This window comes from Carassius carassius, chromosome 5 (genome assembly GCF_963082965.1).
Source record: "Carassius carassius chromosome 5, fCarCar2.1, whole genome shotgun sequence".
Taxonomy (NCBI): Eukaryota; Metazoa; Chordata; class Actinopteri; order Cypriniformes; family Cyprinidae; genus Carassius; species Carassius carassius.
The window spans coordinates 13,728,939-13,873,117 of NC_081759.1; the positions used below are offsets into that span (position 1 = coordinate 13,728,939).

The 144,179-nt window shown below is 42.0% G+C and overlaps 2 protein-coding genes and 1 pseudogene across 8 annotated transcripts in view; 2 read left to right on the forward strand and 1 right to left on the reverse strand.

Moving 5' to 3' along the window:
- Positions 1 to 19,248: 19,248 nt before the first annotated feature.
- On the forward strand, positions 19,249 to 70,939 carry LOC132140187 (uncharacterized; annotated as a pseudogene).
- A 50,493-nt stretch (positions 70,940 to 121,432) lies between these two features.
- LOC132140810 (CD180 antigen-like) lies at positions 121,433 to 123,885 on the forward strand. Its single transcript, XM_059549806.1, has 3 exons — positions 121,433 to 121,534; positions 121,710 to 121,870; positions 121,969 to 123,885. The coding sequence occupies exons 1-3, from the start codon at positions 121,433 to 121,435 to the stop codon at positions 123,698 to 123,700; spliced, it is 1,995 nt and encodes a 664-aa protein (XP_059405789.1). The 3' UTR covers positions 123,701 to 123,885.
- A 20,121-nt stretch (positions 123,886 to 144,006) lies between these two features.
- Positions 144,007 to 144,179, reverse strand: part of LOC132140808 (microtubule-associated serine/threonine-protein kinase 4-like) — a 190,020-nt gene continuing 189,847 nt past the window's right edge. For all 7 annotated transcript variants that reach the window (XM_059549801.1, XM_059549800.1, XM_059549799.1 and 4 more), the window contains one exon: positions 144,007 to 144,179. This exon is cut by the window's right edge and continues 6,544 nt beyond it. The gene's annotated coding sequence lies outside the window, so the exon portion shown is untranslated.

Sequence of the window (144,179 nt, forward strand, 5' to 3'; positions counted from 1 at the left end):
AGCCCAGTCTCTTTCTGACATAACGTTGAATGTGACTGACTGAAAGGGAACTAGTTAATTACAGACCTATCTAGAAGATACTCGAAGAGGAAATATCCTCACAATTATATTCCTTTAATTAGGTAAACCGGAACCGGGAACACTTCACATAACAGCCTATGTATTTGCTAAATCATTAGAAGAATGGCATCTACGCTAATATTTGTCTGTTTCTCTCTTATTCCGAGGTCACCGTAGCCACCAGATCCAGTCTGTATCCAGATCAGAGGATCACTGCAGTCACCCGGATCCAGTACGTATCCAGACCAGATGGTGGATCAGCACCTAGAAAGGACCTCTACTGCCCTGAAAGACAGCGGAGACCAGGACAACTAGAGCCCCAGATACAGATCCCCTGTAAAGACCTTGTCTCAGAGGACCACCAGGACAAGACCACAGGAAACGGATGATTCTTCTGCACAATCTGACTTTGCTGCAGCCTGGAATTTAACTACTGGTTTCGTCTGGTCAGAGGAGAACTGGCCCCCCAACTGAGCCTGGTTTCTCCCAAGGTTTTTTTCTCCATTCTGTCACCAGTGGAGTTTCGGTTCCTTGCCGCTGTCGCCTCTGGCTTGCTTAGTTGGAGTCACTTCATCTACAGCGATATCGTTGACTTGATTGCAAATAAATGCACATACACTATTTAACTGAACAGAGATGACATCACTGAATTCAATGATGAACTGCCTTTAACTATCATTTTGCATTATTGACACACTGTTTTCCTAATGAATGTTGTTCAGTTGCTTTGACGCAATGTAATTTGTTTAAAGCTCTATATAAATAAAGGTGACTTGACCTGACTTGACTTCTTAGAGAAAAATGGTATCAGTGAGGATTTCCAGTCAGAATTTAGACAAGGTCTTTACAGAGGATCTGTATCTGGGGCTCTAGTTGTCCTGGTCTCCGCTGTCTTTCAGGGCTGTAGAGGTCCTTTCTAGGTGCTGATCCACCATCTGGTCTGGATACGTACTGGATCCGGGTGACTGCAGTGACACTCTGATCTGGATACAGACTGGATCTGGTGGCTGGTGGTGATCTGGAATTCGGGCCGACCAACTCTCATTTTATCTTGAGACCCCGGACTTGGATACCTGCACAAAGTTCCCACCACTTCTTTTAGTGTTCAGGTGGTGAACTTGCAAATGCTGCCCCTGGAGGAGGCAGACCCAGCCCTGGCGCTGCTCTGTCCAGTACGTGCGCTCTGCACTTATGTAGACAGAATTCAGTGCCTCAGGACCTCAGACCAGCTCTTTGTTTGTTACGGAGGCCAGCAGAAGGGAAAGGCTGTGTAGCCTCCTCCTGGGTGCTGGCACATGGTGAAATGGCCTCTTTTAAAGGCGATCCAAGACGCACCCATGTAAGAACTTTTAGAGAAATAGGCTCTTTCAGGGAAATGGTCTTTAAGGTGCTGAGATGCACATTGGAAATGGCCGTTTGCAGCACAACAGAGGGTAGTGAAGCCTGAAATGCGCAACACACTCACCACACAAGAAGCTGAACTCATCACACACAAAGCAGTTTTGTAGGAGCAGAACGATGTTGTCACTCGGCTCCAAAGCATAAAGCTGGTATGCATTGCAGCTGCAGCCTTTTTATGCTCATGCTGTGATCAGTGGCAGCTGGATATAATAATCACATGCCAGTGTGCATTGGTTTGTCTTGTTTGCACTTGAAGTAAGCAAGATCCCAGTTCGTCAGTCACCTAAGTGACACAGAGAGTGACCAACTGAAAGGTAACCAAGGTTACATTAGTAACCGAATATGTTATCATGATACATCTGTTACATCTGGCGCAAAACTAACACAGCATTTAATAAAAACAGCATCATACTAACTGTCAAACATGGTGGTGGGAGTGTGATGGTCTGGGGCTGCTTTGCAGCTTTCAGGACCAGCACGACTTGCCATAACTGATGGAACCATGAATTCCCTTGATGAAACCAAGGAGAATGACCGGCCATTAGTTTGTGAGCTAAAGCTCACTTGGGTTATGCAGCAGGAAAAATTCCAATCACTTCCATCAAGCGCAGTCAAAGCTTTGCAAATGATTCAGAATGTAGCGGTACGACTGGTCTTTAAAGAGACCAAAAGAGCCCACGTCACGCCTCTCTTTATCTCCCGGAACTGGCTGCCGGTAATGGCTCGCATCAAATTCAAGACACTGATGCTTGCATAAAGAACAGCCTCAGACTCAGCACCTGCCTACTTCCACTCAATCTTATGAATCTACATTCCATCCAGAAATCGGAGATCCGCTAGTGAGCGACGCCTCGTGGTACCATCACAAAGAGTCACAAAATCACTTTCCAGAACATTTTCATTTACCATTCCTGGCTGCTAGAATTATCTTCCAACCTCTATCTGGAATGCTGATTCCCTGAAATCTGACATCTTAAAATTTAAATTTCTTTCATCTTTCTCTGTCTACCTTGTACTTATTTGAACAATGCTTGAAACTTGGTATGATGAGCGCTTTCTGTGTCTATTTGCCTCTTTAAGATTAATTGCTTGATGCACTCCCCAATTGTAAGTTGCTTTGGCTAAAATTGTCTGCTAAATTAATAAATGTAACCACACCAGAATGTCCATCTCTGAATGGCTCAAGAAAAAACTAATTCATGTTTTGGAGTGGCCAAGTCAAGTCCAGACTTAAATCTGACTGAGATCCTGTGGCATGACTTTAAACAGACAATTCATGTTTGAAAACCCTCCAATACAGCTGAATTAAAACATATCTGTTTAGAATTTTACCACACCGATGTGAAAGACTCATTGCCAGTTATCACAAATGCTTGATTGCAGTTGTTGCTCCAATGGGTGGCAGAACCAGTTATTAGATTTTTAAAGTAATTACTTTTTCACGTATTGCCAGGCAGGTTTTCAACAGCTTTTTTCCCTTAATAAATGAAATAATTATTTTAAAACTGCATTTAGTATTTACTTGTAATATTAAAATTAGCTTGATGATCTTAATCATTCAAGTGTGACAGATATGCAAAAATTAAGAAAAAAAACAGGGGGCAGAAACTTTTTCACACCATTGTACATGCATGCATAAATAAAACAAACAAATAAATTAATAAATTGCTAAGTAAACAAATAAAAGGTGGCATTATAATATGAATTATGATTGTTGCCATAAGTTTTCATTCCAGTTGATTTTGAATAGTGCTTTCAAACGATAAATCGCAATTAATTGCTTTCAAAATAAAAGTTTTTGTTTATGTAATATATGTGTGCGTACTGTTTATATTTATTATATATATATTTAAATACCCACAAATACATGTATATATTTAAGAAAAATATATTATATATATAATGACACGTCTATTATTTTGAATGTTGGACCCGGGCCCATGCAGAACAGAGAAATGTAAAATGACTGTAATGCATACAATCCTCCTTGCCAGTAAAGTTCCATCCATGTTATTCCTCTCTTGCCAACTGAGATGCTTAATCCACTCATTATTCCAGCTTCAAAAGTCCACTTGCTGTCACGGTGATGGATGACAAATGCGACTTTTGAAGCATTTTTTGCATTTCGAGTCAACTTGCATAATCATTTAGACTGTTTGCCCATTTGGATTATAATAATGATTGCTCATCCAGTGCCATGGCCACTGACGTTAGCTTTACTTGTTTGCTATACTTTCTGTGCTCTCTGAGCCAAGACTGAGCAAAAATTTTAGATATAATAACAAGACAGTTTATTCATATATATAAATATATAAATATATCATTATAAATATTGGAGAAACTGCAAAGTGCAGTATGGCGAAATAAGTCCCGCCTTTTAAATAAAAAAGGCAATTGTCAAAGGTAAAGTCATTGCATCAGGGTTTTTTTTTCACCTTATTTCGAATTACAGACTCACACTTTTTGTAAGTTGAAAGTTACAAAACAACACACACACAGCGCTGACTGACTCTGATAATGGCCGGATGTCCTCCGAGTCCGATCGACTCAGGTATTACACATAATGTTAAACAGACCCGGGACCCGAAGTAATCGACAGGGACCTGTTCCGGACCCGACTGACCATTAAAAATATAGCCCCAAACCCGTACGGACTCCGGGTTGGGTCCTCGGGTCTCAGGTCCTACGTGTAGATGGTGAGCGTAATCTCGTACCACATGTACAACATGTTCCTGGATCAACATCCTTATTGATCCTGGAACAACATTCAAATCAACCAATCAGAATTTAGATATAATTTTTCACGAAATTTCTGTTTTAGGCTTACCACCAGGGTTAGGCACTTCTACTCCCATGTTGATCAGGTATAATTTCCCACTGATTTTAGGAATAAATTATGGGTAGGGTTATGTTTAGGGGTAGGGATAGGTTAAGTCTATAATTTGGGAAAATAATGTTGATACAGGATCATGTCTTACTTGGCAAAATCACGGCGATCCCGTGTAGACCTCTAATACACAGTATACACACATATATTACATAAACAAAAACTTTTATTTTGGATGCGATTAATCATTTGACGGCATGTCAGATTTTGACATTAATTAACCATCATCTCATTTTTAGGTTGTCTAGTGATTGAGTGTTTGTGTGACAGTCACTCATCCTCTTTACACACACGTAAATAACATCTGTTAGCACAGAGTTCTGACACTAATTAATATTTATAAATATACTCCAAAGGCACATAAAATGAAACTAGAATCAAATAAAGGACATGAATTTGACTCTTTACTGACTGGAAGCCTGCAAATTATTATCATGTATTTATTTCAGAATTACAATGTAATTTTCTTTCTACAATGAGTGAAGGAAATGCAGTTTTCTGTAAATCTATGCAGTTTTCCTCTATGTCCAAATCATAAATCTAATAGAAATACTGTGTCTGTCTAATAGTAATACTTTGCAACTTCAGCCAACTGTTCTTTTGTCTCCAACAGAACAAGACAGCTTGTTTTTGACTGTCTGCACATTACATCTGCCACAAAGCCCTATGCATATTAAGTAGCCCATCAGGTTGGAGTGGGGCCCTGTGTTGTGGTTGGAGATAGAAGGCTTCAGATTGCTAGCACAGAGTGTGTGTGGGAGGGCTTTTAAGAAGCAAAACAAGGTCGCTTGGGAACATTTGGTACGTTGCATGGTCTTGTCAACTAGTGGTAACCCAGCAAGTTGAGTCATCATGCAAAGATATATAATTGTCCGTCATGGAGACCTGTTCTGTGCAGAATCAGTGAACCTGGTAAAGTAAACACTGAACATCTGATATGCATCATGTGTGGAGACACACATTTCAGCATGCACAGCTTGATAGGGTTTTGTACAATTTTATGTTTTGATAGGGTTTTGGACATGTTTTTTAAATAGTACAGTTTACGGTGCCTGTAAGTAAACATGGTAGGTTAAATTAGTTTTGTCGTGGCCACGAAATAATAACTCATGTGAACTTGATAATATGTCATGGCCACAAGATATTAATCTGAATGTCATATTAACTTGTGGGAATGTGATATTATGTCGTGGCCATGAGTTTAATGTAAACAAACCTGCGTGACAATAGCAACCCTGGATTATCAGCGATGGATAATTATTATTTTAACCATAGGCCTTGGCTACCAGACTGTATCATGTGCAATAGTCAGCATTAAAATTTATAATGAATAAATGTTACATAAAATGCATAATATAAAATAGGCCTAAAAAGGTGGGACACTGTACAAATTGTGAATAAAAACAGAATGCAGTGATGTGGAAGTCTCAAATTTCTATATTTTATTCAGAATACAACATAGATGACGTATTACGTTTTTAAACTGAGAAAATTTATAATTTTAAGGAAAAAATAAGTTGATTTGAAATTTCATGTCATCAACACATCTCAAAAAAAGTTTGGACAAGGCCATGTTTACCATTGTGTGGCATCCCCTCTTCTTTTTATAACAGTCTGCAAACGTTTGGGGACTGAGGAGACAAGTTTCTCAAGTTTAGGAATAGGATTGTTGCCCCATTCTTGTCTAATACAGGCTTCTAGTTGCTCAACTCTTCTTTGTCGCACCTTCCTCTTTATGATGCGCCAAATGTTTTCTATGGGTGAAAGATCTGGACTGCAGGCTGGCCATTTCAGTACTCGGATCCTTCTTCTACGCAGCCATGTTGTTGTAATTGATGCAGTATGTGGACTGGTATTGTCATGTTGGAGAATGCAAGGTCTTCCCTGAAAGAGACGACGTCTGGATGGGAGCATATGTTGTTCTAGAACTTGGATATACCTTTCAGCATTGATCAGAATCAGAATCAAAAAGAGCTTTATTGCCAAGTATGCTTGCGCATATAAGGAATTTGTTTTAGTGACATAAGCTTCCAGTACACAGAGACAACAACACACACACACACAAAAAAAAAAATATATATATATATTAGGCAAGTAAATAAGTACAGGTCCTTCTCAAAAAATTTGCATATTGTGATAAAGTTCATTATTTTCCATAATGTAATGATAAAAATTAAACTTTCATATATTTTAGATTCATTGCACACCAACTGAAATATTTCAGGTCTTTTATTGTTTTAATACTGATGATTTTGGCATACAGCTCATGAAAACCCAAAATGCCTGTCTCAAAAAATTAGCATATTTCATCCGACCAATAAAAGAAAAGTGTTTTTAATACAAAAAAAGTCAACCTTCAAATAATTATGTTCAGTTATGCACTAAATACTTGGTCGGGAATCCTTTTGCAGAAATGACTGCTTCAATGCGGCGTGGCATGGAGGCAATCAGCCTGTGGCACTGCTGAGGTGTTATGGAGGCCCAGGATGCTTCGATAGCGGCCTTAAGCTCATCCAGAGTGTTGGGTCTTGCGTCTCTCAACTTTCTCTTCACAATATCCCACAGATTCGCTATGGGGTTCAGGTCAGGAGAGTTGGCAGGCCAATTGAGCACAGTAATACCATGGTCAGTAAACCATTTACCAGTGGTTTTGGCACTGTGAGCAGGTGCCAGGTCGTGCTGAAAAATGAAATCTTCATCTCCATAAAGCTTTTCAGCAGATGGAAGCATGAAGTGCTCCAAAATCTCCTGATAGCTAGCTGCATTGAACCTGCCCTTGATAAAACACAGTGGACCAACACCAGCAGCTGACATGGCACCCCAAACCATCACTGACTGTGGGTACTTGACACTGGACTTCAGGCATTTTGGCATTTCCTTCTCCCCAGTCTTCCTCCAGACTCTGGCACCTTGATTTCCGAATGACATGCAAAATTTGTCCAAAAGTCCAGTGCTGCTTCTCTGTACCCCAGGTCAGGCGCTTCTGCCGCTGTTTCTGATTCAAAAGTGGCTTGACCTGGGGAATGCGGCACCTGTAGCCCATTTCCTGCACACGCCTGTGCACGGTGGCTCTGGATGTTTCTACTCCAGACTCAGTCCACTGCTTCCGCAGGTCCCCCAAGGTCTGGAATCGGTCCTTCTCCACAATCTTCCTCAGGGTCCGGTCACCTCTTCTCGTTGTGCAGCGTTTTTTGCCACACTATTTCCTTCCCACAGACTTCCCACTGAGGTGCCTTGATACAGCACTCTGGGAACAGCCTGTTCGTTCAGAAATTTCTTTCTGTGTCTTACCCAATTGCTTGAGGGTGTCATTGATGGCCTTCTGGTCAGCAGTCTTACCCATGATTGCAGTTTTGAGTAATGAACCAGGCTGGGAGTTTTTAAAAGCCTCAGGAATCTTTTGCAGGTGTTTAGAGTTAATTAGTTGATTCAGATGATTAGGTTAATAGCTTGTTTAAAGAACCTTTTCATGATATGCTAATTTTTTGAGATAGGAATTTGGGGTTTTCATGAGCTGTATGCCAAAATCATCAGCATTAAAACAATAAAAGACCTGAAATATTTCAGTTGGTGTGCAATGAATCTAAAATATATGAAAGTTTAATTTTTATCATTACATTATGGAAAATGGAACTTTATCACAATATGCAATTTTTTTGAGAAGGACCTGTATATAAACAATTGTGCTATAAATGATAATGGAATATGATTGTCTAAGATGCAGGGATGTACTAGGATGGAGGGGTAACAAATAAATATAAGGATATTGCACATTTTTATTGCATAAGTGGGGAACATTTAACTGTTCATGAGGTACATTGCCTGGGGGAAGAAACTGTACTTGTGCCTGACTGTTCTGGTATTTGCAGCTCTGAGGCGCCGGCCAGATGGCAAATGTTCAAAGATGGGGTAACTTGGATGTGAGGGATCCAGGGGGATTTTCTGAGCCCTTTTCCTCACTCTGGATGTATATAGTTCTTGAAGGGTGGGCAGGGGAGCACCAATAATCCTTTCAGCAGTCCAAACAGTTCTCTGTAGTCTTCTGATGGCTGATTTTGTAGCTGGACCCAACCAGACAGTTGTTGAAGTACACAGGACAGACTCAATGACGGCTGAGTAGAACTGTTTAAGCAGCTCCTGTGGCAGATTAAACTTCCTCAGCTGGCGAAGGAAGTACAACCGTTGTTGAGCCTTCCACCGTCCACCGTCCTTTTTCACAATGCAGTCAATTTGATTGTCCCACTTCAGGTCCTGAGAGATGGTGGTTCCCAGGAATCTGAATGACTTCACTGCAGCCACAGTGCTGTTCATGATGGTGAGTGGAGGGAGTGCAGGGGGGTTTCTCCTGAAGTCCACGGTCATCTCCACTGTTTTGAGCATGTTCAGCTCCAGGTTGTTAAGACTGCACCAGAGCTAGCTACTCAACCTCTTGTCTGTAAGCAGACTCGTCACCGTCCTGGATGAGGCCGATGACTGTAGTGTCGTCTGCAAACTTCAGGAGCTTGACAGAGGAGTCTTTAGAGGTGCAGTCGTTGGTGTACAGGGAGATGAACAGTGGGGAGAGAACACATCCATGAGGGGCACCAGTGTTGGTGGAGCAGCTGTTGGACATGAATTTCCCAAGTCTCACTAGCTGTTGCCTATCTGTCAAAAAGCTGGTGATCCACTGACAAATAGAGCTAGGAACAGAAAGCTTGGTCAGTTTGGTCTGGAGGGCTGTTGGGATGATGGTGTTGAAAGCCGAACTAAAGTCCACCAACAGGATCCTCACATAAGTCCCTGTTTTGTCCAAATGTTGCAGGATGAAGTGCAATCCCATGTTGAATGCATCATCCACTGACCTGTTTGCCCAGTAAGCAAACTGCAGGGGGTCCAGTAAGGGCCCAGTGATGTCCTTCAGATAAGTCAGAATCAGCTTTGCAAATGACTTCATGACGACAGATATTAGAGCCACATGTCTGTAGTCGTTAAGTCCTGTTATCTTGGGTTTCTTTGGAATGGGGATTATAGTGGAGCGTTTGAAGCAGTAAGGCAATTCACACAACTCCAGAAATCTGTTGAAGATGTGTGGAAAGATGTGGGCCAGCTGGTCAGCACAGATTATTAGACAGGTTGGTGTAACGTCATCTGGGCCTGATGCTTTTCTTCTTTTGTTCTTCTTGAAGACCTGGCACACATCATCTTCACAGATTTGAAGAGCAGGAACACAAGAGCAGGAGAGGGGGATTGCAGGAGGTGTTAACAGATGTGTAGGGAGAAGGTCAGAATGGGTGTTGGGGGTATCAAATCTACAATAAAACTCATTCAGGTCATTAGCAAGTCGTTGATTAGCCTCAGTGCAGGGGGATGGTGTCTTGTAGTTTGTGATGGCTCTCAGTCCTCTCCACCCTGAAGTTGAGTCGTTGGAAGTAAACTGGTCTTCCAACTTTTTAGCGTAGGTCTTTTTAGCAGCTCTAATCTCTTTGTTCAGTGTGTTCCTGACCTGATTGTACAAGACTCTGTCCCCATTTCTGTAGGCATCCTCTTTGGCCTGACGAAGATGTCTGAGTTTTGCTGTAGTCCAAAATGACCCAATATTTGGCATGACATTTCAAAATGTCTCACTTTCAACATTTGATATGTTATCTATATTCTGTTGTGAATAAAATATAAGTTTAGGAGATTTGTAAATTATTCAATTCATTTTTTACTTACAATTTGTACAGTGTCCCAACTTTTTTGGAATCAGGTTTGTACAAAAAAAATCGATATCTTTACTCAACATTCTGAATTCTTTTGTAAGCAGTAGCCTACTGTAAATGATCGATATGCCAATAAAGCTTTGATTATGCTGATTGGAATTTTTGCTAGAATGCAGTTTAAATTTAAAGGGGTCATATGCGTCACAGATTGGTCAGGCTCACCAATCAGCCAATCTCAACGCACTTCTCACCTGAGTTCTAATCACCGGCACCTGTACACCATTCCCTCATCAGCTTACCTCCACATAAAAGCACATACCTCTGTCACATTCACCGTCCGATCTAGTAGCTGCATAACCTACATAACCTCGTAGCTGCATAACCTACCCAGTTTTAAGGCTACTTGTTCCGAATCTATACCAACCTTGCTACTTACCTGTCATTGATTCCTCTCCTAGATCCCAGCGTCTCTCCCGTGTATCTCCAGCTCTCCATCCTCCAAGTTTCCCCTCCTGTGTGAACCCTGAGGTGTGTGCAACGTGTCTGTTCCCACTGGTCACCCCACCGACGGCTCTGGATTTCCCCATCCCATTTGTCCTACTGGAACCAGCTTTAACAGTTCACCTCAGTCTCTGCATTTCTTCCGTACTCTCCAATTCTACATCAAATAAACTAACACGCTCTTACCTTCTGTCCCAGTGTATGTTTGTTACAGAAGATTGGACCAATACAGAAGATGAGCAAGCCGGACCCTTTTCAAGAGCTGATGGATTCATTACGGTGAGTGCTGCAGCCAGCTATCCCTCCGCCGACCTCCCCGGTCTGGGCTCAACCAACACAACATGCTACTTCCGGGTCTCCACCTCGTGTGGTGTTCTCAAGTGCCGTCACCCGACCAGCGCACTTCACTGGCGTGGCGGAGGACTGCAACAGGTTCCTTCTCCAATGCTCTCTCGCCATCCACACAAGCCGCAACTGTATCCTTCTGAACATGCAAAAATTGCTTTTGTCATCTCATCTCTCACAGGTCCCGCACTCCGATGGGCCGAAACCATTTGGTCCCAAGCTGGTCCCGCAACCCAAACTTATTATAATTTCATCACTCATTTCCGAGAAGTTTTCAGCACCACGAAAGGCGATTCATCCATCGGTGAGCAATTATACCACTTAAACAAGGCAAAATGACAATGCACGAGTATACCCTACAGTTTAGAACCCTCGCCACTGTCACTGGATGGAACGAGGCTTCGCTCATCACTGCCTTCCATCAGGGGCTGGAACCCAGACTCTGCCTCCAAATGGCAACATACGGCGATTCCTAAGGCCTTGAAAACTTTATTCAGCAAGCCACCCGATGTGCGAATCCCATTCAATCCTGCCTCTAGGAATGCTCAACAGCCAGTCCAACAGCCCGTTCCCACCATGCTGACACCCAGATCCCTCCTGAGATTGATCCAGGACCAATGCTGACCGATTCTAATAGCCTAACCCCTCAAGAAGGTCAAAGAAGAATGACCCACACCTTGTGCCTTTACTGTGGAGTGAGTGGCCATCACATCCTTAACTGTCCCCTTCATCCTCCACGTCCCGTAGTGAGTTACTTAAAACCCACACCAATTAAGATGACCCCACTCACAATTCCAGTTAGCGCCCTCCTCGGATCTGGCTTGGCCAGGAACTTCATCTCGGGGGACCTCTGTTGCCAGCTCCACCTACTGACCACCGATACAGAAACCACCTACCAAATAATCTCGATCACAGGCAAACCACTTAGCCAAAGGAATGTGCAGTTCAGCATATGTCCCCTTCAGTTGACACTTGGTGTTCTGCACACTGAATCCATCCATCTCCTAGTCCTCGAGGGCTCAACTGCTGATATTATTCTGGGTCGTCCCTGGCTGGTGCACCACAACCCCATCCTATCCTGGTCATCTGGAGAAATCCTACGGTGGGGTGACCAATGTTTTCCATCCTGCTTCCCCAATCGTCCCGCTCCACCAAAGGCTTCTTCAGAACCCTAACCCCTGAACACCACCTTCATCGAAAGCACCTTGGATAAACGGTCAATCAACATCCCCGAGTGTTACCAAGAATTTCATGATGTCTTCTGCCCTCACAAAGTCTCACAACTACCTCCTGACCGCCCCTGGGATTGTGCTGTTGATCTGATTCCGAGTGAGCCAGTACCTTGTGGAAAAATGTATCCCCTATCCATACCCGAACAGAAGGCCATGTAGGAGTATGTGGAGTAAGTCCTCAAACAAGGTTATATTGTACCATCTAACTCCCCTGCCTCCTCAAGATTCTTCTTCGTGGCAAAGAAGGACAGAGGCATGTGGCCTTGCATAGATTATAAAGCACTCAATCAGATAATTGTCAAGTTCCGATACCCTCTTCCCCTCGTCCCAGCCTCCCTAGTACAACTTCAAGGAGCCACCGTATTCACAAAATTAGACCTCCGCAGTGCTTATAATCTCATCCGCATTCATAAGGGAGATGAGTGGAAGACGGCATTTGTGACTGCGTGCATGTAAGATCCGTCCTCTCAGAGAATTCCACCTCTTCCTCAAGGCTGAGAAATGCACATTCCATCAGTCCACCATTCATTTCCTGGGTTACATCATTAATGCAACTTGTACCCATATGGACGAGGGGAAGATTGAAGCTATCATCAACTGGCCACAACCCTCTACCATCAAAAAACTCCAACGCTTCCTAGGATTCGCAAACTTCTACCGTCAACTCCTCAAAGATTACAGTACCATCACCAGCCTTATAACCAACCTCCTCCATGACAAGCCCAAGTCTCTGTCCTGGACATCAGCCGCCACCGAAGCTTTCGCCACCCTAAAAAGGGCCTTCACTAATGCTCCCCTCCTGGTACATCCAGACCCGGAATTCAATTTCATTGTGGAAATGGATACCACCACCACTGGAGTGGGGGGGGAGCGGTTCTCTCCTAGCGGCAAGGCTCTCCACCTCGACTCCATCCATGTGCCTTCTTCTCCAGGAAGCTCAGCCCAGCAGAGAAAAATTATGACATCGGAAACCGAGAATAACTGGCCATTAAACTAGCACTGGAGGAATGGCGACACTGGCTTGAGGGGGCAGCCCATCCATTTACCATCCTCACAGAACATAAGTACTTACAGTATCTCTGTTTCCCCCGGTAGCAGGCCCTGGAGGAGGGGGTACTGTCACAGATTGGTCAGGCTCACCAATCAGCCAATCCCAACGGGACTCCCTCACCTCCCAACGGAGTTCTAATCACCGGCACCTGTACACCATTCCCTTATCAGCTCACCTCCACATAAAAGCACACACCTCTGTCACACTCACTGTCAGATCTCGTAGCTGCATAACGGAACCTACCCAGTTTTAAGGCTACTTGTACCAACTCTATACCAACCTTGCTACTTGCCTGTCATTGATTCCTCTCCTAGATCCCAGTGTCACTCCAGTGTTTCTCCAGCATCTCTCCAGCACTCCATCCTGTGTGAACCCTGAGGTGTATGCAATGTGTCTATTCCCCCTGGTCATCCCACCGATGGCTCTGTATTTCCCCATCCCGTTTGTCCTACCGGAACCAGCTTTATCAGTTCACCTCAGTCTCTGCATTTCTCCCGTACTCTCCATTTCTACATCAAATAAACTAACACGCTCTTACCTTCCAGTGTCCATTTGTTACAATATTATGCTTTTTTTGAAGATAATTATTTTGTGTATTTGGTGTAACAGAATAAGTTGACATGCTTTAATGTTCAAAAACACATTATTTTAATTTTACTCATTATTTAACACTATACATTATTGTAGGTCTTCTATTTCTCGCCTCTCTCAAACTCACGGTTTTCTACCAAGTCAAGTCACCTTTATTTATATAGCGCTTTAAACAAAAAAGATTGTGTCAAAGCAAATTAACATTAATTAAGAAAACAGTGTGTCAATAATGCAAAATGACAGTTAAAGGCAGTTCATCATGAATTCAGTGATATCATCATCTCAGTTCAGTTTTAAAAAGTATCTGTGCAATCAAGTCAACGATATTGCTGTAAATAAAGTGTCCCCAACTGAGCAAGCCAGCGGAAAGGAACCAAAACTCCATCGGTGACAGAATGGAGAAAAAACCTTGGGAGAAACCAGGCTCAGTCGGGGAGCCAGTTCTCCTCTGACCAGACGAAACCAGCAGTTCAATTCCAGGTTGCAGCAAAGACAGATCATGCAGAAGAATCATCTGTTTCCTGTGGTCATGTCCCGGTAGTCCTCTGAGACTAGTATTAGTACGTTATGTGTAAGCCAGTTTAAAGAGATGGGTCTTTAATCTAGTTTTAAACTGCAAGAGTGTGCCTCCCGAACAATGTTAGGTAGGTTATTCCAGAGTTTAGGCGCCAAATAGGAAAAGGATCTGCCACCCAAAATTGATTTTGATATTGTAGGTATTATCAAATTGCCTTGAGTTTTGAGAATGCAGTTTTGAGAATGCAGTGGACGCGGAGGATTATAATGTAACAAGAGCTCATTCAAATACTGAAGTGCTAAACCATTCAGGGCTTTATAAGTAATAAGCAAGATTTTAAAATCTATAAGATGTTTGATAGGGAGCCAGTGCAGTGTTGACAGGACCGGGCAAATATGGTCATACTTCTTGGTTCTAGTAAGAACTCTATCTGCTGCATTTTGGACTAACTGGAGTTTGTTTACAAATTGTGCAGAACAACTACACAAAGAAATATAGAGCTGAGTATCATCAGGATAACAGTGAAAGCTAACACCGTGTTTCCTGATGACATCTTCCAATGTTAACATATAAAGTGTGAAGAGTAATGGCCCTAGTACTGAGCCTTGAGGTACTCCATACTGCACTTGTGATCGCTAAGATACCTTTTCATTCACTGCTACTAACTGATGGTGGTCATATAAGTACGATTTAAACAATGCTAATGCACTTTCATTAATGCCAACAAAGTATTCTAGTCTATGCAAAAGAATATTGTGGTCAATAGTGTCAAACGCAGCACTAAGATCCAATAGCACTAATAGAGAGATACAGCCACGATCAGATGATAAGAGCTGGTCATTTGTAACTCTTAAGGAGAGCAGTCTCAGAAGTATTATACGGTCTAAATCCTGACTGGAAGTCCTGACAGATACTATTTTTCTCTAAGAAGGAATATAATTATGAGGATACTACCTTTCCTAGTATCTTGGACCGAAAAGGGAGATTCTAGATTGGTCTATAATTAACTAGTTCTTTGGGGTCAAGTTGTGTTTTTTTGATGAGGGGCTTAATGACAGTCAGTTTGAAGGTTTTGGGGACATATCCTAAGGACAGTGAGGAATTTATAATAGTCAGGAGAAGTCCCTCCTTCCGACAAGCGCAGTCTTCTCTGATTGGCCAGATGACCCAGTGCATTGTGATTGGCCAAACACCTCAAGCACTCGTTGGAAATGTACTGCCCCTTTCCATAATCGCGAGCTTCGTCTTTCAAAATAAATGTAAGAAAAAGACAGGTAATAATGTCCTTAGTTTTACCATCATTTCAAGCCCAAAAGGGGAACAGAGTCTTGTGACATACACAGTGATGAAGTTTGTACTGTATGTGTTTGCAGTACACAAGCCATGGTTAAGACAGCTGACTCCACTGTGATGTGACCGTCTCTCTCTCTCTCTCTCTCTCTCTCTCTCTTAGCACACACACACACACACACACACACACACACACATATACACATGTGCATGCACAAATGCACACACAATGCACAAAACTCTCCATCCAATCAGTCAATAGCAAATTCTTAAATTAATACCAAAACATACTTACAGTAGCTGATTCAGAAGCGCCAGATTGTCATAGGAAAGCCAGAATAAAATGCCTTGCTGTTCTGTTGTATTACTACATCGTAACGTAGACATGTGGGGGCGTGTTTGAATGAGCTGTTTTAGGGGGCGTTGCAGAGTCTTAACTTTGATAAAGATCTCTTTAGTGATCTAAGATGGCGGCGCGATCACATCGCGAGGCTCAGCGTCTTACCAGATTTCGGAAATTAGTGTTAATCTACCTGGTTATTTCATTCGTGTTCGCGCGATTCAGCTATGCAAACTACAGCTATACTAAACAGTCACTTTTGGACATCAACAAACGGTGTTCCAACATAGTTTTAGATCATCCTTTCGACTTTAGCGAACTCCCGCCGGAGCTACTGAGATCACCGCGGACAAGCGGATCACTCGTACCGACCGGAAGTTCTCGTCGTCGGCGTCGAGACCGTAAACAAAGACGGGGAAAGCGTGGAGGGCTGCGTGCTAAGCTAAGGCTAAACCCACATCGACCAGCTCTGCCCAGCATCTTCCTTGCCAATGTACGGTCTCTGATGAACAAGATGGACGAACTAAAGATCTGGACCCTCACATAGAAATGGCTTATGGACTGTAATGTTATGTTTTCACTGAAACATGGCTCTGCAACGATGTCCCAAACAGTGTGGTGCATATGGATGGACGCTCTTTCTTCAGGGCTGACAGAGTAGCAGCAACCTCTGGTAAAAACAAAGGTGGTGGAGTATGCATTTATGTTAACAAATTATGGTGTAAAGACTCTGTCATTGTTGATACCTACTGCTCTGCTGATCTGGAGTTCCTGATTATCAAGTGCAGGCCATTCTATCTACCACGTGAGTTTACTTGCATTGTTGCTGCTGCAGTTTATGTACCTCCGGACGCTAATGCTAACGTGGCTATGAAAGAACTTTGTGTTGCTATTAGCAAATTACAAACCCTGCACCCGGATGGAGCCTTTATTGTTGCAGGGGACTTCAATCACTGCACTTTAAGATCTGTTCTCCCTAAATTTAATCAAAATGTCTCCCGCACTACAAGGGGACATAAAACACTGGACCACGTTTATACTAATGTGACTGATGCCTACAAAGTCACACCCCTCCCCCATCTGGGTCAGTCTGACCACCTCTCTTTGTTCCTGCTCACCAAGTATACCCCGGTTATCAAATGTGTGAAACCTACAATAAGGACTGTTAAAATCTGGCTGGAAGGTGCTGACTCCACTCTTCAACATCAATTCCAGCACACAGACTGGAGTGAGTTTGCTGCCCAGGCCACCACAAACTCTCAGATCAACATTGACAATGACACCAACTCTGTCCTGGAGCACATCAACAGATGTGTGAGCAGAGTGACCACACACAAAAAAATAAAAATAATTTCCCAATCAGAAGCCCTGGATGAACAGAGAGGTTCGCCTCCTGCTCAAAGCAAGAGATGCAGCCTTCAGGTCTGAAGACCGGGAGGCTTACAGCTCAGCCAGAGCCAACCTGAGGAAGGGTATCTGCCAGGCCAAACTCAAACATAAACAGAGGATTGAAGAACACTTCAATTCTTCAGACCCCCGGCGTATGTGGCAAGGCATACAATCTATCACAGATTACAAACCACCTAACTCTGTGCCCCCCTCCAGCTCTGCCTCCCTCCCAGACAAGCTCAATCACTTTTATGCTCGTTTTGATCAAAATAATAAGGATATCTCACTCAAAGCTGAGCATCAACCCAGTGAACTACCTCTCACACTCTCCACATCAGATGTTTATTCCACTCTGCGTAAAGTGAATGGACGGAAAGCAGCTGGCCCTGACGGAATACCTGGTCGTGTGCTTAAAGCCTGTGTGGAGCAGCTGGCTGAGGTCTTCACGGACATTTTCAATCTGTCCCTGGCCCAAACAACGGTCCCCACTTGCTTCAAAACCTCCACCATCGTGCCTGTACCAAAGCACTCCACTGCCTCGGTCCCTAACGACTTCTGTCCTGTTGCACTCACCCCCATCATTGCCAAGTGCTTTGAGAAACTGGTTGCATCCCACTTAAAATCCTGTCTCCCTGCTACATTAGACCCATTCCAATTTGCCTATCGCAACAATAGGTCAACAGAGGACGCCATCTCAATGGCACTTCACTCTGCCCTCACCCACCTGGACAGTCAGAACACACATGTGAGATTGCTGTTAATAGATTTCAGTTCTGCATTTAATACGGTAATCCCCTCCAAGCTGATCTCCAAGCTCAGCCATCTTGGAATCAGCACACCCATCTGCAACTGGATTCTAGATTTTCTTACTAACAGACCTCAGTCTGGATAACCTCTCCTCCTCCATCATCACCCTGAACACTGGAGTGCCCCAAGGCTGCATACTTAGCCCTCTCCTGTACTCCCTATTCACCCATGACTGTGTTCCTGTTTATGGCTCCAACACCATAATCAAATTTGCAGATGACACCACGGTGGTAGGTCTGATCAAGGATGACGATGAGTCAGCCTACAGGGATGAGGTGCAGCACCTGGCTGTGTGGTGTGCCACCAACAACCTGTAACTAAACACCCAGAAGACTAAGGAGATCATTGTGGACTTCAGGCGGACTAGGAATCATGCACACACACCCATCTACATCAACGGAGCTGTAGTGGAGCGTGTGTCGAGTTTCAAGTTCCTTGGCATCCACATCTCAGATGACCTCACCTGGTCCCTAAACACCTCCACCCTGGTCAAAAAGGCACAGCAGCGCCTTTACTTCTTACGGAGCCTTAAGAAAGTTCACCTCAGGTCCAGGATCCTTGCTGAATTCTACCAATGCAATTGCTCTGCATCTGACCGCAAAGCACTCCAGCGGGTGGTGAAAACTGCTCAACGGATCACCGGCACCCAGTTAACTTCCATCGAGAACATTTATCAGAAGCGCTGTCTGGGCAGGGCAAGAAACATCATCAAGGATGCCTCACATCCTAACCATGGACTTTTCACCCTCCTTCCATCCGGCAGGCGTTACAGGAGCCTATGCTCTCGAATTTGTAGGCTCAGGAAGAGCTTCTTCCCCGAGGCTGGGACACTTCTGAACTCCACACCACCATGATCTCTGAAGGCTCCGGTGCTGCCCTCCAAGCCGACTCAACTTCGGCTTTTGTGGGCAAAGGGTATACGGCAGCAGAGCAGGCTGTTAGGTGTCTGCACACAATGACTGTGCTACAGGCCTACCAAGCCGACCTGCTAAAAGAGCTTGATGAGGGAGAGGAGATCAAGTCCGACAACATCAATGAGTTAAGGCAGACTGCTGATCTCTCCCTCCGCACTACCAAAGAGACTGCTCACACCATTGGGCAGTCAATGGCAGCCATGGTGGCTGAGGAGAGGCACTTATGACTGACCCTGTCCGACATGAAAGAGAAGGACTTTAGAGGGTGGCCCCTACTGGGGAAGAGTGGGGTGCACCGCATCACACGGTCCGCGTCTCGCTCCAGTGCCCTCGGTAAGTCAGTCTGCCAACCCTGTTCTGGCGGGGCTGAGTATGGTTCTCAGATCTGATCTCGCTCCTCAACGGTTCTCCATGGGAGATTCCAGTCAGGACATATCTTCTCTCACAGATATAATTCACCCTCGCCCAGAGTTGTGGAAACTGTGCGTGTGGCCCCTGAGGGGCCATGAAGTGGAAACACTGACCAGTTGGTACAGTTCTGGAGTTTCTACGAGCTAGGTTCTCTGCAGGGTTGACCACTCCACCTTAAAAGTTTACTTGGCGGCCATTGCGGCCTATCTTGTCCCCCTCGGTGGCCAGTCACAGACATCTCCTAGTGACATATTTCCTCCGTGGTGCGCTGAGGCCTCCAGTACGCTCCTGTGTTCCCCTGGGGAATTGGGAATTGGAGTCTCTCTGTAAAGCTCCATTCGAGCTGATTCAGGAGATATCAAGACTACCTTCATGTTGATGATTACTTCTCTAAAGAGAGTTAGAGACCTTCAGGCCATTTCAGTGGCCCCTATTCATCTTGACTTTGCGCTCGGCATGGCCAAAGCATCTCTATACTCTCAAGCAGTTTATTTTCCAAAGGTTCCCTGTGTCACACCACAACTGATAGTGCTGCAGGACTAGGAGCCTGACCAGAAGAAACTTAATTGTATGTGTCTAGTTCGATCACTGCCTGTGGAGAGCTGCCCTGTGAAGAAAGATGGACCAACTGCTTGTGTGCTGTGGTCCCCCTAAAAGGTCTTCCTGCAACTAAGCAGACCATTAGCCGTTGAATAGTTGTGGCTATCAACCTGACCTATGAGTCCTCTGATCTCCCCTCGCTGATGGGAGTCAAGGCTCACTCCACACGGGGTATTGCAGCCTCCAAGTCCTTCTTAGCATGTGTATCCATGCAGGACATCTGCAACTCTGCGGGATGGTCCATGCCCTCCACCTTTGTGAGATTCTATGGCCTTGATATGCAAGCCACTACAGGCTCTTCCGTTCTCTCGCCTTAGCTGTGCTCTTCGGATAGACATTAGGCAGGGATTTGGAAGTCTGGCGGCGTGGGCACCTCATTCCCCACAGTGTTCGACTCAGCTAGAGTTCCTGAAGAGGAACATCTCAAGGTTACACATGTAACCATGGTTCCTCAAGGGAACGAGACGCTGTGTCTCAAAGCCATACTCCCAGCATCCCTGCCAGCACTTGCTTCTCTCCTTGAAGCTGATGCCAGCAGTGCGGCATGTGCTTTTATAGCTTCCTGGTCGCTTATGTCACCCCGCCGTGATGTCACACCCTTCCATTGGACATATTGCACACGATATTCAGAGTCGCTCATGCTAAAGGCGTTGCCCATAGTGTTTGATGCAGCGTCTCGTTCCCTCGAGGAACCATAGTTACATGCATAACCTTGAGACGTTTCTATTGTTACACAGGTTTGTTTACACATTAAACTTGTGGCCACGAGAAAAATATGTAGTTCCCTCAACATAAGAAGTCGAGGCCATGAGAAATGGATTCCCTCAACGTTCCCTCAACATAAGGATGTCCTTACCTCGACAAAATGATTTTGTGGCCACGACATATTGGCCATGACAAAACTAAGTGAACCAATCATGTCTCCTTACAGGCACCATAACAGTTGTCATCAGTACAAAGTATTTTTATTATTATCCAGTCTTTTGAAGCAATATATATAGTATAATATTGTAGACTATATTTATAAAACTCATTTATACTGTTCATTTTAGCTTGTGTTAGTCCTGCTTTGTAACAGTCATTTGGTTTCTGTCAACTTGTTTGGGATATATATTTAAAAATGTCCAATGAAAATGTTTCCTGGCATAGAGCCACTACCTAAAAACGCTGGCCTTGAAACTGGCCCCAGAATGTGGAATACAGTATTTCTTTTTACCCGTTTTTATCCCAAATATTTGTCAAGTTTCTCTCTGAATTAGACATGAAGTACAAAAAAATAAAATAAAATGCTGTTTGGAATAAGTTTAAACTTCACTGTGTTTAGAATAGAGAGAGTAGCTAATTTTATGTTAAATATTGTGCAGTAACCTTGTAGGAAACAGTATAGGCCTATACATTATTCTACAACTACAACCCGAATTCCGGAAAAGCTGGGACGTTTTTTAAATTTTAATAAAATGAAAACTAAAAGACTTTCAAATCACATGAGCCAATATTTTATTCACAATAGAACATAGATAACATAGCAAATGTTTAAACTGAGAAAGTTTACAATTCTATGCACAAAATGAGCTCATTTCAATTTTGATTTCTGCTACAGGTCTCAAAATAGTTGGGACGGAGCATGTTTACCATGGTGTAGCATCTCCTTTTCTTTTCAAAACAGTTTGAAGACGTCTGGGCATTGAGGCTATGAGTTGCTGGAGTTTTGCTGTTGGAATTTGGTCCCATTCTTGCCTTATATAGATTTCCAGCTGCTGAAGAGTTCGTGGTCGTCTTTGACGTATTTTTCGTTTAATGATGCGCCAAATGTTCTCTATAGGTGAAAGATCTGGACTGCAGGCAGGCCAGGTTAGCACCCGGACTCTTCTACGATGAAGCCATGCTGTTGTTATAGCTGCAGTATGTGGTTTTGCATTGTCCTGCTGAAATAAACAAGGCCTTCCCTGAAATAGACGTTGTTTGGAGGGAAGCATATGTTGCTCTAAAACCTTTATATACCTTTCAGCATTCACAGAGCCTTTCAAAACATGCAAGCTGCCCATACCGTATGCACTTATGCACCCCCATACCATCAGAGATGCTGGCTTTTGAACTGAACGCTGATAACATGCTGGAAGGTCTCCCTCCTCTTTAGCCCGGAGGACACGGCGTCCGTGATTTCCAACAAGAATGTCAAATTTGGATTCGTCTGACCATAAAACACTATTCCACTTTGAAATAGTCCATTTTAAATGAGCCTTGGCCCACAGGACACGACGGCGCTTCTGGACCATGTTCACATATGGCTTCCTTTTTGCATGATAGAGCTTTAGTTGGCATCTGTTGATGGCACGGCGGATTGTGTTTACCGACAGTGGTTTCTGAAAGTATTGCTGGGCCCATTTAGTAATGTCATTGACACAATCATGCCGATGAGTGATGCAGTGTCGTCTGAGAGCCCGAAGACCACGGGCATCCAATAAAGGTCTCCGGCCTTGTCCCTTACGCACAGAAATTTCTCCAGTTTCTCTGAATCTTTTGATGATGTTATGCACTGTAGATGATGAGATTTGCAAAGCCTTTGCAATTTGACGTTGAGGAACATTGTTTTTAAAGTTTTCCACAATTTTTTTATGCAGTCTTTCACAGATTGGAGAGCCTCTGCCCATCTTTACTTCTGAGAGACTCTGCTTCTCTAAGACAAAGCTTTTATAGCTAATCATGTTACAGACCTGATATCAATTAACTTAATTAATCACTAGATGTTCTCCCAGCTGAATCTTTTCAAAACTGCTTGCTTTTTTAGCCATTTGTTGCCCCCGTGCCAACTTTTTTGAGACCTGTAGCAGGCATTAAATTTTAAATGAGCTAATTAAGTGGATAAAAGTGTAAAATTTCTCAGTTTAAACATTTGCTACGTTATCTATGTTCTATTGTGAATAAAATATTGGCTCATGTGATTTGAAATTCCTTTAGTTTTCATTTTATTAAAATTTAAAAAACGTCCCAACTTTTCCGGAATTCGGGTTGTATGTGTAAAAAAAAGTTGCATTCAATACTATCATATAGCATTGCATGTGATTTACTGGAAATAAATACATTTAGATTGCAATTTATTTCAGTTTTGTGTAGAAAAATGAATATTTTAAACCGGTAATAACCTCCAGTTTATCACACTGGAAAGATTTAAGTTTTCTTGCATCTTGCATCTCAGAGGAATGAGACCAACACACCACCCGTGCTGCTGATTCTGTTGCCTTTTCACACACACATACACACACTCATAGGCACAGACACTACAAGAGCAATCACTGCAAATAGTGAGGTGCACGTTACCACTGCAAATACTGTGTGCAACACACAAAAAAAAGAGGACTCAAATCCAGAAGCTTGCTCCACAAACTAGCTTCAACACTCTACTTCCCCAAAGAGGAGAAGGAAAATTTATATTACTATTAAACCTACTGGGGCAGCCAATATTACTCCAGTTACGGCCCACAAAAACAAAAAAACAAGAGAACCAACCATGCTTATGTTTAGGCCAGCTCAAATGCACAATTAAAAACACAATTAAAATCCATTATGTACAGTAAATATAACCTAACCATTATCAATCAATGATAGGTAATACAGGTAGAATAACCAAGATATCCTTTTACCTCTAGTAATACAAACCTCAAACAGAACAGAAATGGGACTCCCTTACTTACCCCGCATACGAACCTACATGAAATCACACATAAGCTTAGTTCACATACAAAATAGCACATACAATAATCATACATCAAAGTCATTGGTTAGTCACATCCCAAGGATTTACAGTGAAACAATCATATAGTAAATCAACTTACTATAAACATACATATACAAACACGTTACATGGCGAACACTACTCTATTGCTGTGAGCCATACAGCCAATGTTACCTCAACTCGTATTCCAAGAGACGATGACAGAATGCGCCCACAGCATATTCCGGCCAAGACCTTCTAATAAAATTGGCCAACAGAGCAACTACATACAGGTATCTGAGATCATCCACTGGGGTTTAACATCTGTTTTCCTATTAAACTCACAATGTTACTTTTTACTTTCTCTCTTGCCCCTCTACACTGGTCACTTTTCTCTCCTGCTACTTCAACTCTTCTCTTACCTGGAACTGGTTCTGTCAGAGAAACAAAAATAGCAGTAATGGTTTCAACAGACATTCCTTGACATATGTCTGAAGGTTGTTGTCACGCACATCCTCAAATACACATCCTCAAATAAATATTAGTGCTCATTATTATTTATTTTTTTTGTCTTCTCTAGTTTCTGACTGGTTGAGCTGGGGAAACCAGGCTATAAAGTGGAAGGAGGCGGACCCTCTGAATACCAATAAATCTGTTCTTGCCTGCTTTGTTGATAATAATTATGACAATTATCAATGACTGATTCTTAAACCTAATACTGTCAGAAAATTATTCTTATTTCATATATCAACAGTGGTGGGTAGTAACGAGTTACATTTACTTCGTTACATTTACTTGAGTAATTTTTTGGGGTAACGAATACTTTTCGGAGTATATTTAAAGATGGGTACTTTATACTCTTACTTGAGTACGTTTTTGGGGAAAAATCTGTACTTTTACTTCGTTACTGTGGGCAACGCTCCTCTCGTTACTTTATCTTAATGCAATAAATGTTATTTATGCTTCAGTTTGATCCAAACGCATCGTCTACTTTTCTCTGGGCAATGAGCGATGCCCATTCGCGAATGATTCATTCTTTTGAGTCAATTCTGTTCAAAGGCTTGATCAAACCAATTGGCAAACGAGTGAATTGGTTCATGAATCAGTTTGAATGAGTCGTTCAGTTCCCTGCCGCACGCGCTGAGCGTCTGAAGTGGTTCACTCGGAGTTGTAACGTTTAAGAACAGAAAGAGCGTTGAAAACGTGGCTGGAACTGCACTGAATTGAAATCTGCAAAGGTTATTATTTGCTAGCGATGGAGATCCTTATTAGATGAACACCGCGTGTGCTGTCTACTGTTTAACAGGTAATAACTTGGGCTACGATTACAGTACACGATACCACTGTGACATTAGTTTGTTGTACTTGTGCGGCCTATAACAGAGGGGAGTCAAGTTGAATGCAGCTTCCAAAAGACAAAAAATAGCCGATTAAGATTTTATTAATTTTAATACAATCACACTGGTGCAAGTACATTCAGCGCGTCATATTATCAGCTGCTAAATTCAGATCTGTGATTGCTTGCTGGCGCTGAGCCAGAGACAGACGCGTTTTTACAGCTTTGCGCATTATAACCAATCACACACGATTCTTTTGAGCTTATTAAAGCATTGGCCAATCAGAGGCGTTCAGATGAGTCATCGCTAAAATGCCGGTGCTTCCTTCACTCGCTCACTGCCTGAATACCTCTTTCTGGCGAATTCTCTCGTCAGAAACAACAAAGTGCAGATGTGTGTACGAATCTTTAATTAAGATATTGATTTCACAGTGTTAACAGTTTCAGTGATTTTAATGGGAGTTTCTGAGAGTGATTGAAATCTAGACTGTCAGTGAAAACTATCTTTAATAATGTAAATGTTATTTGCTCTCTTTCTGAACAATGAAAGATTAGTAGCAATATTTATATCACATTAACTTTCAATGTTAAATTCACATTTAATATAAAGTCAGCCGTATTAAAAATATGTTATGTCATGACACCTATATCTGTTACTTAAGTAAACAGACAGGGTTTTATAATAAATTACATAAATTGGAGTAAAGGCTGATGAAATATATACATTTATACACGCACACATACATTACATACATTTTATCTATATATCTAAATAAAAATAGGCTCAGTATATATGACCCAAAGTAACTAGTAACTAACTACTTGAGTAGATTTTTTATCCAATACTCTTTTACTCTTACTCAAGTAACTATTCAAGACTAGTACTTTTACTTTTACTTGAGTAAATATTTCTAGAAGTACTTTTACTTTTACTTGAGTACAGTTTTTGGGTACTCTACCCACCTCTGTATATCAATGACATCAAGAGTAATATTTTTGATAGACCAAATCATCTAGAGTGTCCTTACTCAACTGTATGTCTAAACTATAATTATGTAGCATTGTCTCATGTATTTCTTTTTGTATTGCTCATATAGGCATTTTAAGAGAAGCATCTGAAATTACACAGACGATTCCTTGAATTCTATAAACCTGTGATTGTGTATTAAATATTTTGCCAATACAAGTATAGCACTCTAAGCTCTATTTATCATGCTAACATGAAGACAGTCAGGTCACCTTTATTTATATAGCTCTTTTAACAATACAGATGGTGTCAAAGCACTTTACAGTATTAAATAGTAAAATAGCATTTTAATAATGCAAAATGACAAATAGAAAATTAAATTTTCAGTTAAAGGCAGTTCATCAATGAAATCACTGATGTCATCATCCAGCTCAGTTAAAATAGTATCTGTGCAATCAAGTTAACGATATTGCTGGATATTAAGTGACCCCAACTGAGCAAGCCAGAGGTTAACGGCGGCAAGGAACCACATCTCCATCGGTGACAGAATGGAGAAAAAAACCTTGGGAGAAACCAGGCTCAGTCGGGGGGACAGTTCTCCTCTGGCCAGACAAAACAAGCAGTTCAATTCCAAGCTGCAGCTAAGTCACATTCTGCAGGGGACTTGTCTGTTTCCTGTGGTCTTGTCCCGGTGGCCATCTAGGAGAAAAGGTCTTTAGTGGGGATCTGTCTCTAAAGCTTATCTACTTGTCCTGTTCTCAGTTGACATTCAGGGCTATAGAGATCCTCTCTAGGTGCTGATTCATGTTCCACGGGCTGGATATAGACTGGATCTGGTGGTTACAGTGACCTCGGAAAAAGAAAGAAACAGAATAATATTAGTATAAATGCCATTCTTCTAACAGTGTAGCAAGTAACTCTGGTGTTAGGGGAAGTGTTCCCAGTCACGGTTGTCCTAATTAATGCAGCCTAAAAATCCTTTAATGGATTTGAATATTAAAAATGTGTTATAATGTTATGTGTAAGCCAGGTTAAAGAGATATTTAGGTGTTTAGCTTGTTCAAATACTGAGGTGCTAAACCACTCAGGGCTTTATAAGTAATGAGCAAGATTTTAAAATCTATACAAAGTTTAAAAGGGAGCCAGTGCAGTTGTCACACACCTGGACTCATTTTGTGTGTTTTTGCCCCTGTGACCCAGTTTCTGTCTTCCGTGTGTGGTTTGATTAGTTCCCAGGTGTGTCTAGTCATTTCCGCATGTGTTCCATGTCCCTCTTAATTAAGTCATGCCATCCACCTGTGTTTTCCCAATTATCCTTTGTATAAAAGCCTTGTCCTTTCAGTTCTGTTTTGTCGGGTCTACTCGTCTACTTGTTACTTGTCAACTTGTCACCTGTTACTTGCCACTTGCCACCTGTTATTTGCTACTTACCTTGCCTATGTTTGATTTAATAAATCCTTGTTTCGTTTATCCCTCGGCTCCGTGTTCCTTCCAGCAGCGTAAGCCGTGACAGAAGACCCGACCTAAAAAGTTAAAAACTGCGTGTTTTCCCTCCGTTTTGTTTTCTGTTTTTTCACAGTCTTTTTCTTTCCGTAGTGTGTAATGGATCCCCCTCTATCGCCCCGAATACCTCCTCCTCCTGCTGGAGCAGGAGGGACTTTCTCTCGAGGACCATACTAGACGGTTTCTCTTCCTAGCTAATGCCACCAGCTACCCGGACCACGCGCATGCGGCGAAATCCTCCCGAGGACCATCTTCGGGCGACAACGCTCGAGCGTTGTCGCCCGAAGATGGTCCTCGGGAGGATTTCGCCGCATTCATAGAGTGGAATCTGGTGAGAAATGGGTCACCTCTCACGGTCGGCCAAATGGAGGATCTCGCCAGGTCCACTCTGGACCCAGAGCCCAGCCTACAATCTCCCCACGGTACGAGGCATAAGCCCGAGCCCACCGATGACGGAGAGCCAGAGAGCAACCCGTCAGACCAGGTGCGAGAGCCGGCGACACTGCCCACCACGAGGGAGCAAAATGTGGAGCGCCAAATGGGTCAAAATGAGGGGGTTTCCAGTTCACCTATGCCAGATCCTCTGTTAAGCCCAGGAAGGGCTCCTGATCTTCCGTTAAGCCCAGGACGGGCTCCTGATCCTCCTGTAAGCCCAGGACGGGCTCCTGATCCTCTGTTAAGCCCAGGAAGGGCTCCTGATCTTCCGTTAAGCCCAGGACGGGCTCCTGATCCTCCTGTAAGCCCAGGACGGGCTGGGCATACAGCCCGTCCTGTAGGCCCAGGCCCAGTAGGCCCTGCCCAGCCCGTCCTGCTTCTGATCCTCTGTTAAGCCCAGGAAGGGCTCCTGATCCTCTGTTAAGCCCAGGAAGGGCTCCTGATCTTCCGTTAAGCCCAGGACGGGCTTCTGATCCTCTGTTAAGCCCAGGAAGGGCTCCTGATTCCCCGTTAAGCCCAGGACGGGCTCCTGTTCCCCCGTTAAGCCCAGGACGGGCTCCTGATCCTCCGTCAAGCCCAGGACGGGCTCCTGATCTTCCGTTAAGCCCAGGACGGGCTCCTGATCTTCCGTTAAGCCCAGGACGGGCTCCTGATCCTCCTTTAAGCCCAGGATGGGCTCCTGATCTTCCGTTAAGCCCAGGACGGGCTCCTGATCTTCTGTTAAGCCCAGGACGGGCTCCTGATCCCCCGTTAAGCCGAGGACGGGCTCCTGAACCCCCGTTAAGCCGAGGACGGGCTCCTGAACCCCCGTTAAGCCCAGGACGGGCTCCTGAACCCCCGTTAAGCCCAGGACGGGCTCCTGATCCTCCGTTAAGCCCAGGAAGGGATCCAGCCCCAGAGCTTACTCCAATGCCTGCTCCTCCAAAATTCCCACCCACTCCTGCCTCCTCCTCCGCTGTCGTCTGGCTGCCCCTCTGCTCGCCCTCAGCCTACCATCATTGTGGTGCGAGCTCAGCGGGACCGCCATCCTCCAGCGACGCCTTGGTCGGCGTCTCCCTCACCTCCGCCTCCAGCCTCTGAGGCCTGGACTCCGCCTCGGCCCGTTGACCCGTCGGCTCCACCATGGCTCCTAGCTCCTTCCTCTCCGCCATGGCCCGGCAGTCCGCAGGCTCTGCCTGGCTCCCTCGTCCCTCCGGCTCCGCCTTGGTCTGGCGTCGTCCATCCTATGCCTCGGGACTCCACTCCTCCGGCTTCGCCTCATCCCTCCGTCCCTCCGGCTCCGTCAGGCTCCTTCATCCCCTCGGCTACACCTCAGTCCTCGGTCACTCTGGCCTCACCGCGGCCTTCCGGATCCACATCGCCACGTCAGTCACCAGAGCCATCAGTTCCGCCTAGGACCTCCGGCTCCTCCCCGTCACCCTGGCTCTTCGGCTCTCCGTCTCCGCCTCGGGCTCCTCCTCCACTTGCTCCGTTGCCGTGGGTCGAGTCCCTGGAGTCGGTGACCATTCCTCCTCCATGGCTCCTTCCTCCGTCGGCCCCACCTTGGGCCGTTATGGCTGTGGCCTGGGTCCTGCTGGGTACCTCCTGCTTCAGATCCTTCCTGTCTCCTCCCTGGCTCCTCCCTCCGTCATCTCCTCCCTGGCTCCTTCCTCTGTGGTCCCTGTCTGCTGGCCCCCTCCTGGGAGGCTGTCCTCCACCGGAACCTCCTCCCAAGTTCCCACCCACGCCTCCCTTTGTTGTTTCTACGGTGCGAGGACGCACCTACCGGGAGGGGGGAGTACTGTCACACACCTGGACTCATTTTGTGTGTTTTTGCCCCTGTGACCCAGTTTCTGTCTTCCGTGTGTGGTTTGATTAGTTCCCAGGTGTGTCTAGTCATTTCCGCATGTGTTCCATGTCCCTGTTAATTAAGTCATGCCATCCACCTGTGTTTTCCCAATTATCCTTTATATAAAAGCCTTGTCCTTTCAGTTCTGTTTTGTCGGATCTACTTGTTACTTGTCTACTTGTCTACTTGTCCACTTGTTACCTGTTACTTGCCAATTGCCACTTGCCACCTGTTATTTGCTACTTACCTTGCCTATGTTTGATTTAATAAATCCTTGTTTCGTTTATCCCTCGGCTCCGTGTTCCTTCCAGCAGCGTAAGCCGTGACAGCAGTGTTGACAGAACCGGGCTAATATGGTCATACTTCCTGGTTCTAGTAAGAACTCTAGCTGCTGCATTTTGGACCAGCTATAGTTTGTTTATTAAGCGTGTATAAAAACCACCTAATAAAACATTACAATAATCTAACCTTGATGTCATGAATGCATTAATTAATGTTTCTGCATTTGACATTGAGAGCATAGGTCGTAATTTAAATTTCTTTGAGATGGAAAAATGCAGTTTTACAAATGTTAGAAATGTGGCATTCAAAGGAAAGATTGCTATCAAATAGCACACCTAGGTTCCTAACTGATGACAAAGAATTGACAAAGCAGCCATCAAATCTTAGACAGTGTTCTAGGTTATTACATGCAGAGGTTTTATTTCAGAAAATGAACACCTTCAAAATTTAGCAGTAAGAAATTACTCGTCATTACAGTTTTTTATATCAACTATGCATTCTGTTCATTTTTCAAATTGGTATGTTTCACCAGGCTGTGAAGAAATATAGAGCTAAGTGTCATCAGTAAAATGGTGAACGCTAACACTGTGCTTCCTGATGATATCTACCAGTGGTAACATCTAAAGCATGAAAAGTAATGTCCCTAGTACTGAGCCTTGAGGTACTTCATTATGCACTTGTGATTGATATGATACCTCTTCATTCACTGCTACAAATTGATGGCAGCCAGATAATTATGATTTGAACCATGTTAATGCACTTCCACTAATGCCAACAAAGTTTTCTAGTCTATTCAAAATAATGTTGTGTTCAATATTGAAAGTGAAAGTGATGTGACATACAGCCAAGTATGGTGACCCATACTCAGAATTCGTGCTTGGCATTTAACCCATCCAAAGTGCACACACACAGCAGTGAACACACACCCGGAGCAGTGGGCATCAGTGATGCGCGGGTTGATCCAAAATGAGCGGGTGCCTGCGGTCACCCATGGTTACCCGCGGTTACGAGTCATCCAAAAATATCTTTAATGATATTCGGGTCGTGGTCGGTCGGGTTGTTTGAAGTAAAGATGCCAATTAAACCTTTGTAATTTATATAGTACTAGACGCAATTTTGAAATATATAGGCCTACACTTTATTGGCTGAATAACTGGCGCGAATAGAGTGACCACCTGTCCCGCTTTACGTTGTACTGTACAGCAATTTTACCCTTTGTCCAGCCTCACGCAAACTGAGCATATGTCCCGCTTTTTTATTTGACCCTGCCTAATGAATACACGGATACGTCAACGGGCATACTGTTAACTTATGTCCAATAGTTCAGAGGAGAGCAATAAAAGTGCATGACTGTTGACTGGCGCATGAACATCTCCTCAATAACTGTCAACATTCTCAAATTGGAGAGTGCGCGCTGTTCGGTCAGGTTAAGCAGCCGTGGCCGAGAAAAAGAGAAGATGCACTTGTAATAGCGAATGGACCGCAACATACTCTTGGTTAAGACCTGTAGATGGCGAAGCAGAGAGAGCTTTTTGCATTTTATGCAAAAGCAGTTTTTCTGTGGGACATGGTGGAGAATAAGACGTGAAGCGGCATGGTGCATGTGAGTACCACAGAAAAAAGCACATCATCAAGAAACATGCAAATCAAAGCAGTCGTTTTTCAATAAACCAAATTGCCCACAGGCTGACAAAGTTTCGGCAGCAGAAGTGATGAGCATGTATCATGCCATACAAAAAAAAAAGGGTACATCACACACATTCATATCGCTCTACCAACTACAGTAACAAGTTAGGCCCAGTCATTTTTCCAGATTATGAAATAGCTAAGAAAAAAGCTGTAGAAACTTTGGGAGATATTTTGGGTCAGGTAGTGTCTTAATCTTTTAGTCGGTGGGTTTAAAATATAGGCAATATATTACAGAAAGCTTGAAATATCTACTTTTAAACGATAATATGCAAACCAAAATAAATAAGCTACACTCTCATTATGTAATCCATATGAGTCCGCATCGACAACTTCATCTTAGCAGCGACACAGAAAACACCAGTTTATTACTAAACCAGGGGTTTTCAACCGGTGGTCCGCGGCCCCCTGGTGGTCCGCGGCGGCATTGCATGTGGTCCGTGACATGCATTCCAGCCTACGTAATTTCACTATTAAATAATTAATTTTTCCAAACATTTCCAGAATATTTGCACATTGGTGTGAATACACTAAATTTTATGAAAATATCAAAAATAATATAGAGGAGTTGAGATTCAAACTGACACAGGATAGGCTAGCTTTGCACCTATCAGGTCTATGCTTTGCAACGTCATATACGTACACATTCATCTTGCGCGCGAAATAGACCAGCATCTCGGAGAGTTAAGGAAATACATTATTGAGGTTTCATTGAAAAGACGCTTAATATTGGTGAATTTAAATTTGGAGTGGAGTGGAGCTGTTAGCTATAACGTTTCTAACTAAGGCGAAGATTGCTAGTCAGCACCAAGCATGGATCGCTTTTTAGTGAGGAAAGTGACAGATGTCAGGACAGATGGACAGGCTTCTGCTGCATGCTCTTCAGACAAAGCTACAACGTCGGAGGAAACAGGGAAACGTAGTGGGAAACGAAAAAGAAAATACAGTGAAGATTATGTTAAATATGGATTTACAGTAATGACTGACAAAACAGGAGAGGAGGTACCACTGTGTTTCGTATGTTCAACGTTGCTTTCAAATGAATCCATGAAACCGTCGAAACTTTCTCGTCATATGGAGACACATCACAGCTTCTTGAAGGCCAAGCCTATTGAGTATATGCAACAGATGTTGCGTGATTTCAAAGGACAGCAGACGCTCATGAGAAAGAGTGCAAAAGTCAGTGAAAATGCACTGAAAGCCTCATATCTGGTGGCTCTCAGAGTTGCGCAATGCAAAAAGCCTCATTTAATTGCAGAGCAGCTGATTTTGCCAGCAGCTATAGACATGTGTAAAACCATGATGAACGAAGAATGTGCTAATAAATTAAAAACTATTCCTTTGTCAGATAGCACAGTCGGACGTCGAATTGAGGAAATGGCAAATGATGTGAAAGAGCAGCTGATAGAGAAACTTCGATCAGTTCAGGGATTTTCAATTCAATTAGACGAGACGACAGATATAACAAATGACGCGCAACTTTTGGATATGAGGCTGTCACTATGTACCACTATATCACCACGAATAGACAGACTGTGTGGAAGTCACCACGCCCAGAAATCCCACTAACAGGTAAGGAGTACCCCCCCCCCCACACCCACACCCACACACAATAGTGGGCCGCCGATTACTTGTTAGTCAGAATGGTGGTCCCTGGCACAGAACCAGTTGAAAACCCCTGTACTAAACAATTAAATGTCTCCTTGCTGATTTAGACACATGCATAATCATTACTTTACCGGTTCTTTGTGGCAAGCCTTATTTGTGCGGTCATAACTCTTATTATCCTGTAGGCTATAGCCTACTTTTAAAAAATGCGGGTCAGGAAGCGGGTCGGGTACAATATTTTCTTTTTCTTTTTTTGCGGTCCGAGTTGCAGGCAGGTTAGTTGAAAACATCAGTCGGGTGCGGGTTGTTTATACATTGACCCGTGCATCACTGGTGGGCATTTATTTATGCTGCGGCACCCGGGGAGCAGTTGGGGGTTCGGTGCCTTGCTCAAGGGCACCTCAGTCGTGGTATTGCCAGCCCGAGACTCGAACCCACAACTATAAAGTTAGGAGTCAAACCCTCTAACCACTAGGCCACGACTTCCCCTTGGTGAACGCAACGGTAAGATCCAGTTCAACGAAAAGTTGTCTGGTAGTTCAACATATAAAAACTGGATCTCAGGTATTGTGGGAAGGGATGTTGAGTAAAGTATGAGTGTTAGCTCATCTTGACAGCTCTTGCATTTACCATTCGCTACAAAATAGAAGTGCATAACTGGAAGATTAGAAATCATCCCTTAGAATATTATTACTTACTCTTTACATAAATACATTAGGTGGATCAGCTGTCAATCTGAGTGGGTCAGTGTAACCCTGGCCTGTATATAATGCATATATTTTCCTTTGAGCCCTTATAAGAATGTAGACAACATCCCAGAGTAAAAGTATTTATAGCAATCAGTGTAAATATGTGTACATAAATTGGACATATCAAGGAGAGATATTTACATAAATAGTACGCTGAAATATTTGCAGTACTTGGCATTGCTTTAACTATTTGATTCAAAGATATGTGTCCAGTGCATGTCATTGCATGTAAATTAAAAATATGATCCTGCCCCAGTTACCAGGTAATTGAATCTTCTGATTTCAGAGAACTGAAAACAGCTGTTGAGAAAATATTTCAAATATTCTGTGAATCCAAAACTCAACGTTCACAGCTCTCTTCTTGCTGAGCAATACTGAACAAAAACATAGTGAAACTAGAGCTGGTTGGCTTTAAAATATTCTGGCCACCATAATAATACAGATGGCCACAGATGGTCGTATGTCAGAAGGCAACTTGAGGGTAAAATTAATAGCAATATGCCTAATAAATGCATACATATATAGTACTTGAGCATACAGTGTTTCCCATGCAAAATAAAAAAAAAAAAAAAAAAATGATGCCAGAATATAATAAAATATTATGTATCACATAGCAAAGCATCACACTGAAAAATCCTTAAGGTTTTCAGTCAGAGTAAAATTGAAAGTATTTTTTTATACAAACAACATTTTAGTGAAAACATGTTTTCACTAAAATGTTGTTTGTATTAAAAATACTTTCAATTTTACTCTGACTATAATATATCTAATTAAATATTTCACTGTAAACTACTGTGTGATAATTGATACTTCTAAAAGGCATATTTTTATTATTAACTTTTTTGTATTATTATTATTATTATTAAAAAATCATATTTTTTTTACTACTAACATACTACTGATTTGTATGATTATACTGTAGCATTTTTTTCATTTATTTGGTCATTATACTGTAATGCCCATAAACTTCCTTTTATTTTATTTCACAGTTTTTTTTTTCATGTTCATGTGCCTTTGCTGTCTGACAAATACAGTATGAATGTAAACTGATCTTTAGGAACATCTCCTAGTGAAGCAGAGTTCGTGTGTTGCTTATTCAAAGTCACAGATCCAAAACTGGGATCCTGCACATAGAATAATAAGACATTTCCATTTCATCATCACAACCCACTGGACCTCACTAGTGGGAACTCTGGGTGACCCTTACTACATGATATATTGTTATTTTATAATAAAACACGTCAAAAAGGAGTGTGGGCTGAATAAGGGCCTCAAAACCTTTACCAGTCTGCTTAGTGTATAAAAATGTCAGTCCTCTACAACTTTAAAACATTGAAAAGAAACACTGAATGAAAAGACTAATATCCAGGATAAATCTGACACCGGAAATTTCTGTGAAACTTAAGGTGTGCAACCCATGACCGAAAACAGGGCTTGAAGAAAAACCTCAGAGCTCACTCAATCAATAGTTTAACATTTCTTTTTTGTGCGTTCCTCATGTATTATTATCGTTTTTTTTATTTTTTACTTTTTATACTTTACCTTTAATTATAATAAGAAGAATTATAATAATAGTAAATTATCAATATCACAAAAATATGTAATTGTATGTGTGCACGTGAGGTGCCGGTGCGATGGCCATACCAACAGGTATACAGATAGAAGCAAGACAGCGCTTTTCGTGATACAAATTGTTGCAAAGTAGCTATACAGAAAATTAAGTTTCTATAATATATTTAGTAGCTTGTCAGTGGTGACTGTCAAATTGATAAACATATGCCAGAAATGTACAGTAAAAATTTTTATAACGTAAATTGCAATCAAACTTGTAGCCAAATATTGTAGTTTATGTTGTTTTAGGGTTGGCATCATCTGAGGTCCTCTGAGGGGTTTGCATCTCTTCTCAGGTCTTTGTAAGGGCTGGATCCAGACTGAAGCTTATGCAATTCCTAGTTACCACAGGAAGTCAATTCCGTGGCAGAAACAGAAAAACAAATAGAGAAATAATTAGCATAGCTGCTGTTCCAACCAAGCAAAAAAAAAAAAAAAAAACCCAAGCTAAGTAATAATAATGTGTGTCTGATTAGATATGACTGCAGTGCAAGATTATTAAATGCATTATTTGAATGCTTGGCCAAAGAGATGTGTCTTTAATCTAGATTTCCTGTATTTTGTCTTTACACTGGGGTGGTGCTAGCGCAGTGGATAAGACACATGTCTTTGGTGTGAGAGACCCGGGTTTGAATCCACTGTGAGACACCAATGTGTCCCTGAGCAAGACACTTAACCCCTAGTTGCTCCAGAGGTGTGCGACCTCTGACATATGTGGCATTTGTAAGTCGCTTTGGATAAAAGCGTCAGCTAAGTGAATAAATGTATAATGTATAAATGTATTTAAACAGAGGGAGTGTCTGAACCCCAAACGTTATCAGGAAGGCTATTCCAGAGTTTGGGAGCCAAATGCGAAAAATCTCTACCTCATTTAGTGGACTTTGCTATCCTAGGTATTGCCAAAAGTCCATAGTTTTTCGACCTTAGGCAGTGTGATGGATTGTAGCATGGTAGAAGGCTAGTTAAGTACACAGGAGCTAAACCATTAAGGGCCTTGTAGGTAAGTAATACAATTTTGTAACTGATATGGAACTTAAAGGGATAGTTCACCAAAAAAAATAAATTTTATATTTATCTGCTTACCCCCAGGGCGTCCAAGATGTGGGTGACTTTTTTTCGTCAGTAGAAGACAAACCAATATTTTTTTTTTTTTTACTCAAACCATTGCACTCTATCACACTCATAATGTAAGTGGATAGGAATCACATTTAAAACATTAAAAAGCAAAAAAAAAACAAAAAACAAAAAAAAACATACACAAACAAAATCAAATTAACACTATCCAACTCTTATGGTGCGTTCACACCAGACGCAAATAGAGCGTCTGGCGTGAGTGATTTCAATGTTAAGTCAATGCAAAGACGCGAATAGACAACCTCCGAAAATCGGCGAAACACATTTTTAAATAAACCGCATATTTGAGTTTAAAACAACTACACTCTCACATGAAATACTTTTAAAACTACATTTCATTACATGATAACAGTAATATTTAGAAAATTATCTGAATAAAAATGGTGGTTGAAAATGCTGCGTGAACTAAACTGGCAGAAGCCCCCCCATGATGCAAATTCGCGTCTGTTGTGAAGTTAATTTCACGCGCGAATGAAGCGTATGAACTCAAAATGTTCAAGCATCCAACTACGCGCGAATAGCGCGATTTATTCGCGCAAGTCGCATCTGGTTTCAACACAGCATTAAATATTCAGTACAGTAACATGTTAGCATGTGTTGATGTGAGGTGGTTCATAAGATTTGAGTTGCTTGAGGCAGACGTGGATAAAGTCTTTTTTCCTGGGCTTACCGTGTATGTTACAGAAATATTCTCGCCTTTAATTGCCGGTACTTCTAGTTCGAGAACGCCATTATCGCTGATGCCGTCTTGTGTTTAGTGGTTGTCAGAGCGTGCAGTGAGACTGCGTGAGCAGGGCACCGCCCACCCAGCCAATCATCATCGGATTTGCAATGGTGTCAGGCAGCTGATGTGTAGCCACTAGCCAAAGCATGACACCTCGCGCTTTATTCAACCAAATTGTAGTAACGCGACACTTTACATTATCAGTAAAGATAACGGTGTTGCAACGATGGGAAAAGTAATTAATTAGATTACTCCGTTACTGAAAATTAAACTCCGTTAGTAACGCCGTTATACTTAAACACTGTTACTCCCAACACTGGTGATGATACATTGATATGTAAAGACACAAAACGATCGGTCTGTGCAAGAAACTGAACAGTATTTATATAGTTTTTACCTCTGATTCACACAATGTCCGAACTGTTAGAACTCTCCTGAGTATATCCTCCTACGTGCATTCTCAGCAGGCAGGCATGTGAGCATTTTCTTCTTCTTCTTGCTTTATTGTGATATATACCACCACCTATCTCTCAAATGGACCATTGACACTCTATCTACAATCTCAATTAGGAGTGTCAATGGTCCATTTGAGATATAGGTGGCGATAACGCACTTATAAGTCTGTGATCCCATATTTTTGACTGTAGAGGAAGTAACAATACATTTTTTATTGTAATCCAAGAGATTCTGTGTAGTGCTTTTTGGTCCAATAAGCAATATCTCTGTCTTATTCAAATTCAATAGGAGAAAATTATTGGTCATCCAAACTTTTACATTTTTAATACACTCTGTTAGCTTAGAAGTTTAAATTTAGAAGTTTCATCTGGCCTTGGTGAGTATCATCAACATAACAATGGAAACTAATTCCATATTTTCTAATAATATTACCAAGGGGTAACATGTATATTGAAAATAGCAGAGGATCTAGGACAGATCCTTGTGGCAATTCATACTTTACTGATGATAATTGAGATGACTTCCCATTTAAATAAACAAGGTGGTAGTGATCTAAACTATCTTAAAGCCTGCCCTTGAAAATTGAAGTTTTGTAATTGATTTTACATCCTTAGACGTATGTCATTGTTGTTACATCCTAAGACGTATGTCATTGTTGCTGTTAATACTATGTGTTAACTCTGTGTGTAACTGTGCTTCCCTGGTGCCTAACATATTTTTGGGAAGTGTAGTTTTTGCTGGTTTTCCTCTGTTCCTCCCTGTCCTCTCACAGAAGACCTAATTGATGTCACCTGTTCCTCGTCAGAGCTGTGGGGAGGAGCTTGTATTTAAACAGAGGGAACGGACACTTCACCAGAGAGAGTTTGGCTTGTCTGTTTTCCCAGTTGGTGGTTTAAGCAGTACCCACAAAAATGTTTTTCCGGTGAACCGTATATTTCAGAATCAGCCTCCCATTACCGAGAGTGGTGTGAGGGACAGATTTTTAGGGGGTAAACCGGAAAGAGGCCATAAGACAGTCTCAAACCGTGTTGGAGATAAGCATGTATGCTTCTATTGTCTCGAGCCTGGCCATAAAATACTGGACCGTAAAGCGTGGGAGCAGAAAATTGGCACAAAGACTAAAAGTGTTGCTTTCATTCACTCTGCTGCAGCTGTTGAGAATTCTACACCATCACAAATCTCTGGTTACGAACCGTTTATGTTAAGAGGAACCATTTCGCTCTCCCCTGATTCCCCTGCATACCCGAGCTCGATTGTGCGTGACACTGGGGCTTGTCAGTCCCTTATACTGGATAGTGTACTGCCTTTTTCACCGGAGTCTTATACGGGCACGAGCATCCTGGTTCAAGGTGTTGAACTGGGTTGTGTCAAAGTACTGCTACATGCTGTCTGTCGTCTGAGCTAGTTTCAGGACCTGTAAAGATTGGTGTGCACTCTGAACTGCCAGTGAACGGGGTAGACCTAATTCTAGGGAATGATCTGGCAGGTAGCAAAGTGTCTCTCTTTATTATGGGTTTTCCAAGAATCAAATCTCTAGATTACAAGTAGTTCAGAATGCAGCAGCAATTTTCTTGAAAGGAGGCAAAAAATTTGATCATGTGACACCGCTTTTGAGATCCCTTCACTGGTTACCTGTTCAATATAGAATCAACTATAAAATGTTACTACTAGTCTACAAATCCTTAAATAATCTTGCACCATCTTATTTTTCGGATTTACTCCACCCATATACTTCAAATCGAGAACTGAGATAAGGAAACAAATCCCTCCTTCATATTCCTAGAACCCGCTTGAAAAAGAGGGGAAATAGAGCTTTTGAAGTGGTGGGCCCCACTCTATGGAACAATCTTCCTATTAATCTTAAAATGGCTTTCACTTTATCTGAGTTTAAAACAGCGCTAAAAACTCATTTGTTTGGATTAGCTTTTAATGTGTAATTTACTTGAATTTATCTTTTAATGCACCATATTTGACTGTTGATAGTGATGTTGTTGGTTCATTATGTATTTTGTCGTGATTACTGTACAGCACTTTGGTCGGCTAAAGACCGGAAGTAAATGTGCTCTAGAAATAAACTAACTTGAACTTGAACTTTACATCCCCAATTATGATAGAAAAACCTGACTTGTTTTGTTGGGTGAATTTATCTACCCGTTTTTCCACTGTATTTCCTGATTGTGCTGTTACTTGTGCACAAGCCAGAACATTTTCTGATGTCATTGATCTCTTTGACTCATTTATTGCACCATCGTTTGAATCCAGAAATCCTTACAGATTTTAAGCTTGAGATTGAAACTAAGCTAGATGTTCCTAGTGATGTCGAGACTCCTCCTGCAGAGCTGCCATTCCTTAAGACTGGTAGGGAGCAGCTCATTGCTATGCAACGCTCCGATCCAACCCTTAAACATTGCATAAAAGCTGCTGATGCGAATATTAAATTGCCAGCTAGGGTGGAGTATTATTGGGACAATGAGGTTTTGATGTGGAAATTGAACCCTGCGTAGATTAGCTGATGATGCTCTCGCTAGCTATCAAATAGTGTCGTTCTTTGCTTACTGCTCGCAAGTCCTAAAGCTGTCACATGAGCATGTTCTTGCAGGTCATTTAGGGATTGCAAAAACGTGTTACCGTCTCACTAAGTACTTCCATTGGCCTTGAATTAAGTCTAGCGTGTCCCGATTTTGTAAAGCGTGTCACACGTGTCAATTATCTGGTAAGCCCAATCCCCCCTGCCCCTTTACATCAAATACCAGCAATGGGAGAACCATTTGAAAGGTTAGTAATTGATTGTGTTGGTTCTTTGCCCAGGTCCAAATCCGGACACCAGTATACATTGACGATAATGTGCGCTGCGACTCGCTTTCCAGAGGCTATCTCTCTGCGTACTTTAAAAGCTAAAACTGTAGTCAAAGAACTAGTTACGTTTCTTTCTACTTTTGGGTTACCAAGAGTCATCCAGACAGACCAAGGGACTAACTTCACTTCAAAGTTGTTTGCGCAGGTGTTAAAAGAGTTAGGTGTTAGTCATGTGTTGTCAAGTGCATATCACCCACAGAGTCAAGGTGCTGTGGAACGCTTTCACCAGACTCTTAAGTCGATGCTGCGTGCATATTGTTTAGAGTCTGGGAAAGAATGGGTTGAAGGTTTACCCTTGCTGATGTTTGCCGCCAGAGAAACAAAACAGGAGTATGATCATGATCTATAGTGTCGAACGCAGCACTAAGATCAAGTAAAACTAGCAATGAGATGCAGCCTTGGTCTGACAGAAGAAGCAAGTAATTTGTAATTTTAACAAGTGCAGTTTCTGCTATGGTGGGGCCTGAACCCTGACTCTATTTCTTCATAGAGATATTTATTTTTTTATATATTTATTTTGCAAAAAGGAGCACAATTGAGCAGACCAAACTTTTCATAAAATTTTAGACATAAACAGAAGATTTGAAATGGGTCTGTAATTTGCCAGTTCATTAGGATCTAGTTGTGGTTTGTTAATAAGAGTCTTAATAACTGGCATCTTGAATGGTTTTGGGAAGTGACCTAAAGATAACCATGAGTTGATAATATTGAGAAGAGGATCTTATGGTATAAATGCAGTAATACATTTATTTAGCTCATCGTGTCCTATATTGGTAAAGTACTGCATTTTTTCTCTGGGTGCGATGAATGAAGCTGAACAACTAGACACTGTAGAATCTTAAATTGTTATTGTATTTCTGATGATCTATTTTATCAGTGAAAAAAATGTATAAAGTCATTACTATTAAACTGTAAGGGAATATTTAAATCTGGTGGTGTCTGGTTATTTGTTAATCTGTGCTAAATAAAAACCTTGGATTGTTTATTTTCTATGAGTTTGTGGATATGCTCGGCCCTGGCAGCTATTAGGACCCGTCTGTACCTGGACATACTGTTTTTCTGTGCGATTCTAAAACCTTCCAAGTTTTTCTAAATTTTTACACCTATTATGTGTTAATAGGTACACAGAGCAGTTGCGATAAATAAGGCAGGTTATTTGTGAATCTGTCTTTGGTGGCTGGAACAATAGTTCTGCCTGGCCTCTAATGCAGAGCCATATACTTAATATCAGTAATACGCAGCATGCACAATACAAGGAAATGGCCAGTAACCTCATCACTGTAAGGGAAACAGGTCAATTTAGCTCAGAGGGAATTATTTAAGATTTTAAAGGGGATTTTGACAGAATCACTGTGTTATGGCTGATCACTGATTTGGCCAGTAATTCATTGAACGAGCCATATAACATCAACTTTGCAATGGATATTTATATCCATATTTATAGGTTAAAATTATATGAGATAAACCAGTACAAATGTCTGGAGGAGTTACTTGTCTCCTGTGTAACGGGGTTCCCTTTGTTGTCGTTGAAAGGGGGTTTCCCGATGTCGCTAATTGGCTTGAAGTTCAGTAGTCACTGAAGTGACGTCTTGGGAAGCCCGTAGTTGGGCGTTGGCTGACGATGCGGAGTTGTGGGCTGGTTGAAGTTGAATGGGAACTCGAGGTCAGACTCAGAGAAACGGCGTTACAAAACTTAACTCAGAACACGAAACTCTCAAATGGAAAAGAAAAGAAACTAAAGTAAAAGAACAGAAGTAAGTTTGATGAGACTAGGTGTTGTTCCTCTCATCGTGCCTAAGTAGCAGCAGTCGTGCAGGCCGAAGCACGCTGGAACCGCGCTCAAAGAACGCTAACCGTGATGACTAAAAGCATGACTAAAAAGCAAACACTAAAAGCAGGCTAAAAACAAGATTTGATGTTGTCCTAAGTATTTAAACTGGCCTGTTGGCCACACCTCAAATGTTGTCTTGACTAATTAGATATCGTCTTTGCTCGGGGTATCATAAATCATATGTTATCTTAGCAAGCATGTGGTCTGAATTTTCCCGCTCTTGCAGGGTCTAATTTTAGAATATCAAAATCAACTGCCTGCGGCAGATCCTTTTCCTATTTGGAGCCTAAACTCTGGAATAACCTACCTAACATTGTTCGGGAGGCAGACACACTCTTGCAGTTTAAATCTAGATTAAAGACCCATCCCTGGCTTACACATAACACACTAATATGCTTCTAATATCCAAATCCGTTAAATGATTTTTAAGCTGCATTAATTAGGTAAACCAGAACCGGGAACACTTCCAATAGCACCCGATGTACTTGCTACATCGTTAGAAGAATGGCATCTACACTAATATTAGTCTGTTTCTCTCTTATTCCGAGCTCACCGTAGCCACCAGATCCAGTCTGTATCCAGATCAGAGGGTCACTGCAGTCACCCGGATCCAGTACGTATTCAGAGCAGATAATGGATCAGCACCTAGAAAGGACCTCTACAGCCCTGAAAGATAGCGGAGACCAGGACAACTAGAGCCCCAGATACAGATCCCCTGTAAAGACCTTGTCTCAGACGACCACCGGGACAAGACAACAAAAAACATTTTATTCTTCTGCACAATCTGACTTTGCTGCAGCCTGGAATTGAACTGCTGGTTTCGTCTGGTCAGAGGAGACCCAACTGAGCCTGGTTTCTTCCAAGGTTTTTTTCTCCATTCTGTCACCGATGGAGTTTTGGTTCCTTGCCACTGACACCTCTGGCTTGCTTAGTTGGGGTCACTTCATTTACAGCGATATCGTTGACTTGATTGCAAATGATTGCACAGATATTATTTAAACTGAACTGAGATGACATGACTGAATTCAATGATAAACTGCCTTTAACTGTCATTTTGCATTATTGACACACTGTTTTCCTAATGAATGTTATTAAGTTGCTTTGACACAATGCATTTTGTTTAAAGCACTATATAAATAAAGGTGACTTGAATTGACTTGACTCGTGTAAACCTTTATTAGATTTTTTTTTTTTTTGTAGAATACAACTTATTTAGGCTAACAACTAAAACTAAGTTTTGCAAAATTGATAAAAAAAATAAGCTACACAAACCTTTTTTAACCTTTATCACTTTGTGACTTCCAGCAAATCTTGACTTAGCAGGTCAGAAGTACTTAGCATGAATGAACCTAGTGGATTTCACACATATGGTGTCTTTACATGGATAAAGCAGAGGATAAGGTAAAGGAGAGGTTGGATGAGAATTAACACAGCTCATCTCCTCACCTGTAAACCTGATTTCACTCATTGACCCCACTCTCCACAGACAAGTACACAGATGGTCGGCTGATGCTACAGACCACACGCAAACCCTGAGCTGGAGGTGGAAGATGTAAACTTCAGATGAATGCTTTGGCACAGAATATAAAGGAGGATTGAAATGTTTATGGTAACTCAGCCTTGAAGTTTCTGACATCAAGTGTCTGTTGAAGAATGGTGGTGTGAGAGGAACAGCCCATGGCAAGAAAAAAGTATAATTTTATGTCGTCATTAGACATAATTTAATTCACTACATACACTAGCGTTTATACTTTTGGACACATCTCATACTGACTCCAGTCATCAAAACTATGAAATAATACAAACATAATTTCTCTCAACCTTCCTGAGATATGTTTTTGGATGCTTTTATGGGATCTTTTGAAGTTCCTATGTATGTTGGACACTTGTTTAAAAGATTAAAAAGTCCTTGAGGAACATGGATGCAGTAAAAACAATTGACTGTTAGTGTATTATTTATGAGTACATTTCCCTGTGTTTTAAAGTGCAAGACTCAGGAGCAGTGACATAGTTGGGGACATAATCAACAAATAACCTGCAATGCTGTGAAAGCCCCTTAAGTAGCTCACTTAAGCCTCTGTCTTTGCCCCCAGACAGGATTTGCATTATCATTCAATGGAAAGAACGTTAAGGGTTTGGCTGGACTGTACAGGATTACTTGTGCCCTGTCACCTATGAGCTTTGAAAGGGTTAATGATCAACCCACTATTTTATTTCAGCTGGTTGGGAGCAGGAGGGGGGCTACTGAACCCTGGGTGAACCCATTGTGCTATGATAGCCACCAGCTTGGGCAAGGGAACATCCAGCAAATGTATTATTAAAAGACCATCTGCTGACTTTCACACAATATGATAGCCATCAGCCTGCCTCCACCTGTGTCTGAACACTATACTCATCACTGCCTGTCTGTTCTCACCCATTTTGGATAATGCCTTTTTTTGTATTTCCGTGTTTTTTTTTTTGTTTTTGTTTTTTTTACTTTTTTTTTTTTTTAAATTCCATTTCCAGATTGTTTGGTTTTTAAAAAAAATGTAAGGCAAAATCCATCAATTTCAAAACGGCACTCTGATTGAGTAAGCATCTGAACTGAAATGAAGTTTCAAGCTTCTCTTAAAAGTGTTTAATTTCTGCACTAACAATAGAACCAAACAGAATTAAAATAGGCAGTAGCTATTTTTGATACATAGCAGCAGATGTTATTTACGCTAAGTGAAAATAGTAGTATTTTCTTTGCACAAAAAGTTAAAATAGTAGATGTTATTTTCAATAATTGCAAATAGATTCTATTTATAGTTATAGAATCTATAGTATATTGAATTATAGTTCAAATAATGGACTATTGCACCTCAGTGCCTTGCAGTACATTGCAAAACTGTAGACTTTATGGATGTACCAACCCATCAATGCAAGGACACCACAGCAAATTTCAGTAACACTTTATAATATGATATATTATAATAAGTATTTTTCTTTATTAATTGTCACTGTAATTAACCAAATTATTATTTTTAAATTAGCTTATGCGTAAGGCATTAGATAATGCTTTGTTAACAAGTTATATACCATAAATAGTTTACAGTACAGTATAAAAACATTTACAGTACAGTATAAAACCATTACGCCTATGAAGAGTATGAGAATAATGTATTTGTAAACATTTAAAGGGACAGTGAATATAAATGCAATTAATGTTCAATAAATGTTGGTTTAAAGCTCTTAATTAATAACATTTTCCCATTTTTTCCATTACCTAAAGTGAGAAGAATTCACTTGTCTTTACCCATTAACAATTCCTTTGCTATGAGCTAATTAAACAAAAATAATTGTGTTAATTACAGTGATAGTTAACACATTACAGTGATACAGTGATTTGTATAGTCTATCAATGTATTTACTACAGTTTATAAACTATTAATTATTTATAAACTAATAGTTTTTTATTGATTTGTCAATAAAAAAGTTGATTTGTAAGTACTTTATTAGCTTATAAGGATTATTACTCTATATTACTGTATTTCCATTAATTAAATATATTTCCAACATTTTCTACAATACCTCTCATAGCTAATATGCAGGGGGAGAGAGAAATGTAATAAGGTAAGGACACATTCGAATTTAGATCAGTATTGTATACACTATCCTTACTCTCCACACCACTGTTCCAGTTACCAGATAGGTTTCTTTTGTAATTCTGTCTGCCTCAAGCAGACAATGGTGGGCAGAACTTGTTGCCCTTGTCAACAAGATGGGCTGTTTGAACTTACTGTTAATAGACAATTTGATTAAGGCAACTTGATCTTTTTTTTTTTTTTTAAAGAAAACGTGGCTTGTGATTTCATGTGCAAAATTTGCTGCCATAATGCTAGTGTGTTGCCAGTAGGTTTCTCCATGGTAGCTAAGCTGTCCTGGGTGGATTTTAGCATGTTGCTATGCTGTTACTAGGGTGTTCTGGGTGGTTCCTAGGCCATTTCTTGGTGACTGCTTAATGAATGTGTCTAAATTACAGTCTCTATGATATTGTTGTCTCCAGATACGACACAGCATCTAAGGACTCCAAATTCACATGACTCCAAATTCATACTATCATTTATCAAGCTGGTTAATTTGCAGGCTGATATGTAATTGCCCTATTTTTGTCAAAATTGTTTATGAAAATGTTTGTGGACTCATGCCATGGGTGCAGGCTCATGTTATGTGAGCTGTAGCCAGAGAGGATTGACAATGGAAATTAACCCGTTATTCAGAAACAGACACGCTAAATTCCCCAAAGCATGTCCAGTTTAGAATGGATCAGTTCATCTGAGGGTTCATATCTCTTGGCGACTCAGAGAAACCTGAGTGGTCGGGGGGCACACAGGCCTCTTCCAGCTGCGTAACTGGGCTGAAGTGTTGGCCTCGGGGTCATGGTTCGCACTGTTTCTCATGAGGGTGTAAGACCTGGGAAAACCCTAGTGGAAAGAATTGGCATGCATTGCAATTTGATGCTGTGTAGATGTATTTATTAGCAGCCCTCATGGTGTAACTGGAAGATTGGATTAATTTTATATTTAGATATTGCAATTTACATGATTGACATTGAATGCTGTATCAAATAGGCAAGTCATGTATTAAGAATATAATACAGTTTTGGAACAAAAAGAAGTTTGGATGGTTATTTCCATACGTGTAATTATGTATGTATTTCATGTTCAAACATTTTTATGCTTGTTTTCATGGGACCACGAGAACAAGACCAAAAAGGGGTCAAAATAAAAATGTAGTGAGAAACTTCAAACTACTTAAGATAAAACATTTGTAGAAGATAAGAGTAACAGGAAGAACATTTAAGCAGTGATTTTACTTGAACTGCTCAGATTAATGTGATTCATGGTTTCCTGTGTGAATGTTCTCCCTTGATCTGTATCTCAGTTAGGGCAAATGGATGCAACTCCAAAGAGCTGTTATTTTCAGAGTTTGTTTAAAGTTTAGCTCATAAACCTTATTCATTTTGAGAAAGGAGTTTAAAAGGCATAAATTTACATGTTGAAAGTGAAAGTTTACAACAGAATACAAATGCAGTTGCAGTTGTCACTATGTCTTAAAATTATATTATTATAATAAAAAATATATACAATCAGATTACAGTCAGAATTTGAACAGGTCTAATTCTTCATTATCATTCTCAGTGTTAAAGCCATAAAAATGAGGGAATAGACTAATACAGCAGTACAGTAATCAGTACAAAAACATTAAAAAATTTGAGTTTCTCCAATGAAGTTCTGAACACTCTGGGCACTCTCTTGAACAGCTTCATTCAAGTGCATTCTGGGATGCATTTTAAACTGTTGTACTGTATAGATTTTCAGGTAAGCTGCATGTCACTTCACTTCACTTCACTTCACTTTTCAACTCAGTGTGTCAAAACCCACCCACTCATTGTTTTATAATCCTAATAAATCATAATCAGCCTCTCCACACAAGCAGTTCCAAATATGGCACTGGTACCTATGTAACCGGTATGTACTAGAACTGAATCAGAATGCAGATTTTGGTGCTTCATTTCAGTGCCACTTAATGCCTTATTTATTAAAATAAATATTTGTCCTGGTTCTGCAAAATAGACGAGAGAAGCATGGGCATCGCTAGGCCATTTTTAGCATGTCTATCCACCTTTTTCTTCAATGTGGAAGTAAGCCTATGTGTGAGACTTCCGGTTCATTAGCCACTATAGGTGAATAATGAGGAGAATAATAAAGTGCAGTAAACTGTAAAACTGTTTGCACTATAAACCAGCGTTTTCTTACTAAAGAAAATAATTATTATAATATTATGATCAATATCATTCAATATCAAGCAGCAAAACAAACTGTTTTGTTCAGCTAAAAGGAGCTGGAGGAAGTGGACAGAGATGCGACTGGAAGTCAGAACCATAGAATTTACAAATTTGCATGCCAATTTTTACGAAAAGAAAAAGGTGGATTAGTTCCTTAAACCGTACACAAATTTGTGATTGCCTCAGAATCAGTTCTCTTTAAATTTCATATGGAAACGGTGGCAGACTTCACCTCCTCCATCTTTCAGCGCACCCTTCAATCGCAGCGGTCCTCAGCGGCGCAGCACAAGTGGACTCAAACAGAAACAAAGGACACAAGGTGTGATCGATAGATTGTTATAATAAATTGAGCACAGCGTTAGTTCAGTCAGGCCAAGGAGCCAAGGCTATGAACAGCTGATGCGGTCAGCTATCAAATCGTTCCAATCACTACCACTCTACTATTAGACACGGGACATAAACGTATATACATGGCACTACTTCTCGTAAGTATGTTCAACGGCTCGCAACCCTCCCTCCCTCCCAATTATAAGCATGAGCACATTACTGCGCACCTTCTGGCTTTAGTCTTCTTTGTTTTAGATCACTAAGGCTTCCAAAATCTTAGCTGGTATGGACCTCACTGCGGAGAGACATCCATCTTCATAACCAGGCTACAGGATAGACGTACCACTGCCACATCTACATGATTATCACTGTTTGCTTTAAAGACTTTATTAAAAGTTATAATTGTTATGTATTTCTAAACTCATGGTTCTGGGGGGTTAATGTTAAAGCTCTTGTACGTTCAATTATTCGGGGAGCAAGAAACCCCACAAGGAACCATACCGCCAAAGATAAATTGTGTTCAGTAAACTCAAGTAAACTTGCCAAAGTGGTTCCTGTCTGAACTGTATCTTTGCAGTTCCTTTTCAAGGGAACTTCGAACTGCGTCCTCTAGGGACCGCTATGGGGACTATACGCTACGTCACTATCGGTGCGACTATAGATAAATAGGCGCCGGGAGAACACGTCATCCTCTTCTTCATCTTCATTGAATGTTTTGTTTGAAGCGTACAGTGTCTAGGAGTGCATGTTTCTCACCAGAGGCTTTGCTCTGATACCTGCAGTTTACACGACTCGCATACTGTGGTGTGTGTGTGTAGTGAAGAGCAAGCGCAAGCATTCAGCTCTTGAGGGAGTTGGATGCGCTCTGCTGCGCTCATTGTGATGCATTCGCAAGACACTGAGGGGATGTGAGTAGTTCACTATTTACCAGAGTTTGTAGCAATATTTGCATGAGTGCATTCGCCTCTCGCGGGAATATCGATGCATACGTGGCAGCAGTTTTTGCTCGTGCTTGATTTCTGTGGTAATATAGCGAGTGGGTGGAGTGCGTTTAGCTCCCGCGGGAGCTGAATGCATGCTGCACATTGTGTCGCGGTGAGAACATGGAAAGGATCTGATGGGAAATTTCTCCCTATCAGTAATTTCCTTTTGTTCATGCTGCACTCCGACTTAAAAAAAAAAAGTTTAAAAGAAAACATAAAAAATCATTATCATCTGCATCCACAGATTCCAGCATACTAGCTATGCCAACATCCAGGGGATGCGTGAGAATGGTTATGAGAAGATGCCACCTGTTAAGGAAAAGCTGCCATGCTATCTCTCCATTGGGGAAGCATGTTCTCTTAAGATGTAAGTCAATTATGACTTCCTCCTTACAAAGCAAGCACTAGCAAAATGTTTAGAGGATGTGTGCATTCATGTCATCTTTATTTGATACCCGATGACACACACAATCTTGACGTTGGTTGTTTGGGCTAAGAACACGAACGCAATGTCCTTGAGTGTGCAATTTGCGTGCATTTGTGAGCGTAAAAAAAAAAAAAACTCGATTGCCTTCGATTGTCTCTCTTTTTGAGGAAAGAGGGGCAGACATCTTCTTCCCACAAGCTGTTGGAGGTTATGGATCACGCTGCAGCAAGGTTGGACTTGCCGTGGAGGCCTGCTAAGAAGGTGACGCCCTGCGAGGTCGTCTCGATGAGCATTATCTTTCTGGCCATAGCCCTTCAGCTCAGATGAGCCTTCCATTTCTTTCTGATCTCCATACAGAGATTAAGTAGAAATGGAAGAGGCTGTTTTTCTTACACATCCAACGATTCCAGCATATAAGTATTCAATATCGAGCTGATGTGCAAAAACGGTTTCAGAATGAGGTAGCTGAGTTGCGCCGCCTTGGCAGATATCGGGAAGAAAGTAAGACTTTCTTTTTGATGCTCCAGTCTTGCCTTCTGAATTTTTCGGTACCTCCATTGAGACGGTGGTCGAGACGTTCAGGGAGGTGAAAGTGCACTCAGCGGCCTTCAATCCTTCATGAACAACCAGGTCAACATAGGGGTCCTGGTCCGTCTTGGTCTGAGGATCAGAGACTGGCACAGAAGGTTAGTGTCACGGCTCACGCTCCTCCTCCACCTGCGGGTAGGTGTAGGAGGAATCGCGGGTCAAAGGAAGATAGCCAAAAGGACGTGATCCAGACAAGGGGTCATCACTTTTGTCTGGATCAGAGTTATACTTGAGTATCTACTAGCTCCCTTTGGGGGTTTTATATCTGCCCTTATCTTCCCCTTCCTAATTCCCCTATAACCACCAGCTCTCCACCTGACCGAGGTTAGGTGAGAACTTCTTGCATTACAGTCTCCTCTTGAGCGGGGCTCTAGCGCGGAAACCAGGATGGGTGAGTATGATCCATTCTATATATACATATGTATTAAATTGCTGGTGGTTATGTGTGTGAGTTTTCTTTGCTGTGTTCAATCACAATGTTTACTAAACACTCATCTGCATTATGTCCAGCTGGTATGATAGCCCTGATTCCGGCTTTATGCTTCCTGTATCAGGCGGCCAGGTCATAGGTTTCTGCGGCGGCCTTCTTGATCATCAGGCATTGGGCTCCACTCAGCCAGTGTGTCTTTATTTATACACTTCAAGCATCGCTTCCCTCAAAATGAAGGGCTATTTGGGTGGTTCTCATAGTAGTTTAGCAGCTACTTTATCTTTACCTTTACCAAAAAGGGTTGCCTATGAGTGCGCTACTCTCTTCCTGTATTCGGAGTTCTCCTCTCACGTGAGAGCATTATTACCATAGATCGCCAGCATTATTACCATAGATCGAGTTGATGACTCTCAAACATATTGTTTTGGGATGCACCATTCCATCTATGAGCTGCTCTATCACAGAGCCCCCCCCCCCACCCCTTAGAACAGTATTTAAAATCCATGTTATGGTAAGTGTGCACATGAAGTCTTTTTCGCACTTTCTGAAATCCACAGTGTGGTAAGTTTGCACGCTAGTACTCTGCGTTCTTTCCAAATATCCTATATGGTGAGGGCTTTGCAAGGTTGCTTCGTGCCCTTTCTTGAGTTGGTAAAAGCCCCATTCATCTTGGGTGCCACTCCACCTATGTATCCTTGGATACCTATCTAAACAGGGTGTTGCTAATAGGGATCTGTTGAGACAGTTCCTTCAGCAAGCTTATGCAAGAGCAAGCGGTAGCCCCTGTGTGACAGGCAAGACTTAGAATAAAATGCTATGCTCTTTGCTGTATCCATTTAAAGGAATCTTTCTTGATTCCAAGCCTTAAGCTCTACCCCGGGCTGAGGCCCTATCAGGTAAGTTGGATATGTAGCCTAGACCTTTGGCCGTAAAGGATAACGTCCCAGGGGCAACTCCATGGAAATGGTACAGTTGGTACTTAGTGCTCACCATGATTCTGGCCTACACTCCCCTCAGCATGGCGACAAGGAGCATGTGAAAGCTATGTATATTAATGTTTAATATTTTTAATGTTCTCTAATGTTTTTCATTCTTTTTTTTCTGGTTTAGGTACCGGTACCGTTTTAAAAGTATTGATTTGGCACCAGTATTGTAAAAAACCGAGTCGATACCCAACCCTAGTGTAGGGATGCCCCAGTGAACATAGACCGCTGAGGACACGGTGGTTAGATTTCATTTTCAAAGGAAATGTCCCAGAAAAGTCCTATATGTCTGTACCAACATTTTACACTGGACTGCCTCACAAATGAGGGTCAGTTCAGGGGTGGAGTTGTGCAAAGATTGCTTCTGAAAGAGGGATCAATACCAACGCTTCGTGGGCAAACGTCCAGACTCCAGACAAAATACGAATCATACTCATAAATTGTTTTCCAAAAGAGCTTCTTGGCTCTCTGTAAGGCTATTGTTGCTAAAGTTATCATTGTCTCTGCCTGTTTTCACTAATGCTGCCTTCACCTGCTACCAGAATGATCGTAAATAGGAATGTGGTAGTTAAAAATTGCATTTACGAAGCAATGTGAGGTCAGTAACATGGTCATCACCAGTTAAACCATAACAGTGGTATGCCCAGGAGCATGAGCTTTGAAGATCCATACTCTTCAGAGAAGGGAGGCAGGAGCAACAGGTAATTTTTGTTTAAAGGGGACAAACTCAATAAAACAGTGTGTTTTGGCTCAAACCCTAAAAGTGCCAATTTTAACAAGCCATAAAAATTATCTGTGGGGTATTTTGAGATAAAACTTCACATACAAACTCTGGGGACTTCAAAGACACCTTTAAGTACTTTAATGGTGTTCTATTATGCTTTTTCACTCTTTTTATTTTAGTCAGTGTAGTGTGTATGTTTGGGCATAAAAAAGATCTTCAAACTAACTAAAATGAATCAGACTTACTGATGCTACATAAAGTGGACATCTTAGAAGGTTGCATTTTATTATTTCCTCAGTTTGCTGTAAAGCTGTGTGCTTAAAAATGGTGCAGAAATGATGTAGTGTTTAGTCAAACTACTTATTGGAAAAATAAGTTTGCTACTGGAAGATAGAAAGATATAATGAGAGTGACAGGTTGAAGAGAAGGTAAGCACATTTCCCCTCAAGCTGATTAGAGCACAAACCCATAATTACAGAACATCTGCACCCTGTGGCTTCTGTCAGCTCAGTCCCTCTCTCCAAAACTGCAGAGCTTCCAAAAGGTCCAGACTATTTAAAGTTTTTCAAGGCTCTTTTCTTATCAAGACACACATCTGAGGTCCAGACTATTTTAAATATACACACACCAGGGGATTACATGGGCACATGCTTAACGGGATGCTTAGCCTGACATGTCCAAGCAAGAAAAAATATACATGATGTTAAGTTACAGAAACAATAGACGGGTCTCCACTCTGTGTGCCAACTCTGGGAAAAGGACATGGTTACTGATTCTAGAATGTTTAAACATAGTAGATTGAGTATGGCAGGTGACAGCTGTAATCCCTTGCTGTTAAGCTTAAATGTAGTAATAACACCTGTTGTCCTCTGTCACAATATCTGATGAAAAACGTTTATGTGCGGGAGTCATATGTCTGGACAAGCAAGAGAATTTCTTAGCTGAAATATTTAATCTCCTTTCTATTTCTGAAATCATAAATAACTATTGTTTGCATGATTCGTGACTTGAACATAATAGATAGCCTGGAATGAAAATACTGTTGAAATGAAAATCATGTTGTCACAGTTGGTAAACCGTGATCTCTGGGTTTTGCACTTTGTGGGTGAAGTCTGTGTGTTACGCGTCTGCACTGATTAGTTTGTGGGCGTCTCCGTTAATTGTCATCAGCAGCAGCTGTCACTCATTACCCTCTCTATATAATGGCTTGTCTTACGTCTTGTGTTTGTGAGAGCGTTGTTTCATGTTGGTTAACTGTGCTTTGCTTTCTGTTGTGTTCTGCGTTTTGGATGTCCGTGTCTTCCCCCGGAACCTCGTCCTCTCTTCGCAACCACCACAAGCATCACAACTTACCTTCAGCTCTTTTCCCCGCAGTTCCTGTGACACCCTCTCCTGCTGCCAACTCACCACCGCCATCTGGATTCATCACCTCCTTCCATCTCGGACTGTATCTCCTTCCCAGCGTTGTTTGTGTTCCAGTTTGTTTGGTTATCATCTCTCATTAAAACTTTGTTCATACTCGCACTTGTTTCCAGCTTCTCCTTCACCCAGTCGTCACACATGTGTACATTATATGTATTACTAAAATTAAAATATTCAGTTCCAAATATATTTTGGACACAAGTTAATTGCAAGTACAAGAAGCTATGGATTCTATTTGGTGAAATTTTTATTTTGTTTTAATCTTACCAGCGTTTCTTGAACCAAAATGTGTTGATCTGTGGTTTAGAGTGCAAAAATGTGAATGTAGTTGCATATGTTGCCCCAGAAACAGAATGTTTAGTAAGAGCGGTACGGTTAGGACCAGCTTGACCACCAGCTAAAATTCATGTTATTTGATACAGACCTCTAAAGCTGAAACAATACCGTTTAATAAAAACATACGATTCTATATTCAGTTTCACAAATATGTGCTGTGGAAACAAATATGGTCACAACCACCATGCTCCTAAACTGAACCCAATCACATTCTGATTTACAAAAATAAAACATCAAGCAAAAATAAAGAAGAAGTGATCTGAATTTTCCTGAAATGTTCCATCATTATTTCCAACATGGATAAAATATAAAAATATATAACAATATATTACTATTGTATTAAATATATTATAATATTAAAGGGGTCATATGATGCGATTTCAAAATGTCCTTTCTCTTTGGAGTGTTACAAGCTCTTGGTGAATAAAGAAGATATGTGAAGTTGCAAAGACTAAAGTCTCAAATCCAAAGAGATGTTCTTTAAAAAAGTTAACACTCGTCCACGCCCCCCAGAATTGTCTCATTCTAACACGCCCCCACAAATCTACGTCAGTATGTGGGAAGATTTGCATAAAGCCGCACAGATGTTCACGCAAAGAAAAAGGCGTACCTTTCATTCTCATTGTAGTATTTTTGTTGCCGTCGCCATGTCGTATAGACGCTGTGTGTTTCACTGTGAAAGCAAAATTATTTTGTTTGGCCTTCCAAAAGAGGATGATATCCGCTTTGTAATGCCTGGAGCTGATCCGTGCTGGTCGCTGAGGAAATACATAAACTTTGTGCTGTGGATCGCCGAATCGGCGTTCAGCCTGGGATCATCACATGTGGTTGCTGCAAGACCAAGGTATGTTCCTTCGTAGAATCCGCCTGCCACACTGTTCTCAAGCCAGCCTCTGCTCATTCAAGCCGGCCGCAGCTCACTTTAGGCCTATGGCCTCTGCTCACTCAAGGCAGCGGTGTGTAACATTGTTCCGTTGTGAAAGCAAAACTACTTTGTTTATGCCTTCCAAAAGTATACATGACTAGAAATCATGTTTATATCATGTTTATAATGCGTTTAATGTTTTGGTGTCATCACTCTGGCCGGACAAGGCTTCACAATATTTTAAGAGGCGTAACATTTCCATCTCACACTTGAAGCATTCGGCCAATCACAACGCGCTGGATAGCTGGCCAATCACAGCACACCTCGCTTTTCAGACCGATGAGCCTTGTCAAAATCAACACGTTTCAGAAGGCGGGACATAGAGGAGAAATAATAATGTAATTATTATAAAAATAATGAAAAAAATAATAGCCACTGTAGTTTGTCGCTTTTTGCTAAACTGCATCTTTACTTTTTTTTTTTTTTTTTTTTTGCAAATATGCCTTTTTTTATAATGGCTAATGTTAATTAATCATTAATGCTAAGACTTACTATTTTACACAAGGCAATATATATCGGTTGAACAGATTTAATGAAAATATATGTGCCATCTGTACACTGTTAAGAACTTTTAGACATGAAAAAAATCTCAATAATGACCTTTCAGTTTTAGTTGAAGTGTCATACAAATATGTCTTAGTGGAAAGAAGAAGAAGAAGAAGTAGAAGAAATGATGAGTGTCCCATTAAAACTGACTTTCCTTTTCATTAACAATATACTAAAACTGTGTAATAATCCTGGGAGGTTAAGCTTTTTTGACCTCAGTGGGCCAACAAATCACCCATACCCTCCACCTCTCAGTCCTACATCTGACGATGGCTTATTAGTTTTGAGGGTATCAAAGCCTCTTTCACTAATGGCTCAGACAGAGGCTGATAAAATGCACAGTGGTGTCCCATGTGTCCTAAACCAACCCTAGTTGTTCACTTTCTGCCGCAGATCAACTAATACAGTTTATTACAATAATACACTACACACTTAATACTACTTACCAGCGTAAGTGCATTAGCATCTGATCAGTTCCCATCTGTGTTTGTTAGCACATCACCTCTCCTCGCTGACATGCACAGGATCAGTGTGGTCACCAATGAATATGCAGTGTATACAAAAATATACAATACAGCTTATGTATTCAGAATCCTAATTATGGCTGCTAGAACAAAGCAATGGACCATAATGTGATGTAACCACTCAAACATTAACAAAATGATTTCTCCCCCATTAGATTGATAAGCTTAAAGCGGAAAAATGAATAAATACATTTATGCAAATGCATTCCAACAGCGGCCAGCTGAATTTCATGTCATGAGCAGTAAATGTTGATACAAATTATATTATATACTGCATGCCATACATTCTTTGAAAGGCTATGTAGACACCAGATAAGGAACCCCAAAATTTAAATTCTAAATCTTTCACGTTGTCATTTCGTCTTTGGAATGTTATGGTTATGATCTGTTCTGGTTTAGTTTTCTGTGATTCCATTTCTCCTGCCTTGTTTGTTTCTATAGTTTTTGATTAATTTGCTCATTAATCATTATAAGTTAATTCCCTCCACCTGTTTTCCACTCATCAGCTGCCTTATTTAAATGACTTCTTTCTCTTCAGTATATTTTTAACTTAATAGACTGGTTTGGAGAACTATTACCCTGTGCCCCTGGATCTCCTGCATCTCCGGCCAGCCCTAAATCTCCTGCGTCTCCGCTGGTTCCACCCAGCCCTGAAACTCCTGCGTTTCCGCTGGTTCCGCTGTGTTCATGTCCTCCTGTGTTCAGATCCAGCCTCCTTCTCCCTCCTCCTCTGTACCAGCCAGCCAGTCCATCAGCCCAGTCTCTGCTTCCTCAGAAATGCCCCTCAGCTCACTCTCAGCCATGTCCTGTGGGTCAGTTGTGTTTCGGTACTTCCTGTCACCAGTTACCTCGGGGTTAGAGGATCCTCTGTCTCCGCCTCCAGCCTTCGAGATCCGGACTCCACCTCAGCCCTACGACCCATCAGCTCCACCTTGGCTCCTGGCTCCCTCATCTCTACCATGGCTCGTCATCCCACCAGCTCCACTGGGCTACCTCATCTTTCTGGCTCCACCTTGGTCAGTTGTCAACCATCTGCTGCCTAGGGACACCACTCCTCTGGCTTCACCTCGTCACTCAATCCCTCTGGCTCTGTCAGGCTCCTCCTTTCCTCCAACTCCGCCTCCATCCTCAGTTGCTTCGGCTCCACAGCGGTCTTCCAGTGCCCCGCCTCGGTCGCCTGAGCCTTCAGCTTCGCCTTGGCCCTCAAGATCCTCAGTGTCACCCTGGCTCTCCATCTGCTCGGCTCCATCCTGGACTACTCATCCATTGGCTCAGTCTCCATCAGTCAGCCCCTAGTGTTGTTGGCCCATTCTCTACCATGAATCCTCACGCCGTCGACTCCACAATGGGCCCCAATACTGGTGTGCCTCTGGATTCCCATCTGTCTCCTCCTGCAGTAGGCTCTTCCCTGGCTCCTCCCTCCATCCACTCCCCCCTGGCCCTATGGATAATGCTCCCTTTCCATGGCCTAACCTTTGCCTGCCCCACGCCCGCCTCCTGAACCCCCACCCTCCCTCCTCTGGATTTTTTGTTGGCACGAGGACGTGCCGTTCCGAGAGGACGCAAACTGTTATGGATATGATCTGTTCTGGTTTAGGCTTCTATCAAAGTCAAAGTCACCTTTATTTATATAGCGTTTTAAACAAAATACATTGCGTCAAAGCAACTGAACAACATTCATTAGGAAAACTGTGTCAATAATGCAAAATAATAGTTAAAGGCAGTTCATCATTGGATTCAGTTATGTCATCTCTGTTCAGTTAAATAGTGTCTGTGCATTTATTTGCAATCAAGTCAACAATATCGCTGTAGATGAAGTGTCCCCAACTAAGCAAGCCAGAGGCGACAGCGGCAAGGAACCGAAACTCCATCGGTGACAGAATGGAGAAAAAAACCTTGGGAGAAACCAGGCTCAGTTGGGGGGCCAGTTCCCTTTGACCAGACAAAACCAGTAGTTCAATTCCAGGCTGCAGCAAAGTCAGATTGCGCAGAAGAATCATCTGTTTCCTGTGGTCTTGTCCTGGTGCTCCTCTGAGACAAGGTCTTTACAGGGGATCTGTATCTGGGGCTCTAGTTGTCCTGGTCTCCACTGTCTTTCAGGGATGTAGAGGTCCTTTCTAGTTGCTGATCCAGCATCTGGTCTGGATACGTACTGGATCCGGGTGACTGCAGTGACCCTGTGATCTGGACACAGACTGGATCTGGTGGCCACGGTGACCTCGGAACAAGAGAGAAACAGACAAATATTAGCGTAGATGCCATTCTTCTAATGATGTAGCAAGTACATAGGGTGTTATGGGAAGTGTTTCCGGTTCCGGTTTACCTAATTAATGCAGCCTAAAAATCCTTTAACGGATTTTGATATTAAAAGCATATTAGTATGTTATGTGTATGCCAGGTTAAAGAGATGGGTCTTTAATCTAGATTTAAACTGCAAGAGTGTGTCTGCCTCCCGAACAATGTTAGGTAGGTTATTCCAGAGTTTGGGCGCCAAATAGGAAAAGGATCTGCCGCCTGCAGTTGATTTTGATATTCTAGGTATTATCAAATTGCCTGAGTTTTGAGAACGTAGCGGACGTAGAGGATTATAATGTAAAAGGAGCTCATTCAAATACTGAGGTGCTAAACCATTTAGGGCTTTATACTTAATAAGCAATATTTTAAAATCTATGCGATGCTTGAAAGGGAGCCAGTGCAGTGTTGACAGGACCGGGCTAATATGGTCATACTTCCTGGTTCTAGTAAGAACTCTTGCTGCTGCATTTTGGACTAGCTGTAGTTTGTTTACTAAGCGTGCAGAACAACCACCCAATAAAGCATTACAATAATCTAACCTTGAGGTCATAAATGCATGGATTAACATTTCTGCATTTGACATTGAGAGCATAGGCTGTAATTTAGATATATTTTTTGAGATGGAAAAATGCAGTTTTACAAATGCTAGAAACGTGGCTTTCTAAGGAAAGATTGCGATCAAATAGCACACCTAGGTTCCTAACTGATGACGAAGAATTGACAGAGCAACCATCAAGTCTTAGACAGTGTTCTAGGTTATTACAAGCAGAGTTTTTAGGTCCTATAATTAACACCTCTGTTTTTTCAGAATTTAGCAGTAAGAAATTACTCGTCATCCAGTTTTTTATATCGACTATGCAATCCATTAGTTTTTCAAATTGGTGTGTTTCACCGGGCTGTGAAGAAATATAGAGCTGAGTATCATCAGCATAACAGTGAAAGCTAACACCATGTTTCCTGATGATATCTCCCAAGGGTAATATATAAAGCGTGAAGAGTAGCGGCCCTAGTACTGAGCCTTGAGGTACTCCATACTGCACTTGTGATCGATAGGATACATCTTCATTCACTGCTACGAACTGATGGCGGTCATATAAGTACGATTTAAACCATGCTAATGCACTTCCACTGATGCCAACAAAGTGTTCAAGTCTATGCAAAAGAATGTTGTGGTCAATTGTGTCAAACGCAGCACTAAGATCCAATAAAACTAATAGAGAGATACACCCACGATCAGATGATAAGAGCAGATCATTTGTAACTCTAAGGAGAGCAGTCTCAGTACTATGATACAGTCTAAATCCTGACTGGAAATCCTCACATATACCATTTTTCTCTAAGAAGTCTATTGTTAATTCTACAATAGCCTCTTGAATAATGCAATCATTTAAATTAGTTAAGTTGTTTATTTGCTTCACTTAGGCACTATATTTTTATTATTAAATATATCTATCTTATCTCTTATTAAAATAATGCTTATGTGTCTGACTGTACACCTTAACTGTAATAAACAAATCGGTAACACTTTAAAATAAGGTTCATTAATTAACTACATTAATTAACATTAACTAATAATGAACTGCACTTATACAGCAATTGTTCATCTTTGTTCATGTTAATTTCCACATTTAATAATACTTTATTAAAATCTTGTTAATATTAGTTAATGCACTGTGAACTAACATGAACAAACAATGAAAAGCTTTATTTTCATTAACTAACATTAACAAAGATGAAAAAATACTGTAACAAATGTATTTCTTACTCATTGTTAGTTCATGTTAGTTAATACACTGTATAATATAATGTTTAATAAATGAACCTTAGTGTAAAGTGTATGAATGTTGTTCTCCCGAGGCATGCGTTCGCACATCTGACAAGCCACCGTGCACAACAGCTGATTTTCTCAGACCACATTGCTAAAACTGTCCGATCCTGCTGATTTACTTTATTCAACATCAAGAAGATCAGACCCTTTCTTTCGGAACATGCTGCACAACTCCTTGTTCAAGCTCTTGTTCTGTCCAGGCTGGACTATTGCAATGCTGTCTTGGCAGGTCTTCCAGCCAGTTCTATCAAACCTTTACAATTAATCCAGAACGCGGCAGCAGGATTCATTTTTAATGAGCCAAAAAGAATACACGTCACACCTCTGTTTATCAATTTGCACTGATTACCAATTGCTGCTCGCATAAAATTCAAGGCATTGATGTGTGCCTACAAAACTACCACTGGCTCTGCACCCATTTACCTAAATTTATTACTTCAGACTTATGTGCCCTCTAGAAGCTTGTGTTCTGCAAGTGAACGTTGCTTGATTGTGCCATCCCAAAGTAGCACAAAGTCACTTTTGCGGAAATGTTCCCTCCTGGTGGATTGACCTCCCCAACTCAATCTGAGCAGCTGAGTCCTTAGCCATCTTTAAGAATTGGCTTAAAACACATCTCTTCCATCTTGTTTTGACTCTCTAACTTTAGCACTCATTATTCTAATTATATTCTTAAAAAAAAAAAAAAAATCTAACTACTATAATCTTTTTGTATTATATTTTCTTTTCATTAATTGTGCAATTATGTGTGTGTGTGTGTCTATATATATATATATATACCTCTCTATATATAAGACCTCTAACACTAGCTTGCTCTATACTTTTTCTATTCTATCTGTTTTCTTTTTATATATTATATTATTTAAAAGCCCTTGCTACGTGTACTGTGTTAAGCTAACTGAGACTTGTTATATCATTGCTCTTTTTGTTGTTTTTGATTGCTTCCAGTGTCCTCATTTGTAAGTCGCTTTGGATAAAAATTTGGATAAAACATTTCACACTAAATTTTTCTCAGTTAATTAAGTGCATCATTCAGGTATTTGAATCACAGGTTTTCTTTTTGGAATTTTCACACTTATCACACTATACTAAAAATAGTTTAAAATAGCGCAAAAGTACATAAATTGGGATGCACCTGCATTTTTACAGTTATATATATATTTTTTCTTTTTACATTAAATGTGGTGCCTATTCTGACAGTACTTTTGCTATAGCAAATGTATAAAATCAATAATAAAACCTGCATGCAGTGGTATCATAATGTTTTACCATAAATACTTGAATATTTTGCTGTAACTTCAAATGTATTTTTATTTGCCTTCTAGACCTTTTAGTGCTTTATATATATATATATATATATATATATATATATATATATATATATATATATATATATATATATATACACACACACACACACACACACACACACACACAAACACATATACTGTATACACATATGTGTTTGCTGTATACATGAATTATCCTGAATTACTGTATCGATCTTGCCTTATATTTGCATCTGGAAAAGAATTACATTGCTTTTTATCTACACTAAATAATTGCTGCACTTGAATTATAGGAGGAAAAAAATTAAGAAGGTTGAATCCATGCTTGACAAACTCCTGTCTCAACCTCTCCACAGGCCCCTTTCTTTGTGTCTTTGTGGTTTTGTTGTTCTGGACCACCATGCCAACATTTGAAATTCATCTGCACCTACAGTACTACCTCTGCTACCAACCAGTTGTCCACTTTCTCTATGTTCATGTCTTCTTACAGTGCCTCCTCATGCTCTTTTTTAACTACACCAATGCCCTCTTCTCTAATAATCTCTTCTCCATTTCCTTCTCCTCTCCTCTCTGCTCTTTTTAAACTTTCCATTTTGTTATTACTCTAAAGCAATTGTGATGTGTAAACAATTAGGAAAACTGCATTTCCTGTGTTGTGTGTAAAATTATCTGAAGTTATCAGTTTATGAGTTTGTTGTTGTTGTTTGTTGTAGTTGTGTTTGGACAAACCGTACATAAATGTTTGTGATTCGTGTAAAACCTTTTTTCAGATATTTTAAAGTATTGCTTGCTTGTATAAACTATTGTGATAACATTAGAGAGTTTTGCACACATTGTTTTGAGAAACTTATATTCATGAATTTTAATTTGTATGAAATAAATGAAAATGTCAAATCGATTGAGAAAATTTGTAAAACAGAAGCCTTTGGTGACTAAGAATTTACTCACTCAGTCTTGTCCAAATAATATTTACTTTGGAGTCCATGCTGAGGGTGCTGTATGTCTTGGGGAACATTCATGTCATCTCACTCTCCTCTGCCGCTGCTTTAGCCTTACTAATCACCATCCTTTGCAGTAACATACCAGGTGACTCCTCTTTCATGGTCGTGTAATTGCATCTGCAGAATGCTGCTCTGATCTGTGCTAAGCCTCAGGCCTAAATCCTCCTCAGCCTGTCTATATATACTTGCTGTGGGCCCACATTGGACGCTTGGTGCTCCTCTGGGCTAAAGGTCTTGGCCTAGTGTCTAAGAGGGTAATTCCCCTCCTTCTTCCTTTCCAGATTCTTCCTTCACTTTATTTTACCTCTATACTCATTCCAGGATAATAATTAATTAAATAAATAAACTTAAGCACCATTTTATCTTTACAAGCTCTGAATAATAAACTCAAAGTCCTTTACTGGACATGATAATGCAGAGCTGGTCACTCATATCATTACAAAATTAAGTGTGTAATGATAAAATGAGGGATGGCATTACCACACAGCAACTATTATTAAATCTCAAGAAAATAGAAACAAAATTTGATTCCAAATTACTCTGTGAACTCTGCTTATTATTAGTGTAGGAGTCAAGCAGTATTTTGAAATAAAAAGTTTGGGTTGGTTTTGGGTTTGTACAGCTATGCCCACATTGTTCATGCCAAACACACACACCACAGTTTCATTAAATTTCCTCAGCTTCCCAGGACAGAGCTGGTCATTGGCAGGTCAATTCATGGCTTCCAAGGCTTATATAAACAGCCATTATTATTGTTATATTTGGCCCTTACCATGATACCCTGAAGAAGACTATGTGCACAGCTGCACCAGGCCTTGCCTAAGAAGCTGTTAAGCTTATGTCAAAATAAGTAATTTATAAGCTTTAAAATGGTACTGTATTTAGAGTAGCGTCACTATTGCTCTTGATCACACTTAGGATTTAAATTTTTTATTTTTCCATTTAGAGACCAAAAAAACAGTGAGTTAGTATTGTAACCATCTAACAACCACAGAAAACCAGTTTTAAAGTAATTATTAACTAACTACTAACTATGACTTTTGCCTTGATAAACTCCTAATTTGCTGCTTAATAATAGTAAGTAAGGCAGTTAAGTTTAGGTAGAGAGTTGGATTAAAGGATGTAGAATATGGTCTTTTAGAATAAGGCATTAATTTGTGCTTTTAAAGTACTAATAAACTGAATTTTTTTCCTTAAAATAAAGTGTTACCCTATCCATTTATTTTGCTTTGTTTTATTTCATTTCATTTTATTTTGTTTAATTTAATTTTATTTTAATTCAAAGCACATTGTTGTTGCTATCAAGTGGAGTTTCCATATTTAAAGACTGTGAAATTAAAATCCGGTAACCCTTTAGAATAGGTAACACTTTTTAACTATTAACTATGACATTTCTCTCAATAAATTCTTAATTTGCTGCTTATTAATAGTTAGTAAGGTAGTTGTTAGGTTTAGGTATTGGGTAAGATTAGGGATGTAGAATAAGGTCAGGTAGAATAAGGCATTAATATGTTCTTAATTAGCATGAATACATGGCCAATATTCTAGTAATATGCATGCTAATAAGCAACTAATATGTGTTACCTGTTCTAAAGTATTACCGAAAAGAATTCACTCTATGTACTTTCTACTTTCAGGGCTATATTTATTTGGCTTAAAACCACCCCTTAAAGATGATGTTTGTCTACCTCCACTTTTGAGTGCAAAGCCCACATATTAAAACCCAAACACCAATCAACGCATAAAATCAAGTCTACAGATTTTTTCCCTCCAGATAATGTTAGACTTTGATGCATTTAATTAAAATATGGAAAAAAGATGTATCAACTTCAATCCAGAAAGGTGTAAATGTGTTGTTTTATAATATGCATTGCAGCAAGAAAATTTAAACTTAAAAATGTATTTGTGGCCATGTTTTATATTTGGCTATTGATTTTGTTTTGGAATCATGAAAATATTAATTTAGTTTCAGTTTTTAACAGTTTTTATTTCTGATAACAAAATGTTTCTATTTAGCTTTCATTTTAGTTTGTGTTACAAATACAACACTGCACTGAACACCTAAGCAACTGTATTGACAGTTGTCCATAGGCAGATCTAAAAATTTAGTTAAAGGGTCAGTCCTTTTGGAGCAACCAATGGATGGTGTTTCATACCTCACTCCTGGTGACAGTCAAACTAGTAACCAGTGCCCTTCTGGTGATCAGTCCTGAGTGTTAACTAATACCAGACAGACTGCAGTTCACACATGTGTTCATGCAATTCACAGAAAAATACCACCTGATCATGGTCAGAAGTCTGAAGTGTAGTTTTACACCCTGAAATATATGTTAAATGGTTTTGGGTCATGTCTAAGAAGTTGAAAATAATGAAGAGCTTTTGTCTGCATTTTTGGTAACTCATCTTAATCTCAGTAGGTCAAAAGATTTCTCTGACACTACCATAACCAGTTTTATTTCTTTAGGTGCATGACACCATTCCAGTGCTCTGATAACAGGTCACTCAACATGTGATTGTCATTGCATTTGAGATTTTTTTTTTAGAATCTGCAGTGATCAACATAATTTCAAAAAGCATCTTTCGTGTGCAATTTAAGCAATGTGCTAATACTGCTCAAGTGTCACGGTTGGTAGAACCGTCGGCTCTGTTGATCACTATGTGGGTGGAGTTATGTGTGTCTCTCGTCTGCACTGATCGTTTCATGTGGGCGTCTCTGTTAATTGTTCATCAGCTACAGCTGCCACTCATTACCTGCTCCCTATTTATTGCCCTGTCTTTTGTCTTGTGTTTGTCAGATTGTTGTTTGAAGCTCCCTGTATACATACCTGGTTTCTTGTCCTTGTTTCTGCCTGTGCGTCGCTGGATCGCTGCACTTCTGGAACCCCATCCACTCACCTCTCCATTGGATCACTCATCTTAGTTCCTGCGTCTTGCTGTCCAATTCCACCTCAACTTCCTGGCCACCCTTGACTTTATCTCTCTCCATCCTGTTGTTCTGTTGGTTGTCCTCTGATCATTTGTTTATCTATTAATTACATTTACTTACACTTGCATTTGCTTCCTCGCCCATTCCTTTCATTATATCAAGACATCAGGAATGAATGGGATGATCTACTGTGTTACCCAGTTCTCACTGATGTACAGTCATGGCCAAATTTTTGACAGGGACATCAATTTTGTGTTTTGCCAAGTTTGCTGCTTCAGTACGTGTAGACTACACTCTGGCCACTATATTAGGTACACCTTGCTAGTACCTGGTTGGACCACGTTTTGCCTTCAGAACTGCCTTAACTCTTTGTGGCATAGATTCAACAAGGTGTTGGAAACATTCCTCAGAGATTTTGGTCCATATTGACATGATAGCATCACGCAGTTGTTGTAGATGTGTTGACTGCACATCCGTGAGGCAAATCGCCCGTTCCACCACATCCCAAAGCTGCACTATTGGATTTTATTTTCTGCACTATTGGACGATTTTCCAATCTTCTATTGTCCAATTTTGGTGAGCCTGTGCAAATTAAAGCCTCTGTTTCTGACAGGAGTGGCACCCTGTGTGTTCTTCTGCTGCTGTAGCCCATCTGCTTCAGGGTTTGATGTGTTGTGCATTCAGAGATGGTATTCTACATACCTTGGTTGTAATGAGTGATTATTTGAGTAGCTATTACATTTCTATCATCTCTAACCAGTCTGCCTATTCTCTTCTGAGCATTGACATCATGTTTGTCCAGACAGCTGCCGCTCACTGGATATTTTCTTTTTTTTCCAGACCATTCTCTGTAAACCTTAGAGATCATTGTGCGTGAAAACCCAATAGATCAGCAGTTTCTGAAATACTCAAACCAGCCCGTCTGGTACCAACAACCATTCCATGTTCAAAGTCACTTAAATCCCCTTTCTTAGCCATTCTGATGCTTGGTTTGCAATTCAGCAAGTCGTTTTCACCACATCTAGATGCCTAAATGCATTGAGTTTCTGTCATGTGATCGGCTGATTAGCAGTTTGTGCTACCAAGCAATTGAACAGGTGTACCTAATAAAGTGGCCAGTGAGTGTATTGTTCTACATATTTTATGGTATACTGAAAAACAATGATAAGCTTATGTTTTAACCCTTATGCATAGTTGGGGACGTTTTCGTCCACTAGAGGGTAAAGTTGAGTCTTATTTTGGCCACAACCTTCTTTGTGTTTCAGCAAATGGAAAGATTTTTGGTGACAAATCTTATTTTGACACATATTTTGGGAAAATGCTTTGAAAATTAGAAAAAAAAACTCAACAATACACTGTGGGCAAATTCACTACCCTTTCGTTTTGTTCGTGAATGAAAACATCAACTAAATAAAACTGCTGTAAAAATTTATCAGATAAATATTTTTTTCTAAAATTGTTTTGCATAAATCTATAAACCAACCTCAGTCCTGATCAAAACTATCAAATGTTTAAATTAAATTTAATTAAATTAAATTAATTAACAGTTATTTACCAATTAAGTTGGTAAGGAAAAAATACACAAAATGACTTATTTTCAATATAAAAAGTGATTCTGGACTGGATATTTTTTTTTACCTTTTATCACAGTATTGGGCATGTCTAAGATTAGTGACAACATTGGCTCTGATGCATTGTTAGTTTTTGTGCAGCATTAGATTTAATTTTTTTCTCCCTCATTTATTGTTTGTGGCTGTTTTTGCCCCATAGACTTCCATAAATTTTTTGATTGCAAAGCCATGACACCATATAATCATGCATTCTTGATGGTTGGTGGTTTTCCCTGTTGGGAAGAGGTAAAATTTGTTATTTTTACAGTTGATCACTAGGTGGGACCATTAACCCTTTAGATAGGCCTGTGCAAAAAAAGCTTAGTTTCTGGCTTGTATATGGAGTTAAATGGAGTATAACAGCAAATTATAGTGTGTGTGTGTGTGTGTGAGATTCTTAATTGTTGATGGTTTTCCCTGTTGGGAAGAGGTAAAATTTGTTATTTTTTACCATTGATCACTATGTGGAACCATTAACCCTTTAGATAGGCCTGTGCAAAAAAAAGCTTAGTTTCTGGCTTGTATATGGATTTATATGGAGTATAACAGCAAATTATAGTGTGTGTGTGTGTGTGTGTGTGTGTGTGTGTGTGGGTCCTTAGTGAGACCCAAATGGGCGATATTGGACAAGTGACTGAAGTGGGTGCAGGTTACACATTCTTCTGGAGTGGACGAGGCCAGGAGGAGAGACGTGATGCTGGTGTTGGTTTTGCAGTAAAAAATCACCTGGTCAACCAACTGGCAAGCCAACCCAAGGGGATAAACGACCGTTTAATGACCTTACAGCTCCACCTATTTGGTAAAAAGGCGGCCACCATCATCAGTGCCTATGCCCCTACCATGACCAACACTGACGAGATCAAAACCAAGTTTTATAATGACTTGGAAGTCATTATTGCTGCTACAGCCAGCTCGGATAAACTTCTGATACTGGGTGATTTCAACGCTAGAGTTGGAAGTGACCATCAATCATGGAATAGTCATAGGTGCACATGGTATTGGAAAATGTAACAGAAACGGTCTTCTACTGCTGCAAACATGCTCTGAATTTGATCTACTCATCAGCAACACGATATTCCAACTACCAATGCATAAGAAAACTTCATGGATGCATCCTCGTTCACACCACTGGCACTTGATTGACTACGTCATCGTGAGGAGGAGCGACCGGCACGATGTCAGGGGGACCAAGGCAATGTGTGGTGCTGAATGCTGGACTGACCATCGTCTCATTATCTCCAAACTTAACATCCGGATTAAGCCTAGCAGACGCCCACAAGGACAAAGACTTGTCAAGCGTCTTAACATCACTCACCTACAACAAGAACACACCAGGCTGGCCTTTGTTGAGGCTTTAGACCATCACCTGGAGTCTCTAAGCTTCGAGCATACAGACGTTGAAGCAGACTGGACTGCTCTCAAGACCGTGCTGCATTCTACAGCCCTTGAATCACTTGGTGTTCCATTACGTACACAGCTCTTCTGAACTTAGATGGAACAATACTCCTTACGGAGAAGGACAAAATACTTGAAAGGTGGGTCAAACACTACAGCGCGGTCCTCAATCAGCCATCATGTATAAATGAGGAGGACATTGCGAGATTGCCTCAAGTTGAAATAAATCAGTCCTTGGCTGTTCTACCATCCATTGAGGAAATCAGCAAAGCCATAACACTTCTCTCATCAGGCAAAGCTCCAAGGTCCGATGCCATTCCAGCAGAAATCTACAAGGCTGGAGGGCCTCGCTTAGTCGAGAAACTGACCGACCTTTTCCAGGCTATGTGGAAATTATAAGCTGTTCCCAAGGAGTTCAAGGATTACTACTATAATCAATCTATATAAAAGGAAAGGCAAACGGCAGGACTGCGACAACCATAGAGGCATCTCCATACTATCAGTCGCTGGCAAAATCTTGGCAAGAATTCTTCTGAACCGCCTAATTGTCCATCTAGACCAGGGTCTGCTACCTGAGAGTCAGTGTGGTTTCAGAAAAGACAGCGGAACCACTGACATGGTATTTACTGCTCGGCAGTTACAGGAGAAATGCCAAGAACAAAATGTTGATCTATATATGGCTTTCGTTGATCTAACAAAAGCATTTGACACAGTCAGCTGGGAGGGCCTATGGAAAATCATGGCTAAGTATGGGTGTCCAGACAAGTTCTTTGGCATTGTGCGCAATCTCCATGATGGCATGATGGCAGCATCAGAGACCAGCAAGAACTCTCTGATCCGTTCCCAATCACAAACGGGGTGAAGCAAGGCTGCGTTTTAGCGCCAACGCTCTTCAGCATGGTTTTCTCTGCCATGCTGCAAGACTCATTCCAGAATTACAACACTGGGATTAACTTCATCTACCATTTTGACAGTGGGCTATTCAATCTGCGCAGGATGCAAGCCAAAACTAGAGTGGAGGAAGTCACTGTTCGAGAACTTTTGTTTGTTGATGACTGTGCTCTGGTTGCTGGCTCAAATAAAGATATACAGGACAGTATGGACCACCTCTCCTCAGCTTGCAACAACTTCGGCCTAACAATCAGCACAAAAAAGACTGAAGTCCTATACCAACCTGCTCCTGGGAAACCCTACACTGAGCCAACCATCTTTGTGAATGGGCAAAAGCTTTCAGCCGTTGACAAATTTATTTACCTTGGTAGTACACGGTCTCGTGCTGTGCACATAGATGATGAAGTTAACATCAGGATTGTCAAGGCCAGCGCAGCCTTTGGACGTCTACGTGACTCGGTATGGGAAAGGACTGGCATCAAGCAGGAGACAAAACTGAAGGTCTACCGGGCTGTTGTCTTACCAACTCTTCTGTATGGGTGTGAAGCCTGGACAGTCTACCAGCGCCATGCCAAAAAATTGAATCATATCCACCTGAGCTGTCTGAGGAAACTGCTGAGGATCAAGTGGCAAGACAGAATCCCTGACACGGAAGTCCTCAGCAAGGAAAATATCCCCAGCATCTACACCATGCTTGCGAAGGAACAGCTTAGATGGACTGGCCACGTGACCAGAATGCCCTACGTGAGACTTCCAAAACAAGTCTTTTTTGGCGAGCTGAAAAATGGCAAGCGAGCACAAGGTGGCCCCAAAAAGCGCTACAAGGACACCCATAAAACTTCCTTGAATAGCTTTGGACTCGACCTGAAAAGCTGGGAATTTCTTAGCACAGAACCGACCTGCCTGGAGAAGAAAAGTCCAGGACGGTGCAGTCCTCTGTGAGAGCAGGAGAAACTCCTGTGCTATCTTGAAGAGGCAGCAGCGCAAATCTACCAAGGAAGGACATGTGGCTGTACCTCAGAGCTCTACATCCTCCCTGACCTGTCCAGTGTGTCACAGGGAATTCCGGGCTCGGATTGGCCTCTTCAGCCATCTGCGCACTCATCAAAACCCAACAAAATGACAAAACGTGCCATGGTCATCATCAACTGTGATGGACGAACAAGAAGAAGTGTGTGTGTGTGTGTGTGAGAGAGAGAGAGAGAGAGAGAGAGAGAGAGAGAGAGAGTGAGACCTCTGCACACTTACCTTGATGTATCTGAAAAAAATCGAAATATGCACCTCAGCTCTCAGAACTACATGGAGTAAACAAAAACAAAGTAAGTGTATTTATGCACCTGCTGTCTTTTGATGGTGAGAAGTACATACCAAACAAAAACAAACACTTGCATGACATCCTGCTGGTCATTTGCTGGTGAGAAGAGCAGCTAGCAACATGAGATAGGGCTTGACTTGTACCGGAGTTTTAGAAATGATTATGCAGCTTGACACTTCTAGCAAGCTGCAGGATGTATTGTCTTCTCCCTCTGACACCACAGACTCAGGAAAGTCAGATCCTGATTTTGTTGTGGCACCCTCATCATCCTCTCCAGCTCTCACTAAATGCGACAAGGATTCAGAGGATCCTGTATCAGGGAGGATTGGGAGAAACGGGAAGGTGGCTTTCCACCAACGTGGAGAAAACTCACTTCCTTCAGCCTGCCAGAGGCGTGACTCCAGGGACAACGTATTATTATGCCATCGCAAGGGTCCAGCAGTGTGTGTGTGTGTGTGTGTGAGAGAGAGAGAGAGAGGGAAAGAGAGTCTTTTGTGCACTTACCTTGATGTATCTGAAAAAAATCTAAATATGCACCTCGGCTCTCAGAACTACATGGAGAAAACAAAAACAAAGTAAGTGTATTTATGCACCTGCTGCCTTTTGATGGTGAGAAGTACGGATGGCCTATGTGTGAAATGCTTCAATGCTTATCTTGATGGTAAAGCCAGTTTAAAACCTTAAAATCCTTCAATGATACACTTGTTGAATTTTCTGTAAAAAAATAAAAAATCTACTTTGCATCAGATTTATGAACATAAATTATTATGAACCAAAATGCAACACCAACTTCAAATAAACTGCAGTTCGCTGGAGGGGTCAAGCTGCATAATCATTTCTAAACCTTTGGTACAAGTCAAGCCCTTTCTTGTGTTGCTTGCTGCTCTTTTTACCATCAAATGACCAGCAGGATGGCATGTAAGTGTTTAAATCCACGTACCTTGTTTTTGTTTAGTCTGTACTTGTCACAACCATTAAAAGGCAGCAGGTGCATAAATACACTTACTTTGTTTTTGTTTACTCCATGTAGTTCTGAGAGCTGAGGTGTACATTTTGATTTTCTCAAATACATCAAGGTAAGTGCTGGGAAGTTATTTTATGTAACTTGTGCACTCAACTGCTTTAGGTTGAAAAACAACATTTAAGGGGAAACTGTGTACCAGGGACGGGCAGTTTTGAGAGTAACCAGACATCTTCCATGTAATGTACATGAGATGTTTACGTGTTATGGGGTGAAGTGCACTGAGCAACATGATTGGCTCAAAGGTCCTAATCTGTCCTTCAATGTATCTGTAACGATAAAAGACTTCCTAGTCATCGGGAAGAAGGAGGCGGGAACCAGCGGACAATCAAAATGAAACTTTAATTACAAAACAAACACAAAACAGCGCACCAGCCCCTCACGGACGACTGGTGCGCACAAAATGAAACCAAAACCTAAAATAACGCCCAGGCCTGGTCCTCTCTCGTCCTTCACTGTCGTCGCTCCAGTTTTATATCCTTCCATCTCCTACGTGGGACTCGAGACCGGCGGTGGGCCGCAGGTGCCACTGATTTGCCCAATCACTGCCGGCCTCACTCGTGTTCCCACGTCCCTCGGCCCCGCCCCACTCGCCACATACCCCCATCGCCCCTCGCAGGCCGGGGGGTACCCACGAGACTGCGCTCTACTCCCCCCCCCTCCCTCCGGGGGGGGACCGCTCATGGGAACCTGCGGGAGCCTGGGGGCAGGACAGACGAGGCGAGAGAAAAGGAGATGGAAGGAGGAGCGACAGAGACGAGAGAGGGGAGAGAGAGAGAAAAAAAAAATTCCGGTTCCCAGACGCACTGCTGCTCGGCCCTCCACCGGCTGGGCAGTCTCCTCCACGGTGCCTGGCGGTGGCACTGGACGGCCCTCGGCGGACGGCACGACACTGAGCCAACCATCTTTGTGAATGGGCAAAAGCTTTCAGCCGTTGACAAATTTATTTACCTTGGTAGTACACTGTCTCGTGCTGTGCACATAGATGATGAAGTTAACATCAGGATTGTCAAGGCCAGCGCAGCCTTTGGACGTCTACGTGACTCGGTATGGGAAAGGACTGGCATCAAGCAGGAGACAAAACTGAAGGTCTACCGGGCTGTTGTCTTACCAACTCTTCTGTATGGGTGTGAAGCCTGGACAGTCTACCAGCGCCATGCCAAAAAATTGAATCATATCCACCTGAGCTGTCTGAGGAAACTGCTGAGGATCAAGTGGCAAGACAGAATCCCTGACACGGAAGTCCTCAGCAAGGAAAATATCCCCAGCATCTACACCATGCTTGCGAAGGAACAGCTTAGATGGACTGGCCACGTGACCAGAATGCCCTACGTGAGACTTCCAAAACAGAGGACAGACGAGGCGAGAGAAAAGGAGATGGAAGGAGGAGCGACAGAGACGAGAGAGGGGAGAGAGAGAGAAAAAAAAATTCCGGTTCCCAGACGCACTGCTGCTCGGCCCTCCACCGGCTGGGCGATCTCCTCCGCGGTGCCTGGCGGTGGCACTGGACGGCCCTCGGCGGACGGCACGACACTCCTCCGCCGCCCGGTGGACGGCGACGGCTCCTCCGGTTTTGGGAAGCCGGCAGGAGTCCCCCGTTCCCTGCTCCTCCGGATACCTTCACGGAGGCAGCAGGCTCTGGCCCCCTGGCGAACGGCGCCGACTCCTCCGCTCCCTCATGGAGGCAGCCGCCCCTCCCTATCTCGCCCTTCCCCGGCAACTCGCTCCAGTCACCACCTCGAGTGTCCATGGAGGCACACTCCTCGCCTGCTCGATGGCACCGAGGATTCACCACAGCGGCGAGGGATCTTCAGCAGCGCGTCCCTCCTTCTCCCGGGCTTCGGCACCACTGTAACGATAAAAGACTTCCTAGTCATCGGGAAGAAGGAGGCGGGAACCGGCGGACAATCAAAATGAAACTTTAATTACAAAACAAACACAAAACAGCGCACCAGCCCCTCACGGACGACTGGTGCGCACAAAATGAAACCAAAACCTAAAATAATGCCCAGGCCTGGTCCTCTCTCGTCCTTTACTGTCGTCGCTCCAGTTTTATATCCTTCCATCTCCTACGTGGGACTCGAGACCGGCGGTGGGCCGCAGGTGCCACTGATTTGCCCAATCACTGCCGGCCTCACTCGTGTTCCCACGTCCCTCGGCCCCGCCCCACTAGCCACAGTATCTTTTTACATACTTATAAAAAGTGGGCTCTGAGTCTGCATGTTATCTCTTTGCACATAGACTCAAGCTGTGTGTAAACCAGATCATTCTCTGCAGAGAATTAAAAGAATACAGAGACAAAACTCTGTTTGGTTTTTCATTCTCAGTCTCTACCAATTGTTATTGAATTAGAATGTCCGCGACAGTGCGCAAAGGTCTTTCTCACAGTCTCTCTCTCTCTCTCACACACACACACACACACACACAATATAATTTGCTGTTATACTCCATATACAAGCCAGAAACTAAGCTTTTTTTGCACAGGCCTATCTAAAATGTTAATGGTCCCACCTAGTGATCAACCGTAAAAATTACAAATTTTACCTCTTCCCAACAGGGAAAACCACCAACCATCAAGAATGCATGATTTTATGGTGTCATGGCTTTGCAATCAAAATATGTTGTTATAATGGAAGGCAATGGGGCAAAACAGCCACAAACAATAAATGAGGGTGAAAAAATTTAAATCTAATGCTGCAAAAAAAAAAAAACTAACAATGCATCAAAGCCAATGTTGTTAATAATCTTTGAAATGCCCAAGACTGTGGTAAAAGGTAAAAAAAAAATATCCAGCCACAATTACTTTTTATATTGAAAATTAGTCATTTTGTTTGTTCTTTCCCCAAGATCAGTCACATCATTTATGAACTTGGCAATTAAAGATTTAAAAGTCTTGGACTTTTTTAAAACATTTGGACGTTTTGATCAGGACTGAGGTCGATAAATAGATTTATCCAAAAAAAAAAACAAAAACATTCTGATAAATTTTTAAAGCAGTTTAATTTAGTGGATGTTTTCATCCCGGATATAATGAAAGGTTAGTGAATTTGAACAACGGACAAGGGTTAAAGGTATTTATTGGCTAAATCCTGATTGATGGTGATCCATTCTTACCTTAATAGTTCTCGGAGTTGATCACAATTTGTGGGCTTCTGCTTGTCCTCTCACTTTTTGAGGACTGACCACAGGTTCTCTATGGGATTGAGATCCAGGGAGTTGCCTGGCCACGGATCCAAAATTTCAATGTAATGATCTTCCAGCCACTTCTTTATCACTCTTGCTTGGTGAAATTGTGTTCCATCATGCTGGAAAATGCACAGATCATCACCAAATTGCTCATGGATTGTTGAAAGAAGTTGCTCTTGCAGGACGTTTTGACACCATTCTATATTCATGGCAGTATTTATGGGCAGATTTATTAGAGAGCCCACTCCCTTGATTGGAAAGCAACCCCACTTATGGATGGTCTCAGGATGCTTCACTGTTGGCATGTCACAGGACCCATGGTAGATTTCACCTTTTCTTCTCCAAACAATCAATTTTCCAGATGTCCCAAACAGTCGGAATGGAGCTTCATCAGAGAAAATAACTTTGCACCAGTCTTCTGCTGTCCAATCCTTGTACTTCCTGTAAAATTTCAGTCTGTGCTTGACATTTTTCTTGGAGAGAAATGGCTTCTTTGCTGCCCTTCTTGATACCAGGCCATGGTTCAAAAGTCTTTTCCTCACTGGCTACGTTTACATTCACCCAAATAATCAGTTTGTAATCGGATTGATGGCTCAATCGGACTGAAAACCGTTCATATAAACACCTTAATCAATCCGATTGAGCTCGATCCGAATGAAATTTCGACCAGATTGAAGGGGGTGGTTTATTCCTCTTCTAATACGATTGAGCGTGCATGTAAACACTGTGACGATCGTGACCCAGTGAAACACAGGGAGAGAGAGATCCAATTGCAGGTATGTTTTTATTGGGGTAATCCAAAATCGTAATCCAAACAAGCCAGGGTCAAAACCAGAAAACAATCCAAATAGACAAACCAAGAAGGAACAGGAAGGGAACAGGAACGGTAAGAGGAACAGGAACTTGGAATGCGAGGGACTCAGAATAAGAGAAGACTGGGTATGGAAGGAAACGGAAGGAAACATAAGGAAAGGACTCCATACAGACAACAGGAAAAGACTGGTAAATATAGGGAGGCTAATGACTAATAAGTGAAGACACCTGGTGCAATTAACAGGAGTGCAATTACTGTGATGAAGGCACAAGGCTAGTGGGAATTGTAGTGCCTATGGTGAGGTGCCTAAGGGGAAGTGAGCCCACTAGTGGACACCCAGGGAAACAGAGACCAGACAGTGTGACATTACCCCCTCCTCCACGGAGCAGTTACCAGATGCTCCACCCGAACCCAAGAAGAAACCAAAGACACAAAGAGACCAGGAGGGAGGTGGAGTGGCGGAGGACCAGGGTGAGGGACGGAGGGCCAGGTAAAATGGGGAAACAGAGACAAGAGGACCAGGTAAAATGGGGAAACAGACACAAGAGGACCAGGTAAAATGGGGAAACAGAGACAAGAAGTGCAAACACAAAAACAAGGAGCCCAGGAGGGAGGTGGACCGGCGGAGGATCAGGGGGAGGGACGGAGGGCCAGGTCCTAAGAGGGAAACAGAGAGAAAGACAAAGACAAGGAACCCAGGAGGGAGGTGGACCGGCGGAGGATCAGGGGGAGAGACGGAGGGCCAGGTCCATAGATGGAAACAGACAGAAGAGAAACAAAAACGAAAACAAAACAACAACAAACACAAGTCCAGGAAGGACATAACGTGAAGCCCACCAGGGTGGAGCAGAAGACCACCACATCCGTGTGGTCGAGACAGAAGCCCACCAGGGCAGAGCAGAAAACCACCACATCTGTGCGGTCGAGACAGAAGCCCACCAGGGCGGCGCAGAAGACCACCACATCCATGCGGTCGAGACAGAAGCCCACCAGGGCGGTGCAGAAGACCACCGCATCCGTGTGGTCGAGACAGAAGCCCACCAGGGCGGCGCCGAAGACCACCACATCCGTGTGGTCGAGACAGAAGCCCACTAGGGCAGCGCAGAAGACCACCGCATCCGTGCGGTCGGGACAGAAGCCCACCCAGGCGGCGCAGAAGACCACCACATCCGTGCGGTCGAGGCAGAAGACCACCACATCCGTGCGGTCGAGGCAGAAGACCACCACATCCGTGCGGTCGAGACAGAAGCCCACCCAGGCGGCACAGAAGACCACCACATCCGTGCGGTCGAGACAGAAGCCCACCAGGGCGGACCAGAAGACCACCACATCCGTGTGGTCGAGACAGAAGCCCCCCAGGGCGGAGCAGAAGACAACCACATCCGTGCGGTCGGGACAGAAGCCCACCAGGGTGGCGCAGAAGACCACCACAGTGGGATCGAATTAACAGGAGAGCAAGTCTGGTTAGGCAAGTCTGAAACAGAGAACATGAACAAGTTAAGGGTAGCCTCCGTGGCCACGACAGGATCAGTCGAGTGCTCAGAGAGTTCCGCTGAGATGTGACGAGGCTCTGGAAGTTCCGCAGAGGCGTGGAAAGGCTCTGTTAGTTCAGCAGAGACGTGGGGAGGCTCTGGTAGTTCCACAGAGACGTGGAGAGACTCTGGTAATCCCATGGTGTTTAGACTGGATTCCAGAAGATCAATGCTGACTTGACTCTGCTCATGAAGATCATTGGTGGCCTGACTCTGCTCATTAAGATCATTGGTGACTTGCATTTGTTCATGAAGATCATTGGTGACTTGCATTTGTTCATGAAGATCAATGGTGACTTGCCTTTGCCCATGAAGATAGTCGGTGACTTGACCTTGCCCATGAAGGATAATGGTGACTGGACTTTGCCCATGAAGATCATTGGTAACTTGCCTTTGTCCATGAATTTCATCGGTGACTTGGCTTGACTCCGGAGTGTCAACGGTGACTAGTCCTGACTCTGGAGGGTCAACGGTCACTAGTCATGACTCTGGAGGGTCAACGGTGACTAGCCCTGACTCTGGAAGGTCAACGATGACGAGCCCTGACTCTGGAAGGTCAATGGTGACTAGCCCTGACTCTGGAAGGTCAACGGTGACTAACCCTGACTCTTGAAGGTCAACGGTGACTAGCCTTGACTCTGGAAGGTCAACAGTGACTAGCCCTGACTCTGGAAGGTCGACGGTGACTAGCCCTGACTCTGGAAGGTCGACGGTGACTAGCCCTGACTCTGGAAGGTCAACGGTGACTTGCCCTGACTCTGGAAGGTCAACGGTGACTAGCCCTGACTCTGGAAGGTCGACGGTGACTAGCCCTGACTCTGGAAGGTCAACGGTGACTAACCCTGACTCTGGAGGGTCCACGAGCACCTGACTCGACTCTGGAGAGTCCACGAGCACCTGACTCGACTCTGGAGGGTCCACGGGAACCTGACTCAACTCTGGAGGGTCAACGGGAACCTGACTCAACTCTGGAGAGTCAACGGGAACCTGACTCAATTCTGGAAGGTCCACGAGCACCTGACTCGACTCTGGAGGGTCAACTGTGGCTGTCATTCTGTGCAGAGGCGCTGGACAAGCAGCCATCTTGTGCCATAACTCTGGACCAGCGGCCATCTTGGGCCGTGGCACTGGACCAGTGGCCATTTTGGGCAGTAGCGCTGGGCTTGCGGCCATCCTGGGCAGTGGCGCTGGGCTAGCGGCCATCTTGTGCTGTGGCGCTGGGCTGGTGGCCATCTTGTGCAGTGGCGCTGGACTTGCGGCCATCATGGGCAGTGGCGCTGGGCTGGCGGCCATCCTGGGCAGTGGTGCTGGGCCGGCGACCATACTGTGCAGTGGTGCTGGGCTTGCGGTCCTCCTGTTTGCAGACCCCGGTTCAGAATCGGCCATCCAACCGGGAGAGACAGGAGTGGCTGGGGCATCCCACGGAAGCCGATGCTGCAAGTAGCATTCAAAGTCTGCGATTGTTTTTCATCTCCGCGGTTTGAAGCAACCCCAATACAAATAACGTGATATTTAGCCCCTAAAATGCGAATTTTACCAAGGCAACCCTTCCAAAAAATGTATATTTTAACCCCGGGAAGCAATTTTTATCGGGGAACCTCCTGGAAATGCGATTGGACTAGTTTTGGACTAGTTTTAAGAAGCAACTAGGCAGGATTTGTTGTGAAAACCTGGCAACCCTGATCTGAACGCACGTGCTGGAGAAATACTTCTAATCACAGGAGCATCTTTACTGATGAGATGCGCATAAGAAGATAAGAAGAGCCAGATAAGAAGAATCAAGGGGCTGATGATACTGCGCATGTGTGATTCAGCGTGAAGCAGACTGATACACAGAGCGCATGAACCGAACTGATTCTTTTGGTGATTGATTCTGAACTGATTCTGTGCTAGTGTTATGAGCGCGGGTAAACCGAAGGCTTGAATCAAGGGCAATCATTGCAAATGACGCCATTACGTCGAGCGCAAAAGAACCGGTGAACCGTTTTCTTCAACCGGTTTATTGAATCGAACTGTCCGAAAGAACTACTGGTGATCCGAATACCGATGCAAACGGTTCTTGACTCGTGAACGAGTCAGTCTTTTGTTCGTTATCTGGCTTGGCTCGGTGTTCATCTTCAGTTCTCTCTTCACAGCAGTTCAGTCAGTGTACTGTTTGAGTGCATGCAGTACTCCGGGATATTGGTTTGTTTGAACTCAGAGGGAGTGTCAGCCACATTAAAAAAGTTAACAGCTTAATTAATTTGTGGATTAATGTGTATTAGAGATGCGAACCGTTTAAAACGATTCAGTTCGATTTGGTGAACTGAATGATTCGTTCGCGAACCGGATATCCAGACTGCTTTGTTTTGAACTCTCTCACACAACAGACACGGAAGAGAAGACAATGCTGAATAAAGTCGTCGTTTTTGCTATTTTTGGACCAAAATGTATTTTCGATGCTTCAAAAAATTCTAACTGACCCTCTGATGTCACATGGACTACTTTGATGATGTTTTTCTTACCTTTCTGGACATGGACAGTATACCGTACACACAGCTTCAATGGAGGGACTGAGAGCTCTCGGACTAAATCTAAAATATCTTAAACTGTGTTCCAAAGATAAACGGAGGTCTTACGGGTTTGGAACAACATGAGGGTAAGTTATTAATTACATAATTTTGCTATCTGGGTGAAATAACCCTTTAAGGCCAAATATTCCAGAGTATGAAATGAAGACCGGAGAGATAATTCTTATTATTCTGTTTATTCCTTCCTCTTTCTTGTATGAGTGATTTTAAAGGTGAGTGTAATTTGAGTGTGGTTTCTATAAAGAGGGAAACAAATACAAATGAATAAAGGAACATATGCATACACTCATTCCTCCTTAAGCACTAATAGACGTTACAAACAAAAAATAAACAGTAGTCAGAATACGACTATATTTCTCTTAAACTCTAAATGTAAGCAGAGAGAGAGGATTCAAACACTCCTCAGATTTTCTACCATGCATTAAGTTACCAATAATGTAGCTAGAACTTACTGTTGTCTATGTAATACTTTAAAGCCTCAATAGCGGTCCAGATAATGATATTTAACACCACTTCATATTTTACTCAACAAGTATTGAATAAATTAAAACATGTCTAAATGCGATGTGACCGATTTAAACCTGACGTACTGAAATATGTGGACTGAAGCTAGAAAGTAACATACAAACATGGATATAATTAACAGAACGGTCGTGTAGCGACCCCCTAAACTCCTAACTATCATCCATATCAAATATCAGAAATAACAGCTGACAAAGAAATACAATATCACGAGTAATGCAGCAGATATACTTACATTTCTCATTCACGCACACTCTGAGGAAAAATTTCACTCACAATTATAATCTAACCGACTGACGATCTCTGTCATACTGAATACTAACTGTTTGACAACCGACTGACAATCTCTATCGTACTGCATACTAACTGCGTGATGTCAGATATACTATATAAACCAGCACGCTCTTTTGTTACCCTGTTACAAGCACTGAATAAACGGGAGTCAACGTGAAATATAAAGCATAATATGGTCAACTGTACTAAATAATAGCAACACTAACATAACTTTAGGGCCTTTTCTACAGCCGCCCCCAAATGTATGTAATACATTTGCTCATCACTAAAGGCAACAAAGCTCTATGGCTGTGGTGTAGTGGCAGGAGTGGAAGCATCTCCATCTTCTCCAGAAGGAAGTGCAGGGAGGACAACTAGCCTGGCAACTGGCCGGGTGTAGATTCTCTCCTTCACCTTTACATCAGCGGACCTGATATGCCCATCAGGGCTGGGATGAGTCTTGACTACTTTTCCAATGGGCCAGAGGGCCCTCGGAAGATGCGGATCAGCGATCATCACTACACAGTCCCCTGCAATATCAGCTGGTGTAGCCTGCCACTTCTGGCGAGCTTGTAAACTCGGCACATAGAGTCGGATGAAACGGGCCCAGAAGTGATCAGCCAAGATTTGGGAGTGTTTCCAAAGGCAGCGACAGATGAGCTCACTTTCGGGGTAGACTACCTAAGGTAGTGAACCATCAGACCGCCCCATAAGAAGAACACTCGGGGTCACTGGATCTGGGTCGCTTGCATCTGAAGACACATAACCCAAGGGCTTACTGTTAAGGATCCCTTCCACCTCAGTAAGTACGGTCTGAAATACTTCTTCTGGAACAGGCTGAGCACCGACTGTGGCATAGAGTGCGCTCTTAACTGAGCGTATCTCCCTCTCCCACACCCCTCCGAAATGGGGAGCTGCTGGGGAGTTAAAGTGGAAGGAGATCTTTTGTGGTGCAAGGAGATATTGTAGTTCTTTAGACATTTCAACAAAGGTTTCACAGAGTTCTCGCTCACCTCCCTTGAAATTTGTCCCCTGATCAGAGAACAGCTCTGCAGGCGTCCCTCTACGGGCAATAAACTGACAAAGGGACATCAGAAAAGCATCCATATCAAAAGAGGTAAGGAGGTCCAAGTGCACCGCCCTAGTTGTGAGGCACTTGAAAATTATCCCCCATCTCTTCTCTCGGCGCCAGCCCACTTTGATCTCAAATGGCCCAAAGCAGACCATCCCTGTAGAATGGAAGGCAGGCTTTAAAAAAGGCGCAGACGGGCTGATGGTAGGTCTGCCATCTTCGGCACTGCAGGTTTTGCCCTTCATTGTCGACAGTCAGCGCAGCTATACTGGTAGCGCCGGATGGCCTCACGCCCTCGAAGGATCCAGAAGGAGCGTCAAAGCTCGGCGAACACCCGCTCTGGTCCTGGGTGTCGAAGGCGGTTATCAAAGTCTTGAATCAAGAGCGTAGTCACTCGATGACCTGGGTCTAAGATGACTGGATGAAGATTGGTCAGTTCTAGGCCTTCTTCTTGACGGAGTCGTCCTCCAACACGAATGAGCTCTCCCTTTTCATCCAGCTCTGGAGAAAGCGTGCGAAGTCGACTGTAGCTGGGGACAGGTTTACCAGCGTTTCAGGAGGCTGTACTCTTGCTGAAAACTATCCCTCTGAGCTCTCTGAAGTATTAACTGTTCAGCCTGTCGGTAGACTTCAGCTGTGGGCTTATCATTAGAGTTGGCCGCCCCATGCAGCTCCTGAACTGTCCCTTCCAACAACTCCTTCCACGAGCCATAGTCGCCCCAGTTATAGTCCAAACCAAGTTAAGATTAACAATTTAATTGAGGTTCAACAAATAAAAAACAGATGCAATATGGATAAACAAATGATAAAGCTTGGCTTATTGAATATCAGATCCCTTTCTACGAAAACACTTTTTGTAAATAATATGATCACTGATCATAATCTAGATGTGCTCTGTTTGACAGAAACCTGGCTAAAACCTGATGATTACATTATTTTAAATGAGTCCACCCCCCAAGATTACTGTTATAAACATGAGCCGCGTCTAAAAGGCAAAGGGGGAGGTGTTGCTTCAATTTATAACAGCGTTTTCAGGATTTCTCAGAGGGCAGGCTTCAAGTATAACTCGTTTGAAGTAATGGTGCTTCATATAACATTATCCAGAGAAACAAATGTTAATGATAAATCCCCTGTTATGTTTGTACTGGTTACTGTATACAGGCCACCAGGGCACCATACAGACTTTATTAAAGAGTTTGGTGATTTTACATCCGAGTTAGTTCTGGCTGCAGGACCTACTCATTGTCGAAATCATACTCTAGATTTAATACTGTCACATGGAATTGATGTTGATAGTGTTGAAATTATGCAGCCAAGTGATGATATCTCAGATCATTATTTAGATTTGTGCAAACTTCATATAGCCAAAATTGTAAATTCTACTTCTTGTTACAAGTATGGTAGAACCATCACTTCTAGCACAAAAGACTGCTTTTTAAGTTATCCTCCTGATGTATCCAAATTCCTTAGCATATCCAAAACCTCAGAACAACTTGATGATGTAACAGAAACTATGGACTCTCTCTTTTCTAGCACTTTAAATACAGTTGCTCCTTTACGCTTAAGGAAGGTTAAGGAAAACAGTTTGACACCATGGTATAATGAGCATACTGGACCGAAAAATGGAGCGCAGCTGGAGGAAAACAAAACTAGAGGTATTTCGTATTGCTTGGCGGGAAAGTAACTTATCCTACAGAAAACCATTAAAAACTGCTAGATCCGATTACTTTTCTTCTCTTTTAGAAGAAAACAAACATAACCCCAGGTATTTATTCAACACAGTGGCTAAATTAATGAAAAATAAAGCCTCGACAAGTGTTGACATTTCCCAACACCACAGCAGTAATGACTTTATGAACTACTTTACTTCTAAAATCGATACTATTAGAGATAAAATTGCAACCATTCAGCCGTCAGCTACAGTATCACATCAGACAGTGCACTATAAACCCCCTGAGGAACAGTTCCACTCATTCTCTACTATAGGAGAGGAAGAATTGTATAAACTTGTTAAATCATCTAAACCAACAACATGCATGTTAGACCGTATACCATCTAAGCTCCTAAAAGAGGTGCTTCCAGAAGTCATAGATCCTCTTCTGACTATTATAAATTCCTCATTTTCATTAGGATATGTCCCCAAAACCTTCAAACTGGCTGTTATTAAGCCTCTCATAAAAAAAACACAACTTGACCCCAAAGAACTAGTTAATTATAGACCAATCTCAAATCTCCCTTTTCTGTCCAAGATACTAGAAAAGGTGGTATCCTCACAATTACATTCCTTCTTAGAGAAAAATGGTATATGTGAGGATTTCCAGTCAGGATTTAGACCTTATCATAGTACTGAGACTGCTCTCCTTAGAGTTACAAATTTTCTGCTCTTATCATCTGATCTTGGGTGTATCTCTCTATTAGTTTTATTGGATCTTAGTGCTGCGTTTGACACAATTGACCACAACATTCTTTTGCATAGACTTGAACACTTTGTTGGCATTAATGGAAGTGCATTAGCATGGTTTAAATTGTACTTTTATGACCGCCATCAGTTCGTAGCAGTGAACGAAGATGTATCATATCGTTCACAAGTGCAGTATGGAGTACCTCAAGGCTCAGTACTGGGGCCGCTATTCTTTACGCTTTATATGTTACCCTTGGGAGATATCATCAGGAAACATGGTGTTAGCTTCCACTGTTATGCTGATGATACTCAGTTCTATATTTCTTCGCGGCCCGGTGAAACACACCAATTTGAAAAACTAATGGAATGCATAGTCGATACAAAAAACTGGATGATGAGTAATTTCTTACTGCTAAATTCTGAAAAAACAGAGGTGTTAATTATAGGACCTAAAAACTCTGCTTGTAATAACCTAGAACACTGTCTAAGACTTGATGGCTGCTCTGTCAATTCTTCGTCATCAGTTAGGAACCTAGGTGTGCTATTTGATCGCAATCTTTCCTTAGAAAGCCACGTTTCTAGCATTTGTAAAACTGCATTTTTCCATCTCAAAAATATATCTAAATTACGGCCTATGCTCCAATGTCAAATGCAGAAATGTTAATCCATGCATTTATGACCTCAAGGTTAGATTATTTTAATGCTTTATTGGTTGGTTGTTCTGCACGCTTAGTAAACAAACTACAGCTAGTCCAAAATGCAGCAGCAAGAGTTCTTACTAGAACCAGGAAGTATGACCATATTAGCCCGGTCCTGTCAACACTGCACTGGCTCCCTATCAAACATAGTATAGATTTTAAAATATTATTTATTACTTATAAAGCCCTGAATGGTTTAGCACCTCAGTATTTGAATGAGCTCCTTTTACATTATAATCCTCTATGTCCGCTACGTTCTCAAAACTCAGGCAATTTGATAATACCTAGAATATCAAAATCAACTGCGGGCGGCAGATCCTTTTCCTATTTGGCGCCTAAACTCTGGAATAACCTACCTAACATTGTTCGGGAGGCAGACACACTCTTGCAGTTTAAATCTAGATTAAAGACCCATCTCTTTAACCTGCCTTACACATAACATACTAATATGCTTTTAATATCCAAATCCGTTAAAGGATATTTAGGCTGCATTAATTAGGTAAACCGGAACCGGGAACACTTCCCATAACACCCTATGTACTTGCTACATCATTAGAAGAATGGCATCTACGCTAATATTTGTCTGTTTCTCTCTTATTCTGAGGTCACCGTAGCCACCAGATCCAGTCTGTATCCAGATCAGAGGGTCACTGCAGTCACCCGGATCCAGTACATATCCAGACCAGATGGTGGATCAGCACCTAGAAAGGACCTCTACTGCCCTGAAAGACAGCGGAGACCAGGACAACTAGAGCCCCAGATCCGCTATAAAGACCTTGTCTCAGAGGAGCACCAGGACAAGACCACAGGAAACAGATGATTCTTCTGCACAATCTGACTTTGCTGCAGCCTGGAATTGAACTACTGGTTTCGTCTGGTCAGAGGAGAACTGGCCCCCCAACTGAGCCTGGTTTCTCCCAAGGTTTTTTTCTCCATTCTGTCACCGATGGAGTTTCGGTTCCTTGCCGCTGTCGCCTCTGGCTTGCTTAGTTGGGGTCACTTCATCTACAGCGATATTGTTGACTTGATTGCAAATAAATGCACAGACACTATTTAAACTGAACAGAGATGACATCACTGAATTCAATGATGAACTGCCTTTAACTATCATTTTGCATTATTGACACACTGTTTTCCTAATGAATGTTGTTCAGTTGCTTTGATGCAATGTATTTTGTTTAAAGCGCTATATAAATAAAGGTGACTTGACTTGACTTGACATGCATCTCTCTCTGAAGACCAGAGATGTCCACAGACTTTGACAAGTACGGTCGGGGCAGGGTGACTTTGGGTTAAGACTTGTATTTCTTCTTCTCAGTCTTTCCATTGCTGCAGAAGCTCCTGTGGTAGTTGTGGATCATCCCATCTCCTGTGTTTGTCCCAAAGGTGTCGGACGATTATCTTAGCCCTGGTGGTGTAAGGTAGGATGAAGCCCAATGGATCGTACTGACTCGCCAGCACCTTGTACATATTACACATCGTAGGGACACCGTACTCTACATGACGATGCTTGTAGCCCAGAACATCAGTGTGAAAGAGCCAGCTTAGCCCTAGAGTAGATTCTGGGATATCTGTCTTGTTCTGAGCCAGCCACAGCTCAACACTAGCAGAGCAGCTCTCTTCTGGTAGGTGACTTATTAGACCTAGTTCATTACTGGCCCATTGACGTAGATCAAAGCCTGCAGATGCAAGAAGGGCTCGTAGTTTGTCGACTAGATGACTCACTTCAGCAATTGTGGGAACACTCTGGAGGCAGTTATCTACATAAAAACATCTCTGAACTGATATCCTCACATCTTCATCTGGCTGGCTGTTATCAGAGACATGGCGCTGTAAGGCGAACGTGGCACAGCAGGGGCTACACGTTGTACCAAATGGTGTAGCGCCAAAGAAATCTGAGCAGAGCACGATCCTCTGGGAGGAGGCGAACTTGATGGAACATGCCTCTAGTATCTCCGCTAACTGCAACTGCGTGCTCTCGGAATCTTAGCAGAACTCCCAGTAGTGATGCTCCTAAGGTAGGCCCAGGCAGTAGATAGTCGTTGAGGTTCTGCCCTTGATACTGATAGGAGTTGATACTGATAGCAGTTGAATACCAGCCTATTGTTGCCATTATGGCTCACCATATGGTGAGGGATATACCATTCCTCACAACCTTCATCATCTGAAACATTCGGTCCACACTTGATGACAGAGCCCGCCTTGATTAGTTTCTCCATCTCCACTCTGTAAGCTTCTGCCTGTGCAGGATCTCTGGCAAGTCACCTCTCTACATTTCGTAAACTGGGCATGATGGCTTCTTTGGTATCCTGAAAGAGCGGCATGTCTTTCCAACTGAACAGCAGGGTTGCGTAACGGAGAATTCCATCAACCTCTAATCTGATGGTTTTGGTCTCCAGGATGCTGATGGCCTCTTGGTCCTGCCTTGAACGAGTAACTAGTTTCTCACTTCTGAATGAAACAATGTCGACCTGCCATAATCTCTCAACATGTTTCATCAGCTCGCTCACCTGGGGTGCTACTGTTGTAAATAGACACTGCTGTGGTTGGGTAAGGTGACGAACTACACTCGCTGGGACCTGCAGAGTCCAGCCCAGCCTTGTGCGGACGGCAGCAGGCCCACCTGGAGGTCCCAATCTGACAGGTTCAATGGGAGTGACGAGATGGGGATGGTCACTTCATATGAGAAGCAGGGATTTGACATTTATAAGAGTCCGTATGGGAAGGCCAGTGAGGTGCTTGTAGGTGTTCCGGAGTTGCTCCATGGGGTAAGTATGGGCAGCCAGTCCAATTTGACCACTAGTGAATGCACCTGTAATCTTAAACTTGGTCTTTGGCTTTGATGGCGAAAAAATGAAGAATGACACTGATGTACCACGGAGGGTCTGCTCTTCCTCTCTAATTGTGCGTAGTGGTAGTTCCTCTTGAATCCCCTGCACACCTAGCTTCTCTGCAGCATCTGACAACAGCATAGTTCTCTCTGAACCGTCATCAAGTATGGCATAGGTGTTGATTGATTGATCACCATGATGAATGTGGACTTTGACAACTTTCAGAAGAACCCGTCTGCCTTCAGTAGGTCTGTCTAGATACAGAACCTCTGTTGTGCCCCTTGTGCCTTGGCTTTCCGCTGCCGGTGTTGACACTGACTCCTCATATTCACCTCATGCAGAACCTGGAGATGTTTCCCTTGGCAGAGGCTGCATGTCTTTTTTAAGTTAAACTGGGCCGCCTGGTGTGGCCGTGCACATCGCCAACACCTCTTGTTACTTTTTATCCATTCGGTCAGCTGATCTTTTGTTAGCCTGCATACCTCTGTACACTGGCTAAGGTAGTGTTCCTCATTATTGCAGAATGGACTATATGGCTTGCTATTGTTTCCTTTGAAGGAGCTGCTTGGAATTGGAGCCTCAGGTTTCTTAGCAGTGTCCTTCACACCATGGAGGACAGTAGTAGCTTGCTTACCCTTCCTAACCTCATATCTGGACACTGGCTTCTCACAAGCTCCTCTCACAGCTAACTGTCCTTCAGAGTCCTGGCACCAAGACTTGTATTTCAACCAATCTGAAAGATTAGTTAAGGTGGGGGTTTGTGTGCCCTGATGGTACATGCAGCGGCGAAACTCTGCTCTCTGCTCAGACGGCAGCTTGCTCAGCAGACGAGCAACATGTAAGCCACACTGTAGTTCCACTTCACCCTTGTGGCCTAGTGTCTTCAGCATCCTCACCAGTGATTGTATCTGGAATGCAAACTCCTCAAATGCAGCAAAGTCTCCCCGGCTTATGTCTGATGAGTCCATCACAGCGGCAATACGCCTCAGCGCTATCTGATGTGGCCGGCCGAACTTGTCATTTAGGGCAACCATTGTGTCTGAGAACGGTGTTGGGGAGTAAAGGTAAGCATCTTCTATTAACATGCCTTCTTCTAGTTGTAGGTGATCGACCAACACTTGATATTTAAACAGCTCAGATGCATCATGTGGTAAGAGGTTCTCCAATGAGATCTTGATCCGCGCGAACTCACTTGGGTCCCGACTTGAGAAGTTGCGGATTGCTGGGCGTGGCCCATGGTAACTTGGCTCTGGAACGCTGTAGTTATGACCCTGAGGTGAGCTAAAGGGCGGGGGCTGTGTCCCTTGATGTCGCTGTTGAGGCGTCAGGTTGCAGCCAAGCTCACTCCGCGGACCACCATAAGCCGTAGGGTACCTGGGCTCAGCTGGAGGTAATCCATGTGGCTGCCGCAGAAACTGTACGGGCTTGAACCAGGGCGGTGGATGACGGGCAGTGTCATCCCATGGCCTGGCGGTGAGAAGGGCCCCACATGCTGAGTGATTAACTTGTGGCTGGCCCACAAACCAATCATCCTCTTCCTCAGCTTTAGGTTTGCTTACAACAGGTGGCTGTGGCGACATCAGAGTTAACTCTGTCTTTCTAGTATGTATAAAGGTTGGACTCTGCATGTTGCGAACAGCATCTACTAACTGTTTCATGTCTGCTCGCAATGCTCTAAGCTCGACTATGTCTAATGTCATGCGCTGCTGTGTCTGCTGCAGAAGGTGTCTTTCATGACGAATGTCATCTAACTCAACTCGGCTCTCCTCCTGTGAATGTATGGGGTGCAGCGCTGAAGGCAGGGAATAGAGTAATCTCGTACCTGTTCCCTAAACTCTCTCGCTGGAAACCGCTGGGGGGCTAGCTGATTCTTCTGGCTATGCTGTAGGTTCTCCGCCCTATAGCCAAGGTCCATTTCCTGAAGAATAGCATCCCGCCTCTGCAGGCGAAAGGGAAGAGTCTGAAGGGGAGGTGAGGGGTGTCATCCTGGCATTTCCCTCCTGGTGAGTACTCTCTAATTCCTCTCCATACCTCTCACCGATGTAGCCCTTATAATCGACCTCATAAGCGCATAGCGCACAGGTGGGCGAATGTGCCGTTTGGGTCATGCACTGCAAGCATCATACTCTGGATGTAATCCCATCTCTGAAGTAAACCCAGTAATCCGGCTCGAAGGACCATCAATGAAGTAAAGATAATGGGTAGACACTCAGTCTAGGTGCTAATTCTGTGTTTATCACCAGGTTCACTCACGGCCAGAACACCACTTAAGGCCAAATATTCCAGAGTATGAAATGAAGACAGGAGAAATAATTCTTATTATTCTGTTTATTCCTTCTTCTTTCTTGTATGAGTGATTTTAAAGGTGAGTGTAATTTGAGTGTGGTTTCTATAAAGAGGGAAACAAATACAAATGAATAAAGGAACATATGCATTCACTCATTCCTCCTTAAGCACTAATACACATTACAAACATAAAATAAACAGTAGTCAGAATATGACTATATTTCTCTTAAACTCTAAATGTAAGCAGAGAGAGAGGATTCAAACACTCCTCAGATTTTCTACCATGCATTAAGTAACCAATAATGTAGCTAGAACTTACTGTTGTCTATGGTATACTTTAAAGCCTCAATAGCGGTCCAGATAATGATATTTAACACCACTTCATATTTTACTCAGCCACAAAGTACTTAACATTCATAACAACAAGTATGGAAATAAATTAAAACATGTCTAAATGCGATGTGACAGATTTAAACCTAACGTACTGAAATATGTGGACCGAAGCTAGAAAGTAACATACAAACATGGATATAATTAACACAATGGTCGTGTAGCGACCCCTAAACTCCTAACTATCATCCATATCAAATATCAGAAATAACAGCTGACAAAGAAATACAATATCACGAGTAATGCGGCAGATATACTTACATTTCTCATTCACGCACACTCTGAGGAAAAATTTCACTCACAATTATAATCTAACCGACTGACGATCTCTGTCATACTGAATACAAACTGTTTGACAACCGACTGACTATCTCTATCGTACTGCATACTAACTGCCTGACGTCAGATATACTATATAAACCAGCACACGCTTTTGTTACCCTGTTACAAGCACTGAATAAACGGGAGTCAACATGAAATATAAAGCATAATATGGTCAACTGTACTAAATAATAGCAACACTAACATAACTTTGGGGCCTTTTCTACATTTATATTTTATATTAGTTCATGTTGCTTTTGTGCAACAGATGAATAATAGTTTAATTGCTTTAGATATTTTATGTTTAGATATTTCTATTTTGCGGGAGTCCCATGAATATTTTTATTCTCCCCGATTCCGCACACAAGTGACCTGCCCGCACCAGCACTCACTCACCTTGTCCCAAGCCACGCTCTGTTGCGTCAGGTCTCGCGGGAGCAGGTCTCTAATCCACTGGCACTTGACTCGATAGTGCATGTGCTACATCCTTTTTACAATCTCTAGATTATATAACACTGCATTCTGTCACTAATGTAACGTGGCCGTAATGTATAGAGACCTCGGCTTGTAACTATACTCTAATTACTATTTTGAAAATTATAACGCGTTAAATGATTCTGTAACTAAATTAAAAGTAAAAGTATTAAAAGTAATCAAATTACAGTAAAGCATTACTAAGTAATGTGTTACTGTCCCACACTGTTCCTGAGCAACCTCTGCACTGGTGCCGGTGGTTACACGATTCCGTAGCTGACTCCTCGGGAGGAGACGTCCTGGCACTTCCTAGACATTCTGGGACATCCTGAAGACTTCTTCACTGCAGTCGAATCTCTCTTTTTGAAGCTCTTGATGATACACTAAATGGTTGTTTCAGGTGCTATATTCTTTGTAGCAATTTCCTTGCATGTTAGGCCATTTTGATTTAAAGTGATGATGTGTTCCTTTGGAGGTAACCATTTCTAACAAGAACACAATGATTGGAAGTGTTTTTCTCCTTTTATAGCAATCAGTCTGCTCTTACAATCTAATTAGTATGATAGCGATTTCACCTGACTAGTACTCATTCACACTTTTACATGTGCTGCTGATATGATTAGTTAAGTAATGTTAACTGGTCATTTTGTGTCAGGATAAAAAAAAAATAGTGTGTGTGTGAAAGTTCATTTTTCATTCAAGCTTTTAGCAAATTTTTTAAATGCATCTGGTCACTCTACACAATAATCTGTAAACAATGTGAATGAACACCACAACAGTTTAAGCAGCAAACTTTGCTAAACAGAAAATTGATGTCACTGCCAAAACCTTTGGCATTGACTGCATATATTGCATTGGGATTTTCCTGATAGAGAACCAAGCTATATGATGAAACATGTGAGTGTCTCCCACCATCTGGTCTTAAAGATCACAGATGAAACATATCCCAGTGGCCATGGAACCCTATGAATTAAAACACTCTGAATGCAATTTAAGCCACAACTAGAGGCGACTCGTCGGTGGATGCAAGTGGGGCACAGTTTCCCCAAAATTTTGAGGTGAAAATGGGAGGATGAAAATGTATTGTTAATTAAATTCACAATTAATTTAATGCATTGTGAAATGGTTTTCAATGTGTATTTTTTTGTTTGTAATTTCACAGCTGTCATACCATAACATTTTACTGAAGTTATAAAATGCATCTTTTCTATCACGAATGTGCCAAATCTGCAGATGTAATTAACTAAGTGATAGAGAAGGGAGGGGGGGGGGGTAGAGCTGAGCTCTCGTGCCTCCATTGGTAAAAAAATAAAAACATTTTAATTTGCCAATAAGCATCAGTGCTGAGGAGTGTCGAGAAAAGAAATGATGGAAGGGTGGCAAGCCAATCATCATAGAGACTTAAATTGTGTGCTATTAGTTTGAATGTTGTGCACTACGCTGATAATGTACCAAGTACTTATGATGAGTACTGTAGCAATATTGAATATTTGATCGCCAACAGGTTTACCAAGCTGTCAATCAAACAGTATATAAATTAAAAAAGAAAGAAAGAACATGCCTAAGATTGATATAGGCTACAGCAACTCTCTTTTAACACAGACTTTTAAGAAGGGATGGATGTTTGCATCAAGTGACAGACCAGGTAAGTGAAGTTATATTAATAGAATCAGAATCAGAATGGGCTTTATTGCCTGGTATGTTTACACATACAAGAAATTTGTTTTCATGACAGAAGCTCTGCAGTGCAACAGAATGATAGCCACAGAACAATAAAAAAAAATACAAATAAGTAAGGAAGGAATGACAATATACAAATTGACAATATATGGCAGGTATATTACAAAAAGCAGTTATGTATGTACAGGTATATTATGTACAAAATTTAAGTGTACACTAAGTATGTGTGTTAGATAAATAAGTGTATGTATATATAAATATAAATAGTGTAGTGTGTTCCACAGTTATTATCAAGTGTTCATTAGATGGATTGCCTGAAGGAAGAAACTGTTCCTGTGTCTGGTCATTCTGGTACTCAGTGCTCTGTAGTGTCGACCAGATGGCAACAGTTCAAACAGGGAGTGTGCTGGATGTGAGGGGTCCACAGTGATTTTGCCAGCCCTTTTGCTCACTCTGGATAAGTACAGTTCTTGAATAGAAGGGAGGGTTGTACCGGTGTTTCGCTCAGCAGTCCGGACTACCCTCTGTAGTCTTCTGAGGTCAGATTTAGAAGCTGAGCTGAACCAGACATGATGGTGACTGGGGGGAGAGCAGGGGGATTTCTTCTGAAGTCCACTATCATCTCCACTGTTTTGAGCATGTTAAGCTGCAGGTTGTTGAGAGTGCACCAGACAGCCAGCTCTTTAACCTCCTGTCTGTAAGCTGACTCGTCACCGACCTGAATAAGGCCGATGAGTGTGATGTTTTCAGTTTGTATTTTTTGAAGCATCGAAAATACATTTTGGTCCAAATATAGCAAAAACTACTGAATCGCACATGCACAGTTATGATCAGCTCCTCGGTTCTCGAATCGGACGCATCCGCCAGAAACGGTTGTTGACTCGAGAATGAGTCAATCTTTCATTCGTTATCTGGCTCGGCTCAGCGTTCATCTTCAGTTCTCTCTTCACCGCAGTTCAGTCAGTGATCTCTTTCAGACTTTTCCACACTGATGCGGAGTCATTGGAAGTGAACTGAGTCCTTATTTTTCCAGAATAATTCCTCTTTGCCACTTTGATCTCCTTTTCCAGTGTGTATTTAGCCTGTTTATGCAAAACATTGTCCCCCATCCTGTAAGCATCTTCTTTGGCCTGACGGAGCTGTCTGAGTTTTGCAGTGAACCACGGTTTGTACTTGTTGTAAGTTAGATGAGTCCTTGTAGGAATACACTTGCTGTATGTGTTTTTTAAAATGTTCTGACTAAAAGTAACCAAAAAGCCATTTTAAAGTGGTTAAGCAAATGATAATAATAATAATAATAATAATAATCAGCAGGGATCCCAAGACCAATACAATTAAACCCATGAGGCGCCATGAGCCGCCAATGGCCACAACAACCACTTTGATCTCTTTATAAACATGATGACAAGCCCTTTCTCAGAGCCACAATAAAGGTTTCGCTCAACAAAGGAAAAAAACTGCTTTACTTCCATTAGTCTTATTGGTACAACATAGCCTTGGGCAACAGGTTGTATAACCTCACAATTCCAAATGTTTATATTAGAAACTGGTAGCGAGAACAAACTGACATTAAGTGACAATCTTTGAGCTCACATATCTTTTCATGGAATTACTTTCCAAAACAAACTCTTTAAATGATGTCGCTTGAACTGTTTGTGAAATTACAATGGACACACATAATATGTTGTCCGTCTCACAGGTGTCATATTGTTAAATAACACCCATCCTGTCAAAAGGCAAGAGGCTATTATAAAAAAGTGTAACTGCCGTTGTGCAATTCCAGATTTACATGCCATATTTGTTGTTTAACAAATACATACACATCGACTAGTATTACATAGCATTATGTTTATTTTTATTGGAAAATAATATAAAAGTGTTCCTTAGTAAGTGTTTTGAGTGCATGGTTGTCACAGTGTCTGGGTTGTGTTCCCTGGGTTTCCACTAGGTGTCCTCAGTTCCCACGGTGTTTATCATATTATCACTTCCTGTCTCCTTATTTGGTCACCTTCCTCCTTGTTCAGTTAATTGATTGTTCCCCACCTGTCTCCTGTTTCTCCATTATTCTTTTGTGTATTTATACCTGGTCTGTCTGAGTCTTAGTCACGGAGTCCTTGTTTAATGTGATGTTAATTCATGTCCGTCATCTAGTCATGCCCTTGCCTTGTCTTCTTGTCTTGTTTTTATGTTTTGGATTCTCTGGTTTTGACCCTGCCTGAACTGTTTACCCTTTGGATTTGCCCTTTAATAAAGTCACATACCTGCACTTGGATCTCTCCCGTGGTTCTTTGTAACACCGAACGTGACAGAAGGACTCCGTCCAGCGAAGATCCAGCGGTATGTCTGTTTATGTCTCCTCCCCAGCCACAGAGCAGGAGAGGAACGGATTTGAGGGAACTCGCCTGGTGGTTTTCCGGGGGACCAGGGGAGGTCGCCGAGGAGGGAGTGGTCGAGAGGAGATTCAGCACCGCTCTCAACCATGGCCTCCCTTCGACCCGGGGCTCGTGTGGGATGGATCAGAGCCACCGTCTCACCATGGCGGACGGAGAGGGGAGAGGAAGCGCACGTCCGCCACGGTGGCGCCACTGCCCATGATTGCCGCGAGTCCAGCGCCACGGTGCAAGATGGCCGCCAGCTCAGCGCCAACACCCAAGAAGGCCGCTGACTCATTCTTGGATTATTTCGCTACGCTGTCCAAGATTCTAGAGATTCCCAAGACGGTTAACGTCATGGCTGCTGAGCCAGCGCCTCAGCACAAGATGGCCGCCAGCCCAGCGCCACAGCACAAGATGGCTGCCAGCCCAGCGCCACAGCACAAGATGGCTGCCAGCCCAGCGCCACAGCACAAGATGGCTGCCAGCCCAGAGCCACAGCACAAGATGGCCGCCAGCCCAGCGCCACAGTACAAGATGGCCGCCAGCTTGGAGCCACAGCACAACATGGCCGACTCAACGCCTGAGTCTCCAGACAAGGTGTCACCGACTCGCCATCATAGAGGGCGGAGGAGGAGGAGACAGGCGTCTACCATTCCTCAAAGCCCGGAGGACGTTCCCGAGGCGGTGCCCGATGCTGTTCCGGAGGCCGAGGCGGTGCCCGATGCTGTTCCGGAGGCCCAGGCGGTGCCCGATGCCGAGGCGGTGCCCGATGCTGTTCCGAAGGCCGAGGCGGTGCCCGATGCTGTTCCGGAGGCCGAAGCGGTGCCCGATGCCGAGGCGGTGCCCGATGCTGTTCCGAAGGCCGAGGCGGTGCCCGATGCTGTTCCGGAGGCCGAAGCGGTGCCCGATGCCGAGGCGGTGCACGATGCTGTTCCGGAGGCCCAGGCGGTGCCCGATGCCGAGGCGGTGCCCGATGCTGTTCCGAAGGCCGAGGCGGTGCCCGATGCTGTTCCGGAGCCCGAAGCGGTGCCCGATGCCGAGGCGGTGCCCGATGCTGTTCCGGAGGCCCAGGCGGTGCCCGATGCTGTTCCGGAGGCCCAGGTGGTGCCCGTTGCTGTTCCGGAGGCCCAGTCGGTGCCCGATGCCGAGGCGGTGCCCGATGCCATTACGGAGGCCGAGGCGGTGCCCGATGCTGTTCCCAAGGCCGAGGCCGTACCCGATGCGGTGCCGATGCTGTTCCCAAGGCCAAGGCGGTGCCCGATGCTGTTCCGGAGGCCGAGGTGGTACCCGATGCCGAGGCGGTGCCCGATGCTGTTCCAGAGGCCGAGGCGGTGCCCGATGCCGTTCCGGAGGCCGAGGTGGTACCCGATGCCGAGGCGGTGCCTGATGCCATTCCGGAGGCCGAGGCGGTGCCCGATGCCGTTCCGGAGGCCGAGGCGGTGTCCGTTGCCGTTCCGGAGGCCGAGGCGGTGCCCGAAGCCGTTCCGGAGGCCGAGGCGGTGCCCGAAGCCGCTCCCGATGCGGTGCCCGAGGCCGCTCCCGATGCGGTGCCCGAGGCCGCTCCCGATGCGGTGCCCGAGGACGCTCCCGATGCGGTGCCCGAGGACGCTCCCGATGCGGTGCCCGAGGACGCTCCCGATGCGGTGCCCGAGGACGCTCCCGATGCGGTGCCCGAGGACGCTCCCGATGCGGTGCCCGAGGACGCTCCCGATGCGGTGCCCGAGGCCGCTCCCGATGCGGTGCCCGATGCCGCTCCCGAGGCCGTTACCGAGGCAGTGCCCGAGGCCGCTCCCGAGGCCGTTACCGAGGCAGTGCCCGAGGCCGTTCCAGAGGCGGTGCTTGAAGCCGAGGCGTCTCGCGTCTCCACAGGCAGTCCTAAGTCAAGTCAGGTGCCCATTGACTTTCCAGAGTTGAGTCAGTTCCCGGTTGACCCTCCAGAGTCGAGTCAGGTGTTCATGGACCTTCCTGAGTCAGGTTTAGTCACCGTCGACCATCTAGAGTCAGGGCTAGTTCCAGTTGACCCTCCAGAGTCGAGTCAGATGTTTGTGGGTCCTCCAGGGTCAGGGCCAGTCACCGATGACCTTCCAGAGTCAGAGCCAGTCACTGATGACCTTCCAGAGTCAGAGCCAGTCACTGATGACCTTCCAGAGTCAGGGCCAGTCACCGCTGACCTTCCAGAGACAAGGCGGGTCACCGTTGAACTTTCAGAGTCAAGTCACTGGGTGGTCTGCTGCTCCGCCCTGTTGGACTCCGGCATCGACCACAGGGGTGTGGTGGTCATCTGCTCCACCCTGGGGGACTCTGGCTTCGACCACGAGGACGTGGTGGTCTTCTGCTCCGCCCTGGGGGGCTTCCGCTCTGACCACACGGACGTGGTGGTCTTCTGCTCCGCCCTGGGGGGCTTCCGCTCTGACCACACGGACGTGGTGGTCTTCTGCTCCGCCCTGGGGGGCTTCCGCTCTGACCACACGGACATGTTGGTCTTCTGTTCCGCCCTGGGGGGCGTTTGCCCTGACTACACGGTTGTGGTGGTCTTCTGTTCCGCCCTGGGGGGCGTTTGCCCTGACTACACGGTTGTGGTGGTCTTCCGCTCCGCCCTGGAGGACTCTGGCCTTGACCACAAGGGTGTGGTGGTCTTCTGCTCTGCCCTGGGGGGCTTCATGTTGTTTTTTTCCTTTTGTTTTTGTGTTAATGTCGGTCCCTGTTCCTTTCTGTTAGTCTGGCCCTCCGTCCCTCCCCCTGTACCTCCTCCGGTCCTCCTCCCTCCTGGTCTTTCTGTGTTGTGTTCACATTCTGGTGCCTGTTCCCCATGTTTTTCTTTTCTGGCCCTCCGTCCCTCCCCCTGAGCCTCCACCTGGCCGCCTCCCTCCTGGTCTCTGTTTTGTGTCTGTCTTGGAGCGTCTGGGAGCCGCTCCGTAGAAGGGGGGTACTGTCACAGTGTCTGGGTTGTGTTCCCTGGGTTTCCACTAGGTGTCCTCAGTTCCCACGGTGTTTATCATATTATCACTTCCTGTCTCCTTATTTGGTCACCTTCCTCCTTGTTCAGTTAATTGATTGTTCCCCACCTGTCTCCTGTTTCTCCATTATCCTTTTGTGTATTTATACCTGGTCTGTCTGAGTCTTAGTCACGGAGTCCTTGTTTAATGTGATGTTAATTCATGTCCGTCATCTAGTCGTGCCCTTGCCTTGTCTTCTTGTCTTGTTTTTATGTTTTGGATTCTCTGGTTTTGACCCTGCCTGAACTGTTTACCCTTTGGATTTGCCCTTTAATAAAGTCACATACCTGCACTTGGATCTCTCCCGTGGTTCTTTGTAACATCGAACGTGACAATGGTGTTATATAAAAACTGCCTGTCATGTAAAGTTGTGGTTTATTTGTGTGCATTTTATCATAAGTCTTTATTTTTTTTAGAAATGCTTTAAAATATCTTAAGAGCTAAAGCTGAAAACACATTATAAACTAAATCTTTGTGAACACTGTAAAAAAAAATAATCATGGGTCTAGTAATTATTATTTAAAACATGAATGTGATAATTACAAATAATGTGTAGATTTCATTTAAAACATTGTGATTCAGTGTTGTAAATAAAATATTGAGGACTTTTTACTAATAAAACCAAGAGATGTGTTTTCCTCATTTTTTTTAAAGGAACTTAAGTAGTTTTGGGGCTCGCATTGAGGAATTTATTAAACAAACAAACAAAATAGGAAAGAAGGCTACCTATTTTTTTTTTTTTTAAAGAGAATTAGCTAAATTTTGCAGTTTTATTTTAGAGGTGATTGTTAGTTCCAAGCATGCTTTGCATATGGCTGGATATGGAGAGTAATTTTTTTTATTAAATGCTATTTTATGTTTTTGAGTGCAGGGAAACAAAAAAATCAAGTGAAAAAAAGTGTTTAAAAAAATCAAGCCGAAATCAATCAAACACTGTAATATTGTTACCTTAATTTTTTAAGTAAATAGCTCGTTTTATTTTTTACAGTTAATTATTTTACAGTTAATTATTTTCCAATTTGTTGTACTGACCTTCATATCAAACACTAAATTAAATATTAAATATTGATCTAATTAATTTGCTAGGGGAAGCATCCCTATTACTATTACTTTTTACAACAGCATTGGATTTCAGACATTAATAATACAACAAATAATCAAACCATGTGCCTTTTTGAAGAGAGAAGAGGCAGTGCTATTCAAAGTGATCATTTGCTAATATTATGTAAAATGCTTCTGTTTTACATACTGTCAATATGCAAAATGTACATTTACTAGAACCACGCTTTGCATATGAATACTTACAACCACAGTGATCACGCTGGGATGTGGGGGCAGGTTCTTTGGATTTTTGGCAATTGTAAACTACTAACTAGCTTGTAACAACCCAGCAATGTACTAAAAAAACTCCAAGTCAAACCTTGGCAATCATCTACCATGGTAAGAAGTTACATTAGCAAGTATCACTCACATTTTCTTCTTCTTCTTCTTCTTCCAAAAAAAATAAAAGTATATACAGTATATTCATGTATATATATATTTATCCATGAAATGGGCATTAGCTGATCAGGCCACTGATCCCTTGAAAAAATTCCTGTTCAGTTATATACAAACCATATAATGAGATGGGAAGTCTGCCAACTCCCAGTCCAAGAGCTAACATTAGATGAATAGTTGGGATGAGTGCTGGAAGCTTTTCCCCATATGCAACTGGAATGTTTTCTGTGCTTTTCCAGCCAACTAAACACACACTACACACTGCTATTCCTGTTGTTAACATTGCAATGTGTTTTTCTTTCAAAATTCTCAATGTAACAAATTGTCTCTGATTGATATGTTTATTCTTGTCTTTTAGTACAAGCAGCTAGTGTTTCCATTTTATAAGACTGGAGCTTTGAGTGTTAATTGCAACATAGGACTGTTCGGCTGAAGTTTGGCTTGTTCCCAGTTCACAAAATGTTCTTGAACTAATTCCATCTGAGGTTAATACAGGCGAGGGATTTATCTGTCTCTTGGATTGCTGTGTATACAACCGGTCTGTGTCGAGGTTTAGCGCTGCCTACTCTGTTACCAAATGTCCTGTATTTTAAAATGCTTGTATACATAACCATAATATTTATTTAACCACTGGCAGAGAGAGAGAGGGGGGAGTGAGAGTTTCTTTAGACCACTTCATCCAATGAAAAACAAAACAGTTTATTCAAAACTTGTATCAGTTTATTCAGAAACACAAAAGAGACATTTATAGCACAAGACTTAAACTACAGCTCAAAAGCCTTATAGAGCTGACATTTTAAGTTGACATTTCGAGTTAAAAAAGAACTATTTAGCATACAGTGTTCAAAAAGTGCTGTTTGTAGAAGTTATTGGTCTCATACTGGTAATAGCTTGCTAGGACAATAACAGAATTTACATTTCACTGAATGGGCATTGTAACCTGATGCACAATACAACAAAGACAAATATTGTTGTCTTAATAATAAGGCCACTGTGCTGAGTGTCATTGTCCACAACAAGAACTTGTTTGATAGTTATTTGTTAAACAAATGTGCATTTTTGCTCCATTTTACTCAGCATTTTGGCTTTGGCAATGGACATCTTCTACAGTATGTAACACATGTTTACATAAGAAGATAACATAAAGTCAACTATTTGGAACATACATTTACTCCTGGCACCCATGTGAAATGTGTTATAACATCAGTGTGTGAATTGCTGACTGTTCTATCTGATATACTGAGTGTGCACTCGCCTGTCCCATTTGGTCTTTTAAAATGGTGTGACTCTGTTCTATTGGGACTGCTCAACTTGAAACTTATTGTAATTGTTTGCATAGTAAAGTACTTTTTTTATCCCATCTTGATTTGACAACAGTAGGTAAGCAGTTCATAGGTTCATTACTGCTTTTCTATCAGAACATTGTTCTATTTGTTTGAACATCATAACCAGGAGTGCAATTCCCAGCCAATGACAATTGCTACTTGACAACGATAGTCAGATGCAGAAAATAGTGGAGAATTAGCTAGCTAGTCACAACTCTTTCCCCATAAATGAACAAAACGTCTCTAGGTTAGGTATGTAACCATGGTTCCCAGAGGTGTACAAGAAAATGTATAAGAAATGCTTTGGGAATGCCTCTGCATGACCATGTCCTGAAGCATGTATGAAATTGGTCCAATGGAATGGTGAAATGTCAAAGGCAGTGTGATGTATAGACCAAGACAGAGTTGGGGAGGTCAGGTATTTCACTCAAGTTTCAATGCAAAAGGCAGAGGTACGGCTATCTCACCAGTGAAAAGGTTATCAGTGACTCCTCGGGTCGCTTTGTAATTGTTACAGGCTCCCTGCTGGACAAATAAGTAATTCTTGTTAACATTTATGCTCCAAACTTTGATGACAGTAATTTTTTCATCAAGGTCTTCACATCTATTCCACCAGATGACGATTATGCATTAATAATAGTTGGGGACTTTATCTGTGTTCTGAACACATTATTGGATAGATCCTCCTCCAAAGTTATACAGCTTTCTAAGGCAGCTACAAACATTAAGAATCTGTGTTCAATTTGGACTAGTAGATCCCTGGAGATTTCTTTTCCCTTCTTCCAGGACATTTTCCCTTTTCTCGCCTGTTCATCACTCATATAGCTGCATTGATTTTTTATTGGTTGATAAGAGTCTCATGCCCTTTATCTCATCTAGTAAATATCATAGTATTGTTATATCTGATCATGCCCCCTCTTCTTTTGTGCTGAGTTTACCAACTCAGAATTCCTCCTTTAAACCATGGAGATTAAATTCTCTGCTCTTAGCAGATGTAGAATTCATTACCTATTTAACCAAAGAGATTAATATTTACCTAGAGTTAAATGACAAGTTCGACATATCTAGGAGTATATTATGGGAAGCATTAAAAGCATACCTGCAGGGCAAAATAATCTCTTTCTCCTCCTATAGTCAAGTCAAGTCAAGTCACCTTTATTTATATAGCGCTTTAAACAAAATACATTGCGTCAAAGCAACTGAACAACATTCATTAGGAAAACAGTGTGTCAATAATGCAAAATGACAGTTAAAGGCAGTTCATCATTGAATTCAGTGATGTCATCTCTGTTCAGTTTAAATAGTGTCTTTGCATTTATTTGCAATCAAGTCAACGATATCGCTGTAGATGAAGTGACCCCAACTAAGCAAGCCAGAGGTGACAGTGGCAAGGAACCGAAACTCCATCGGTGACAGAATGGAGAAAAAAACCTTGGGAGAAACCAGGCTCAGTTGGGGGGCCAGTTCTCCTCTGAACAGACGAAACCAGTAGTTCAATTCCAGGCTGCAGCAAAGTCAGATTGTGCAGAAGAATTATCTGTTTCCTGTGGTCTTGTCCTGGTGGTCATCTGAGTGAGTGAAGTGACATTCAGCCAAGTATGGTGACCCATACTCAGAATTTGTGCTCTGCATTTAACCCATCCGAAGTGCACACACACAGAGCAGTGAACAAACACACACACACTGTGAGCACACACCCGGAGCAGTGGGCAGCCATTTATGCTGCGGCGCCCGGGGAGCAGTTGGGGGTTCGATGCCTTGCTCAAGGGCACCTAAGTCGTGGTATTGAAGGTGGAGAGAGAACTGTACATGCACTCCCCCCACCCACAATTCCTGCCGGCCCGGGACTCGAACTCACAACCTTCCGATTGGGAGTCCGATTCTCTAACCATTAGGCCACCAACCAATCCCAACCATCTGAGTAGAACCAAGAACCAAGAACTCTCAAAGCTCAAGGATATTTCAGAAGCTATTATCAGGCTTGACGAACAGTACGCCATCTCTCCTAGCCCCACCTTGTACAAAGAAAGAATAAGCCTACAGTCCAAATATAACTTGTTGTCAACTAAACAAGAAGAGAAGAATCACGTTATGAATAAGTCAGTAAATTTCTAGCTTTTCAATCTAGTCAATCTAATAATTAAAAAATAATTACTTGTATTAAGGCCCTGTCTGGATCCTTGGCATATACACTACAGGATATTAACGACAGCTTTGTCATTTTTTACTCTAACCTATATACTTCAGAGTACCCTAATGATCCTGCAAGTGTAGAATCCTTCTTTAAAAAAATAAGCTTACCCACTATTAATTCATCCATCATTCTGACCTGGGCAGACCTATAGATACAGCTGAAGTAACAGAGGCTATTGCGGTAATGCAGAGCAGTAAAGCTCTGGGACCTGATGGCTTCCCAATAGAGTTTTATAAGAAGTTTGCAGCTTTACTGGGCCCACTTCTTATGGCAGTTTATAATGAATCCTTTAATAAAGGGACTCTCCCTTTAACTCTTATGCAAGCTTCAATTTCTCTTATCCCAAAGAAAGGCAAAGATCTCACTCATTGCAAATCATACAGGCCAATTTCACTGTTGAACGCAGATTTCAAAATTTTATCCAAAATTATTTCGCTATGCATGGAACACATTATCCCTACTATAATTTCAAATGACCAAACAGGGTTTATTCGAGGCCGTAACCCCTTTAATAATTTGCAACGCTTATATAATATAATTTACACAAATTCTACCCCAGGCGAACATGAAGCAGTGATCTCTCTCGATGCTGAAAAGGTGCTGAAAGTAGAGTGGGAATACCTTTTTGCCACACTCAAGCAGTTTGGTTTCCCTACAGACCTAGTTTCATGGGTTAGACTGTTATATACCTCCCCGGTTGCCTTAGTGTGCACAAACAATGTACACTCTGAGTATTTCTCCTTACAACGGGGCACCAGGCAAGGGTGCCCTCTCTCTCCCTTGTTATTCGGCTTATCAATTGAACCCTTGGCTGCTGCACTCCTTCAGTCTCCTTATTTCAAAGGTATTACGCGTCATAGTATGGAGCATAAAATTTCTTTATATGCGGATGATGTTTTATTATATGTACCAAACCCAACCTCCTCAATACCTAAAATTATTTAACTTTTAAAAGAGTTTGGCAATATTTCTGGCTATAAGCTTAACATGAGTAAAAATTAGTTTTTCAATCACTCCGACCTCCTGTAGAGACTCCTCCTCTATTCCATTTAGAAAAGTACATGAGGACTTCAAATACCTGGGTGTACAAGTAACAAGGTCATTTTATAATTTGTTTAAAGCAAATTTTTGCTCACTTTTGGATCAATGGAAAAAAGATTTTGTGAGATTGTCTTCTCTTCCCTTGTCTTTACCAGGTCGCACCAACCTAATCAAAATGTCTGTTCTTCCTCGTTTTTTTTACTTATTTTCAAATATCCCCATTTTTATCAGGAAAGCTTTCTTTACTAAATTGGATAGTTGTTAGACATCACGGCTGCTTTTGACACTATATCACAAGCTGTCCTTCTTGAAAGACATATGTTTGTATATCTTGGAGTCTCTGGTACTGCTCTTAAATGGTTTACATCTTATGTTACAAATCATTCCTAGTTTGTGTCCTTGCGGGGAAACAAATCTTTACCAACTCTCGTCCAGCAATGTGTCCCACAGGGTCTGTGCTTGGTCCCATCTTATTTAGCATCTATCTGTTGCCTCTGGGTGACATTATTCGTAAGTTTGGTTTAGGTTTTCATTGTTATGCTGATGATATGCAGATCTATATCAGCATGCACCCTGATCCTAATCTTTTTAGAAGACATTTTGGTTTACAATCAGCTTCTATTCTAGGTCCCATTGTTTCTAACTGTCTATTCCCACCATTCTATTTGGACTCTGCTATTTGTGTCTGGGAGGAGAGGGGGATTAGGCTCCTAAAAGATTTATACTTAGATAATACTTTTTGCTCTTTTGAAGATCTTAGAAGACATTTTGCTTTAGCAGAGGTGGGTAGTAACGAGTTACATTTACTTTGTTACATTTACTTGAGTAATTTTTTGGGGTAACTAATACTTTTCGGAGTATATTTAAAGATGGGTACTTTATACTCTTACTTGAGTAAATTTTTGGGGAAAAATCTGTACTTTTACTTCGTTACTGTGGGCGACGCTCCTCTCGTTACTTTATCTTAATGCAATAAATGTTATAAATGCTTCCGTTTATTCCAAACGCGCTGTCTACTTTTCTCTGGACAATGAGCGATGCCCATTCGCGAATGATTCATTCTTTTGAGTCAACTCTGTTCAAAGGCTTGATCAAACCAATTGGCAAACGAGTGAATTGGTTCATGAATCAGTTTGAATGAGTCGTTCAGTTCCCTGCCGCACGCGCTGAGCGTCTGAAGCGGTTCACTCAGAGTTGTAACGTTTAACATCAGCAGCGTTGAAAACGTGGCTATGGAACTGCACTGAATTGAAAGCAAATCTCCAAAAGCTATTATTTGCTTGTGATGGAGATCCTTATTAGATGAACACCGTGTGTGCTGTCTACTGGCTACATTACAGTACACGATAGCACTGTGACATTAGTTTGTTGTACGTGTGTGGCTTATAACAGAGGGGAGTCAAGTTGAATGCAGCTTCCAAAAGACAAAAAATAGCCGATTAAGATTTTATTAATTTTAATACAATCACACCGGTGTGAGTACGTTCAGCAAGTCATATCATCAGCTGCTAAATTCAGATCTGTGTTCGCTTGCTGGCGCTGAGCCAGAGATAGATGCGTTTTTACAGCACTGCGCATTATAGCAAATCACACATGATTCTTTTGAGCTTATTAAAGCATTGGCCAATCAGAGGTGTTCCGATGAGTCATCGCTAAAATGCCGGTGCTTCCTTCACTCGCTCACTGACTGAATACCTCTTTCTGGCGAATTCTCTCGTCAGAAACAACAAAGTGCAGATGTGTGTACAAATCTTTAATTAAGATATTGATTTCACAGTGTTAACAGTTTCAGTGATTTTAATGGGAGTTTCTGAGAGTGATTGAAATCTAGACTGTCAGTGAAAATGATCTTTAATAATGTAAATGTTATTTGCTCTCTTTCTGAACAATGAAAGATTAGTAGCAATATTTATATCACATTAACTTTCAATGTTAAATTCACATTTAATATAAAGTCAGTCGTATTAAAAATATGTTATGGCATGACACCTATATCTGTTACTTAAGTAAACAGACAGGGTTTTATAATAAATTACATAAATTGGAGTAAAGGCTGATGAAATATATACATTTATACACACACACATATATTACATACATTTTATCTATATATCTAAATAAAAATAGGCTCAGTATATATGACCCAAAGTAACTAGTAACTAACTACTTGAGTAGACTTTTTATCCGATACTCTTTTACTCTTACTCAAGTAACTATTCAAGACTAGTACTTTTACTTTTACTTGAGTAAATATTTCTAGAAGTACTTTTACTTTTACTTGATTACAGTTTTTGGGAACTCTACCCACCTCTGTGCTTTAGCTAGGTCCCACTTTTTTAAATTCTTGCAGATTAGAAGTTTCATTAAGAAGATATATCTCTTACCCAAGAATACCACCTTCCTCTCCTATCGAGACACTGCTTGATCTGAACCCTCATAGCAGGGGACTCATCTCAAGCATATACTCTATTATAACATCTATAAATCCACAGAACATTGATGATATTCGTAACCCCTGGCAAAAAGATTTGGGCAGAGAAATTGCAGATGGAGATGCCTTAAAATGGGTGCACTCCTCCTCACCTTGTGCTAGGCATGGATTAATTCAATTTAAGGTGCTTCATAGGCTCCATTTTACTAACTCCAAATTAGCCAAAATTTATCCTGTTAGCCCTGCGTGCAGTAGATGTTCTCAAACTCCTACCACAACTGCCCATATGTTCTGGTTGTGTCCTGTCCTGAAGGAGTTTTGGAGGGGAAATCTTAAATCATATAGTCATATGTATAGTATTCAGATTAACCCTGATCCCTTAATGGGCATTTTTGGTGTTACGCCTGAAGGTATAGAACTCAGAAAAGACATTTGCTATGTTATAGCCTTCACTACACTACTGGCGAGGCATTTAATATTGTTTCATTGGAAAAGAGCAGACCCTCCAACACATATTAGCTGGATAAAAGAAGTAATGTCTTACATTCAGTTGTAAAAGATTAAATACATTGTTCGAGGTTCAAAACGTAAGTTTCAAAACATATGGTCCCCTTTTATAAGATATTTTGAAGAGCTCCCCAGCCTCTGAGATAGGAGTTATTTACTTTAATCCTTCCTTCTTTTTGCAGCATCTCTCATTATTTGTACATATTCCCTTTTTTATGTATCTTTTTTTAGTTTGTTATTTATCTTATGCATTTATTCATCAGTGTGAATATAAAGCTTTTATGCCTTTTCTGTCATAAATCTGTTTCAGTAAAACAACTTGTATTATTTTCCTTTATTATGTTTTTTTCTGGAGCAGTATTCTCAAAGTGTGTATTTATGTTTCTTATGAAAGTGTTCTTCTTCTTTTGGGAGTCTTTAACTTCTCTGCTTATTTATTTATACTGACTTCTTGTGTTCCCTAATTACTGTCAAGCTTTTCAAGTCTAAAGATAATTTATAGACTGTACAAACATGGAACACTTTTTTTCCTCACAATTAATTTATTATTATTATTATTATTATTATTTTTTTTTTTTATGTATTATTTATTTTATTTTTTTTAAGTTGTGCATATGTAGGGGGGAGGGTTTAATAAAAAAAAAGAAATACTTTGCCCCCAAAAGCTAACCTCAGGAACTTTATATGTTGTGGAAAGATTAATACATGGATGCATTTGTCCTCTATGGTGACAAACCTCGGGTCTTATTTGAGTAATGATTGTTTCGATGTCAGCATTTTGAATGTGAACATTTTGATAGAACGATTCAGTGTGCATAGACCTAGAATCAGACGATTACATGAGTAGAACCCAGACACCCTCTTGAGAGGTGGAACATGTTCTGTTGCCTCCTTGCTTAAAAGAGTAACTACTTCCCATTTTACTACAAAAATCTGCCCAGGATAAATCAACTGCAGCTGAATGCAACACCAAATGTTTTCTGCTCATATGCATGAGATTGAGGTGGCAAATCCACAATCTCTTTGATATCAATTCTAATTCTTCCTCTGAGGAAGATAGAGCTCTCACTCGAAGGGGAAAGAGACTGCAGTTTGGTCGTCCAAATCCACAAGGGACAGTGCTAGATGCAGGGGGTTGAATGCAGATAAAGGGCAGTGATCATGTATACTCAGGTAGGCTGTGGTTTAGTTTAAACGGGCCCAAAATGTGTCATGAAAATATCCAAGACTCCAGGCAATCATTTTCCAATCTTCTCTTAGCTGAGAGGTATGGTATCTAGTATAGTCTTCTGCTGCTGAAACAATCTTCTTCAATGACATTTTGTGCTTCAGAGATGTTCTTCTGCATACATCACTTGAAACAAAAGGTTTTTTGAATTACTGTTGCCTTTCTATCAGCCTGTTATGACTGTGATAAAACACAGGTGAACTAACTGAAGTAATCAAAGGGGAAACAGGAACTAGGTCAAAGAACAAAGAACAAAGAAGCCAGAGGGACGGAGTGACAAGACGAAGCTGGAGAAGTGGAATCATGAGGCGGTGGATGGTCGATTACTGACCAAAATGGTATCTAGAGGAGCTGGTGAAGACTAAGGAGCTGTGAGCCAAGGCGGAGCCAATGAGTCAACAGGCCAAGGTGGAGACTGGGTCTCAAATGTTGGAGGCAAAAACTGGGGATCCTCCGACCTCGATGTAGCTGGAGACTAACAGGCTTAAAGCGAATCTGCTGCACAGAAAGAGAGCTGAGGATAAGCTGAGAAACTGGCAAGATGCAGTGGGACAGAGAATGATGGAGGACTAAGAAGTGGAGGCTAGAGCAGGGGACTGAGAGGGAGTTCATGACAGAACACTGGGAACACGGTGGACAGGGGAATAGCCTCAGTGATGGGGTGACACCCTAACCCTAACCAATCTACATGTTTGTGACGGGATAAACAGGTAGTCAAGGATGGGCAGACAGTTCTGGACAGACAGACAGTTTGGGCATGACCTCAGAGGTCATGATGGGACAGACAGACAGTTCAGAGGTGGATGACAAAACTTCGGGGAGGACAGTGGTGGTGTGTGTGGCCCAGACACACAATATGGCAACTCCCTTTAAATGAAGTGCCTCTGACAGGGAAACAACCTCCATGGTTGCGACAGGACAGACAGACAGTTAATTGTAGTCCTCCATGGTAGTGCAGGTAATCCAAGATAGGCTGACAGTTCAGGACAGACAGGGAATTCATGAACAGCCTCCATGGCCATAACAGGACAGGCAGACATTTCAGATGATGGCAGAAAACTGGGAATAACAAAATAAAAAGTCTATCAAGTCCACCCTCAGTGGTGGTACAGTGGGTGGGGCTTCATTCTTCATTCATTATTGCACTATTCATCACTGTGGTATGCAAAAACGTTTTTGTGTATTGATACAAAATCCATAACATTTTGTCAGCACAGTCTGAAGATCATCTGACAAAATTTTGGTGAAAATCGAACCAACGGTTGATGAGGAGTTTGAAATAGTAGATTTTCAACATAAATCAAAATGGTGGACAGGAAGTTCAGCTTATTTGGTATCTATGTTGTCATATTTGGTATCTATGTTGTTGGCATAAGCCAGGGAATATATTGAGACCAGTTTTATTGCAATAACCTGATGCAGTTAAAAGTTATTCACATTTTTATAATTGTAATTATTAATGGTTAATGATTGGTTTATTACTCTTGACCAATAGGTGGCGTTGTTACAAAATTGATGTGGCATGGTCAGTGTGAGGTGACTATGACACATACAATGTTTGATGCAAAAATGTCAAAGCTTTGCTGAGATACAGCCTCAAATGCATTTTGGCATCCTTCCAGCAAATTCGTTGATACGCTAAATGATAACCGTTTCGTATATCAACACGAAATCCATAAATTTTAGTTGGTTCAGTCTGGAGATAATATGATTCGATTTTGGTGAAAATCGGACAAACGGTCTAGAACAGTGGTTCCCAACCTTTTTCAGCTCGTGGCCCACACAACCACACACATATGTTTGCGCGGCCCACTTCAAAAAAAATTAACTGACCCCGCTATTGTTGGGTTAATAACCAAGTACATTTACATTTATTCACTTAGCTGACGCTTTTATCCAAAGCGACTTACAGTCGCAATGGAGGTTGCACGCCTCTGGAGCAACTAGGGGTTAAGTGTCTGGCTCAGGGACACATTGGTGTCTCACAGTGGATTCGAACCCGGGTCTCTCACATCAAAGGCATGTGTCTTATCCACTGCGCTAACACCACCTCGGTACTCAGAAGCTAGATTGTTAACTGTATTTATTGAATGAACTAGGGCTGTGCGATATGGGGAAAAAAAAAACTATCGCGATTTCTTTGATCAATTTTGCGATTGTGACACACACCGATATGCTTTTACAGTCATAAATGCATTCAGGATTAATTCCAAAAGAAAACCAATTAGAGCTTTATCAAAAAGTTGTAACCTCTCTAGAACAGACATAAGTCAAAATTATCACTATAGTAAAGATGTAACAAAATGTATAGACTTATGGTAAAAAAAAAAAAAAAATCCAGTGTCCAGGGACTTTTTTTCTTTTTTTGCCATGCATTGTTCATAGAGCTCATTAATTGTAGTGGTGCCTCAGGTGTTTGCAGTGTGTATACAGTATGTGTATGCGGTCAGCAGCGAGAGCGCATAAATATAACACGAAAGCACATTAAAATAATGCACGATAATAATCTCTCTGTTCGCACACAGATTTCCTTTGCACTGTCACAAAACCAGACGTACTTGCTCAGATAAACGCTGCTCTGCGCGGAGAGAGTGTGCACACTTAAAACATGTCTCCTCTCACTTAAACTGCATCTTGTGCGCTCACAACTCTCTCTATGCTCATGTGTTAGATGTTAATTATTTTCTCACGTTTTTATTTCTAGCCTTTTACCGCATGCAGTGTGAACCCTCTGATCCGTTAACATGGGCTCGGAAAAAAGGCACATCACAGACAGAGTGTGAACCTGGAGTTAGGCATATGCACAGTCTGTTCTGTTCTCGCGCTAGCCGCAATGCATTCTGATTGGATCGGATAGCATACTACGGGAGGTCAGGGCCGTGGAAAATCGTGCTATAAAGCCGTTTAGAAATTGCGCACGCTCAAATCGTGATTTCATGATGATTTCTATTAATCGCACAGCCCTAGAATGGCCTGGAAATGAACAGAAAATAACTCTGGCTGGCACCGCTCAGCAAAACGGGAAAACCAGATCCAGGCAGAGCTCCGCAGTGGGTAGATAGTCACCGGAGCAAGCAGTCAGGAGGAAACACAACAGCTATTTATGCATGTAGACGGTGGGCCGAGGGGAGATTTCGTTTTTCAAACAATCTGTGGCGAGGGATAACCCAGTTTTTGTAACCGCTACGCTTTTCAACAAAGCAAATAAAAATTGAAATTGAATTTTTAGGATCATTATCACACGATTCTTTAGAAATCATTCTAATGATGATTCATTATCAAAGTTGGAAACAGTTCTGCTGCTTAATATTTTTTCATAACGTGATACTTTTTTAGGATACTTTGAGGAATAAAAAGTAAAACAAAACAAAAAAAGAAGCAGTAGCTATGTTTTTAAAATACAGATATTTTGTAACAACAATATACACTACTGGACAGTCATTTTTTTCTTTCTTTTCAGCAAGGATATATTAAATTAATATGCACAAAGACATCAAAGTCATGGTTTTGCCGGCACGGCATGTGATCAAGTCATTGAGCAAACAGCCAATCGTGACTCCAAGACAAAGGGAGGCATCAGTGGGTTCTCTCTGAACAAGGGTGCAGTTCATCGCTGGACCCTAACACAACATGAGCGGGCAGCAATCACTTTTGAATGCAAAACAATGGCAGGAAAGTGCCCGGTAGGACATCTTAACTCTGAGCTAGACAACAACAGAATGCAGAGAGATCAGGCTGATGTGATGAACATTGTGGCCACTTTCCAAAATATGGTTAACCCTTTTGACCCATTGCTGGATGGAGATTCTCTTTGTCACATCTCTTCTGGCCAACAGGCATCAGAAAATGTTGCCACAGACTTACTAGGGGCTAAACAAAGAGGTGTGAAGGCACTCACTGAATTCTGTGAAAAAAGGATAGTCCATGGCCAAGCATCATTCCATGACCCTATAAAGAAAATGAAAACAAAAACATTTAAAGACACTGGACAAAGTACAGTCACAAAAATTAGAGGAAAAGAAATCACCCTAACATCACATCGCAACTTGTTTGCAAGGCTAATTGTTGTGGGCGGCGTTAGGCAAATTAACATCAATGAAATGCTCACTTACAGTTTGGGTCCTTTTCCACAGTCAATTTCCAACTTTGATGGCTCTCTGGTCAAAACCAACAAAGCTAAGCTGATGCACATCTTGCTAGATGAGATCAACCCGCCTGCAACAGTGAGTGATATTCCTGATGGCTCAGTTTGGATTTGGGATGCTATGGCTCTGGTGCAACAACTAAAACCACAGCCAACATTTGGGTTGTATGCTGATCATATACTGAACACATTAGTTCACTCAGCTAAGGCAACCAAGTCAACAGAGCTTTTTGTATGTGACACATACAGCGACCTGAGCATCAAAAATGCTGAGCGTAGTCGGCGCGCAGAACAGGGCTACCAAAAAATCAAAATCTATGGAGATGACCAAAAAACCCCAAAGCAGTGGAAAAAAATTCTGGCATGTGGCCAAAATAAAGAAAACTTACTGGAGTATTTCTTCCAACATTGGAGCTTAACTGCAAAGAATATAATTGGCAATATAACCATCATTGTTGCACATGGAAGCAAGTGTCACGCCATTAAGATGAATGTGAGCTATACTGACCTTGAGATAATGGAACTCAAAGACCTAGAGACAAGTCAAGAAGAGGCAGACACCAGAATGATACTGCATGCAGCCCATGTAGCCAAACACAGCCATGACCTGGTAATCAAAAGCCCAGACACCGATGTCTTTGTGCTGGCTCTAGCTTTCTGCAGCCACATTGATGTCCACCTCCATTTCCATACAGCCAAGGGGAGAGACACACACATTACTGACATTACCAAGCTACATCCTCATCTTGGCGAAGACAAATGTGATGCCCTTGTAGGTCTGCATGCCTTTTCTGGATGTGACACAGTGAGCGCTCTGCATAAGGTTGGAAAAGCAAAAGCATACAAAAAACTAAGTTCAAAAACAGAATACATCACTATGTTTAGAGAACTAGGAACAAGTTTCACCTCATCACCAGAACTATGTGAGGCTCTGGAAGCTTACACGTGTGATCTATATGATGAGAAGGACTGCCAAGATGTCAATATTGCAAGGGCCAAACTGTTCAAATCAGGTACATGTTCTGAGAGAGACTTGCCTCCAAACAAAGACTCCTTGCATAAACACATCCAGCGGGCAAGCTATCAGGCTGCAGTACATAGGAGGTGTCTTGAGCGCATGCCAGACATTCCTCCTCCTGTAAATCATGGCTGGAAGATGGTAGGAGATTTCTACGGAGTAGACTGGATGACTCTTCCGCCAGCTCCAGAGGCCATACTGGAACTTGTGCACTGCTCATGTAAAAAACGAATTGTGTTAAAGGTAGATGCACATGTAAACTGCATGAGCTACCATGTACAAACCTCTGTCAGTGTTTAAACTGTGACAATAAGTCACTTGAAGATGACTAGGGCACATGTGTGTATGCATGTACACATGTGGGGAGAGGTGTGTTTGCTACTCTTGCAGAAGTAAATCTGTATGACAGGTTTATGGACATTATAACTCTGCTTTGTTTGATAGCCTATGTTCTTTGATAGTTATACTTATAATCTTGTTTGTTTTACATGCAGTTTGTCTTCTTTGATAGTTATAATCTTATTTCTAATACATACAGTTCTAACTTACGTTAGAGTTCTTAGCTCTCCGGTTTGAATATTGATTAGAATATTAATATTAGAATATTATTACTGACCCTTTAACGTTATGTCAGATGTAACTGGTAATTAAATATATGTCTTAAACATCAACAGGTTCATGTTCGCCTTGAGTTTTTGGCGAACGATTGCAAAACGATCTGAGGTAATTATCCGCCAACATACAGTGGAGCTGTAGTCTATGAGAGTATGACGAAGTGTTACCATTAAAATGTAATGTTTACACCAAATTAAATATGTAATCGCATGATGCTATTTACTGCCAGAGCCGTTAAATATGATATTCTAAACGGCTCTGGCTACTGCTAGTTCGCCAGCTGAAACGTTACCCTACTTAAAACGACACTAAAGAGACGCTTACACACGTTTGAACAACACAGTGTACAAAAAAAACATTTTATATAAATATATTGTAATTAAATGAATACTTACAATCACACAAAGAATGTCCTTGACGATCAATGCGCTGCTGGTGCTCCTGTCTGATAGCTAAATCATCCGTGTAACAGCTGTTCTAAATAAGCTACATCTGATTGGATAATAATAATCCCATGTCAGTATCTTGCCGCGCTATTGGCTCAACTAATATAGTAGGCAACCGCGTTTGCCTGCATATTTACGGATCGTGCATTATGATTTCGGGGAAAATGTGCAATAAATGGGAGTGGCAACACTTTTCATGTCGTTGAGAATAAAATAAACGTCCCAACTTTACAAATGCAGGTTCTCCCTCCATGGGGATCATCCATTTCGAAAAGTAAAGCAGATACGGACCCTTGGCCCACCGTCTAATGGTTGAATTTGTTGTTCTGTAGCATATGCAGCAAAAATATCTAAGATAAATTGGTGGTTTATTCTTAAACCAATCAGCGAGCTCGAATAGTGGAAGCATAGTAACCGTTTAATATTTCTTTTGGTCGTGTTTTCTATTGGTCGTGGGACCAATAGATCCCACGACCAGGCGCTGCTGGTAGTCCCTCGTGTCAGACTTAAGCGTAGAGGGGAGCGTGCTTTTGCGGTGGCAGGGCCCCGTCTGTGGAACACCATGCCTCTAGAGATCAGAACGGCTCCCAACCTCTCTGTTTTTAAGTCTCTGGTCAAAACTTATCTATTCTCGTTAGAATCAGAATCAGAATCAGAATCAGAATCAGAATGAGCTTTATTGCCAGGTATGTTCACACATACGAGGAATTTGTTTTCGTGACAGAGCTCCGCAGTGCAACATAACAGCGACAGAACAAAAAACACAATAAGGAATAAAAAATACAAAAAAATACAAATAGGTGAGTAAGGATTGACAATATACAAATTGACAATGTTAGCATATTGATTACTTATCTTAGACTGTTCTTATTATTTTACATTTGCTTCTTGATTTTATAATTAATCTTAGCTTAGTTGTGGAACACCATGCCTCTAGAGATCAGAACGGCTCCCAACCTCTCTGTTTTTAAGTCTCTGGTCAAAACTTATCTATTCTCGTTAGAATCAGAATCAGAATCAGAATCAGAATCAGAATCAGAATGAGCTTTATTGCCAGGTATGTTCACACATACGAGGAATTTGTTTTCGTGACAGAGCTCCGCAGTGCAACATAACAGCGACAGAACAAAAAACACAATAAGGAATAAAAAATACAAAAAAATACAAATAGGTGGGTAAGGATTGACAATATACAAATTGACAATGTTAGCATATTGATTACTTATCTTAGACTGTTCTTATTATTTTACATTTGCTTCTTAATTTTATAATTAATCTTAGCTTAGTTGTTCTCTATGTGCTTATGTCTGTTTTTGCTGCTTTTATTTTTATATGCTTGTTCTGTAAAGCACTTTGGTCTGTCTAGCGGCTGTTTAAATGTGCTATATAAATAAATGAACTTGAACTTGAACTTGAACTTTTTTGTTATTTAATTATATATATGAAATGATATGTTATGTTATGTCTTAGACATTTTTACATATATTAACAATATTATTTCTTTTAATAGTAATTGGCGGCCCACAGGTTGAAGGAGGGTCTAGAAGGAGTTTGAAAAAGTAGGTTTTGACGGAAAATCAAGATGGCGGACAGGAAGTTCGGCCAAATAAGGAAAACTTGGTATCTATGTTCTCGGCTTGACCCAAGGAATCTATTAAGACCAGCATTTCAATAGCCAGATTTATTCAAAAGTTATTAGCCTTTTTGGAAATGTTGTTTTCGAAATATTTTGAGTACCTTCAGGGGATGGTGTTGTTGGCACTTTCTGAGTTTCATAATATTACACCAATGCATTTGTTTAGTATAGCATTTTATTTCACAAAACTGTATTGAAGTCAATGGGAATTTCATGTTTTGTTCTATTATAGCGTCACCAAGAGGCTCAGTCCCACAATTTTTTTTATGTGTCCTCAGAGTGAGCCCATACATATGTGTGTCAATTTTGGTGAAAATATCTCAATTCACTTCAGAGTTATAAACATTTATATGAAAAAAACGCGTAAAAAATTTGGGCATCAAAGTGTAGCTATCGACCTATGTTTCCAAACTTCTGACGGTGGTTTCGTCTCGATCGGACAAGCGGTTACGAAGATATAGCCAAATGGTTTTTAAGCGCTAAATCACAACACTACACAAACCGTAAGACGAAACCTAATAATATAACAAAATATAAGTGAAACTTTGGACAGTTGGTGGTGCTAGAGGGAATGACTTAGACACACCAAAATTGGTGTACTTAATGTTGGCACTGTCCTCTATCAGAATGTCAAACAATTACAACTCTCCCACAATCGGTTCTATGGGCTGCCATAGACTCCTAGTCGGAAGAATAATAATAAGAACAGGAACAGAGATTAAGGGTTACTCGTTGAAGTCTAATTAAGCAATTTGGGTCAGAGGAGGCCCGCTATCTGCTCTGTGTGCGCTGCACCTCTCTTACAAGACATCTGATTCGTGCAGCTATGATGGTCGCCAAAATTGCCCTCAATGTCCAGTGCAGTTGTCTGCCCCATTTCATTGAAGCTCACTTTAAGAGGGAGGGAGAGCAGGGAGCATTACAATTTCTAAGAGGATTATGGTCTGGAATGAAGGATTTTTTTTCTGCTTAGTAATATCTGCGAGTGGGCAGAAGTGCATCTGCAGTATCACGACTGAGAACAGCTGATGTGGGTGGTGGGCTGAATAGGCCCTCCGGTAATTTTGTTTCGTGTCACAATGTGGGGGTGTGATGTCAGTGTGCTATTATGCTTCAGGCCATGGCAGATTTTCTCTATTTCTAATCCTTTATTACGGGCAGCATTAATCCAAGAATTAAAAAGGGGTAGTGACAAGTATATTAAATGTGCAATATAATGACTTTGACCAAATTATGGCTTCATCCCCAAAATAATACACATGGTAATGCTTCAGTGTTTGAATAGAAAAATGGAAAAGCTCTTGTTTCACAGATATATATGGTTCTGAATGATTTAATTGTTCCTAATTCAAAATATTTTTAAGCAACTACAAAGATGTAATATGTACATTTACATTCATCCAAGAAGTCCTAACAATGAGGACAATACAAGCAATCAAACTAACAAAAGTGCAATAACATGTATGTGCTGTGAAAAGTCCCAGTACATGTAGCAAGGTTCATATATAATACATAAATTAAAATAAAATAAAAAAACAAGGTATTACAGTTTTTATTTTTATTTTTTAATGTTTTTTTTATAGAATAGAGAGTGCTAGTGTTAAACCAGCTGGTTTTCTTAAACCAGCATTTCTACATGAGAGCCATTCTACTTCAGTGTCTTTGATAGGACCAGCTGAATGGCAAAACAGTGCTAGTAGTAAATAATTCGAACTGAATAAAAAGAATGCATGAAATAATTACTATAGACCATGACAAAAGAGTTGAAAATAAATGTTTTTAAGAGAGGAAAAGAAGGGTTAAATTCTGTCTTTACTGGCAGAGGGATGCAATGAGTGTCAGCTTGCGTCCATCCTTAAAATGCAAAAGATCGTAAAGATTGGACTGTAGACTTTGATGAGTACAATTTTCAGCTATACTAAACAACTGGTCATCTAATGGTGGAGACCTGGAGAGACCTGCAAGCCATAGTGACTCACACACACTGTAAAATTTGATGGAGGATCGGTAAAGATCTAGAGGTGCTCCAGCAAGGGCTGGAATTGGGCACATTCGTCTTTGTGAAGGGTGCAAGAATCAAACCAACTACAAGGTTGTCCTGAAAAAAAAAACGTTCTTCCTTCTGCGCTGACAATGTTCCTGAATTCTAAGGCGGGTTTTTTTTTTATATTTATTTATTTATATTTTCAGCAGGACAATGCTCCATGCAACACAGCCAACTCAATCAAGGTGTGCATAGAGGTCCACCATGGCAAGCCCAATCTCTAGACCTGAACCCCATAAAAAATCTATGGAATGTGATCAAGGGAAAGATGAATGATCACAAGTCATCAAACAAAGCCGAATTGCTTGAATTTTTGTGACAGGAGTGGCATAAAGTAATTTTAAAAATCAGGGTTATTCCACCAAATATTTATTTCTGAAGCCTTCCTAAGTTAAAACAATGCTATTGTGTTGTTTAATTAACTAATATGAACTTGTTTTCTTTGCATTATTTGAGGTCTGAAAATGCTACAACACACTTGACCAGTTATCATTTTCTGCAAATAAATGGATAAATGTTGTCAGTGGTTAATAGAATATAAGGAAAATGTTAATTTTACACATATTATAAATAGTAAAACCAGAGAAAGGTATACTTTTGCAGTGATCTCTTATTTTTTTATTAGTTTATTTTTACTCAGAGCTATAGATAAAATAGAAATATAATAGAGAGTGATTACTATTTGCACTACTGTCCTGACAATAATAATACTAATCATAATAATCATAATCAATTCTACACATAAACCACAAAACATTATCTTCCTTCTCTGTATGTATATATGTGTGTATAAATTAGACAATGCAGCTACAGATTCTGTCAAAATACCACAATTAATTCACTTAATACTAAGGATCTTGAAAATGTGTAAATTGCTTTTTGAAAGAGAGTTGTAGCAAAAAATAACTGCATGAAATTTCCATATGTTTGGTGAATATTATGGTTGTTACTGTATTTTTTATTTTACTTTTTTTAACACATGTGGTTTTACTGACACATTCCTGGTAGAACCCACTGTTTTTCCCAATACTTGAAATCATCTAATGTTATAAACAAAGGTGTCCTTGGGAAAATTTGCAAAGCACCAATTTTGCTAATCTTATAAGTCAAACGTCACAATGCAGATAATCATCAGTACAAAATTTCCACAGTTCCCCTTTACAGCTTCCTTAAATTTCTTATTAACACTGTGACATCTGATTCATTCAACCTTAGCTTTTACACTGACTGTCCACAATACACATTTAACAGTATTGCTGCTACAATAGTATTAAAGCTCTTTTTGATTAACTAGAAATGAAAAAAAGTATCCAGGTAGATGTTTTGTAAACTAGTAATAAAGATGAGAAATAATAACATCGATTTTACAGAGAAATTGGTAATTATATAAATTAGATATGTGACGATAATCCATAAAGACATGAATTGTGCCAAATACATAATTATATAATGCACATATCAATAAACATATCAATACACATCCTTTAAAGCAATTGGTGGTCCATACTAGACATACAGGAAGTCATTAAATCCTATCTAGAGTCATGTCCTGTGTATTAACATTTGGATTTGAAAACAGAGTAATCCTCTGGCCCCATTGAGACTGTAATCTGAAAAAGATTTATTTCTATTTATTCGTAAATTAAAATGAGTATCGCCTTTATCTCTCAACTGGATGTAAGGATTGCATAACTACTAACATCACAATTTTTCACCCTATTGCAGAGCAGAGTAAAGACAGCAAAATAACACCCCCTTCAGGAAAGCTGTTTCTATTGCAAGGCTTCATGCGGGACACTGGATTGGTGTGTGTTCAATTACAGCATGATTTCACAAGTCAGTACCCAGTTCCAACAGACATTTAGAATTGGGATTAATCAGACTGGAACTACCTGAATGCCTTTTAATCAATCAGAATAGAGTATTCAAACAAACCATGGTATAAGCTAATATAAACAAGGCACACACAAAATATTTGATTTTCTCTTTGAGGGTATAATGCAGCTAAAGATCGATGCAAATAATGTCCTGGCTCCCAGGAAATCATTTCCCCCTTGAACACTAATAGTATTACTGTTTTGCAAAGAATAGTTAAAAAAAATAGTCAACAAATAGTTTGGCAACTTGAGGTTAATTTGGATGAAACCGATGTACGAAATGGACACACATTGGATCCAGTCACAATCGTAGATAAAATGTATCTAATTCAATTCAGTGTTTGGCCAGGTACTTTTTTTCACACAAATTGTTAATCATTATTCAATTACGCTTTTTCCTTTAGCACACAACCCTTCAGAATTAAAACAAAACACAAAACAAAACTGAGTTTTGGAAAGTACTTCAAACTGAAACAGATCAAATCTTCCCAAAGTTTAAAATGGCATGTTTGCTTTCTGTACTTCATTATAGTGATGGCTGTAAACATATAGAAAATCATTGTTGACATAAAGGGAAGTTACAGTTGAACACTTCTTGTTTTACTTGAAGTTCCTCTATTTTACCTATAAATTTGAATGAAGAGGAGACACTGTTCTCTTTTTGTCATTTACACTATGGAGAAGCATTTTGTTTTCTACATGTTATGTTACACTATTCTGTTTCACCTTTTACCATATAATGAAGCAACACCATGGGCTAGGAGACAGTGTGAACAGGTACATTTATGATTATATATTATGATGATATTTTGCATGATCTTCAACATTACTGACAAAAGTGAGCCACAAATTAATATATTTATACTACTGTATGTTTCAGTGTTTGATGTAACACTAATGATTGGTTTCAGAGGTAAATATAATTTTTTCAATATTTTTTATTTTTTTCCAGGTAACAAATGGCTATGATTGTAGTGATATGAACCTACAAGTCATTCCAGATGAGATACCAAATTCTGTCCAAATTTTGACATTTAGCTTCAACTATCTTCCTGCCCTATACAACTCTACTTTCCAGAGGCTAACGAGCTTGAATTATTTAGACCTGACAAGGTGAGTAAAACAACTTGTGTTTCAAGATGAACTGTGTAAAATTGTTCATCTGAGAATCTAATGTTTCTTCTTCTCAAATCTAACCCTATAACTCACAGATGTGGCATCACTTTCATGTATGAAGACATTTTTAAATATCAGCTTGACTTGGCGGCCCTTATCCTAATCGGAAACCCACTTGTGTTCATCGCAGAAAGAGCTTTTTCTGGACCTCTAGCACTCAAATATCTAAGCCTTGCGCAGTCAAAGATACAAAGCCTATCAGACATCCCATCAGATAATCTTGCATATTTGGAGGTTCTGGACATTGGGGGAAGCGAAATTCGCTCATTAGATGGACTAAGTAGTTTCCACTGTCAAAACTTACACAGCCTGCAGTTGGACATGAACTCCATTGACCAGATAAGAGAGGATGATTTAGCACCACTCCGCAATGTGCATGGAATGAGCATCAGCTTCAAAGGAAACGATTTTGTCAGTATAGAACCAGGTGTTTTTAAGTCACTGAACTTGAGTAGTCTTGATTTGAGTGGCTGCCTTAGCAAGATGAACTTCTCCTCCCTACTGAAAGGGCTTGAAGGCCTTAAAACCAACAGACTGAACCTGGGATTGTATGAAACTGATCCAAACGTGTACATACCATCAGTTGCACTACAATCTTTGTGCAAGATCTTTGTTACTGACCTGGATTTCCAGCTTCAGCATTTCTCAGACCTAAATAACTTCCCATTTGATTGCCTTAAATGGATTAAAAAGCTTGACCTTACCAGAGCCCACCTGGATTCATTGCAATTTAACATGACTGGCCCATCTACATTGTCCCATCTGGTGCTAGATGAGAACCGCTTTAAAGATGTCTGCAACATCAACACCAGAAACTTTCCCACGCTTACATACTTGTCTATGAGTGGGAATTCAAAGCAACTCAATTTTAGCAGCAAATGCTTGGAGAGTCTTGGAATCCTAGAAGAGCTGGATCTCAGTCTTAGTTTAGTAAATCCCAGGGGACCTTGTTGTAATGACCAGCTGTTTGGTCTGAGTGAACTGAAGCTCCTCAATCTCAGCTATGGCTCACAAATGTTCTGGAGTTCACAGCCTTTCAATGCAACTCCACAGCTGGAGCACTTGGACTTCAGCCATTCATACTACACTTTGAATGACAGTTCACCTTTTAGCAATCTACAGAATCTCAAAACTCTAAATCTTTCCTGGTCCAATACCAGTCTGACAAACATGCATATTTTCAAAGGGTTGAAGAATTTGCATCTTCTCAATTTGAAGGGAAACACAATTCAAGGAGGGGTTCTTACCCAGATGGAGCTCTTTAAATATGTCCCTCTTTTGGAAACCCTCATTCTATCTTCATGCAAAATAACTGCTTTTGAAGAGAACTTGTTTAAAGGTCTTGTGCATCTCAGGCAGGTAGACCTGAGTGGAAACAAGTTGGTTAAACTGAGCACCTCTGGATTTTACTCCCTGCATTTTCTCCAATTTAACTATGCCAGTAATGCCATTGTGACAGTGGATGTTGGAAGCGTTATGGATCTGGGAAATAACAGTACTGTTGATCTGAGCTACAATCCCCTTGTATGCAACTGTAGTAACTTTGAGTTCATCAACTGGGTTAAAAAAAACAAAATCAAAGTTAAACACTTAATGGAGACCACTTGTAATGGCACAGGAACAAGGATTATTGATGCTGAACTTCAGTGTGGATTACCTGTCGGTGTAATTGCATTTGTTATAATTCTAGTTGCAATCCTAATTACATTGGCCATTTTCTGCCTTGTCAGGAGAATTAGAAAATATTCAAGATATTCTCAACTGTAAATTAAGAGTTTGTTTGGTCTCCCTCCAAATAAAGGCTACATAAACACAAAACATGCACTCAAAAAAAGGATTCCTGGCATTTGCATCTATTTGATTTTATTTAAATAATCTTTATTATTATTATTATTATGTACTCTGATTACATAGAATTAATATAAACCTGTTAACTGTCAAGACTATTAAATTGAATCAGTTTAACATTATGAATAGGATTTAAATACAGACTCCAGTCAGATCCAATTAGTTAAATTGTATGAGATTGGTTTACATACAAATGGAATGGTTTACCATACTCCAGGCGGCAGGTGGCGGTACTGAGCAGTGAGCTGTGTAAAGCGGCTTTAGTAATGCACTTCTCCTTACACTTGTGATGTGATTTCGACATATTACAGACAGTTGTGTTACTAAAAAAAATGTCAAGAAACAGTTTGTCTCTATCACCACTATCCAATGAAGCTGTACATCAGCTGTTTTGCGGTTTTGCGCATTGACTGTGAAAGTACTGACATAATCATATAGCCATCATCATCCCAGTTTTAATCATAAATATCGAACATGTTTGATAATAATCGGGGCTGTCCCGATTTGTGTGCGAGCAGATACAAGTATAGGTCTCTGCAGGAAAGTAATAGGAGTTACCAGATCAGGGTGTTTTTACACCATGATACTTGATTGGTTGACGTCATAGTGACGTTAGGTTTAGTGGTGGGATTGGGGGATCATTTAGTTTGCATGATTTAGAAACACCCAGCAGTTTGGAAACACCCACAAGGTGATAAACGCCCACTTTTGCTCTACAGAGACCTAAGTCTCAGCAGATCGGGAGGTGCAACATTTGATGGGTGAACGCCTCACATTACCAGATAATCCATGCCGAACATCGGGACAGATCGAGGTGCTCGACAAGATGTTTGCTACGATTCTCGGGAGGGTGAAATCGGGGCTAAATCGGGCTAAAAATCAAACTGGTAAAGCAAGGCTTTACCCGTTTGCATCGGAATCATAATCTATGCATTGGATCATAATCTATTATCAAGGTAAGATATATCTTATATGTACTCAGTGTATATTATTTGATAGATTTCATTGTATATACATGTATTATTAGTGTGGTTGATATCATATTATACTAATATCAATGCACAAACTGTTTATTTATTTCACTAGCTCACTAATGGTACTAATTAGGGGCTCGGTTGAAATCTGTTTTTCGATTTTAATCGTTTCTCATTGTTACAGTGATCTCAGTGAAAATCCTAAGAATCGATAGATGCTGTTTTCACTTGATGCATGAACAAAACTTACTGAAACACAATAAATTACGGTAAGTTTTGGTACTTGTGATATGAAACAGTGTCAGATTTAAGATTCTGCCAATTGTATCACTAAAGTTAAAAAGTAAATACTGTTTTGCTGTTAAATGTAACGCGAAAGATAATTTTAGTGCCTCAGTACAAGCAACAGTGCATAACTCAAATGAAGTATTGTCTCTTCCTCTTCACTTCTAGATACCGCAGCAAATAAACATGAACCATCATCTCTTCACTTCTAGATACCACAGCAAATAAACATGAACCATCATCTCTTCACTTCTAGATACCATAGCAAATAAACATGAATCATCATCTCTTTCTCTTCATTTATAGATACCATGGCAAATAAACATAAACCATCATCTCTTCCTCTTCACTTCTAGATACCATGACAAATAAACATGAACCATCATCTCTTCCTCTTCACTTCTAGATACCATGACAAATAAACATGAACCATCATCTCTTCCTCTTCACTTCTAGATACCATGGCAAATAAACATGAACCATCATCTCTTCCTCTTCACTTCTAGATACCACGGCAAATAAATATGAACCATCATCTCTTTACTTCTAGATATCACAGCAAATAAACATGAACCATCATCTCTTCCTCTTCACTTCTAGTTACCACAGCACTTAACCTGTTCTTCAATATGTAATGTAATGTAATGTAATTTTGAATAAATTAGTCTTAAATAACGAGTAATGACATCCACTCTTTAAATGTTTGTATTTCAGCAAACTGGAGAAGAAAATATAATTAGAAATTAATAAAAAAATAATAATTATAATATAAAAATAACTTGATATGCAACTTAAATGTGTCTTTACAATTCACTGTAATATACTAATACCAATTGACAGGGTTTATTGTATGTGAGCAGCATTAGTTGAGTGAGATTTTTAACTCAGCTTTAGCCTTATGTCTGAGTAAATCAAAGACTCTTGTGTTTTTTGTGATCTTGTTGTTCTACATGTTTGAGAATGAAGAATGAAAACTACTGTAATTACATCCCGAGGGGCTCAAGTATCTCCCTCAATGAAGACATGGAGACAGTCATTAAAGAATATGTCAGTGTAAGTGTATGTCAACCTGCTCTTTTAACATTCTAAATGTCTTATGGATATATTTACATTAATTGCTATGTTAATTATCTTATTGGCATCACAGTCTCACTTTGCCTATGAGTGTGTAATATGCAGCAAATTAGCTAATTTTTGATCTGATAAAACACAATTTCTCTTAGTAGAGGTAACTAGAAGTTAGTATGAAAACCTGAGTATTGGTAACTGTTTTATAAGTTCAGTCAACTTAAAGATTTAAGAACATTGAATTCAAAACAATTTTCTTAACAAGCTTGTTCTCTACAGTTCTTCTGAGAAATAATAGCACATTCACTGCTGTTACAAATGACAATGCAGAGTAAAGTTTAAGTACAAATAATTACAAAGAAACATTGATTCATAATTTCTTTTTAAAAAATGGCATTTTGAAGTAAAATACTGAAATGGTGTTTTCTTGTAAAATGTATTCAGTGCCCTCTTTCTTCTTTTTTGTTTTTTAAATGCAGAGAAAATGCAATGGAACAACATGAGTGCTCAGATTTTTAAGCTTGCCTGTGTCCAGTTTCATCAGATATTCTCTTCACCTTACGGTAGTATAGTTCAGAATAACTGGCTATACATTTAATTCTTATTTTATACTGACAGGCCAAAAAAGGTCGATTTAAATGAGGAGAAAATACCTGATATTTAAGGATTGACTCATTACTGATAAGTGATTCATATGTTTCTGGCATGTTTTGTGTTTGACGACAATTCTTTAAACCCTAACTGATGCAGTGTGTAGCCTTGTATTTCAACAACCAGGTTGTAAGTCGTAGCCATGTCTATATTCCAGAATAACAATGTCAAGATTCATCAGGCTCAAACTGTAAAAGATTGAAAGTCTTTAGGATGTGCTGGAGTCGACATTGTTTAAATAACATTTATTGTTAAGTGTCTTTTTTTTTTTTTTGCCTGGATCTTGTATAGACAATGGGAGAGTCTAGACACTCTGTAAAGTTGACTCCAGCACATCCTCAAGACATTCAGTAGAGTTAAGCTCAGGACTGGTAATCAATTCATACATGAAAATGATTCCTCGTCTAGTCAATCGTTGGAATCCTCCTCACACAATGGACAGAAGAACCTGGGCAGTTTATTTGTTAGGTATAATCTCAATGGAACTCTCAACTTGTCGTATACATGGATCTAATGTGAAAACTGTTAATGTATGGCATTCATCTTTTAATGTCGTTTCATCTTTTCTAAAATCTTTGTAAATATTATTTTATAGTATTTTATGTATTAATATTACTTAATTTATTTTTATTATTGTTTATTTTACTTTATGTATTTATTTATTATTTTTCTTCTCTACTCTTTAGTCTACCAGGGGGTGGGATGGGTTGGGATGGGTTCTACATTTGCTCAGTTGCTTTTTGTCTTCTGCTGTTGTTCACAAAAGAAAATTCAATAAAAAGTTGTTAACAAAAAAAGAAAGAAAATGATTCCTCGTGCTCACTGAGACGGAAACATAAAAATCACTGCAATAATCATTAAATTCTAGACTCTTCAGTATTTGCTTAAAGCCAAATAGTGAATTGTTTTTTTTGTTTTTTTTTACCAGGCAGTGTACATTAATGTCCAAATATTAATATCCAAAATTTCATAGTTTGTAAATAATGCACCCTTAATATTAGGGATGCACCGGTTGACCGGCCAAAAATCGGAACCGGCCGGTTTTTGCTTAAAATACGGCCGATTTTTCCGGAAGTGCGTCCGCGTGCAAATACTACATTGTAATCGTTCGCTATGTCATTTGTGTGGAAGTATTTCGAAATCTGTGCGTTAGACACGGGCAGCCGATCAGCACTGGAAGTGCAGAGCTTCATGTCTGAGGCACAGATAGCATGAAGCGATCAGCCGTTGGTGTGCTGGCGCACAAATAAGAGTCCCTTTTCTGCGCGCACTGAAGCTGCGCGAGCATACTGTACCGGTCCGCACCATAGACTGTATAAAAACATGGACGTAGTGTCCGTGACGTCACCCGTAGACTCCTGAAGTGTGTTTTTGAAGCCTAAATCCGCTTGTCCACCAGCGTCGGATCAATTTTTGTTCCGACGCGACGCCTGTGACGTTTTCGCTGCTTGAGGGCGGAATTTGTGGGCTGGACATTGTACGGACGTCATTTGTGAAGTTTTGGAGGGAAAAATACTTTTTTATCATTTATTTATCATTTTGCAATGGATCGACGATGAAGACTCGCTATCAGGAACCGGGTGGTCAGCATTGGTGTTGTACCTGCGTTTGAAGAGGGGAGACGGCAGTTCTCCAGGCATCATTTTTTAGCTGGACATTTCTATATATGTCCAGGCTGGAATCATATATAACCGGAAAGTTAGAGACCGCAATAATTAATTTTTCCTCCATTTTCGCGCCTGGAACTTTAAATATGAAACCATAGCAACGGCCATACACAAATTCTCGCCGCCGAGTTTCCATTGGCTGCTGCCCCGCGTTTTGACGCTCTCATTTGCATAAAGTATCCACCGAGATACTTTTTTGATGCGCTGCTGTTGACCAAATCGACGCAACGCGACCCATCATGCTTTGCGGGGCGTTTTTGCTGCCTGACGTAGTTCCATAGGAAATGAACGGGCTTTGACGTCGCGTCAGAAATCGAGACGCTGGTGGACAAGCGGCTTAAGGTGTGTAGAGCGGGCCGTCGCCATCTTGGCAGCGCGTCACCGCGCGACTCTCCCGGACAATCAAAAATGGGCAAAAGGGCGAGAGGTAGTTGCTGTAGCCACACCCACCTAGCACGACGGCAGTGTCAGCAGCGGCAATCCACCTGTCACTCAAGTGGCTACGCCCTTAATTATGCAGAACTTTAAGTCTTAATATAATTTAAACGGATGAGTTATAAAAAATTTCACCCCCCTCACAGTTGTCATGAAGGGCAAAATTAGCTATTTAGACCAAAATCCTTTTTTGAACCAGGCTGTAAACATGTTTTTTCCTGCTGTAAAGTTGGGCATTTTAACATGGGGAGTCTATGGGACTGACTCCCTTTTGCAGCCAGCCTCAAGCGGCCAGTCGATGAATTGCAGTTTTAGTCACTTCCTTATTGGCCTCACGAGAGAGAGCGGGAGGTTGGCGCTCGGTCCGCACCAAGCGTGCCGCACAAGCCCTGAAAAGTGAAGCCAAAACGTCTCGATCGCCCCCTGGTGAGTGGTCCTAGTATAGGTCATAAACCCCGCCTCCCCATGTTATTCAATGGGACGCGAGACCAACTAAACAATTAAATTACCCTTCAAATATCTTTTTTCCGAAGCTGTTTTTTGTCATTTACTGTAGTTTGTATCACGCTAATGTAAATTCAAGTGTTCGTTTTTAAAATTAGTTGTTTTTTAGATTTTTAAAAACGGTGGTGTGACGTCGTGATTGACAGCTGTGATTGACAGCTCTCTGAGCCGAGGAGGCACTGAAGCATCAACAGGCTTTTTTCATGATCTTCGGAGGACTGAGGAGATTGTATTTACCGTATTTTAATGAGATTGGAGTGGAACGGAGCAGACAGAGTTCAAGGAGCAGGACTCCACTTCCAAAACAGTGCAGATTACGGTATGTGCATTCTGCGAGGGAGAGTGAGGGCGGGGCACAGGGGCGGGGCCGTTGATTTCGCGGCTTTAAGGCTTTACTTCCTGCTTGCTACTGCGCATAGCTACTGCGCAGAACTGGTCCCTAGATCGCTATCTGCGCAGGCGAAAGTCCAAGATGTCAGTGCCATATCGGAACATGGCGGCTTCAGTTTTGACCAATGGAAGAGAGCGAAGGCGAGTCGTCCATCTTTTTTTACAGTCTATGGTCCGCACCCTGAACACGAGTAGACCGTGAAGAGATGTTCAGATCATAGACTGTAAGGTTCAGATCAACTTCTCACGTGTTGGATAAGAAACGAAACGGACTAAACTGTGAAAAAATTTTTTTTTTTTTTTTTGTAAATTAGAACTTCGCATACACGTTTGAAAAGCCAGAAATAAACGTCAGTTCTGTATAGGATGATTATTTTTATTTTACCTTAAAATTACATCGACTTAATTTGATATAAAAATCACCTGCTGTAGCACACTGAGAAAAAGTGTTTCATTCATCCAATTAAAAAATTGTAGGGTAATGATTCACATCTATATTTTTTAACTTGAGACAATAGTTATTTATTTTTTATTGGCTCAAGTTTAAAAAAATATATAGATGTGAATCTTTTTTTTTTTTAATTGGATGAATGTTTTCATCACTTTGCATCTTTGTTTTATTCGCAGCAACATTATTTGATTTTAACATTTTAGAATAATGTATTTATATATCATACTTTTATTTAGTCTCACTGGTAAAGACCTTTTTTTATTATTTAAAACCAAATTTAAAAACTAAAATACTGAATGCTGATTAAGAAACGTCTTATTGAATGTGTGTTGATTGTGTTGTTTGGATTGTAGAACTATGCAGTTATTGCCTTTAATTTCACATGGTTACAGTTAATCTTTACATTTGAGGCCAGTTCTCTGTAGTTTCAACCCAATTCAAAAACAAAAGCTAAATGCTGATGTCTGTACCATCTATGTTTGTATTAAATGTAGTCTACTTACTGTGCAGTTACTGCCGTTAATTTCAGATGGTTACAGATATTGTTTTCAATAGCCAAAAGCCAGTTTGGCCTATTAAATACCAAATAAACATTTTGTTTATGCACACGTTCCTTCTTTCTTGTTTGTTGCTTAAAGATAAAAAAAAATGGAATGAAATGAATCGGCCATGAAAAATCATGATCGGTGCATCCCTACACAGCAAAATCTGCAGTGTTGAAATCCCAGTGTTAAGGACTTTCAGAGTAAAGAGTTAAATTTGTGGTGTTGAATTTCAAACGATTAACACCAGCTGGTGTAAACAGCCCCCTCTTGTGGTGTAAAAACGGAGCGTAACCCTTATTAACACTGTTGAGTGTTATTATACACATCCGGGACATTTTCTCGGTTGGCGAGCCTGACCTGTCTGAAATATTTTTCAAAGACGCCATTTTCTTTGCTCGCAATGCGAAGTGCATAAGGAAGTAAAACAGCGAAATAAAGTGTTTAGTCTTACTTACAAATAAGTTTTGTAATATAATATCGTTTCATAACGATATTTATGTGCTGTATGAGCCTAAACGTTTCTCAGAGACATTTCCTTTCACTCGCGAAGCGGAACAGACTAGGACTTTTTTCAAAACGGGAAAATCCGAAAGTAAGTGTTTTTATCTCATTTAAAATATGTATTTTATAGCATCACATTGATTTAAGGTGATATTTATGTGGTGTACACTCCTAAACCTTTTCTCAGAGCGATATTTCCTTTCACCAGCGATGCGAAGTAGACAGGGAAGTTGGTTTTAACAAGGAAAACACCGACAGTTAAGTAGTAACAGTTAAGTGTTTTACCTCATTTACGATATGTTTTTTTATAAGATAATATTTCTATATGACGATATTTATTTGCTGCCCACACCTGAACAAGCCTAACTTAACCGTTTCTCACAGATTTGAATTGCCCTGCAGTGCACAAATGCGGAGGTCAATGGGAAACACCCATAGACTGTATAAAAACAGGAAACACCAGAAGTAAGTTAACTGTTTTAAACGTTACCTAATTTAAAATGTGTTTTATAACGTCATGTTATTTATAGTGATATCTAACGTATCTGCTGTAACGTTACACTCCTAAACTATTTCTCAGAGATATTTTCTTTCACTCGCGATGCTCTGGAGCAGATGGGGAAATTGGTCTTAACAAGGAAAACGTCTCCGGTTACTATCGTAACCTCGGTTCCCTGAGAGGCGGGAACGAGACATTACGTCAGCTAAGACGTATATGGGAACTCTTCCCTTCTCCACTTTTGCTGAAATCTTATTGGCTAACGCCAGCTGGGGGCAGCTGGCCAATTTACGCGAAGCATACAAATACTGACAGGTTCGCGGGCAGTATAAATTGCATGGGCGCGAAAATTACGTCAGAATCATGACTGAACGCTAGCACAGCTGATCAAACAGCGATCATGGCGGCTAACGTAATGTCTCGTTCCCGCCTCTCAGGGAACCGAGGTTACGATAGTAACCGGAGACGTTCCCCCTCGAGGCGGTAACTCAACATTACGTCAGCTAAGACGTATATGGGAACTGTATAAAATCCCGCCGTGAGAGCAGTGAAGATAAGCCCTGAAAGGAGTACATCATCCCCACACATAAGCAGGACAGTTCTAGCCAATGGCCGTGTCGCTAAGAGTGCTTGCATCTGATGGGCGGAACTAGACCAATGAGACATCAGCTCCGACCCTAACGAAATTTGCATATCTTCATGCAATAAATGTGAAGCCCACACTAAACAGGGCAGACACAACACAAAAGCACTCAAGCTTGAGAGTAAACACAGAGTCGACAGCTTTGCGGTGACAACTGCATAAACCATATAAACCATAACACAGAGTTAGCAGCCATGGTAACTACTGTATAGCTGGTTATAACAGAATGAATCAGAATGAATCAAACTTAACTCACCGAAAGTACATGTGACGCTACAGAGGGTACATCCAGCTTGTAAAACCTGGCGAATGTGTTCTGGGAAGACCAGCCAGCAGCAAGACATAAATCTTGGATAGACATACCTCTAGCCCAGGCCCAGGAGGAAGATATTGCCCTCACAGAATGGGCTTTGATGTTGAGGGGACAATCCTTCCCTTGGCGTTCGTAAGCCAACGCGATAGCGTCCACAATCCAGTGAGAAAGTCTCTGTTTTGAAACAGCACGTCCCTTATTACATCCACCAAAGCACTAAAACAGCTGGTCCGACTGACGAAAGGCGGCCGAGCGATCCATATACATCTGCAAAGCCCTAACAGGGCAAACAGCGCTCTGAGTATCAGCATCGCGCGAGGCTGACGGCTCAGCAGATAAGGCGGGCAGGGAAACAACCTGTGCTCTAAATGATGTAGAGAGTGACTTCGGGACATAACCTGGTCTCGGCCGGAGAGTGACATTACAGTCGCCAGGTCCGAAACAGATGCAATCATCGTTCACCGAAAACGCATGTAGGTCTCCAATGCGCTTCGCTGAGGCGAGAGCAAGAAGCAAAGCAGTCTTGAGGGAAAGCTCCTTAATCCCAATCGAAGCCAAGGGCTCGAACAGCGGTAGAGCTAAAGCCCTCAAAACTAGAGCTAAATCCCACGGCGGCACAGATGGCGGCCGTGAAGGACACAATCTCCTCGCTCCCCTGACAAAACTGATTACCAGAGCATGCTTACCGATCGATTGCCCGTCAACCGGGGAACGAAAAGCGGCGATAGCAGCCACATACACCTTCAGCGTGGACGGCAAACTCCCGCAGTCCATTCTGTGCTGAAGAAAGCGTATAATATCCGACACGGCACAGGTCTCCGGGTCAATTTGAATTTCCTCGCACCATCTAGTGAAAACTCCCCACTTCAGAGCGTAGAGCCGTCTCGTAGATGGTGCGCGAGCCTCCGTAAGCGTGCTCAGCCCTCGTGAGTGCAGAGAGCTCTGCTCGTTTACGGTCCCCGCAGCGGCCACACATGAAGGTTCCACAGCTCGGGGCTGGGGTGCCATATCGTGCCGTTCGCATGAGACAGTAGGTCCTTCCTGAGGGGGATTTGCCATGGGGGAGCCACCACTAACTCTCTCAGGTCCGTGAACCAGGGCTAATTCGGCCAGTTCGGGGCCACGAGTATAACTGACGCTCTCTCCTCCCTGATTTTGCACAAAGCTATAGGCAGAATCTTCACCGGAGGAAACGCGTAAAGTTTGGCTTCCGGCCAGCGCGAAGTCAGAGCATCTTCCTGTAGTGGGGAGTGAGATAGCGAGAAAAACGTCTGACAGTGTGTGTTCTCGCTTGTGGCAAACAAATCCACTTCCGCCCTCCCGAATCGATCCCAAATCATATGAACCGATCGTGGGTGAAGCCTCCACTCTCCTTGAGGAATCCTGTTCCTCGAAAGCATGTCCGCTCCGCGGTTCAGGATACCGGGGATGTGCGCCGCTCTTATGGAGAGAAGGTGTCGGTCCGCCCACAACAGGAGACTCGCTGCCTGTTTGAATAGAGCTCTGGAGCGCACGCCTCCCTGGCGATTTATGTACGAGACCACAGACGTGTTGTCGGTTCGAATCAGTACATGTTGTCACTCCAATTTTGGCCGAAAAGCATGCAGGGCTAAGGAAACCGCTTCTAATTCCAAACGGTTTATGTGCCACGTTCTCTGTGACTCCGACCACAGGCCTGAGGCCGGTACACCCAAGCACACTGCTCCCCAGCCTGAAGTTGACGCGTCCGTCGAGACCACGGTGCGCTGCGTCACTAAACCCAAAGGAACTCCTGGGCTGAACATATCCGCGCTGTGCCACGGTCTCAGAGTGCCGACGCAACTGTGAGTGACCGTAATTCGTTTGTGGCCCGATCGACCACGTCCTCGGCGGAACTCGAGCTTTTAGCCAAAGCTGCAGCGGTCGCATATGCAACAGACCCAGATGGCACACTGAAGAAGCCGCCGCCATAAGACCCAGAAACCTCTAAAATTCCCTCAGTGGAACCGATCTGCCAGGTCTGAAACGGCGCAGAGTCGATGAGATTGTCTCCATGCATTCCTGAGAAAGATGGGCTCGCATAGCCATCAAGTCCAAACATACTCCCAGATATGTTATAGTCTGACTCGGTAAAAGCACGCTCTTCTGCATATTCACACGCAGTCCCAGCGTATCCAAATGGCGGAGCAGCGTTTCCACGTGACTGATTAGCACATCTCTCGAGTGGGCTAAAATCAGCCCATCGTCCAGATAATTCAAGATGCGCATTCCGCTCGATCTGAGGGGAGAAAGCGCCGCGTCCACACATTTTGAAAACGTGCGGGGAGCCAGGGCCAGGCCAAACGGAAGCACCGAATACTGATAAGCCGTGCCTTCCAAAGCAAACCTGAGGATGCGCCTGTGGTGCGTCGCTATTTGAATATGAAAGTACGCGTCTTTTAGATCCACTGAGGCGAACCAGTCCCCGGGCCGTATCTGAGTCAAAATCTGTTTCAGTGTTGTCATTCTGAATGCGCGTTTGTGAAGTGCTCGGTTGATGGGTCTCAGGTCCAGAATCGGACGGAGTCCTCCACCCTTCTTTGGCACCACGAAGTAGCGGCTGTAAAACCCGCTTTTCTGCTCGCTTGGATGGACATGAAGAGCGGGACCTCGCGGATGAAGATTGGAGTGAGCGACGCGGCATCACGTGGCTCATCGCTTTGGCGCGCTTCTGCGTCTCGGAGAAACGCTCCGTGACCGACTCCACGGCATCACCAAAGAGGCCAGAGGGAGTGACTGGAGCGTTCAGAAGCGTCCTGCGGTCCGCGTCCTTCAGGTCAGCTAGGGTAAGCCATGGGTGCCTGTTAAGGACGACCATGAACCCCATGGAACGGCCGATGGCTTGAGTGGAGCGTTTGGTAGCCATCAGCGCGAGATCAGTTGCCGCGCGCAGATCCCTGATGACGTCAGCATCAACCGCGCCGTCATCGATGGATTGAAGTAGCTTCGCCTGGAACACCTGGAGTATAGCCATGGTGTGAAGGGCAGAAGCTGCCTCCCCTGCAGCAGCATAGGCTTTGTCCGCCTGGTGGGCTGTGAACCTGCACGGCTTGGAGGGCAGGCTGCGGTCGGAACCCAGCGCTGAGGAAGACGGGCACAGGTGCGCGGCAACGGTCTCCTCGACGGGGGGCATGCGCACATATCCGTGGGCCTCCACCCCTTCTACGTGAGCGAACATGGCCTGCGTGGCAGAGTGGGTGCGCGCCGATTGGGGTGCAGCCCACGACTTCACCACGTGCTGGGAAGAACGGGGTTCTTCTCCTCGATGCAGCCTGGCGGCGGCTCGACTGGAGAAACCACGAGTCCAGCTTACTCTTCACAGGCTCGTCAGGTGCGTTCCAGGAGAGGTCCAGCTCCGTGACAGCCTTGCCGAGGATCCTGACGAGCTCCTCCTGGAGGTCTGCAGGGCCCTCATGGTTGGGGCGGTCAGACTGAGTCGCCCAATCCTTCTCTGGCACAGAGAGCGACATGGAGTCGTCGTCCTCGCCAGCTCCGAAGGAGATGAAGTTCGCAACGGCCTGGGGGGGGGCGGAAGCGATCGTCTGCGAAGCTGACAGCGTCGAACTCGTCTTGGGGCGGGGGAGAGCCCACCAGCGGCTCGCTGGCGGCAGTGGGCCTCATCCCCGCTGATGCCCGAACCACTTCCCTTCTGGCTCTGAGGGCGCGCACTGGCAGCTCAGCGCAGTGGGCGCACGTGTCATCCGTGAAAGCTGCCTCGGCGTGGGCGAGGCCCAGGCAGGGAACACAGAACTGGTGAGGGTCCTGAGGGTCAAGGGGACCCGCACAAATCTGGCAGGTAGCAGCCATCGGATGCGGAGAGGAAATGGTGAGTAATCCTCAAATGCAACTTCACGATGGTAAGATTAAGGTTATAAACGTGATATAACTTCAGCGTGAAGATAACTTCTAGCGTGAAGAAAGAGATTCTGACGTAATTTTCGCACCCATGCAATTTATACTGCCCGCGAACCTGTCAGTATTTGCATGCTTCGCGTCAATTGGCCAGCTGGCCCCAGCTGGCGTTAGCCAATAAGATTTCAGCAAAAGTGGAGAAGGGAGGAGTTCCCATATACGTCTTAGCTGACATAATGTTGAGTTACCGCCTCGAGAGGGAACACCAAAGTAAGTGTTTTATTTATTTTACGATATCTGTTTTATAAAATAATATTACTTTATGACGACAGTTAAATGCTGTGCGTGCCAAAACGATCCGAAACATTTTCACAGATGAAATCTGAAACTGGGAAACGCCAGAAGTGTTTTTAACATTACTTCATTTATAATACAGTATGTAACATGTCATAATGTCAAATCAAACCACTGCAAAACTGCTCAAATATAAATGGCAATATAAGTAAATTAAGCATGAATTGAGTTTTCATATTGTGGATTTCATGTTGGATTTGAGTGCAGTTTTCCTTGAATTAATTTTAAAATAACACTTTTCAGTAAACTCAAACTCTCTTCATCATTCAAAGTGATTTTGTGCCGCCACAAGTCTTGGAATATGGCACATGAGTTGCAGTTAACTACTTTAGACAATTTATTATAATAATTATCATTAAGCCTTACATTATGTTGAAGTGAAGTGAAGTGAAGTGAAGTGAAGTGACATTCAGCCAAGTATGGTGTCCCATACTCAGAATTTGTGCTCTGCATTTAACCCATCCGAAATGCACACACACAGAGCAGTGAACACACACACACACACTGTGAGCACACACCCGGAGCAGTGGGCAGCCATTTATGCTGCGGCGCCCGGGGAGCAGTTGGGGGTTTGATGCCTTGCTCAAGGGCACCTAAGTCGTGGTATTGAAAGTGGAGAGAGAACTGTACATGTACTCCCCCCACCCACAATTCCTGCCGGCCCGGGACTCGAACTCACAACCTTTCGATTGGGAGTCCGACTCTCTAACCATTAGGCCACGACTTCCCCAAAGTCGTTTTGTATTTAGCAAAAGGGAGTTGTATGGGTTTGATATTACAATTTTAAGGAAACCTTTTTTTTTAATATTGTTACAGATGGTTCATGCTGGCTTAACAGAAAAATCAAAAGGAGATGATGTGCTTGAAGAGTATGAAGCCACCAATACATGAGTAAGCCACAATTGCATATTTTAAGATTATCATGTTTGTCATGTTTATTTTTTCTACAATAATAATAATAAAGAGTCTGATATCTTTCTTAAAAAATTTGACTGTAAGCTATATATATATATATATATATATATATATATACACACACACACACACACATGTTTGAACCATCATTTATTTATGTGCTGTACCATTTATTTGCATTCATTTTAATAGGAGTTGTCCAACCTCAACGCAGGGAGATCAGTATGCACTTGGAATTGTGACTTTGTCTCTGTCGTTAAAAGACCCATTTTCTAGTAAGACTGACTTTCTTTTTACAAAATACATTTACAGTGAATTAAAATTATTTTCCTTAAAGGGATAGTTCACCCAAAAATACAAGTTAAAGGGTTCGTTCATCCAGTAATTAAAATTAGCCTGTGATTTATTCACCCTTAAGGCAACCTAGGTGTATATGACTTTCTTCTTTCAGATGAATCCAATCTGAGTTTGATTAAAAATGATCCTGGCACTTCCGAGATTTATAATGGCAGTGGGTGGGAGTTTCTGTTCAACAGTCCAAAAGAAGTACAATAAAATGTATCCATCCCTAATGACGTGACATGACATTCAGCCAAGTATGGTGTCCCATACTCAGAATTCGAGCTCTGCATTTAACCCATCCAAAGCACACACACACACACACACACACACACACACACACACACACACCGTGAACACACACCCGGAGCAGTGGGCATCATTTACGCTGCAGTGCCCGGGGAGCAGTTGGGGGTTCGGTGCCTTGCTCAAGGGCACGTCAGTCGTGGTATTGAGGTAGTAATAAACAGTGCCTCACACAGCTACGGACTTTATTTCACTTCTAACCTCAAGGTTAGATTATTGTAATGCTTTATTGGGTGGTTGTTCTGCATGTTTAGTAAACAAACTACAGCTAGTCCAAAATGCAGCAGCAAGAGTTCTTACTACCAGGAACCAGGAAGTATGACCATATTAGCCCGGTCCTGTCATCACTGCACTGGCTCCCTATCAAACATGTTCAGTTGCTTTGACGCAATGTATTTTGTTTAAAGCGCTATATAAATAAACGTGACTTGACTTGACTTGACTTCTTTTGGACTGTTCAACATAAACACCCACCCACTGCAATTATAAAGCTTGGAAGAGCCAGGACATTTTTAATAAAACTCTGTCTGGATTGGAAGTGGTCCCATGTATTTCTTCTGTAGATTTTTCAAAAAATAACATTTGGTGTTCCTTAAAAGACTGAAGGTCATACAGGTTTGGAACAACATGAGGATAAACACATGACAGAATCTTCAGTTTTGAGTGAACTATTGTTGTATTGCAATTCATACTTGTATTTGACATTTCACCTGATAATAGTTTTGATAAATGGATTTGAAAATATTTTTTATTTTTTTTTGTGTGTGTTTTTATTTATTATTATTATTGTTGTTCTTTTTCAATTTTACATGGGAAGGTGTGTGATGCTGCAAATAGGAGTGGATCTTGCTTGGCTGAAAACGGCTGAGAAACACATCTTGTCTTGCTGAAAAAAAAAAGAAGTTTAGAGAAGACAAAAAGACTATTCTCTCCAAGGAGGTCCAAACACCATCACAGACTTTGATTAGTGAGCATTAACATGTATTCTGCATTTATGGTAATGAATGGAATGCTGTTGTTTAACCTGATAAATGTCAGCAATATAAATCTTATGACATTAAGAGTACATATAGACCAAATAAGAATGTTTTTTCTGTCTTTGTTTTGAGGATGTTTAATTGTTTTAAGACCATGTTCTATACATTTTTTTTTTTTTTTTTTGAATTGTTTTGAATTGAAACATTCAAAATGAAGACATTTTGGTGCTGGAAAAAAATTACAATGTTTTTATAAAATAAATATATGTAAACATTTTATTGTTTTGTGGGTTTTTTATATATATATATATTGTCACCTGGACACTGAGGCAGTGTTGTACAGTTAATCCATGAGTGTTAACTTTGAACACCAACTTTGGTGTTCTCATCATCCATTCTGGTGATAATATGTTACACCTTAAGAGTTTGTTGGTTAACACTGTCAGAGTGTTAATAATGTTAACTCTTTTAAAAGTGTTAATTTAACACTTTACAAGTGATTCCCATATATACTATGGGCAAGTGTTAATTTTAACTCTGAGGGAGTTAAATCCACTTTGCTGTGTACTTAATATTTCTGAATATGACACTGTGACTGGCAATGGAACAATATTCATTCTCTTTGTTTATCCTGCAGGACTGTGGAAGTGCAGAGACTGAGTCTGTTGCACAGAAAACAATGGGCATGTACATCTTTGGTTCAGAGGGTGCTGGTGTTGGTCCTGGTGTGGAAGTTCTGCAGGTTCACTCTTGGGTGCTTGATGCTGTTTGGACTGATTTATGTGCTTAACCGAAGCTACGCAACAAAGCTCAAGTGCACGTTTGAAGAAAAAAACTGGATACAGTAGTAATGACAACTGATGTGTCATTTCTGAGATGTCATATTTTTGTACTTAAGTCAATTTAAGTGTTAAAAGTTTAAAATGCAGAATGTTCCTTTCATACTCATGTACCCCTAACATGTAATTTAATATGCGTGAAAAGTCTGGTGGTGCAGAGACTCTCAACCCCTGAGCCTTATGGCATTTTTTCTGATCATTGTCCTATTCTAAATTATTGTATGAGTCAGATTTTTTTTTTTTAATGAAACGTAAGCAGTAGTTATCCCATGTATCACTCTACCTCAAATTTGCAGTTCTTGAGAAAACTGATCTTATTTCTGCACTCTGTTATAAATGTTTAAAACAGTTTTCTTTTTTTTTCTTTTTTTTTTGCATTTATTTCTGCAGAATGGTTGATTGTGGCAAATTGGATAAAAGGGTTTAACCTTAATGTGCATGTAAATATGAAGGCATTTTTATTTATTTTTTGCACACAAGTGTATGAACATGGTGTCGTATGTCTTGCTAGCTCATATATAGCCAAATGCTTTGTTACATTATATCAATTTATTAATGCTTCAGTGTTCTTGCTGTTCTTTTTGTGTGTGTTGTAGTTCGATTTAGTTGTAGCACAGTGTGATTGGGTGGGGTAGGATTAAATATATGAAATACTTTGGGTTTATTGATAAAAATGATGTAAGTTATGCATTTTAAATACATTAGGTTTATTACCTTATAATAAATAAAAAGTTTCTTATGCATTTAAAACAAATTGGATTTATTGGTATTATTACATAAATCTTATGACTGACTTGTTTCATTTACATAAGGTTGGCAAATTTGCATCACAAAATTTATTAGTTTGTTTAGGTAAAAAATATGTGATCAAAATGGATGGAAATTTTGTATGCAATTAAAATACATAAATCTTAAGAATTGGGTAGAAATATTTTTTTGAGTGTGAACATCTGCTTTAAGTTGGAGATCAACATTATATGTTGAAAAACTGATGAAAAATTTAAATCTTTGTCTTCATTTTCAAATAACATATATATGTCTAATTTCTTTTTGCAATCTCATTAAATCTACTTGTGTCACACAACCCAGACACTGTGACAATACCCCCCCTCTACGGAGCGGCTCCCAGACGCTCCACGACAAGACACAACACAGAGACAAGGAGGGAGGCGGACAGGTGGAGGCTCAGGGGGAGGGATGGAGGGCCAGAAAAAAAATCATGGGGAACAGATACCAGAAGTGTAGACACAAAAAAGAGAGACCAGGAGGGAGGAGGACCGGAGGAGGTTCAGGGGGAGGGACCGAGGGCCAGGCTCACAGAGGGGAACAGGCAGAAAACCTAACAGAAAACAAGAAACACAAAACACAAGTCCATAAGGACATCACGTGGTGCCCACCAGGGCAGAACAGAAGACCACCACAAACGTGTGATCAGGGCGGAAGCCCCCCCAGGGCGGAGCCGAAGACCACCACATCCTTGTGGTCGAGGCCGGAGTCCCCCAGGGCGGAGCGGAAGACCACCACACCCCTGTGGTCAAGGCGGAAGCCCTCCAGGGCGGAGCAGAAGATCACCACATCCTTGTGGTCGAGGCCGGAGTTCCCCAGGGCGGAGCAGAAGACCACCACCACCGTGTGGTCAGGACGAGAGACCCCCAGGGCGGAGCAGACGTCCGTGCGGCCGGACCAACGGGACGATGAAACTCTGGTAATCCCCTGATGTTTCTACCTGACTCCAGAGGATCGGTGCTGGCCTGACTCTGCTCACGAAGATCATTGGTGACTGGCACTTGTTCATGAAGATCTATGGTGACTTGACTCTGTCCCTGAAGATCACCGGTGACTTGACTCTGTCCCTGAAGATCACCGGTGACTTGACTCTGTCCCTGAAGATCACCGGTGACTTGACTCTGTCCCTGACGATCACAGATGACTTGACTCTGTCCTTGCAGATCACCGGTGACTGGCCCTGACTCTGGAGGGACATCGGTGACTGGTCCTGACTCTGGAGGGACATCGGTGACTGGCCCTGACTCTGGAGGGACATCGGTGACTGGCCCTGACTCCGGAAGGTCAATGGTGACTAACCCTGACTCTGGAGGGTCCACGAGCACCTGACTAGACTCTGGAAGGTCAACCGGAACCTCACTCAACTCTGAAAAATCAACGGTCACCTGACTTGACTCTGGAGGGTCAACAGGAACTAGCCCTGACTCTGGAAGGTCGATGGTGACTAACCCTGACTCTGGAAGGTCGACGGTGACTAACCCTGACTCTGGAGGGTCCATGAGCACCTGACTCGACTCTGGAGGGTCAACCGGAACCTGACTCGACTCTGGAAAGTCAATGGGCACCTGACTCGGCTCTGGGGGGTCAACAGGAACCTGACTTGACTCTGGAGGGTCAACAGGAACCTGACTCGACTCCGTAGGGTCAGCTGAGACGGTAATCCCGTGCAGCGGCGCTGGGCAAGCAGCCAGCTTGGGCCATTACTCTGGACGGGCGGCCATCTTGGGCCGTGGCTCTGGACCGGAGGCCAACTTGGGCATCGGCGCTGGGTTAGCGGCCATCTTGTGCTGTAGTGCTGGGCTGGCGGCCATCTTGTGTGGTGGCGCTGGATTGGCGGCCATCTTGGGCCAGGACTCTGGACGAGCGGCCATCTTTGGCATTGGCGCTGGGTTAGCGGCCATCTTGTGTTGTGGTGCTGTGGCGCTGGGCTGGCGGCCATCTTGGGTTGTGGCGCTGGCTCAGCAGCTGTGACTTGAACAGTCTTAGGGATCTCTAGGATCTTTGACAGCGTGGAGAAATAATCCAAGAATGAGTCCGCGGCCATCTTGGGCGTTGGCGCTGAGCTGGCGGCCATCTTGCACCGTGTCGCTGGACTTGTGACCACCTTGTGCTGTGGCGCTGTGCTGGCGTCCATCCTCCCTCTTGGCGCTGATCTAGCGACCATCATGGGCAGTGGCGCCACCATGGCGGGCGTGCACTTCTTCTCTCCTCTCTGTCCGCCACGGTGAGATGGTGGCTCTGACCCATTCCACACGAGCCCCGGGTCGAAGGGAGGCCATGGTTGAGAGCGATGCCGAGTCTCCTATCGACCACTCCCTCCTCGGCGTCCTCCCCTGGTCCCCCGGAAAACCACCAGGCGAGTTCCCTCAAAACCGTCTCTCTCCCGCTCTGTGGCTGGGGATGAGACATAGGCAGACATAAAGCTGGTTCTTACTGTGACGGAGTCGTTCTGTCACGGCCAGGATCCAATGAGGCACGGAGATAGAACCAATTGCGAGTAAGTCCTTTATTAAGGGGTAATCCAAAAAGCATAAACAGTCCAGGCAGGGGTCAATAGGAAACATCCATCCAAAACATAAATTAAACAAGAAGACAAGGCAAGGGCACAAACTGACGGACATGAATAAACAATGACTCCGTGACACATACCTAAGACAGACCGGGTTATATACACAAGGAGAGACAAACGCTAATGGGAAACTGACAGGGTTTGATGATAGGTAATTAGTGACAGCTGGGTGCAATAATTAAGCAGGGACGTGAGGAATGTGATTAATGAAGTGAAAGACACCGTGGGAAAAGAGGACATCTAGTGGACACCCAGGGAACACAACCCAGACACTGTGACAACTTGGTTATGGAGTCTTTTCAAGTAATTTTCAAGGAAAAAAGACAATAAAATGCAATAAAAGGTCATTTTGACATGCCTTTTTATTTTCAGGTGTTATACAACTTTATAAGTATAATTATTTGTTTAGTATACAACATCTATGACGTCCATAGAGCTTTCTGTGGGTGATAACTCAAAACCACATCTCTTATTGCACAGATCCTAAAAGACAATAAGCAGAATCATCTACATAAAC

Bases quoted from the DNA above. Each gene is read 5' to 3' on its own strand.
- LOC132140810 (XM_059549806.1), top strand. From the start codon at position 121,433: ATGGAGAAGCATTTTGTTTTCTACATGTTATGTTACACTATTCTGTTT. The intron at 121,535-121,709 runs GTACATTTATGA...ATTTTTTTCCAG, and splicing joins CTAGGAGACAGTGTGAACAG to GTAACAAATGGCTATGATTG. The intron at 121,871-121,968 runs GTGAGTAAAACA...TATAACTCACAG, and splicing joins AATTATTTAGACCTGACAAG to ATGTGGCATCACTTTCATGT.